The sequence below is a fragment of the Xenopus laevis genome, chromosome 2S (genome assembly GCF_017654675.1).
Source record: "Xenopus laevis strain J_2021 chromosome 2S, Xenopus_laevis_v10.1, whole genome shotgun sequence".
Taxonomy (NCBI): Eukaryota; Metazoa; Chordata; class Amphibia; order Anura; family Pipidae; genus Xenopus; species Xenopus laevis.
Window position 1 is genome coordinate 60,018,605 of NC_054374.1, and position 144,179 is coordinate 60,162,783.

The window sequence follows — 144,179 nt, forward strand, 5'->3', positions numbered from 1 at the left end:
CAATAGGTAAGTGTCACGTATAGTGAAGAGTGAAAATTTTCACCAAGTTTTGCCGAAAATGATGCCCATAGACATTCTATTGCTTCGTTATAAATTTTACAAAGTCAGGTGATCCCACTGGCTTATAAAAGGGCAACCAAGTTAGGGAGTTTTACTTTGAAAGCAGCAAGTAAGTTGCAGGTAAAACTTAGTCCCTTTGTAAAATGTATAACGAAGCAATAGAATTCTTAATCAGATGCAATATGAGTATAGGACTGGCCAGATATGGGATGACTTTGACGTAGTTGGCCAGCTTAAATATATTGCAATATATGGACAAACAAAAAATCTAAGTTTAAAGTTGAATGTTCCTGGCTCTGGTGTTTGAGTCTGGCAGCTCAGTAATTCCGGTGCAGACTATAAACTGTTACAATTTTGCAACATTGAGTTGATACATTTCTCAGCAGTATCTCTGGAGTATTAGCAACTATTATATCACTTCTAACAGTTGCCTGTTATGAAACCTAGAGATTCTGCTCAGCAGGGACAAAGATAAGAAATGTATCAACTAAATGTATCTATTTAGAACAGTTTACAGGGTTGGCGACCCCTCCTCCCAGGGCTGCTTCAGAAGATGAAAAATGACACTTCACACATAGAAAATAGAAAGTCATTGGAAATATCTTTATTTCTGGTGCTCTATCTGAAAACAACTAGTTGTTTGAAGGTGAACCACCCCTTTAAGTGCAGAGGACCTGTTGTATTTGTCTATATGTATTTTGTGGTCACAGCCTCATTGCACCTCCACCTAATGGTTTTAAAAATTAGTGTTGAGCACAACTTTCCCTTGCTTGTTATAGTTCAAACAGGAGCAGTGACCAGCTCCATGTTGTAGCCCTCACCTTTCCCAGCTATAGTCAGGTGATCCCACTGGTGGCTAATAAAAGGGCAACCAAGTATGTGAGTTTTGCTTTGAAAGCATCAAGTAAGTTGCAGGTAAAACTTAGTCCCTTTATAAAATGTATAACGAAGCAATAGAATTCTTAAAGGAGAAGGAAACCCCCTCGGCGCAAAACTCCCCTCCCCCGTGTTGCCCCCCCTGGCCTACCTGTCCCCCTGGGCAAATGCCCCTAACTTGTTACTCACCCCTCTGCACAGGTCCTGTCCACGGAGTTCACAGTCGCCATCTTCTCCCACGCGCGTCTTCTTTCTGCTTTGACCGGTGTCTTCTGGCGCATGCGCAGTAGGAACAGTTACCGGTACGGATCTACTGCACATGCGCCGAATAAAGATGGCAACTGTGAACTCCGTGGACAGGACCTGCGCAGAGGGGTGAGTAACAAGTTAGGGGCATTTGCCCAGGGGGACAGGTATGCGAGGGGGGAGGAGGGAGGGGGGCAACATGGGGGAGGGGTTTTGCGCCGAGGCGGTTTCCTTCTCCTTTAATGAATCAGATGCAATTTGATTGTAGGACTGGCCAGATATGGGATGACTTTGACGTTGGCCAGCTTAAATATATTGCAAACAATTGATAATGGGTTGAGTGCAGAGGACCTCTTGTATTTGTCTATATGTATTTTGTGGTCACAGCCTTATTGCACCCCACCTAATGGTTTTAATAATTAGTGTTTTAAACCATTATAAATATAAATTAGTGTATATGTATATTATATAAAGAAGCTGAATGAAGCTCCTCACCTTTCTTATTGGGTGCACGTGGGCAAGGCTTAATTTGCTTAAGTTAGCCCCAGCACTCTCAATATATAACCCCCTGAAAACCCCCTGCACAACTGAACTGTAACTTTCTTAAAAAAGACACTTTTAGTTACAAAGTTTGTACAAAGCATGCATAAGCTGACGCGCCCCGTCAAGGCAGTGTCCATGTGTCAGTCCTATCCTAAGTGAAAAAAATAGTGTTACCTTTGGGGGGAGACAGACCATACCTGCTTTATGTATGTATATTATATATACACACAAATACAAGAGGTCCTCTTTACTCAACACATTATTAATATATTAAGGACATTGAGATTAGTGATGTATGACCCACACCTGACCCTAACCCACCCTGCCTCCACCCGTGCCTGCCCGTGACTTCTGGTTTCCTTTTATAGACCTGCGCCGCCCCGAGATGATGTCACAAAACAGGCCGGGCGATAAGGCGCGAGTCTATTTAAAATTTTTTAAATTATAATGCTTCATTGTACATTTTACACAGGAGCTAAGTTTTACCTGCAAATTACTTGTTTTTAAGGTTACAACTGGTTGATTTTTTATTGGTCACCACTGGGATCATCTGACTATATTGCTCTCTGTAATGTAACATCATGATAAATCCACAGAAGTGCCAGTATAATCTCTGAATTAAATGGATAATAGGCATATTAACCCCTGACATGCCAGAATAATTACAACAGAAAATGGATAATCAGAATATATTACCCAGGAGGATAAGCCAGTAAAATCATTGTAGAAATTATCAATTAGCACTCCATTAAACCCAGACAAGCCAGTAAGATCACTGCAAAAAGGCAAGTGAGCACCCACTTAACTCTAGCCATGCGAGTAAGAGCTGGCCAGGAAGAACTGATGATAAAGCAAAAATTCATTTCTGCCTAGCGAAACTTCTAAGTCTTACGCTTAGGTTAATTTGAATAGGGCCGGAACCTAAAAGTCACATTTATTAGTAATGTTGGTGCAAATTCTTGAAGTGGCCACGTTTTCAAACACATGTCCAATGAGCCATAATAAAGACAGAAGAGATCCTCTTATGACCTAGAAATGAGCCCACCCTTCTTTAATAGTTTGGACTTTTGAAGGCAATCCTGCTTTAAAAAAAAGAAAAGTCTCCAGCATTTTTGACAACTTTAATGCATTTCCAGCATACAGGATATGATGTCACTGACTTGAGATTGAAGACGATATAGCTTTGTTTCGTTAGTTCGGCTGGTCTGAGGTGGCGAAGTAAACTCTGGCGAAAGAGGTAACTTTCAGTAAAATCTTAGTGAATCTGCAGAGTAGCGACCATTGGCCAGAGCTAAAGTCGCCTACCGATAGGGTGCAAAAGAACACTAGCGACAGTCTCGCTAGCGAATTGTCCTCTACACCTGTTAGTGAATTTGCAATGTCCCTGCGGATGTGATTTCTGGTGAATTTTTGCTTTGTCGGCCACTGTGCCCTTTAGTGAATCTGCCCTATTGTGTGCTCTGATGAATAATGCAGAAATGTACCTACGGATGCTAGAAACTCTGGATTTACTGAAATATTTGTCTTTAAGGTAACTACCAATGGAAATTGATTCAGGCTACTAAAAAATATGGCAGACAATATACCCAAAATTGCTTTGTGTGACATTACCCTAAAATCAATATATTTTATGCAAATTAATTATATATATTTATAAATACAAATCTCAGTTTCTGTCTTAGATATTGGGAGAGTGCACGAGAGTAACTTGGAAGGTTTCACAAAATTAACAATAATTAAATGGTTCCAACTAAGGGGGCCTCAATTTAAAAAGTCACTAGTACTAGAGTCTTGTGATAGCAATATAAATATGCACATGCTCGCTAATGCTACCCTGAACTATAAACTGAATTGTGTCTTGTTGGGGAAAGACTAGAGATCACTTGAGGTACAAAGGGTTAACCAAGTTTATTATTTATATAATAAACATACACGAGCTACGTGGGTCATGTACTCAAGTGAGACAGAACTGAGAACAAAGGATTGACCAGACATTATATACCCTCTGATAAACAAATATTCATGAGAAGGGAGGTAAAAGGGAGTTTTAGGGAGTAATGAGGGATAGACGTCAGAGTGGGATAATTGGTATTAGGTTGTTATGAGAAACATAAGGGAGTAACTGCAGATGTGCTTCAAGGATGATTCTCCTAGGCACAGAATACAAAAACAATACAGGATATTAATAAGAACCAACTTGGCAGATGTTACACATAACCTTGGAACAGTTTCTACAAGAGCCTCATTGGCACTTTGAAACTGTTCCCTCCATTGAGGGGGGCCAAGATAACTTATACTCCACAATTCCCCCGTTTTGTCAGTATTTCTGACAACAATAATACAAAACAAACAAAGTAATTATAGCAGACCTTATAAATGCTACGAATACAACCTATTTGAGGATACGTGTGGTATATAATGTTGATATACTGTGATGATTAAATTAAGTCATTTTTTACCTTTAGTGTACTTATGATAGAAAAGAACAGGCTTAGAAGAACTAGACTTTGAAGTAGAGCAGACAATAAGGTGGTACAGCAAGAACAACAGCAACAAATGATGTTAGGAAGACAATAGATGATTATGAGAATGACACCAAGACAGACAAGGGCATACAGGATGGTTTGGAAAATCTTTGCAAACCAAGCACTGATACCTTGGAACCATGTGGATGGGTCCAACCAAGAGAAGATGGATTGTTCCGTGTGATTGGTTAGAAAGGAGTCCTTCATCTGCTGAACCTTTACCAGGTGCTTGTCAATAACGTCTTCTACATCATATGAATTATCAATGTAATTACAACAGGCTGTCTTTACCACTGTACATAATCCTCCTTGACTAGCTGTAAGATAATCTAAAACTAAACGATGCTGCATAACGTCCTTCTTCAACTGTTGCATTTCCTGACTGACTATCTTAAAAGAGTTGTCATATTCATTAGTAATGTTATCAAGTAGCAACGACAAATCAGACATGAGGCTAAAGGCCTTCTTAATGCAACATCTGTTAACCCAGGGGATGTCAAAGAGAGCTCTAGCATTACCTTTGCGCAATGCACACTTAGCTAGGAAGTGTGCTGGAATCTGAGCTATCTTAATATCTTTAGCTTCCATATACCATGTAGGAGGAAGCAATCTAGCAATCATACATAACCCGTGGGAACCTTTTGGTAACCAAGAATAAGCACATTTACCACAAACAAAGTAATAAGGTGAAGGTAAAGTGTAAGGAATTTCGAGACCTATAAGGTAAGTTAGTCTTAGCAACATGTCGGTGCTTAACATACATTTAGTGAAAGGATTACTGCAATTAACCTTGAAAAATGAATCATTTCTTCTGTCAGTGCTGAACTTATCTAGCACTAGTGAGGCTGATTCGCAATTAAGATCACCTAGATGTAAGTGATTCGCTGAAAAGTAGAGGCAAAGGCCATCAGAACATAAGTGTACCGACTTACCAATATCCTTGGGCGAAACAGTTTTATTAAAAAACACTACTGGTGATTTACTGAATGCTGAGATGGCCATAGGAATAGGTGTGGTGTTATACTGAAGAAGTTTTAAATTGCCTCATGGCATGTTAACTATATCATGCGGGGATAGAGGTTCTGCTATGTATGGCATACCGCAAGCTGTAAAAGGAAAGTGTGTACATATCCCACAATCAGTAATATTGAGTGCAGATGCTGCCATAACATGCATTTTAAGAGCATTATCATTAGGCTCAAACAGTTGTGCTTATGTCTCTTTAGACAACTTTAGCATGAGCTGGTGATGAAATATTAACCTCAGGTTCAGAAGATGTTGGTGAGGCTGCTGTCGTGTTAACTTGTGACTTGTCATCAAAGGGACGCTTTATGAGTGCTGCAATCAGCACAGCAATGAAGATAAGAATGTGCAGCAGGAAGACACAGATGATGTCTCTTGTCCGGCTTGGGACCAAAACTTCTGGTCCACAAAGACATGATGATGCTGCTGAAGATTTGTCCTGGTGCTTAATCTTCACCTGATGGGGACCTACTTCCTTTGCACTGGATGTTAGGGTCCCTGGGACTTAGGTGGTGGTGGGAAAGAGGCATTATTATATCCTGCAATCCCCCCCACTTACACAACAGGTGGAAGTTGAGTCCCCTTACTGTGAGATGCGTGGATCCAATTTTCTTTCCCTTCAACATTTACAGCTGTTTTGGTGGTGAGGAGTACCAGAAAATGGACCTTCCCAGCGAGGCTGAAGAACGTTGTGAAGTGTCTCTTTACTAGGACCCGGTCTCCTGGAATTGAGTGCATGCGATCCTGGAACATCCGCTGGATCTGGTAATGAAGACTAAACTCCAGAATGCAATTTGGTCATTTCTTTATGTAACTAACATATTGAGTTGGTCTTCCAAAGCTCAGGCAAAGAAGATCAGCAGGAGGAAAAGTACTGAGCCATGCATGCTGGTCACCCAAACAATATTTCATGTGGAGAGAGTTTGGTAAGCCTTTGGGGAGTGTGCCTGATGGACGTAAACACCTTAGCAAGGGCATCTGGCCACACAAGTTTAGTTTCTGCACATACTTTACTTAGTCTGTTTTTAATAACACCATTAAGACTTTCCACTGTCCCACTAGCTTGGTAACGGTAAAGTGTGTGAAACATTTGATGTATACCAATGTCTTTACAGATTAGTTGCATTACTTGTCCAGTGAAATGTGTACCTTGATTTGAGGATAATACCTCGGGCAGTCCATATCTGCAGACAATCTCTGCAATCAGCTTTTTACCTGTAGCTTCAGCCGAAGCTTTTACAATGGGCCAGGCTTCTGGCCACCCAGAGAATTGGTCAACACAACCGAGTACATATTCATAAGTACAACATTTAGGTAGCTGTATGTAATCTATCTGCAATATCTGAAATGGGTACATTGATCGTACATATTTGGCTGCGATAGATGAGAACCCGGGGCAAACCACACTCTTGATATATGATGATATTTTTAGTAGTACCATTTTGACCTCGTGTAAGACAAAACTCAGTAAAGGAAAACCGTTAGTAATAGGCAATTTATTCATACAAAATACAACATAACAGTTTTGTCTGGGTAAGCTGTTGGAGTAACACCAGAATGTCACCCAAGGACTCACTAAAGACACACCTCTTGGTCCAAGCGTTATATAGCTTTTACAGTGATTGTGATAAGAGGTACACAGAAATACCATACATGGTCTGGCGAGGAGACTTACTGGCATATACATTTATACATTCCTGTAAGATGTGCAGTTTTGCAACATAAGAGTCCTCTAGTTCCAACTGTCCACAGCCTCGTAAACATCTGTTGGCTAAACATAGCCATTGTGGTAAAGCCAGCTATTGAGCAACACTTCTGCAAAAGGGCATAAGAGACATGCTGACACTATGCTGACACTCTTCTAAGTAACAGAGTGGAGATCATTTATTTGTATGGCCTAGTATAAGTTATATGAGTGACCATTGTCCACAGTTGACCATTAGCCCTTATAGTCCATCCTGCCTTGGGCCCTATAGTGTAATGGTGTCATAGAGGGCGGGGGTGATAGATATCGACCCTCTGACATTAGTATTCGTCCGTCATAGCAAATAGACCATTCCAGATATAAAAAATATAAACAAACTGCATCACACATTCCCCCTGTTGAAATGTGGGTGAGACCCTGTGAGGCAGCAACCAAAAGAGCACAGGGTGTGACAGGGCAATCGCCTAAACGCCAAACAAAAACATCACCACTGGGAGTTTGTGTGCACCTGGCTTTAAGCCAATGTTCCTTCTCTTCAGGTTCCGCTTGGTCTTGAAGGGCTGATAAAACAGCACTAGAAGGAACGGGTAGAGTTGGTTCTTTTACAACACATGCTCTAAACGTTTTATTATACAATGCTGCCTGATTTGCAGCTACATCAGCATGGGCATTACCTTGTGCTACAGGGTCAAAGGACCCGATATGGGCTTGGTACTTAATGACTGCAACCTGCTTTGGTAGTCGGATTAGGCACTACCGGGTGGGATGCTATAAAAACTTTGTTAACTGCTCTGATATCAAAAACACCACTCATTCTTGCCGGGCTTTTTAATTGCCAATGTGGGCTGATCCTGTGAATTAACACTCCCCTGTCAAGTAACCCTTGAATGACTGGGCGAATCCCCTCTACTTGCGCCCTGGACAGTGGGTGCTGTGGGATGTTGGGCAAGGGGGAACCCTTGGGTCTACTTGTTTGGACACAGGTGGGATGGATGACATCAACCAGACAAAGCCCACAAATCACTTGGGACACATTGTAATTCTGGAGGTACGGAAGGTTCCTTCTTAGACATTTCCTTTACTGACAAAAGATTAGCTGTGCAGTATCTAGGGCATTGGTCATCTCAGACACTTACTGAGGTGGGACAGACACAAACACTTGTGTTACAAATGTGACATGGCAGGCCATGTATGAATGTGAGTGTGATCAAGTGCATTCAATATGGCTCCTTAGTTGTAAAATGGATGTACTGATATTTAGCAGGAGACCAGGGAACAACCGGAGCAGTATTAATAGGAGACCAGGGAACAACTGGAGTTGAGTTATTCAATCATTAGCAGAAGAACAGGGAATAGTAGGAGTTAAGGTAATAGACTCATAAACATATAAATATGTTTATTAAGAAGGAAGCTCATATCTTATTCACATAGTTATAATCAAAATACACAGCAATTATACACAGCAATTATTTTCATTCGCATGGTTATTTCTATTTTCATGGTCATTCTCATGGTCATGTCCTGGGCATGTAGCCATTATTATTATTATATATGTCTATGTGTAATGATCTATTACTTTGTTATTGTACCAATATAAAAAGGAGCTCAGCTGAGGGGGCTTCGGGACTTCATCTACAAGAAGACGTGTTGTGTAGAACAGTTGGTCTTGTAAGGACCATTGGCTGATTGATGTGCTCTGGGAGTCGCTGTATTTGATTTGGGCCCGGGGTCCCCCAGCTGATGTTCCTCTCAGAAGTCTGCCAAGGGAAGCTTGGCTAGACGTTGCGTTGTCTTCATTCGGTATTGTATTACTTTTCTTACAATATATTATTTTTCTCTAATGATGATGATCAATATGTGTGTGTGTTTTATTTCCACCCCTATATTTGACAAGTCTGCTGGGGGAAGTGCTCAGTTAGACATTTAGTTTGTGATAAGTCTGCCAAGGGAACTTGTAGCAAGACAACACTCTGTCCGGAAAACAGTATATGGTGCACCCTAGTTTACAAAGGATGTCCCTACCTATGAAACTGTCAGGGATGGAGGCACTGAAAAGAAAGGCAGCTTGTGTAGATACGGGACCATTGGATACTTCCACCGAGCTTGTTTCTGCTGTAATTATAGGATTTCCTCCCACTCCCACTGCCGTGACTACATTAACAGATAATGGCAGATTTGGGCAGTCTTTAAAACTGAGCTGGCAGCGCCAGTATCTACTTAGCAAGGGAAAGGTACTTCTTTAACAAACACTTCGATTAGAGGGGTCTGGGTGGTGATTAGAAGTGTTTGTAAATACTGGTACCAGGGCTGCCTTGCACCTTCAGTCAAGATTTATGAGGGATGCATTGGAATGCGTAGGGGCTGCATCTCCTGCTGAGAGAAGGGCTTTTTTTGGGGATCTGCACTTATTAGCATAATGCTGTGGCTTGTTACAATTGAAACAAATAACTGTATTTTTGTTACAGTTATCTGACCTGTTCTGCCGTCTGTTATTTTGGTAGTAGATATTGTTTCTGGAATTTTGGGACTTATTCTGGAAGTTGTTAGATTGTTGTTGAAGGAGTAACACCTGCTGGGGCTTAGGACAGGAGTACTTGAGACTTGTGGCGATGGCAATTAACTCTTCTAACTTATGCTTCCAGGCAGGACTATGTATGCTAAGCTTACTTTTAAGATCATCTAGTAAACTTGACACAAAGGCAATAGCAAGTAACATTGTTTTTCCCTCATTGGTTAAGGAAGCCGGTCCGCCACAGGCAATGACCCTCTCCTTAACTCTGGTCACATACTGGACAACAGACTCTTGGGCATCTTGGTTAAATTTAAAACTGTTTCCCAAGAAGCCTCTGGAAAAATGGTGCCTACCCCTACTTGGGCACTATGAACAAACAAGAGTTCCTGTGGATTAGTACGGGGCTGTGGAATGTCTTGAAAACTCCTTCTAAGATTTGGCGCTGTCCATGGAATGAGCTTTCTATCTGTGTTAATGAGACGTGCTGCAGGGACGCCCACCTTCCCCCACTTTTTCTCTACGGGCGGGGTAAAGCTTGGCTGTGAGGCTAAGAACTGCCTGTATCAGCGCTGCTGTTTTCAGCACTGAAAGATAAACTGTCTCTTCTCACTATTCACTATTTTCTAACTTAACCCTTCTGCTAGCACTTCTCTTTGCTTTCTAGATTCCTCTGATTCTAGGGCACTTTCCTGACCTTCTTCTATGTCACTTACCTGGCCTTCTTCTATGTAGCTTTCCTGATTCTTCTATGTCACTTACCTGACCTTCTTCTACTGCACTTTCTGATTCTTGCTTTCCCTTGCTCTTATTACTGGAAACATTCCCAGCATAGGGAGCTGACGGCTCTATGTATGCCATATGAGTTACAACCACTCAACTATTGTAGGGCTAGAGCTTCTAATACATCACTGGTGTACTGTCTATTTGTGTACTTAGATACCTGTACTCTTGTCTCCAGGGCCGATCCTGCGCATTTCGCCGCCTGAGGCGGGCTTCGTTTTGCCGCCCCCCCCTTCCCCATGGTACTCACTTTTCCTGACTGGGACTGGGTAGGGGAGGGTCCACGTCGCTAATGCAGAGCGCGCAATTGCGCGCTCTGCACTAGAAGAGCCGAATTTCCGGTTTGAAAACCGGAAATTCGGCTCTTAGTTACCAGGAGCGGCATTTTTGCCGCCCCTGGTAACCAGGGGGGCGCTGCCGCCTGAGGCGAGTGCCTCAACTCGCCTCATTGGCGGAGCGCCCCTGCTTGTCTCGTGATTCCAGGTATCATGGGAGGTATGGCAAAGGACTTACTCTCTGTAAGTCTACTGCACTTAGGCAAGTAGGACACTCCACTCTGCCACATCTATCAGCGATCACCCTTACTGGTGAACGCGCAGGTAACTAACCTCTGTTCACATCCGCTATCACCCTCCTGGTGAATGCGCAGGGGTGGCCAATCCCTGTTCACAAGTTTCCTCCCTTCTAGGGCGAGATTCTCCTAACGGAGACTTACTCTCCTATTAGCTAACGCCTTAATGCATAGAGATGCTCCTAACTGAGACTTACTCTCCTATTGGCTAACGCCTTAGTGCTTAGTGTTCACTGCCCTCTTCCCTCAAGCCTGCAGACTAATATTGGGGTGCGTTTGTATCAGGGGTACCACTGGTTTCTTACGCGGTGGGTTAGTACAAGTCTTATAAGCAGCAAAAGCATGAAAGAGCTGGAACTATTTCACTTAACAATTAGTTCCTAGTCACATGCACATTCATACAGGACACATGTTTAAGACAAACATAGATACCTCGAATGATCTCCTTGGGTCAGGCTGCTTGCACAGCAACACCCTGTCCGTATGGAACCGGAGGAGAAAGGCGACAGAACAAGGTATGCTTACCTCGTGTGGCGCCACTCCTGTCCCGTTAGTTCTCCGGATCCTCACTGTGGATGGGTGATGTCAGCTTCTTGAGCCTGCCCGCATTAACTCCACTATTTGTTGGGGAAATATCCAAAGACCAGAGATCACTTGAGGTACAAAGGGTTAACCAAGTTTATTATTTATATAATAAACATACACGAGCTACGTGGGTCCAAGTGAGACAGAACTGAGAACAAAGGATTGACTAGACACAGACATTATATACCCTTTGATAAACAAATATTCATGAGAAGGGAGGTAAAAGGAGTAAAAGGGAGTTTTAGGGAGTAATGAGGGATAGCCGTCAGAGTGGGATAATTGTTATTAGGTTGTTATGAGAAACATAAGGGAGTAACTGCAGATGTGCTTCAAGGATGATTCTCCTAGGCACAGACTACAAAAAAGAATTCTGGTTCTCAGGGTGGCCCAGGTGTGCTGTATAAGAAGATCCTCCGGAGAAGAACAGAGAAGCAGCGATGAAAAAGAGCAAAGAAGCCATCAACTGGAAAAGTACAAAGAAGACCACTTGCCGAGGAGGAATTTTAAAGGGTAAATTTCACTGAACACCAATGCTCCTATTTCTACCCCCTGGCCACCAATTAACCCAGTAGGTATACCCTGGCCCTGACCACCAATGTTTTTTTTTTAATTTGTAGAGGGCACTGGCACCAATAGTTTTTTTTTAACTTGTAGGGGAGCCTTGCATCAATGTCTTTTTGAATGTGCAGGAGGCCCTGGCACCAATGTTTTTTTCAACTTGTAGGGGACCATGGAACCAGTCTTTTAACTTGTAGAGGGCCCTGGCCACCAATGTTTTTTTTAGCTTGGTGGAGGGGGGGGCTGGCCACCAATACTTTTTTTTAACTTGGAGGCCCTAACTGGGTGGGGCCCAGAAAATGTTGCTGTATGGGGGCCCCCTGATTTCTGATGGTGGCCATCCCTGCATCCAGGGGTTAAAAATGATGCATTGGATGCAGAAATCACTTTAGGAACTGGTGTGATTTTAATACTCAATTGCTCAAGTCTGGATGTGTGTGCAATAGTAAATCAGGCCCTTAGTTAATTTTTTTTCCAATTTGTTTTTTTAATCTGGCATCAGAAGGGTCTCAGTGTTTTTTGTACAAATAACGGCTAATTTTTCACAATTTAGAAGAATACAATGATTGAAATTGACCAAATGTTATCTTGAGTTTTTAGGTTATTTTCTTCCCCACAATGCTGTCAGAGATTTAAGATTTTTTACAATTTAGGGATAAATAAAAAGTGAAGACAATCAGTGAAATATACTACTGATACATTTAACGTTTTTCAAGGGACCAGAAAAAACAATGTAAAATCTGGGAAAATGTAAAATTAGGACAATTTTTCTTTAAGTACTGAAAGGATATAAGCACAGGAGTCAGTTTTAATGTGAAATGCAATATTTACTGCTTTAATAACAAGGGTTAAGCATTGCAGCATTAATTTTACATTATGGGGGTCATGTGCCTCTCTGTCGTTCACATACACAACCTAAAGGAATAAGTAATTGGTGCAGGCCTGTATGATGTCCAGACTAAGTGAAATTGACTATTTACAGACAGGACCATGGGCAAAACATACATCTGGTTAGTATGTTAAATCTCTTTATTTCACTAATAATAACATTCATAGAGGACTATAATAATAGGAGTTTTTTCAATAATGGCTCATGGTAATACTTTCATTAAACCCAATAGCTCATTGCAATACTTTGTTACAGAACTATATAAAACTATAACACAAAGAACTGTTCGATGACCTAATACTTGTTCTTTCTGGATATTCTCATATGTATTCTCTAATATGTGTATGATTTCTGAAGCCCTTATTAGACTCTCGTTTAATATATATATATATATATCTATATATATCTATATATATATATATATATATATATATATATAATTTCTAAATTCTGTTCTGTATCTTAATGGGATTCCCTGTTAAAGAGCCTAAAGAGGATCTGATTCTATGAATCTGTGGGGGAGTATTACAATCGTTCAATTTGCGTTCTAGCATTCGGCCTGGTTTATCAATACAACAATATAGCTCAAATCAAAATCTTTTTGCAATTGCTTAATTTGAGTGGTGAAGTTCTCCAAAGTGGATTCTATCCGTAAGGATATTAATTTGTCCAATTCCTGTGTCAATATCTATTTTAATTTAGTTTACGATTAGTTTTTACACCTAGAACCAATTTGTAAAAATATTCCTCTGATAACGGGTTTGTGGGCTTCCCACAACATAATAGGCGAGGAAACAAAGTGTTCATTATCCTTAAAATAGTCCACAAGGGATTTCTGTGTGGTGTGGGGACCTCAATAAGGATTCATTGAGTCTCCAAAATCTAACATAGTAACATAGTAAGTTAGGTTGAAAAAAGACACACGTCCAAACTTTTTTAACCTGCCTAACTGCTAGTTGATCCAGAGGAAGGCAAAAAAAAAACATCTCAAGGGGGAAAAATTTTCCTGACTCCAAAATGGCAATCAGACTAGTTCCTGGATCAACTTGTACTATGAGCTATCTTCCATAACCCTGTATTCCTTCACTTGCTAAAAAGCCATCCAACCCCTTTTTACAGCTATCTAATGTATCAGTTTGTTCAACTGATTCAGGGAGAGAATCCCACATCTTCACAGCTCTCACTGTAACAATCCCCTTCTGAATATTTAGCCAGAACCTCTTTTCTTCTAATTGGAATGGGTGACCTTGCATTAGATGGAAAGACCTACTGGTAAATAAAGCATTAGAGAGATTATTATGTGACCTCCTTATATATTTATACATAGTTATCATATCACCCCTTAAGCACCTCTTCTCCAGTATGAACAACCCCAACTTGGCCAGTCTTTCCTCATAGCAGGGCCGGAACTAGGGGTAGGCAGAGTAGGCACATGCCTAGGGCGCAAAGCTGGGGGGGCGCCAAATGCGCACTCACACTATACAGGCGCCGCGAGTGCCGGGCCTGCCTAGGGCGCCTGCCCAGCATGGCCCGGCACTGCCTCATAGGTAAGATTTTCCATACCTTTTACCAGCTTAGTTGCCCTTCTCTGTACCCTCTCTAATACAAGAATGTCCTGTTTGAGCACTGGAGACAAAACTTTATGGCATATTCTAGATGGGGCCTTACCAGTGCTTTATACGGTGGAAGAGTTACCCCTTCCTGCCGTGAATCAATGCTCTTTTTAATACAGTTCAAGACCTTATTTGCCCTTGATGCTGCTGACTGGCATTGCTTGCTACAGCTAAGTTTATCATCTACAAGGACTCCAAGGTCCTTTTCCATAATGGATTTTCCTAGTGCAGTCCCATTAAGGGTATATGTGGCTTGGATATTTTTACATCCGAGGTACATGACTGTACATTTATCAACATTGAATCTCATTTGCCACTTAGCTGCCCAAATTGCCAGTTTGTCAAGATCCTGTTGCAAGGATGCCACATCCTGGATGGATTTAATTGGGCTGGATACTTTTGTGTCATCTGCAAACACTGATACATTACTTACAATACCCTCCACTAAGTCATTAATGAACAGAGAATGTACCATTAACAACCACCCTCCATACCTGATCCTGTAGCCAATTTCCTATCCATGTGCAAACAACTTTATTAAGCACAACAGACCTTAGTTTAGAAAGCAGTAGTTCATGGGGCACGGTATCAAATGCTTTGGCAAAAAAAATCTACTGCCCCCCCACTGTCCAGCATCTTACTTACCTCATCAAAAAAAGTAATCAAATTTGTTTGGCATGACATCCTTCATAAAGCCATGCTGATTGCTGCTCATAATGCCATTTACTAGGACAAAATTTTGAATGTGATCCCTTAACAAGCTTTCAAATAATTTGCCCCCCACAGATGTCAAATTTACTGGCCTATAATTGCCAGGCTAAAATCGTAATCCCTTTTTAAATACTGGAGTGACATAAGCTTTTCTCCAATCCATAGGTACCATACCAGATGAAAGCGAATCTGAGAAAACCAGAAATAGGGGCTGGTCTAAAACTGACATTAATTTTTATAAAAAACATATCCTGAGCCAGCCACTGACTAGATTGAGCTGAGCCATCAGTGCAGCTATGAAGTGAGTCTGGGAACTCAGACTCCTCTATTGTATACACTGAAGAAAAGAACTGATACAGCACATTTGCCTTTTCTGTATCTGTTACAACCATACTGGTACCATTATTTAAAGAAGCACACTCTCAACCCGCATCTTTTTACTATTAATATACTTAAAAAAACTTTTTTGGGTTAGTCTTAGCCTCAGCCACAATGCACTCTTCATTTCCTTCCTTTGCCTTTCCGAATGTTTATATTCATTAAATGCAGCTTCTGTCCCAACAGACTTGTAATTTTTAAATGCCTTTCTTTTCTTTCCTATTAACTTCTTTACTTCTATATTAAGCCACATAGAGTGATTTTTGGTGCGTCTACATTTACTCCTTAAGGGAATAAATTGAGAACAGTAACGATTTAAAGGAGAAGGAAAGGCTTCATGCACTTGGAGGTGTCAAATGTTAGGCACCCCCAAGTGATTGTATTGACTTACCTGAAACCCTGGGCCGGAGCTCCTATCAGCAGAAAACTGCACCAGCCCGGTGGTTATACCAGTGAGCACCACGGAGCGGTCCTCTTCCGGTTTCTTCTTTGTTCAAATATCACGGGGTAGACGCATGCACAGAAATAGCCGACTTTTTAGTTAAAGTTTGGCCTTTGTTCTACAGCGCATGCACAACCGCAAGAAGGAACAGGAAAGAGGATCGGGTTTCAGGTTAATCAGTACAATCACTTGGGTGTAAGAACTTACGAATGCGTCCTGTTCGGCGCAGGCGCGGTAATGCGCGCCAGCGCGTGACGCGGACGCCGGCGACGGTCGCAGACGCGGAGGCGACGGTCGCGGGCGCAGGGACGTAGGCGGAAACGCCTGTGACGGACGTGCTGGCGTCAGTTCCGCGACGTCAGCACAAAGACGCTAGTTTGGCGCCAAAAGATATGTATTTAAACCAGATCCAGACTGACATGCATTGCCTGGTTATTAGGTTATTTTACTGAAACCCTAGCATCTCTTACTATTGAATTTCCTGTTGTGACCCTGCCTGAACCTGGACTACGATTTCTGCTGCCTGCCTCGACTCTTCTGCCTGTCTTATCGTTACGAACCTCGCTGCCTGCCTTTGACCTCAGACTTCCTGACTACGACTTTGCCTAATCCTCTGTACCGCGTTTGATAGTCTCATTGGCTACTCTCCACAACCCTGCTCCCTGTCCCATTCCAGGTGGGTAGTGGTTGTGTGAGGTGCTTGTGAGTTCGAAATCTTCAGCTCCAGCTCCTTCTCCGCCTGGATCACACCGGTAAGCCTGACACTTGGGTGTGCCTAACATTTGGCACCCCCAAGTGCACGAAGCCTTTCCTTCTCCTTTAATATCATTTTAAATGACAACCATTTCTGTTCTGTGTTTTTAGTCTCAGGTCTTTCTAATAGACAAGGATATCATAACCAGACAGTGGTCTGACCATCCTACATTCAGTATTTCAGCAGAGCAAATAGAAGGGACTAGTGCGGAGGAGAGAAAAATGAGGTCTATCCTAGTTGAAAGTTTATGAGGGGCCAAATAATGTGAAAACTGACGTACATCTGGATTATGTTTTCGCTAAGCATAAATCATATTAAATGATGTCAACAAACGTTTAAAGGCTACTGGATCTTTACTGAATTAAGTGTGTTCTTGCGTGGTCAGCATAAGATCTCGGTTCTGATCCCATATTGGATTAAAGTCCCCACATAATATCACTTGCCCCTTCTTAATTTTAGCACATGTATTGAACAAATTGTTCAGAAACTCCTTTTGAAGTGTGTTAGGAGTATAATATGACACTATTGTAAGTGGGGAGTCACCAATATGTACCATTACAATTATATAACGACCATCAGGATCTACAATTGTTTTATCAATAGTTACTGGATATAACTGGAATGGAAACCAATAGCCACTCCCTTGGTCTTCGTTTGGCTAGTTGCCAGAAGTGCCTGACCTTCTTCTGGAGTGGAAATAGAGTACTGTTTATTATTTAATGTAAAAAGCAGATGAAAGGGAAACAGCCAGCAATAGGGAATTTTATGTTATAAAATTTTTGTGGTAGAGGCCATATTGCTTCTTTTTTGTAAGGTCATTGGTGAAAGATCAGCAAATATCTGAAATGGATGTGAGCGATATTCCAATTTGCTGGCATTGTGACCAGCAGTTAACTTGGCCACTTGGGTCTGGTGGTAAGGAAACCTGGTGCACTCTATCCATTTCCAACCATTCTACCGGAACATTTGGTAGTAGTGTCTGCACAAGCTCTGTAATAAATTGTTGCAAGTCAGTAATGGCTTCTGGTAGACCCCGGATCCTAAAGGGATACTGTCATGGGAAAACATGTTTTTTTTCAAAACACATCAGTTAATTGTGCTGCTCCAGCAGAATTCTGAACTGAAATCCATTTCTCAAAAGAGCAAACAGATTTTTTTATATTCAGTTTTGAAATCTGACATGGGGGCTAGACATATTGTCATTTTCCCAGCTGCCCCAGTCATGTGACTTGTGACTGCACTTTAAGATGGAACTACTTTCTGGCAGGCTGTTATTTCTCCCACTCAATGTAACTGAATCAGTCTCAGTGGGACTTGGCTTTTACTACTGAGTGTTGTTCTTAGATCTACCAGGGAGCTGTTATCTTGTTGTTAGGGAGCTGCTATCTGGTTACCTTCCTATTGTTCTGTTGTTAGGCTGCTGGGGGGGAGGGGGCGATATCACTCCAACTTGCAGCACAGCAGTTACGAGTGACTGAAGTTTATCAGAGCACAAGTCACATGACTGGGGGCAGCTAGGACACTGATAATATGTCTAGCCCCATTTCAGAGTTTAAAATTAAATATAAAAAAATCTGTTTGCTCTTTTGAAAAAGGGACTTTAGTGCAGAAGTCTGCTGGAGCAGTACTATTAACTGATGTGTTTTGAAAGAAACATGTTTTCCCATGACAGTATCCCTTAATATTATTTCACCTTGATCTATTGTCTGAGTCATCGATCCTGTCCTGCATCTCTTTCAACTGAGATTGTAATGTAATAATGTCCTTCTCATGTGAGTCTACCACTGTGATAATATCATCCACTTTAGAGTCAATGTCTATTGGCCTATTTCTGCAACCTGCTTTGTAAGGTCTGTGGTAATTTTGGCAGCTGTGGCGTCCAGCTCTTGTTGCAATAAAAGCTTACATTTCTCCAACAGTACCTCTGCCGTCCATGATGTTTCCTCCCTTTCTGGAGGGGTAGTTGGCTGACTATTGAACAAGCTACGTTGCGATGCCATCTGTGGGGTCTGCGATGCTGCCGCAGGAGGATCAGGCTGCAGAAAAAAGTCTGACACAGGATATGACGTTGCTGTCAGTAGAGACAGGGTTTTTGTCCGCTTCCGACGGGTACATTTGGTCCGCTGACTGGCCATATAAAGGGCTAAGGTCTAGGGATAATAATATATCGCTGATGGAAAAGATTGATCTTTGTAAGCGCATCTGATTGCTAAAAAGTAGCAGGCTGGCACTTTGACTGGGTAGTTATTTAAGAAAAAATTAGAATGTCTAATATTCGATCAAATGGGTTTGGTTCCGACCCTAAAATTTGAATAGTTTTCATTTGTATTTGATTTGTACGAATCAAGTTTTTCTCCCGAAAAAAACCTTGGATGTCAGGAAGGCTATTAACATGTCCAAATGGTTCAACGGACCTCTGCCATTGACTTGTAAATATTCGAATTAGAACGTTTCCATGGTAAAATCTCACATTCTAATTTACCTTTGAATTGGGGGATTAAAATTCGAGTGTGAATTTGAGTGTGAATTTTGACACTCGAAAATTCAAATTTACTATTTGAAATTTGATAAATCCGCCCTGGTACATGTCAGATGCATAAAAAGGGCATGTTTACAACCCCTAATGGCTCTTACCTATGTATGTTTTTTGATGCAGTGATGGAACTACTGGGGGAGAGTCTGATGCGATCGCACCACGGCCCACACCCCCCTCATGCCCGCCCCCTAAGGCACCCTAGTGGTTCATGTGAATGCGAACACAAAGATCTCTTTCAGAGGGCTGGCTGCATGGCCTGCACCAGTGGCGTAAGGGGGTGCACCCCCTCAGGGCCCCCCAGCAGCTCGAGCGCCACTGACTCTGGCGGAATTCTGGGCGTACGGAGGGGGGCCCGGCTGCACGTCCCGTGCCAGGGCCTGCCCCCCTCTAGTTACGTTACTGTTTTGATGCATTTACGAACACATGTTGAGCGTAAAAGAATACATATTGCGTTCATTATAACACAGTTCTTTTGTCAGTAATAAATTTAACACTCCATTCTTTTGGTTCTTAAAGGACAAAGAAAGTTAAACTAAAAAAGTAGGCTAGAAATGTAGTGCATTATGCTTTGGGCTTCTGTGCCAGCCACAGACAACCAAAGCCCTTTAGCAGGGAAGATCTGTGTCTAAAAAGCTGCCCCAGTAGCTCCCCATCTTCTTTTCTGCTGATTCACTGCACCTGCTCCATGCTGCTGTCAGTTACTGAGCTTAGGGACTGGCTCAAAATATACATTACACATAGAATATAAATGTCACAGTATAAGGCTGATTAGTAATTAATACAGATAATTACTACATGGCAGTATAGAAACCAGTGCAATTCGCATCAGAATGTAATAATCAGCCTTGTAGCATCAGCTTATATGACAGACCAACCTCATTTTCTGCGTGATAATTTGCGACAACCCCTTATGGCACCAGCCTAAAGTTTCAGCTTCTCAATAGCAGCAATGATCCAGCACTTCAAACTTGTCACAGGAGATCACCATCTTGGCAATCTGTGGGTTCTAGCAAATGCCAGAGGGGCTGCTATAAGGTGCCATAGGAAGTCAGTATTTAGTGGGCTGGTGGGGGCTGTTTGGGCCCCTGTATGGGCTGATTGGGCCTCTGTGTACCTGAAATGCCAGTGCCTGTTTTAATTCACAGTCCAGATCTGTTGGAAAGTGTCTGTGACATGCTCCGAGCAGCTGTTGAGACACTTCTGAACAGCTGCTCGGAGCATGTCACAGACACTTTCCAAGATGGTGATCCCCTGTGACAAGTTTGAAGTCCTGGATCATTGCTGCTATTGAGAATCTGAAACTTTAGGCTGGTGCAATAAGTTCAGTATATAAAACATTGCATTTTATAGCCCTATTCATTTTTAGGGTTTAGTTTTCAGATTGTTCACCAGGAATAAAGACTTTGCCATTACTTTCTATTTTCTATTTGTAAATGTTTTTCTAAGGGCTCTTACTCACGAGCGTTTTTACCTGCGCTCCCCTGCGTTCCGTTTTTCGGCGTTCAGCCGCAGGGGAGCGCAGGAATAGACGCATTTCATTATTTCAAATGGGGCTATACTCACACAGGCTCGTGTAGGTGCCGAACGCAGGAAAAATGCAGCATGTTGCGTCTCAACCTGCGTTCGGCGCCTACACGCGCCTGTGTGAGTACAGCCCCATTTGAAATAATGAAATGCGTCTATTCCTGCGCTCCCATGCGGCTGAACGCCGAAAAACGGAACGCAGGGGAGCGCAGGTAAAAACGCTCGTGAGTAAGGTGGCCATACACGGGCCGATAAAAGCTGCCGACAGACTGTGTCGGCAGCTTATTGGCCCGTGTATGGGGGGCCCCCGACGGGCTTCCCCGATCGAGATCTGGCCGAAAGTCGGCCAGATCTCGATCGGATGGGACAGAAAATCCCGTCGGATCGCGGCCGCATCTGTTCGTTGATGCGGTCCCGCGACCCGACTGCCCGTTTGCCGAATGCTAGGATCCGATCGTTGGGCCCTAGGGCCCACGATCGGATCTGCCCGATATTGCCCACCTCAAGGTGGGCATATCGGAGGGAGATCCGCTCGTTTGGCGACATCGCCAAACGAGCGGATCTATCCATGTATGGCCACCTTAAGATCCCTAATACTGGAGTGTAAAGTTTCATTTTTCTCCTGTGGGGGCAGCTCTGGGGGGGGGAATTCACTGACTCGGTAACTGTTCTAAATTGATACATTTAGTTGATACATTTCTTATCTTTGTCCCTGCTGAGCAGAATACCTTTCATTAAAGTTTATTAGAGATTCATTAAAGACAACCCTTAGAATTGACACAATAGTTGTTAATATTCCAAAGATACTGCCGATAAATGTATCAACTAAATGTAGCACATTGTAACAGTTCAGAATCTGCTCTTGGATCACTGAGCTGCCAGACTGAGACACCAAAGACAAAAACATTAAACTTTAATTTTGGAAAAACGATAAAAAATAAAAAGATGGACAACAATTGAAAAAAAAAATCTTTATTTGTGGTGACCAATCTGAACTGAAAGAAGTGTTTGGAAGTTGAACAACCCCTTTACTGCACATCAAAGCAGGCTAAAGTTACAGCACTGAGCAGAAAATATAAACGACTGCTGATAAAATAGCAAGCAACGCGAAAACAAAATTCTGACATCTCAGTATTCACTACCACTGCGTTACTTCGTCACACATGAAAGGTCGCTATGCTTTGCATCACTGAGCAGAAATAAATATAGTGTGACGCCATAGTCTCACGAGATGTGATTTGTGACGTCGGGATTAGAGTCGAGCTGGAGGCAAGGAGCTGGATAGAGGCAAGGAGCTGGATAGAGGCATTGCGGGACGTTTAAGAAGCGATTCAAAACCGCGGGCTGAATTAAGAAAATCGGAACTGTCCCGCGAAAAGTGGCACTGTTAGGCGGTATGGTGGGTGAAGACCGCAGGGACACTTTATAAAGCGGATATTTATAATTTCTGCAGTTCGTGTTAGTTTCCTCGTGTTCCATGTAGTGTGCGCGTTTGCTGTGGCTGCCCGGGATACTAGAACTGTTATCTTCTTTCAGTCTCTCTCTATATATCTACATATATAGATATCTATAGATATATATAGATATATCTATATATATATATATAGATATATCTATATAGCTGCCCGGGATACTAGAACTGTTATCTTATTTCAGTCTCTCTATCTATCTATCTATCTAGATATAGATATAGATATATAGATATAGATATATATATATATATATATATATAGATATATCTATTTAGCTATATATATATATATATATAGATATAGATATAGATATAGATATAGATATAGATAGATATATCTATAGATATAGATAGATATATCTATAGATAGATAGAGATATATCTATAGAGATATATCTATAGATAGATAGAGATATATCTATAGATAGAGATAGAGATATATCTATAGATAGAGATATATCTATAGATAGATATATATGTGTGTGTGTCGGACAGATGACATGTAGGTTATTAGCTTGCTGGGCAGTGCACAATATTAACAATATAACATTACAAAATGAATGCAATACTCTTCAGTCCTGGGGAAGAAGGCATTTTGTTGTCTGGCTTATTTTAATGTGTAGTTGTTGCACCTTCTGTTGCAAGGCTGATACAGCTATATATCAATATAATCCTGTATGACTCCTGTTTGCTCCTATGAATTGTATTTTAATAATATATGTTAGATATTCTACACAGTTCTTTAGAGCATTGATTATCAAACTTTGAATGCCAATTTAGTGTTTGTTTTGAACATGCCTAATTGCACTCATAGATACTCAGTTTGAAGGACAAGTTAGGGTGAGATTTAGGGTGACCTCTCTTTTTGCCACCCCACCCCCATACAGGTGGCTGATAAAATTATGGTTTTAATTATATTACTTTACTATGAGCAGTTATTGCAGCATAGCCTGATTTAAAGAAAGAGTAACTAAAAAAAAATGAAAGTGTCCTAAAGTAATGAAATCCAGACAGGACATTGAAAATAATGACATGGCGATCAGCTGATCGCAACGGCATCAATCCCGTCTGACGTTATCTGCCCCTCCCCCCTGCATGTTTTCCGGCCCCAGAAAAGGTGGCAACTCTAGATGTGATTCAGAAACAACAACTATATTTTATATAAACAAGCTGCTGTGTAGCCATGGGGGCAGCCATTCAAAGTTAAAAGGAAGGAGAAAAGGCACAGGATACACAGCTGAAAACAGATAAGTGCTGTAGCATACAATGGGATTTTTCATAACTTATCTGTTATCTACTGTGTATTCTGTTTTTGAATGGCTGCCCCAATGGCTACACAGCAGCTTGTTTATATAAAGTATAGTTGTTGTTTTCTGAAGTAAACACACCAGTTTTGCCAGTGAAGGGCACCAGTAGATTATATTTCTTTCATTTTTGGTGTTCCTTTACCAAAACAACTATATCCTGTAATTGCAATGTAGATTTTTGCCAGATTCATAGTTATTCCAATAAATCCAACTCCAATATTAGCTTTAGCAAAATGCAGTGACATCTAGTATGTCTGCCTTACCCGGCAATCTGTAGATTCTGGCAAATGCCATAGGGGCTGCAGTAAGATGCCATAGCATAGACCATTACTATTTAGTGGGCTGGTGGGGCTGTTTGGGCCTCTGTGTACTTGAAATGCCAGGGCCTATTTTGAATCTCAGTCCAGGTATTCTGATTCTGGTGTTCCCACAGCTTTTTGTGGTAATGTGAGGTTAAGGGGCACTTGCGCCAGAATTTCAGTGTATGTATCTAGGGTTAGGCACTCTAAAACAATGAATGTAATAAAAGCAATGAAAAGTAGACTATTACAGGAACATTTCTGCAAATGAGCCTTTTAAGCTTTCTAGAACCAGACCCTTACTCATAGGCCTAAGATGAATTTCCTGGTAGTACAGAAGCAATTGGCTTGTTGTGAGCATGTCCCTGTAATAGTCTACTTTTCATTCCCTGCGCTATCCATGCTTGTCGGTTTTTTCCCGTACATGGATTCCTAGTTCTTTGCATATGTTGACATTTTACATACAACAGGCCCCTGTGAAAATATCCAGAGTGACTATTTTACATGCATACCGCTCTTGGTGTTTTTGATGCCCAGATGGTTTTGGAAAGTGGTTCACTATTTTGGCAGGGCAATTTACAAGCAGTACATGACCTTCAATAGACCAGAGAAGCCACACTGAGGTGGTTCTAATGAGAATCACAAGCACACCTGGCCTCTCACCAAATAATATACCCAGTGCTATTGGAGTGTAGTGGTATGGCACCCCCACCAATAGAGCAACGAAGACTCCAGCACACATGAACTTTGCAGAACCAGGGTAACCCCTGTGTTTAATGCGTCCAGCCAAACAAAACACAAAGTTTCAGTATTTTGCTATTACATGAATTACTATGCATTATAGCAGATCTATAGCATTTGAGATTCCTTCTGCTGAATGACAAAATGCTAGAACTCTTCGTGTGCTTTTTCCCTAAGATGTAGAAATATCAAAACAAAAATCCATCCAACTTCTGATAAGAATTTGCATAACAGCAAGACTTTATAGGTTCCCCTCTCTAAAATTACCTTATCTCTATCATATGCTTGTATTACAGGAGAGCTAAGATTAACTAAAGAAGTGGACTACAAATGTTGTACATTATGTTGTGGACTTTGTCCAAGCCAACTAAACTCTTTAGCAGTAAAGATCTGTGCCTCCAAAGATGTCCCAGTAGCTCCCCATATTCTTTTCTGCTGATTCACTGCACATGCTCTGTGCTGGTATCACATACTGAGTTTAGGGACCCACTCAAAATATACAGTACACATAGAATTTAAATGTCACAATGTAAGTCTGATTAGTAATTAATACAGATAATTACCACATGGCTACATCTCAGAGACCAGTGCAACAAGCATCCAGATTTTAATAATCAGCCTTGTAGCATCAGTTTACAGCTATTACAGGCCGAACTCATTTTCTGCTTGAAAATGTGTAAATACTCCTAAGCTTAGCTTCTCAACTGCTCAGAGCCCACTGAAAATGGTGGTGGTTGTTGGGGGCACTGTATATTGTTTTCTTGTTGGTTGTGTGGTAAGTCTCCAAAGCACTGATGATTTCCTTGTTGACAGAAAAGAAGTAGACCATAAGACAAGCCATACTGAATACCCAGGAACATGCTGCGCTCAAAGCATGGTGCTGTTTACTACCCTGTTTCCCAATTAGTTGGGATACTCATTAAAATCTAAATAAAACAGAATGGGATGATTTGCTAATAATTTAAACCCTATATGTAATTGAAAATAGTACAAAGACAACAAATCCAGTGTTGAAACTGACACCTTATTGTTTTCTGAAAAATGTTATATTTTAAATTTGATGTCCGTACCACATTCCAAAAAAGTTATGACAAGGGCATGTTTTCCGCTATGTTGCATCATCTATTCTTTTAACATAATGTTTCATAATGTGCCAAATGTTTTCAATGGATGGCAGGTTTGGATTGCAGGCAGGTCAGTTTAACCCCAGAGCCATCTTCTAAGGAGCCATGCTGTTGTAATACATGCAGAATGTGGTTTGGCATTGGTTTGCTGAAATAACCAATGTCTGAAGACATTTTCTGGATTGCAGGATATGCTGCTTAAAAAATTTAATATATGTTTTAACATTAATGGTGCCTTCCCAGATGTGCAAGCTAATCATGCAATGTGCACTAATGTACCCCCATACAATATCTGATAACTCGCTTTTGAACAGGTCACTGTTAACATTCCGGACGGTCCATTTACTCTAGCCTCGAGGACGAGGCACCTGTGATTACAAAAAGAATATCAAATTTTGATTTGTCGGACCACGGGATACATTTCCACTTCATCTCAGTCTATCTTAAATGAGGCTGGGCCCAGAAAAGGCAGTGTTTCTGGATCATGCACTATTCAGTGCCGGCTGATAACAGGCATCCAATATTGGCTTTTGGCCTTGTCCTTTGTGTACAGAGATTGCTGCAGATTCTCTGAATCTTATCTGCTATAGATGATGAAATCCCTAAATTCTTTGGAATTTTATGATAATAAACATTATTGTTATATCATTGCAATATTTGCCCATACATTGTTTCACTAAATGGTGTACCGCTCCCCATTCCTTCATCCAAAACAGCCAATCTCTCCTGGATGCTCTTTTTAGCATAACGCAACTTTTCCAGTCTTTTGTTGCTCCTGTCCCATTTTTTTTAAACATGTTGGCTAGGATCAACTTCAAACTGAGCATCATTTTTCAGTTAAAAACATCACAGGTTCAACATTGCATATGTTGTTTTTGTACTATTTTCAATTCAGTATGATAAAAATGATTGCAAATCATCCCATTCACATTCTATTTACTTTTTCAGAACATCCAAACTTTTTTGAAATCTGAATTGTAGAGTTTACACAAGTAATTAACAGTGATGGCAGACATGTGTAAATAATACTTATTTTAATTTGCAAATCAATATTTGTATTTGCCAAAAAAAGTTTTCAGTGTACATCAGGGGTGCCCAAACTTTTTGCAACGAGGGCCAGATTTGGTGAGGTGAAAATGTGTGGGGGTCGACCATGCAGCCCGACATTCTTTGAACCATTAACATTAAATTACAGGAATCGAGTAATCGTAGCAGTAATATTTGGGCACATTAGTGAAATGATCTGCCACTTGGTCTATACTGCTGCCTGTGTGCTGAAGGTGTTAGCAATAGACATGTAACTGCACGTAGTGACGCCATACTTCTTTAGTTTACGGTACTGGCATGTCAGTACGTCTATTGACACCTTCAGCCCTAAAGAAGTATGCAAAAACAGCGCGTCTCTACGTGCCAGTATGCATGGCCACCATCAGAAATTGCAGGGCCCCATACAGCAAAATTTCCATGGCCCCCTGGGCTGCGCCCACCACAAGCCCCACCTATAGGTCCTCCCTCTCCACCCCCCACCACACAGTAAAAAAAAAAACAAAAAAAATAGGTGACTCGGGTTCCCACATGTTAATAAAAAAAAAAAAATATTGGTGGTCAGGGCCCCCCATAAAAAAACATTTGTGGTCAGGGCCCCCCATTAAAAAATATTGGTGGCTAGGACCCCACATGGTAAGAAAAAAAAATTGGTGGAGAGTGCTCCACCACGTTATAAGAACATTGGTGGCCAGGACCCCCTTAAACATCCATGTAAAAAACTTGACCCCCCCAGAAGTTTAAAAAAAAATGGTGCCCAGGGCCCCACCACACAACAGGGACCACAAAGGGTTACCTTTAGGGGGCCCTGCCATGTTGCACTTACTTCATTAGCTTGGCCCACCTGCTGTAAGTGAGCTGCCAACTACAGAAGGGAGGAGGGGAGCAAAGGTGGCTGCATCTTCTTCCAGTGACAACATTTTCTTCCCTTATTGGTCACAGAATTTCAAGTCCCGGTAAAGCTGCAAGGTGATTGGATGAGCTGGAGGGGAAGTCCAAACCTCAGCTATCCAATCCCTGAGCAGCTCAACCTGGACAACTCTGTGACCAATAAGGGAAAGTAATGGACAGAAGATACCTCCCCCTGTGCTCCCGCCCTGCCTTCCCGAAGTCGGCAGCTCTCAGAAAGCAGGGGGTCCGGCTAATCAAGTGCCCCCTTACCCTCAGGGGCCCCCTACAACTCTCCCCCCTGTCCCCCGCTGATGGCGGCCCTGCCAGTATGTGTCTATTGCTAACACCTTCAGCACACAGGCAGCAGTATAGACCAAGTAGCAGATCATTTCACTAATGTGCCTTAATATTACTGCTATGGGATTCCTGATCGCACTGTGCTGCGGGGCCTCATTATTATTAATTTCATGATGGAGGCTGAGGGCCGATGTAAATTTGAAAACAGGCCGCAATTGGCCCCCGGGCCGCATTTTGGGCAGGCTGGTGTACATTTTATTAAAATTCTGATGGTAAAAAGTAAATGTTATTCAATTAACACCCTATATAGCTTGGCATTTAGATATACAATAGAACCTCTGTGTTACATCCCTGAATTTAATGCTTTGTGGTAATTTACGCTGCTGTGACGCAGTCCCCTAGAAAATTTAAGAATGGGATTCTACTGTATATAGATTGGCAAATTTTGTTAAACTCTTTTAATTAAAATTGTTTTATAATCCATAATCCAACATATATCTGAGGGTTGCAGAAATTACTTTTACATATTCAACCACTTTAAAACCAAATTCAATATTACTGTTGGTGTGTAATATATCTATTGAAATAAAATTACCATCATCTCACTTTTCAAACTATGGGCCACTACAGTCTATTTTGGGATGATTTTGGAAGTTGCTAATCAAATTTGTAACTGGGCAGTAACCCATAGCAACCAATCAGTGATTCGTTTTTTTTCTTATATATGCTAGTGTATGGTGCATCGGCAAATGAGAAAGTGATGCAGAGCTGCCACTACCTGATATTCTAATAGTTGCAGTGTGAAGGTGGCCATGCTGTGTATGGCCCCTTATACATTATCAACCTGTTTGGTCTGTAAACCAATTGGTTAGGTTCTGTACCTTGATTGCACATATATTGTCACCTTAAAAGGGTTGCTCACCTTTCAGTCAAATTTGGTATGCTATGGAATAGCTAATTCTAAGCAACTTTTTAATTGGCCTTATTTTTTTTTCTTTGTTATAGTTTTTGAATAATTTTTTTGCCGTCTTTTACAGTTTCCAGCTTTTAAATGAGGGGTCACTGACCCCCATCTAGAAAAAACAAATACCCTGGAAGACTACAAATTTATAATTATTGCTATTTTTATTACTCATCTTTCTCATCTACCAGTTAGGCAGATTAAAAAAAAAATAGAAGGTTGAACTTGATGGACGTGTGTCATTTTATCAACCTTACTATAACTATTCAGGAACTTTAGGGCATATTCCAGTCTCCTGTTCGTATTAATGCATGGTTTCTAGGGTAATATGGACCCTAGTAACCAAAATGCTGAAATTGTGAACTGGAGAGCTACTGAATCAAAAGCTAAATAATTCAAAAACTAACAATACTTAAAAGAATATCACTTTACATCATACTAAAATTTAATTTAAAGATGAACAACCCCTTTAAGTCACACTAACCTGTTGTGAGAACTCATGGGCAGAAATTAAGGGAATCTCTCATTGCATTTATTGTGGGCATATAGCCTAATTTTGAAAACCCTATATTAAACTAATAAACTACTTTTCCTAACATAAAGTGATTGCAAATTTTCCTTTATTAAGTAAAAAAAAAAAGTGATCATACTGTGACCAAAATGATCTTCAGGCTATGTTTCTTACTTTTTCTGATTTTCTAGACCGCTCGTTTGAATCTTCTATCGGCTTTCCTCCTCAGGCAATGTACCAAGAACCAAACATCACAATCATGTTTTTGCAGTCATTTAAGGAATGTAGGCATTGTACAATATCACACATGAACAGACTTTGAGGTTACTGTTTTATTGCCTGAGCAGAGGAGTGCTAATTAAAGCCTCACATGAACTGTCTAAAGAATGTAAGCAAGAAGCACAGACTGTAGTTTTTACAACAAATGGTACAACGTTTTTAATCAGTTTATATGTAAGTGTTGTTTGCGTTAAGTTTTGCAGATAGTATAGAATTTGTTTTTTCTTTTGTTATGCTATATGTCATGTCTATGGTGGAAATAATGTTGCTAAATTTAAATTTTCATTCAGGATAAAGCATTACATTTCCAATGAGATGTATCAGCGAGGAGGAGACAGAGGATGGCATCGAGGTCATGACAACAGTTATCACCATGCACGGGATGTGAGTTTGTCCCCTGATTTCTAGCTTTCGTTGGTGTCACGTGACTACTTCATATTCTTTATTAGGGTTATTTAGCATCTGCCTTTTCTGCTGTTGTTCGATGGCTCTGTAGTGTTTTAATCAGAATATAAACAGTTTCTGCAGGTGACTTTGCATTGATGGAAATAACAATATCCCTTAAAAGCTGCTGTCATCTGATTTCATTCTGGTGTGCATAACTGCATGTAAGTTCTTGTAAAGTAATCAAAATGTCATTTGTAATAATTACATGGTCACAAAACTGTTCTAGTCTCATGCAGTATTTGCTGAACCACAGAGCTATGACATGAAAAGATAAATAAAGAAAGAATGTGTACATTTTGCTACGCCTGTGTGAAGGGAATCATAATTGTAAAAAGGCTTCCCATATCTTCATTTGGGCATTGTTTCCGTTCTAATTCATACATGCTATACCAATTCAATTCTTAGTGACTTTTCTTTTATTCCATGTTTACTTTATGTAAAATGTATTATATTGCCACTTTAAAGGGGTGGTTCAGCTTTACATTAACTTTTAGTATGTTCTAGAACTGCTCACTCTGGTCTTAATTTTTTGAATGGAATGGAATTATTTGCTTTCTTCTGACCCTTTTCAGTTTTTAAATGGGGGAGGGGTGGGGTCACTGACCCCATTTAAAAAACAAATGCCCTCTAAGGCTACAAAGTGATTGTTGTTGCTACTTTTTATTACTCCTCTGTTTATTCTGGCCTCTACTAAACCTATTAAATTCTCTTATTAACTGCTTTAACCTCATAGCTAAGATTTTCCATACCTTTTACTTGCTTAGTTGCCCCTTTTCTGTACCCTCTCTAATTCAATAATGTCCTGTTTGAGCACTGGAGACCAAAACTGTACAGCGTATTCTATATGGGGCCTTACCAGTGCTCTATACAGTGGAAGAAGTAGTAGTACCTGTCTTTATGCAATTAAGGTTTATATTGATAACATGATGCTTATCGTAAAGCCAAAGGATGAATGATAAAATGTGCTCTGGTTTTTTTTCTGCCTTTTTTTTTTCTTGAAAAGGTTTACCCATCTCCTGCGCTGAGGAGTCCATGTTCAAGGCCATACAGAGGAAGTCACCCCAGACATAGGTGGGTCACATTCATGTTTAGCACAAATAAGCCAAAATTCTGGGAATACCAGATTCATTTTTGTTTTTGCAGGGAACATGGGAATTATGGCTCTGAAGGATACCATGATTATCATGATAATTCATTTCATGAAAGAAACTATGGAGATGGCCAGTATATGGAGTATGAAGAACCTCCATATCCCAGTGAAGACCAGTCCTATCAGGAGTATAGGGACTCTGGATACAGTAGGGGTGGACATCATGATGGTGGGTACAATAAGGGGTCATACTACAGAGGTGGCTACAGGGGTGGAGACCGAGGCCACTATCGCGGCAAACACCCAGACACGTACCAGAAAAAGTACAGCGCCAAATATGCCAAAGTTTACAGCAAAGAGCATGGGAAATCAAAACCTTCCACTACCAAACCTGTACCAAAAGGTGAGTACTTTAACCCACTTTTATTGTGTCTGTGGCTTGCTATGAACTGTTAAACTGTGTAACTGCCCATGAGCACTACGTGTGTAATATAAATATATAGTATATGTTAATATTAAAGTCAGCGTGCCCACACTCATCTCCAAATGATTTGTCGAGGTGTTTAGTTTTGGAAAGACCGTCACTCTCTTGTATTTGATTTAAAACAATGTATGTGAAAAAAGGAGGTTTTGAGTTCTTTGAAAAAATCAAATACATTTATGTTAATCCCAATGTTGTGTGTGTGTGTGTGTGTGTGTACACACACCCCCCCCCCCCAGCAAGTGGAAGTGAATAAAGTGTCTTATTGGTCACACAGCATGGTTATCTGGCGTTTCGGTCCCAACTGGGGACTTTTCTCAAGGATAGTGTGTACACATTGCATAAAGGTTTAAATACCCACCCCCACCAGTGAATTTTATATTTTGAATTTTATATATAAATATTTGGACAGACTCTTTTTTTTATAATTTTGGTTCTGTACATTACCACAATAAATTTTAAATGAAACAACTCGGATGCTTTTGAACTGCAGACTTTCAGCTTTAATTCAGTGGGTTGAACAAAAAGATTGCTTAAAAATGTGAGTAACACAATCACTTCATTTCAGGGGCTCAAAAGTAATTGGACAAATTAAAAAACTGAAAATACAATGTTAATTTCTAATTGTAAGAAGTAATACCAGTGTTCCGGGCAGCGTTCCGGTTTCCAGCGTCATAGGCAAGATGGTGGCTCCCAGGTTCTGACACCAATGCGTCAAACGTGTGCAGCGTCTTGACACGAGCGCGTCAATGTGCAACGTCATAATGCTTGTTTTAGCGCCAAATTGGCCTATTTAAGACGCCAGAACATTACAGACCTTGCCCAATTATAGGTTTGACTCCTTGTGTTCCTTGGTGTGACTTATATCTTTGATCGATTCCTGTTTTGACTTCGGCCTGTTATTTCAACTAAGAATCTTGCTGCCTGGATTGACCCTTTTGCCTGGACTTTGATTACTCTTCTTCTTGACCCCTCTTGTTAACACAAACTGTGTTGGATTTGCTGCTTCCTCCTTGGTCCGCAAATCCTATCGGAGCCTTCGGCCCCTGACACTAATACTTGGTTGAAAACCCTTCGCTGGCAATGACAGCCTGAAGTCTTGAACTCATGGACATCACCAGATTCTGGGTTTCCTCCTTTTTAATGCTCTGCCAGGCCTTTACTGCAGTGGCTTTCAGTTGGTGTTTGTTTGTGGGCCTTTCTGTCCGAAGTTTAGTCTTCACCAATGAAATGCATGCTCAATTAGGTTCAGATCAGGTGACTGACTTGGCCATTCAAGAATATTCCACTTCTTTGTTTTAATAAACTCCTGGGTTGCTTTGGCTGTATGTTTTGGGTCATTGTCCATCTGTATTATGAAACGCCTCCCAATCAATTTGATTGCATTTAGCTGGATTTGAGCAAACCATGTCTCTCTCTGAACACTTCAGAATTCATTTGGCTGCTTCTGTCCAGTGTCACATCATGGATAAACACTAGTGTCCCAGTGCCACTTGCAGCCATGCACGCCCAAGCCATCACAGTGCCTCCGCAATGTTTTATAGAGATGTGGTATGCTTTGGATTATGAGCTGTTCCATGCCTTCTCCATACTTTTTTCTTGACATCATTCTGGTAGAGGTTGATCTTGGTTTCATCTGTCCAAAGAACTTTTTTCCAGAACTGTGCTGGCTTTTTTAGATTTTTTTTTTATTTTTTTTATTTTAAGCAAAGTCCAGTCTAGCCTTTCTATTCTTGAGGCTTATGAGTGACTTGCACCTTGCAGTGCACCCTCTGTATTTACTTTCATGCAGTCTTCAATTTATGGTAGATTCGAATATCGATACACCTACATCCTGGAGAGTGTTGTTCACTTGTTTGGCTGTTGTGAAGCAGTTTCTCTTCACCATGGAAATGATTCTGCTATCATCCACCACTGTTGTCTTCCGTGGACGTCCAGGTCTTTTTGCGTTGCCGAGTTCACCAGTGCTTTCTTTCTTTTTCTCTCAGGATGTACCAAACTGTAGATTTTGCCACTCCTAATATTGAAGCAATTTCTCGGATTGTTTTTTTCTATTTTTGCTGCTTAAGGGTGGCTTGTTTCACCTGCATGGAGAGTTCCTTTGACCGCATGTTGTCTTTTCACATAAAAATATTCCACATACAAGCACCCCCCCTCAAATCAACTCCGGGGCTTTTATCTGCTTCATTGATAGAAATTACAAAAGAAGTGTATTTAGTGAAGCATGTTCCAGCCAACATAATGTTTCAGCCTTGAATTGTTACGTTGGCTGCAACATGCTTCACTAAATACACTTTTTTTGTTTTGAAAAATATCCCAGTGTTGCTGGTTCATTCTGTAACCATGCAACTGGGTGAAGTTGAGAAGCGGAGTGCCATCCATCTTACCAATATATATGTGTATGTATGTATGTATGTGTGTATATATTTATAGATATTCTAAAGCGGGCCATAGATGTAAAAGGTCTTTTCGTTATCGTGAGACCACGATTATCTCAAATCGATCGTTTAAATGTACGATTTGTCCATCAACTAAAAAGACCATTTCAGGCAATATTGCTAGGAAAACTGAGGGTAGCTGGCTGCTTGGCCCTGCAAACATAGATAGATTGCAATGGGGCCGATAATTTTATTTAACCTGGCCAATCAATTTTCTGACAGATGTTGGACGAAAAATCGTAAGATGTACTGTACTATCGTTTGAGTCCCACCTACTTCACGATAATTTGACGGTTTGGTCGGATTTCGCTAGAATCGATCGTTCTGTGTGTGTGTATATATATAGATAGATAGATAGATATAGATATAGATATATAAAAATATATAATATAAAAATATAGTAGAATGCTTGTCAGATGCTTTTCTGCTGAAAATAGGCAAGTTTCACCTAAAATGCACACTAGCTTGACAATAATGTGTACTGGCACTTTCAAGAGCATAAACGACAATGAAGGGTGCCTTCGTTTGATAAGTAATTGTAATAGAGGGCTATGCAGGATGATTTTGGTGTTTGTTTATGTATCTAGCCAGTGAAGAAAAATCCATGTGCCATTAGGCCTCTCTGTGTAAGTGTTGCCTTACTGCAGGCTAGTCGCAAGGTCCTTATCACTTTACACAGTGCTCCATTTATAATTGAATTGCAAGAAGTCAGAAGGGGTTTGAGATAGATAAACGGGTTGTAAATGACACTCCTCATAAGAGGATATTTTCTATGTACCCAGGTCAGTAAACTGTGAGCTGTTCCCCTAACCCATGCAGAAAACCAGTTTGTTTAAGATTAGGGGAGAATAAGTTTACTTGATTTCATATATATTTTTAGGTTAATGGCCCAAGGAGTATTTTTTTCTGTCTGCATGATTTCTAGGTTTCTTGCATGTAACAAATTGCTGTAAAATACATCTGTACTGTCCATTTTAACAGCAAACCATCCAGACTGTAAAATAATTGAACTAAACGCTAATTATGTCCTGATATTCTTAACTGTGTCTGTATATCTCATATAGCAGTGTAACCATGTCCCTCAACCCTGCTATGAGCTAAAATGGCCTTGGCCAAATGTTTGACCAAAAAGGAGCTTGAACTAAGTCAGTACTAGCGTATACATGTTTTTGTACTATTCAGATCTCTTCTATAAAATATATATTTAATAATGTACCCCCATTGTAAAACAAATGAAGGTCATGGAACTCCAAGGTAACTTCTAATGTCTTCATATTTTACAATAGTGAGTACTTTATTATAATACACAAGTTTAATTGTGTCATGTGAAAAGAAATTAAACCACTAAGCACTGTAATTTTAACAGATGTCAACACTAACCGTTTATAAGGATATAATTTACAGCAGGAGTGCCCAAAAGGTAGACCGGGATCTACCAGTGGACCTTTAGCTGATTATCAGTAGTTCTCAAGACACTGTCAACAAATAGCTCGTCTATATCACCCTCCTATTTCATGCTTTTCATTCAGATATTTATTATTTTAAGGTTACATAAGAAATAGTTGTTTGTTAAATATAGCAAAATGTGTTCTCATGAATTATTATTTAAATAATATTTTCCATGTAAAAGAATGCTAACAATTCTTTTATAGATATAGATCCTAATGTGACAACATCACTAAAATTAGACGCCATATTAGTAAAGTATGGGCACTCCTGATTTACAGGATATTCATGGCTTTTCTGTATTGTACAAGCATAATGACCTTTAAATAAGCAACAGGATTTGGGGGAAATTTTGTGGCATCATCAGACTCCTTTATACTTTATTTAATTTATGTGATATATATTATAGGTTTAGCTTTGGTAAAATAGAAGAAAAATAGATGGTACTACATGTAATGAACAGATACAAAATAAAAAAACAAACAAAAAAAAACACAGCCTGAGAGCAACAGAGCCAATGCATAGTGTGTCATTGTCCTAAACCCTTTGTTATACCGCCAGTTAGTATATCGTATAGAAAAGCATGAGAACAACACCTGATTTTCATTTTTGGCGCACAAGATAAAGTTACAGCACAGAAGAATGTTTAAAGGCCATGCTTTCAGCTTAAAATCCCCCCTCCATTTACTTCCCCTTCCCTGGCCGTTCTCTTTCTCAGCACCTTGTATCCTTCAGTGCTTGCCTCTCAGCAATTCTGTCTTTTAACCCTCACAAGAAGTCTCCCAAACCACAACCCAAAACCCTATATCAGATCTCTTATGAACACTGCATACACTGGTGCTCTTAACGGTGGGTTAAAAACAGGGATGGGAAGTGGGCGGGAGGATGGGGATCAGGGTGCGCTCTATTTACGCCATTGAATGTGCTAGTCGCCATGTTGAAAGTGACTTGGCCCTTGGCATTCAACAATTTTTTAAAAAGTTTTTATTATACATTTTCTGTTTTGATTGCTGCACAACACAAGTTAGACATGATATTAATGTGGGCATGCTCTCCCTGATATGACCACCAACACGCTGGACTGAATTGGGACCTGGGGAGAAAACAACCACCCAGGACAGGACCGTATCAATGCGATGCAGTTCTTGCCCCAAAGATAACGGTCATGTTTTTTGGCCAAATAACAGTCTGACAGATGATTAGAAGGTTTCCATGCATGCTCCAACTTTGTCTGGAAAGGCTGAGTCTGCAGGTTTATTTCCCCGTGTATAGTGATCTTAAGATGATCTGATAATCACTAGAAATGCAACCTTAATTTCACAATTATGTTCACAAGCGATTATCCAGCTGTGTAAATGATGCTTGTTATTTTGCAGCTTGCAGTTACATAAGGATAAAGGCATCCAAGTAGTGAAGGGGAATTGTTATAAGATTTGTTGCACACTGTAGTTTTGGTTTCCTGCAGGAGACAAATCCTAAAAATACTTCTCCTTCACTAATATTCAGATTGACGCATGTGATGTTGCATATTGCCTGCTGAATTAAAGTGAATAATAAGGTATTTTTAGAAGATCTGTCCCCTTCAGCAGCACATATTTCCAAAGGGCAACAAATCTCATGGTTTTCCATTACCATAAGGCAAGCATTTTCTATATTTATGGTGATTTCTTTGACTGTCGCCTTGTCAGTTGTGTGTGTGTGTGTATATATATATATATATATATAGAACAAGAAGGATCAGCACTCACTGTATTGATGTGAAGAAAAGTTTTGCGTTTATTGATTTACAACATAATCCGACGTTTCGGTCCCACCAGGGGACCTTTCTCAAGGATATATATATTTTTATTATCTCGGCTGTGAGGATTTTTTTCCTACAATTTGTAGATAACACTTTTATATATTTTCTTGTCTTTTCAGCGGTCCAGAATCGAAATATTGTGGTGCTAGTATCTGGGGTAAGACTTGATACTTCTTATGTTCTGATACTTCTGAAGTCGTGGACAGGTTTTGACATGGTTCCTTTTTTACAGCAGGATGAAGGTGAAAGCAATGTTCCATCAAAAACAAAAACTGGTGCAGAAGAGACGCTAAAACCTAATGAGGATACCAAAACCGATGGCAAATTGAAAGACTGTGTAGTCCCAGCAACTGAAGTGAATCAAGAGTGCCCAGAGGAAATAGCAATTGCACCTGCTGCTGAAATCAAAACAGAGATAACTGAAGAACTCAAAGAGGTATACAAAATGTATGCTAATAATCAGGGTTGGACTGGGCTGGCGGGACACTGGGAAGAAACCTGGGGCCCCCGGCTTTTGTGGGCCTAGCCGGCCCAGATCTGCACCCTGCGCCTCTTCCTCTCTTCCATGCGCGGTGCGGTGGAGAGGGACCCTGAGGCAGCACCCCCGGGCCCCCCAGTCTGACCCTTCTAAATCAGTGGGGTTCACTGACCCTGTCAACTGATCTAAATGTATGCATTTATCTTTGTCCTGTTGATAAAAATCCCAGTTTCATTTAAAGAGGACCAGTCACCTAGACATAAAAAGCTTTATAATAAAAGTCCTTTTCAAATTTAACATAAAACTCAATTTTTTTTTTCTTTAAAACATCCGTACCTGTTAGAAATGCATTTGAAGATATCAGCTGTCAATCATATATTGCCTGCCCCTCCTCTATGCTTAGGGATAGAGGCAGGCAATTACTTTCCATTTTTAATTTCCTACATGTCATTGCGCTCCTCAAATTCCCCCTCCCTGCTCACAGTCTAATTGTGTAGCTGCATGGGCATCAAGTCTCCCATTCTGGCACATAAACAAGATTTTGAAGGTACAGGTATGGGACCTGTTATGCAGAAAGCTTGGGACCTGGGGTTTTGCGGATAATGGATCTTTCTGTAATTTGGATCTTCTTTGTTACAGAGAAAAAGGAAATAGTTTTTTAAAATTTTATTTGGATAAAATGGAATCTATGGGAGACAGCCTTTCCTTAATTCTGAGCTTTCTTGATAATGGGTTCGGGGTAATGGGTCCAACACCTGTATTACAAAGCTTATCTTAATAAGTGTCCACAAATGGCTACTGCCTGCTTGCTATGATTTGTGAATTACAAGGCAGGTGGCAACAAAGATTTAAATAATTGATATATTGTAAGAAAAGTTCATTTTGCTTTACAAACACAATAGATAAGAATTTGGAATAATTTCTTAGGGTGACAGGTCCCCTTTAAGGCAGCTGGCATAACTGATCAAATCTTTGACCAATTGGGCCACCTTTGTTCTGAACCAAATCAGACTGATATGATTGTTTGGCAATCTGATTGCAGTTTAAATTTATGGCCAGCTTTAGGTTTCTAGGCCTTTATCAATCTTGTAATCTTTTCTTATAGCTTTGTGATGTTTAAGATCCGCTCATTTGGCGAGGTCATCAAGCAAGCGGATCTTTCTCCTGATATGCCCACCAAAGGCAAGGCAATATTGGGCTAATTGGCCCTAGGGCAAAATGATCAGATTACAACGGTGTGAATTGGTTCTTATGGGCCGAGGACCGCTCATGCGGTCCCCTATCGTGGGGAAAATCAAACTGCCCTATCGATATCTGGCCTATTTTTGTCCAGATATCGCTTGGGGAGGCCTGTTGGGAAGGCCCAATACATGGGCAGATAAGCTGCCGAATTGGTCTAAAGGACCCGAATTGGTACCTTAAATCTGCCTGTGTGTGGCCAACCTTAATATTACAGGAAACATCCCTGCACTGAGGTAGTAATCTAGAGTCACTGAGGATGACACTATGTATGTCAGGATTATTTTTTTTCTCTGTACAAAGACCAACTCTGCAATAAACTGATCAGTATTATAGACCCATACCTCTTGGTGTGTCTTTATTGCTGCAATTAAAACTAATAAATTGTATGTTAATGTCTTATTAAGGAGAACTTTCCTGAAGCTGAAATTCAAAAGGAAGAAGCACTGACTAGAACTGTGAAGAAAGAGGACTCTGATGATGGAGAACAGAGCTTTAACAACAAAAAAAGGGAGGGAGAGACCAGCACGGGAAAGAGATTGTGTAGTGAAAGAATTCCCGAAATGTGCCACAATGAAGGGGAGATGCAGATTCCTTTGCTGGTATATAAATATATTATTGGACAAATAGTGCATTGTTTTTTATATTAATAGTCTAGAAAGCCTGTTGTGTTCATTCAAAAGCTATATTTCTGTAGTGTTGTATAGTCAAAAATTCTAATTTAATAATTAATGCAAAGCTTGTGTTTCTAGCAAGCGGACAGCTTTGTGTTCTATTAAGCATTTTTCTTTGGTCTAATAAAAGCACTTGTTTATTAAAATATTAATATATCCCTAAAAATATGCAACATTGTCCTTAATGTAGAACAGGGGTGTCCAACCTTTTGGCTTCCCTGGGCCACATTCGAAGAAGTAAAATTTTCTGGGGCCGCACATGAAATACATGGTTGTCAAATAGATTTAATAGTGAATTATTGACTTATCCTACAGACCTACACAGTGAATTTAAATAAATAATTGTGAGATAATTATGGAATAAGTTATTGGATGGACCAGGGGTGTTACACAAATCCCTACTACCAAATTTATAATCTCAAAGGCAAGGCGTCAGGCCAGAGTGAAACAGAAAAAAAATCTGTACCTGTAAAAACATTATGCAGGTGTGTTGTGGTGAGCCTGAGGTAATTGGTCAGGTCAGGTTGCTGACTTGCTGCTGGTGGAGTGCCAGACTGCCAGTAAGTTGCAGGCTGAAGTGTGCACTCTGGTGGACGTCTCACAAAAAAAAAAAAACATAGCCGCACCCTCTCCTCCCTCACTCCCCTTTTGTGAAGCATTGCCCATTGCCTGCCTCCTGGCCTGATCCTTGATCTCCATTGGGCAGAAGAAGAGTCACGTTGTTGGCTGGGATTTGCTCTCTGCCTCTATTTCACACTAAACTGCCAGACGAGAGGGGGGCAGGACCTAACAAAACCAGGCAGTCACAGGCACCAAAAATTGTAGCCTTTGTGGAGACTGGCGCGGAGCGCGCCGGCGGTAACGTCACACGCAGATCACCGTGGAGATCCCGGCGATGATGCAATGCGATCTACGGCAAACAAGCATTTCAAGCTGGGCCGCATGAGGGCCACGGATTGGACACCCCTGATGTAGAATGACCCTCAAAACCACTGTCAGAGTAGTGATCCTTTGGGTCTCTCACACGTTTTATATTAGTAGTATTATATTAGTAATATATTAACCTGGCCATCAACTTTAACCCTTTTAGTGCCATGTAGCATAGAATCTAAGGAACTGTCCAGTAGAAATTTCTCCCTAAACCAGTTGTACCGGCAGATTAATTTAATAGTATTAAGAAGGTTGGATGCCTTTTATAGATAGAGCCACTTATGGAGACTGCTTTATATGTGATAAAATCAGTGTCGGACTGAAGGGTGCAAGGTCCATCGTGGCATCTGTCACATCTCCAGCACCACCCTCCCGTCGGGCCCTCTGTGCGTACCTGCTCTCTTGATCAGACTGGAGGAGGACAAGATCAGAGGGGTGTGGTTCATTGAGGGCCGGGGGCCCACTAGGTTGTTACCTGGTGTCCCGATGGCCTTGAATAAAATTAAACTTGAAGTTTGAACTAGTTGTGCATGTGTGTTTTATCAACTTCATTTGCTATGTAACCTACATCCTTCAAACATGCACATTTAACAGTGGATGATGGGTGGTGGCATAGGTATCCGAACACTCTTCTGTTATGGAATGCCAAAAAGGTGCTCATGAATTGGGATGCTGTTCCTTAAATTTGGGGCTTCATTATCAGCACAGGGAAAATTTGCACATGGCTTTCTATTTGTTTTTTTTCTGCCATGACTTTTTAGGTTACAGTCTTGGTGCATTTTGTCACTTGCATGACACAGAAATGGCTAAAATACTCTTCTCTTGTAGAATATTGAAACTGCTGCATTAGTATAAGCATGTAGTCTGGAAAAAAAATCACCACTAATAAACTTTTTCTGCAATTACACAATTTTAAAGCCATATCTGTCAGTTTCAGGTGTGACAAAATGCTGTATCTCTTGTGTGCGGATTTTGCATGTTATCTCTTTGCATGTTCATTCATTTTAAACTTACTGTTGCCCTTTAGGACGCCTGGAATGATGTCTCCCCACCCTCACCAGTAACTCCTAGTGTTAGTGATCAAGGTGGAGCAGGCTCTGAAACAGGACGGGAGCAGTCTGAAACTGCTCTGGCGCTACGCACAGCCTTTATCTTAACCAAAAAGGAAGAGCTTGAGATGGTGAGTTAATTTATATGATTGCTATATCTTACATCCAGGGTTATGGATTTGGCCAAATACTGAACCGAATCCAAACCCTTCCACAGCATTGGAAATGTAGAGGTGTGAGCTGAAAAACCTGATGCTGAATATTTTCTTGATTTGGCCAAACCCAAATCTTGCTACAAATAGCTCAGATTCAGCCAAATCCCAAACCAAATCTGGGATTTGGTGCATCCCTAGTAGCAACCAAGTATTCCAGCAAACTTAATCAGAAATTAATTAAATGTTTAAGGAGCGGTTTGCCTTTAAGTTAACTTTTATGTTAAAGATTACAAATTTTTAGCAACTTGTCAATTGGCCTTCAATTTTTAGTTACCCCTTTTTTTTTTTTTTTAAGTTATCCACCTTCTTCTGACTAAAAATGTTGCTCTGTGCGGCTACAATTCTGTTTTTGTTCCATTTGTTTTGTTGTCTTTCCTCTGCTATTCATCTTCCAGTCTTTCATTCACACCATTGCCTTTCTGGCCTACATGGTGGAGGGCCGATAATGGAAGCCAGTGTTGACCACTCCCTGTTTTTAAACCACACACACTTTAAAACCACACCCATGTTACCCCAAGACCATGTACACATTAATGGTGGTAGCACACCAAAAGGCCAAATGATTGGTGCTCACTGTTGGGATATCATTTATCACTCATATGTGAAAAAAGTTAAGTCATATTAAAGGAATTGTTCAGTGCAAAAAAAAAAACTGGGTAAACAGGCTGTACAGAATAAAAATGTTTTCAATAAATGATGTAATGAATAAAGGCTGGAGTGTCTGGATGTGTAACAGAATAGCCAGAACACTACTTGCTTTGCAGCTCACTTGGTTTCCACTGCTTACCAGGAAGCAACCAATCAGTGACTTGATGGGGGGGGACATTGGTCATAACTGTTGAATCTGAGCTGCATGCTGAGGATCAATTTCAAACTCCCTGTACAGTTATGTCCCATGTCACTGACTAACGCAGCGTTAGAGAGCTGAAAAGCAGGAAGTAGTGTTCTGTCCTATTTTGTTAGATATCCGCTCATTCCAGGCTTTATAGATTACATTTGTGGTTAACTTAATATATCAGAAACATTTTTTTATTTTGCACAACCTATCTATTTACCCAGTTTTTATTTTACATTGAACTGTTCCTTTAAGACCTACACTTAAAACCATGTGCCTCCTCCCCTGTGTATAACACAGCATCCCCCAGCACATGATTAAACACCTTAGGGGCCACTAACAAAAATTTTCAAATGCTAACAAATACCAGGCTTATGTTCCACAGGTAGAGTATGGCACACACAGGAAGAGTAGTGCAGGCAAAGATTATGGCACACATGAGCACAGGGAAGGCAGGCCAGAGCAGGAGACAGTTTTCACTGATCAGGACCACTCTAAAATGTACTACTTACAGTGACACAGTGCTGGTGCCCATTAGCATTTTAATAAAGTGTGAACAATGTGTGCAGTTGTTACAAGTGTGAACAATGCAGGGGGGATTACATGTGTGAACAGTACAGGGATTACAGTCTGAATTTGATTAAATAACAGGGGCCAGTTAATTTCTGTTACCTTTTAAAGTTTACACATGGTAAACAGAGTTATGTGGGGGGCCACATAAGGGGGGTCAGGGGCTGCAGCTGCCAGTTTTGACAGCCCTATCATACATCATACAAAAGGGAATATTACAGAAAATGAGAGCCAAAAGTCTCATCAGTGACTAGAACCCTGCCCTAAAATATATTGGTGACTTGATCCACACCTTTCCTTACCTCATTATAGTAGGTGTGCTCATAGAGAGAAAAAAAATCATTGTGCCTATTACTCAAAAAATCATTGTATTTGGTTGTATGAGGTTGAGCACCTGCAATAATGTGGCCGTAAATGAGCCCCTATATGTACTTAACCATATAGATCCAAATGGAAAATCTCAACATAGCAAGAGCTGAAGAGCACTTTGAGCATATAAAGGCATAAGACTACAGGCTGCTTTATATGCTTTGAGTGCATATTGTATAACTGCTAAATGTGTGTTGTACCTGAAACTCTTACCTTCTTTTTATTCAGGCATATGCTCAAGACTGCAGAACGTTTGCTTTTGTGGCAGACACACTGCTGAAAAAAAATCCATCCATTGAGGCTGCTGTAGCCAGTGCTCTTCGTTCTAGTCTGTATGACCTAGCTGGTCGTTGTGTGCATGAATTGACCAGCTATATAGACAGCTATGATAGAGAAAGCAATGTCATTTTCAATACTGAAAAAAAAGAACAGGACCCTGAAGGCTGATGGATGCCTGTTTGCAATTTTCTATCTGGAAAGAACTTAAAGATTTTTTTACATCATTTGGGATGCAGACTCTGATATTTCTTGTATATATTTGTTTTTTTTTTGTTTAAAAAAGAAAATCTGACCTCCAAGTCATTCCACACAACCAAGTGCCTTTTTAATCATATTTTTCTTTTCTCTTCATCCACTGCATCAGGTGCCAAAAAGCTGTCTTGGATCAGCCAGCAAAATAAAAAAAAAAGTGGCTTTCATAATATTTCTGTGTAAATGACTTTGTTTTGAAAGAAAACCAGTGACTGTAAATCGTTTCCACTTACTTTATATACTGCAGTGTCCACCTGGGAGAAGTTATAGACCAGGTGTTGCCAAAAAGGTAGATCGGGATCTACCAGTAGACCTTTAGTTGGTGATGAGTAGATCTCAAGACACTATCAACAAACAGCGTGTCTAAATCACCCTCCTATTTTATTCAGATATTTATTATGTTAAGGTTACATAAGAAGTAGTTAATTACAATATACATTTTCCCATAAATCCGTTTAAGTAATTTTCCTTGGAACAGAATGCCAACAATGGTTTTATGGATGTAGATCATAATGGGACAACATCACTAAAAGTAGGCCTCACGTTAGTAAAGTATGGGCACTCCTGTTCTAGACATTCACAGGGGTGTAACTTTTGGCTGTTTCTCCACCAGTGTAAAAGCAACCCTCTGCTGATATCTTCAGTCTTCTGTGTCTGCACCTGGAACCCCTTATGTTGGCCTCGGCCCAGGTGCAGAACTGTTTTTTTGCGGTGAACTGCCTACTCAAGTGTTTCAGTGCTGAAATCCGCTCTGCATGTTTGCATCCAATTTTATTCAGTCACACTTGGCTTTAGAAGGAGAAAATAAAACTATAAAAAAAACTTCTAGGTTTTTATTTCTACTGTAAAAAAATACAAAATCCACAAGTACCTGATCAACTGAGACTTTTGTGGAACAATACATTTGATTTTCACTATCCTTGTTAGAGTGGAGTGGATCTTATCCAGATTCATTGAACATTGTTTTTACTTTCTTATAGAGTATGGGTTGTTTTGTTTTTTTATTCACCCAACATTGAGTCCCCAGATGTTACTTTGCTGCAATTCCCAGCATTCCAAAATTATTGCTATTTGAAATTTTAAAAAATATACAAATACAGACTAGTATTACGGGTGTCAAAGTAGTAGAGTAATGCCTTACTATACCAACCGCTTGTTGTAGCGTTGGGTGCAAGTTGCTGGTCCCACTGCCAAGTGGCCACATATAAACTCTCTCCAGCACTCCTAGTCTTGTGAAATTGTGTTTATTGTGCCAACAAAAACCCAAAATGTTGGCTGTTTTTCTGGCACCATAAACGTCACAAGATTGCAGCGAGTTTGTATTCAGAGTACACAGATGGTGTGTGTGTATTATATATAATATACATACAGTTGTGTTCAGAATAATAGTCTGACCTCACTAACCTGATCACTGATTTGGGTAGAAATTATATTTCTACATGGCAAATAATTTACTAGTAGGTGTAGTAGAGTAATAGAAAACCAACAGTCATGACATGCATGATGCTGGTTGTGTAATTAAATCATTAATTGAGGCTTGTGCAAAATAGCAGTATGAAGTTCAATTATTGATTTATAGAACTTTAAGCTTTGGGTTTGAGCAACACAACACTGATTCTCTGCAGGCCGATAATCCACTGCCCCTCTTGTGCTGCAGGAGTGGAGGATTTCAGCACAAATTGCAAAATATCGTGCTTCGCCACGGCTTTGGTTATGCTGAAGAACTTTGTCTCAGGGTCTTGTTCTAGAATAAGGTTCAGGTTAGGTTAAAATGCACAACAGGAAGTTATGTTACTATAGTATAACTATAGCTCATCATACAGCCAATGAATTTTACTGTGAATCATTGGCGGTCATTTATAAACACTGGGCAAATTTGTACCTGGGCAGTAACCCATGGCAAATGTGCCAGTCATGTTTTCTGTCTGTGGATGGGTTTTAGTGCAACAAGTCTAAAACATGTTTCTGTTATATGATATCTGTAACATCAACATCAGTGTATTTTGAATTGATATGTAGACGAGAGAATAAATTGAATAAGGTGTAATATAACCATTTTGTACTTTAATAAACACAAATTAACAGTTCACAGAAATTTGACTTGGGGAATACATATTTCACGCTGCAGTGACCACATTTTTGGGTTAATAGCACAAAACTCCTACAGCATTCAGGATGTAAGCAAAATTAATTTGTTGATTCTCCAGTACTATTTATTTAGTGTTCAGAACATAATTTCTAACTGAAAATGTGCTCCTCCTCTATAATGTTTGCATTTTAAATATGGTAGCCTACAATTTTGCTACTCCTCCAAACTATTTTACAAGTTTTCAGATGTTTTTATTCTAGTTTAAATTTAGGAATACCATAAACACACCTTTGCGTCTGACAATTTTGTTTATTAAATTTAAGATTAAGTAGGGTTGACTTAAAAAAAAAAAAAAAAAAAAGTTATCACAAATGTGACTTTACCTGGATTTCCAAAAAAGGGTTTCTCTACAAGGGGCATTAGTTGTAATCCTAAAAAGGTAATTTTTTTTTTCTGAAGAAAGACTATTAACCTCTCTTAACTTTCAATGACATTAGGATACCTTACAGTTCTTTGATATCTGCCTCCTTTTCAAGGAGCTGTTTTTCGAACATACTGGAGAGGGACTCTGCCTGGAAAGAGAATAATTTGGAATAGGAGTTCCTAGAAAAAATCCCTCTGGCTCAGAGTCTGATGAAGTTGATGTAGAAGAGTAAGAGATGGTATCATCTTCAGTTGCGTCATGTGGTTCATGGAGTTGGGGGAGAGGTTCATTATTAGTCATGTCCCTACACAGTGCTGAACATCCCCCATGACAGTCGGTAATAGAGCACGAGTCCTTCATTGAGATATTTATAGCAACAGTTGTTGTGTAACCCTGGTGCCCATGCTGATAATGAGAACTGCCCCACTGAAGGTTGTATTGCTGACTTGACGTTTTTGTTCGGCTCTTCGTAAAACACGTGTGATTGTTTAAAATCTGGATTTCTCCTGTAGCACAGGATGAGCAATATATTTGGTTATCAACCACCGTAAACCGTGATCCCTTAAGAGATGTTCTACAGCGGGTGCAGCAAAAACAGGAGGGTAAAGCATGCCAGTACTGTCCCCTAAAGGCTACAATATCTCCATCAGGATCTAGAGTGAAGAGATTGTACATATGTTGTTAGTAGTGGTATACACACATGATACAAAAATATGGCTCTCTGACTCCATGCTCACACACAAAAAGCTTGTGCCTTTGAGTAGTGTCTTTTGGCATAAGCAGTAACGGATATATATGTTTAAATGTTAAAATAATGTATAGATAAGGAAGCAGAAAAAATGACATGAGAAAACTATGAATACATTAAAGGGCACGTCAACCCCAAAATAAAAATCTGTTTAATAAAAGAAATCCTAATTCTAAGCAACTTTCTAATACACTGTACATTAATGTATTTTATTTGTTTTAAAGGGGAACTATCACAAAAATGACAATTTTACATAAGCATCATACTGAAAGAAACTTTCCAAATACAAGCAATTAAATATTCTGCATTGTTTCTGAAATAATCGAGTTTATCTTCACTATCCCTCTATCAGCATCTGTTTCTCTTCATACAGCAGTTGGGTGTCAGATAGTCATTGACAGTTAGATCTAATATATCTTATAGGGGGGCATCCTTTCCTAGCAGATGTATTAGAGCTCACTCAAATAACCGATTGTAGTACAAACAAAATCTACAAAATAACTGCCATTTGCACAAATTCTGCATGTAGAGAGATATGATGTCTGGGGATTTTAATAGTGAGCTCTAATACATCAACTAGGCAAAAGGAGCCCCCCTATAAGATATATTGGATCTAACTGTCAATGATTTTCGACACCCAACTCCTGCATGAAGAGAGACTAAAGAGAAACATGCTAAGAGAGGGATAGTGAAGATATAAACCATAGACAATGTTTAATGAATATATATTGCAAAGTTGCTTAGGCAAAAAAAATGTTTTGGGTTGACATTCTCTTTAACTGTATATACAAACACCTATACTCACCAACTGGCTCCCGACAAGCCTCACAGCTTTCAGCATACAGATGAAGGAAGCAGCCCTTGCAGAATGGTCGCCCACCTTTCATTACATATCGACGTCCCCCAAGCACCTCATCACATTCCCAGCAACAGAAATGCTCCATGTGCCAGCAATGGCCTTCTGCTACAATGCATTTCTCTGACAATATTAGCTAAAGTGTCAGGAAAGGAAGAATAAAAAATGAAAAATATCAGCAACGACAGCTAGGTAATAATAAGTAAAGGCATGGGTGTAAACATTTTTTTGTGCAAAACTGTGTACAATATTCAGTGCATGTATGGCTGAAGACAAGCTGACCAATACTGGCTCTTCGACCAGGCAAATTTCTGCCAAGTGATTACTGGTAGAATTATGTTGTTTCTAACTGTATTTCTGATGATTCAGCTCTAAGGGCATATTTACTAAAACTCTACGATAAAGGTAAAAATCCAAAAAAAACTTTGAGAACTTCACTTGTTCATTGCTTTAATCCTTGCCTGCTAATAATGTACTTTGTTGGTAAGCCAAGTGCCATTTTGCTGGCATTGAAAGGCACATGACTTTAAGGGTGACTATTTGGTTCAGCTAAGCACTAAGCATCCCTATTTTATATACAATATATAATTCATTATACAAGTCATTGTATTTGGTAACTAAGTCAGCTTCACATTACAAGGCAGCATAGAAACCAATGGATTCTGTATCAGGATTAATGCATAATCAGTCACCATGTCTGCTAACACTTTGATAAACCCCAAGATCAGCTTCTCAGCAGCAGCCCAGAGCCTGTACAGTGTCACTGGCATACAAAAGATGTCCTGAGAAGATCAATTATGGGATTCTGTTATAGACAGCCTTTAAGGCACAGAACAGTTAGATAAGTATACAAAACATAACATTTGAAGGGAATGTCAACCAAAAAATATTTTTTTTGCCCGATTAAACATTCTAAGCAGCTTTGCAATCTAGATTTATTACGAATGTCATGTGGTTTTTTTTAAGTATTTGTAAATGTATAGCTATTATATGCAGTGTTTGTCACTTTCTATTCTCTGCCCTGATGGCTCAGAATGTTAATACAATGTAAGTCAATGCAGCTAATTACAGACTTGTCTATGCTGTGGAACTAAGACTTTTGCAACAGTGTTTAAAAAAACAACCAGGAGTTATGCAAACACTGCTTTCAATAGCAATGACATTTACAAATATCTTTAAAAGCACTGAAATGTTTAAATAAATGTTCAATGGAAAGTTGCTTAGAATTATGTTTTGTTTTATTAGGCAAATTTTTATTTTGGGGTTGACTTGCCCTTAAAAAGCATTCTTTTTAAGGCTCAAGTTCTTTTTAAACTCAGATTACACATGCACACACAATTTTTGGTACTATATGTAATGATATGCACTATATATTAGATGATATCCAAGCTGATGACAAAAGATGAAGTGTCACAAAAAAAAAAAAAAAATAGACTTTTATTCCTGTACCTGGTCACAGGCTGCACAGCGAGATCTGCTGAGTTCTGCATGATGCCGGCCACAGTAGATTCTCCCATCCTGTAGAAAATAAATAAACTGCAACAGGGGCAGGCGGCAGGTTTCACAGACAAAACATCCCAGATGCCAATGAAGGCCCTTCTCTTGCACCTTTTCTGACTGCACAGCAGTATCCCCTACTGCGATCTGACAGTGGCACTGCAATGAAAGGAATTGAAGAGATATAATAACAATGACAAAGCAAAATACAATGTAACATTCTTCATTAGGGACAAATTTATAGATCAAAATGTGAGATTAGAGCTCTCCTCTAAAAAATTCACATACATTCTTTTCATTCCTATGGTATTTTTAGAAGCATATTTATCAATGGGCCAAAGTTAGAGTTCACCATTTTATAATCCCATAGGAATGTATAGAAAGTGGGTGAATTATTCTGAGGTGAGCTCTAATCTGCATTTACAGGGAAAAAAAACCTGGACTGGTGCATGAAGAAAAGCAGCACTGTCCCAGAGTAGGAAGTTAGCATCTAGTAATTCTGGGGGTACCCCCAGTGATTCTGCATGCTATGCTTCTTAAATGCCTGGAATTATGAAACCAAACTACACAGAAGCTTTTCCCCATAGCAATCAATCAACAATTAATTTTCATCATCCTATTTTCAGGTTTGATTGGTTGATATGGGCCACTGTACTGGTATATATATATATATATATATATATATATACACACACACATCTTAAAAAAACAAAAAAAAAAGTTTACTTACTCTGACACAGAGGGTATCTGGTGTCTCTTGAGTTACAGGTACAATAACCCCGTGCCGCATAGAATGCAGTCTCCTCTGAGCAATGAGTTTCTGCAGCTCGCTCCGTTCATGCTCACCCAGAGCTGTGCAGAATCTCTCCTGGAAACAAAGTTAGGAATGAGAACACAAAAAAAAAAAAATTACATTTTTTAATGAGATTCACTTTTCCTCTATATTTCAGATAGAACTTATCTGAATTAGTGTTACTGTATAAGCTGATGCAGCATATTGGTCTAGGCAGGCCCACTGCTGCATATAGGAAATAATTAGTGATACCACATGTCTAGTATTTTACTGCATCTAATGACGGATACCTTCGGCCCTGGATGCAGTCACTTTCCAAAGGGTATGCATAGATAACTACTGTAATCCAATTATTGGTCTGGTGACCAAAAGAGGAGATCAGACAGATTTGGCTTGCAATTACTTCTGTATAGGATTAGCCAATGTCCTGCATCTACTTTATACTCACATCCCAATCTTGTGGGGGCAGCAAATGTAGAAGTGTCCTAATGATCTTCAGTTCCCGGACCCCACTTGCAGCCAATGTTAGATTTGCAGGCACCTGTGAAATAATGAAAAAAAAAAAAAAAATTATATATATATATATATATATATATATATATATATATATATATATATATATATATATATATATATATATATATATATATATATATATATATATATATATATATTTTATAATATACAATAATTAATGATGCATCCCTTCTAGTACTTCTCACATTCATGGTAGGACGCTTGGAATCCAAGCTACAGTATAGCATAAATTTTTTTATTTTTTGCTGTTGTCATATTAGGAAATTCAAGAGGTACAGAACAACAGTATCTTTGCAGTTTCTACACAGCCCTGGGGATAAAGATTCCGCCACATCTTGCAGGGTGCAGATGAAGACCTCATATTAATATGGGTTTAATAAATTTAGAAAATGTATTTTATGATGGCTTTCAGCTTAATGTTAGATACACATTTTTCCAGTTGAAATATTTTGTATGTTGCTATAATTTGGCCTATACAGACTAGAAACTAAACTTTGTGGAACATCTCTAAATGTGAAGCCATGTTTCTACTGCTTAGATTATGCAAATTTAACCCCCAACTGACCAAATAAGCAGACCCACACACCAGTATACCTTATATCTCACCTCAAGTTCAGAGAAATCCTCAATTGCACAGCCCGAGTCACTGTCAGAAGAGGATGCTGTTCTGGCAGTGGATTGTGAAGTTATTGCTGGTGATACACTTTCTGGTGCCATGTAATCTGTTGGATAATGGCATCAAAAGCAATAACAACTGGAAACAGAACAAATAAGAAGAAATAAATCATCTGGACAACAGTATGTTTAAAGTTTAAAAAAAACAATAACATATTTATGGAAATATCTGCTCATTTCAATTCTTGTGCAAGTCTTTTTCAACACCACTAGTCACTAGCATAATAACAGGGAGTGAACTACCAGGGGTGTAAATAGTGCGATTGCACCAGGGCCTGCACCCCCACTGGGCCGTCGGGAATCCGCACCAGTGCAAAACTGTTAGAAAAAATGCATCCAGAGCCAGGTGGGGGGCCCCGATGCATGGCCTGCACCCAAGCCTGGGAACTACTTATTCTGTTACTGCATGATAAACTGAAAGTTGATCCAAAAATATGCTATGTAGTGTTTCAACTAAAGTTAAAAACCATGTTTTAAAGGAAAACGATTACAAAAATTTTACTTAAGCTGCATCTCCTGAAAAGAAGAAACTTAGGTTAATTAAAAAATCTTTACAGTTTCTAAAATAAAGTTTCTCTTCAGCATGCACCCAAAGCAAATATGCTTGCACTCAAATTAAACGTTAAATTTAACGTTAAACGTTATGCAGGTATGTTTAGACAATGAAGAATGCTGAATACCTTTAGGACTAATTATTATTTAATAGTCTGAATCCTTGGTGGAAAGCATAATGATTTATGTATTTACATTCTAATGCCATAGTATTATACAAAATAACCTACAATGTAGCATGTGTAAAACATTTATACAGATGGTCCCAAACTGTAAGGCTGGTTTAGAGGCAAATCAAATTATTAGAATGCTCAACATAATCAGACGTTTGACCTAATTTGTTGGCCTGGGTTAATCCACCGATTTATTTTAGACTATTTCTATAACCCATTTATGGCTAACCTTCAATATCTTTTATTAAGCGTTAATCATAAAAGGGTCATTAACTATGATTTTACTTGATCTAGCATCAAGTAAATAAACAGAAAAAAAAAGTACACTCATGGGGCATCAGTTAACTTTTTCACTTCCAGATGATTTGGTCGCATTTGTTACTTTGTCAGTTTTTTTAACATTTTATGCGCTGTCACTTTAGGGGCCTTTCCTTTGTGGGGGGAAAATATATTTTTTTTCAGGGCTTCTTAAACTTTCAAAATATGCTACAATATTTCACATCAGTAACAATATACAGGCTTGTAAATGTCTAAAAATGACATTTTCCTTAAACAGACATCGGAAACATTTTTTTAAATTTAATGTAGGAAAATACAACTGATTTGGAAAGTTCCATATTGCTTTGTGCAGATTTCTGACATGTAAAGGTCAGAAACTCCCAGTAGTAGACTACCAAATCTCCAAAGCAACAATCCAGAAATAGGAATAGTTTAGAGACATGTTCCACTAACAATAGGTTTATCTACCATTATTTACAATTAGGCAAGCTGAGCAAGCAATAGCAGCTAATGGTAACTTCGAATTTTGGCTCTTGGCATTGAGAACAGAACTGATACTGTACAAAGCTGCATAAATTATTTCTTTCTAAAGGAAGGTGAGTTGGGCTTAGTAATGCTTTTTGTACATTGATAAAAAAGCAGGATAAAGGCGATTGTCAATGGCTCATTTGAGTAGGGATCTGAGTGGGGTACCTATAGGGTTCTATATTGGGTCCATTTACTTTTTTTTTAATAAATGACATGAAGGGGATTATTGCAAAACACAAAATTATGTGTTTGTTTAAGACACACAACTATGCAGGCTAATTTATTTCTCTTGCCCTATTCTCTTACCCCCCTGTTCATCTACTGCCTAATAAATTGGCGGATATTAAAGATACAGCCATCTAAATGCCCAGCCTTTTTAAAATATGCCACTTGACCCATTTCTTCTTTAGACATGAAGCAGCCGATATACATGTTCTTACTTTGCAATTTACAATTATAATTATAATTCCCCGACACGGTTTGGTATGCAGACATGTCCTGAAAAATTCTAAACATTTTAACAAGGCTACTCAATTTCCAGAAAAACCAGGAAGTAAAACCTGTTGTTGTTTTCATTAGCTTTCCTTGTTTTCCTTAGCCTTGTTACTGGAGTAGAAAACGTAAAATGAGCAATTTATTATTCCCTAAGGCAGGAGGGCTAGAGTTCTAATGAAAATTTACGGCCACCACCCTGCTGTCCCTCACCAATACAGTGCTGATTAACACAGTAAGCAGGGAAAGCGCTGAAAGATCTGAAAACGAGACCTGCAGCAATACTAGGACAGCAGAGTGCAGTCAGCAAAGTGCAAAAAATGTCAGATTGTGTGCTTTGCACAGTGTTCTTTGTGTTAAATGACCCCTAAAAGCTGTAGGGGTCATTTACCCCAGTGCGACCCTATGTGTTGTTGAGTAGTGTTTTGCTCAGTGGACTAACTAGATGTTACTGGCCCCACAGCAAATTCAATTTAGTAGTAAACATTGGTAAATTGACCTATTTTACAAATATATAGCGATATTGTCAGGAAAACTGAAGGGTAGCTGCCTGCTTGGCCCTGCAAACACAGATAGATTGCACTGGGGCCGATAAAACTTTTTTAACCTGGCCGATCAGTTTTCTGACAGATGTCGGACAAAAAAACCATAAGATGCACGATCGTTGATTCCCACTAACCTCACGATAATTTGACGGATTGCACTGAAATTGATCGTTCACCAACGAAAGAACTTTGCGTCTATGGGGACCTTTAGTTACAGGTTGGGTAAGGGGCATCTATGTACCTCCCCCGTCCGCCCCTCACTAATACATTGCTGACTAACACAGTAGAAGCTGTATTAGTATTTTTTTGCATTTTCTCCATTGTGTTTAGCTTTGCCCCTAATGTGCCTGAGGCATAATAAGAAATATACTTTTTTGCAAATATGTTGTACATGACGCATGTACCTGTACTTATGTCTGTATTTACTGATAACCAAATGAAACGATGAGGGAAAAAAAAGCTTTCTTCCTCACCCAGCCTCACTGCTGGAAGTCATATGGAAAAATAGGTTGAATCCAAACCTCCCTTCCTGACCACGGGATATCTCACTTTGATAACAGCAGGAGGTAAACAAACACAGTCAAGTTTAGCATAATGCCTATCCACTGGTCTTTCACAGTTAGGAAAATAATCATTATAAAGTTAAACTATATAGAGTGGGAAAAGGTTAAGAGATCATTTGAAAAGTTGGTCACACAGTTAAGCAGGGCTTCAATGTTTTACAGACTGACTGGAATCAAATTCAATCCATTATCTGATTTTGTAATGTCACAGTCAACAGGCATCATGATCATCATTTATTTACATAGAGCCAGCTAGTTACTAAGTGCTTTACATTAATCTATAAAGAACAAGGTCCTTACATTAATTCAATAGGCAAGGGTTTCAGACTAAAACATAGGATCAGAGGGTTCTATGCGCAAGAACTCACAATCTAAAGAGCAAATTCTAGATTGAAAACAAGAAGCATGTGAGGTGATTGAACTGAAGACTGAGCGAGTAGAAATGTTAAAAAAAACCCCAATACAAATTGAATTATAGCAGAAAGAAAGGCAGACATTGGTACATACAAGAATCAGAATATTAGACAGCCAATTTTTAAGCTTGTACACAGGAGTGACTTTAAGATGTCCAAGGCAAGTTAGCTTTGCATTTTATTTACCACATAGTAAAAATGGTGCCAATGTTACTAACAGGGTACAAAGATAAAAATATATCTTTCTACAAAAAGGTGTCTACAATAATTTCATAGTAAAGCAACAAAGTAGGACGTTTTATGGATTGTACATACAGATGAACAGCAGCTAGAAATTTGTTACCATTTGTGGAACTTGTCTAAAAGGTTCCTGTGCATAACCATGGATACCTAATGATTAACAGACATGTAAAGCTGTGGTCACTACAGCATAAAAATACTCCCCCAATTAACAGAGGTGATCAGGGTGACCGAGAACAAAACAGAAATTCAATTTAAAACAAGACATTTCTCATTAGAAAACAATGATCAGTAGTTTAGTACTAACATTTACACACACTTAATTTGCAGGGATTTAATACAGATCCTTCAATGTATTTTTAGGCTTAAATGTTAGCGTATTTATCTAACATTTATAGCAAAAAAATTCAGAAATATGTATTTTCATCAAACCAGGTGAATTCAAGAAGCTTTTGAGAACAGTCATGAGGACAACAGCTCACAGGGTGTTTTGTCACCCTTGCAAAATGTCCTGCGTGGCTGACAAAATACCTTTGTATGGTAGACAATGTGAATTGCCATTTGCAAACTATTACAATTGCATAGTTATATAAAAAAGTGCCCTTCCACATATTGGGCTGTGCATGTGGCAATTCACAATTGCTGCTAACAATGCAACTAGTTAGTCCTGGGCCTGGGTATAGGCTATACACCCACCCCTGGACACAATTTTTATGCTGGATTAATGCTGGCATGATAGTCCGGCAGGCCATGTGAGGGGGTGTAGGCCTGGGTGCAATTGCACACTACACACCCCGGATATTTTAGGGTGTTCCATTGCCCAATTGGAAAGCATTTTTGTGTAAGCGTCAAAACACTATGTGCACGTGCACACTATAGGCCGGCTTCTCAGCTATACATATATAAAGACTGTTAATTGCACAGTCTATCTGCTCTACTCTATACATGTTTCCTAGCAACATAAGCTGCAACTGATCAAAGAGATAACTGTGTCACCCAATGTCCTGAGATTTGAGTGTTTTGCTTATGATTCTATGAGTCTCTCGGAAATAATTCACAAACCACACCTAGTATGCTAAACAAAACGTTATTACCAATAAAGTTAGGAAAAAAAGTAAAAATGCATCATCATCTGCACCAAACGACTGGGAGATCCTGGTTCATTGGGCAGAGAGGTCTCAAGCGGGAACCAAGGGTTCTGGGTAGCACGTTTGTTTACTCCACAGGAGAGATCTCAGACAACAAAATGGAGACCCCCAGTTTTATATGCTCTAGTAAACAATGAGCTCATATCATTATCAAATACGCTTGGAACCCACTTTAACAAAATCTCTTTCTTCTGATGAGATTATCAAGAACTGGCCAGGCTCCCAATAAATACACCTGAAGCCAAGAGCTTAACTTATCAATGCTATTAGTATTCTAGCACATATTTTGCCCCTAGTTATAATAAAATAAGTTCCCATGAGAACTTCCAGAAGTCATAAACATATTAGGAACAAATAGGAGTCATAAACATATTAGGTCATTGACTAATTGAGTTCAATAGTTCCTTCCTTATAATTGTATACAATAATTCTGCATTACAAAGCTCTTATATTCGATATAAGGTTCAACAGTTTTCTACAAAGCTGTCTTATACAAGATATTTCTATCAAAGTATAACCCTGAGCCACCATTGATAAAAATTCTCTCATTACATTCCACCCTCTGGCTCTGGGCACTTCACAATAAACCTTAAATTATTATTACTACTACACAAAAACCTTCTCATTCCACCTGTTGACTGTGGATAATACATTTGGTAATTAGTAGCGGGATTATAACAATTAATAATATACACAGGTATTAGTGAACTGTCATTATAATAGACAGAATTTTCTTTGGCTATTATTAGGCATTTATTGGCTGTTATTATAATAAACAGGCATTTCTCTGCTATTATTAGAACATGCCCTGGATATAAACTACAAGGCTGGTAACCATTGTATCATGTAGAACATTAGTATGAGTAAAACTTTGTCTAGTAACCCATAGTTTCTTAACTATTATTAAATATAATTCAGGTGCAGGTTATAACGTCCTTCAAAATACATTTTGATTTTAGAAGTGACAGGCATTTTCTGTTGTCATTCATTGCTTCCTGTAGATATGCTAGTTAATCCTTTAGACATAAGAGTGTTTTAAGTGTGTTCCTGTGCAGTGGCTTTTAGTTTGTTCCACCAGGTAGGACCTCAGGCATTAACTGACCCCATTCTTTTCTAAGGGAAATGTACTCATGGGACCGCAGTGAAATTCTGAATGCACATAAAGTAATACACAGCTTGGCTCCTTGAGGTTTGATTCCAACCACTATTAGCAAGGAGTTGCCTACACTAATGAAATGAAAGAAAACCTGACAGTACATTTTCCTCGAACGGGGGGGGGGTCAAAGTCAATAACCAAAAACAAACTATTTTCCTAGACTAAACTTGTATGTAATACAAAGATGTTATGGTAATGTCTGGTCTGACAGAGGATTTGTAGGAAATTCATTTATTGGCAAAACTCATCAATATGCCAAAAGAGGAATACAATAAAAGTCGCACAGAGAAAAACTATTTGCCCAAATAAGAACAAAAATTTGCAGTTCACAATGTAATATTCCTTCTTAAACTGTTATTGCATTGTGAATTTTAATTGCGCACTTTTAAGAAGTGCTTGAATGTGTCGTAATATTTTGGAGCAAAGATAACTTTTTCAGAAAGACTGCGGACCTTCTTCAACTGTGGAAAGAGACAGCTAAACGGTTTCTGGGTTCACAAAAACTATGTTAAATTCAATTACTGAATTTTTATAACATTCTCCCATATTAGCTTTTAAGTATCAAAGTAGTAACTTTGCAACTAAGGGGCTGTTTAAGTAGAGCATGTAAATAAAATAATTTGTGCTGCGCTATACAAAAAACTATAACTTAAAATGTGGGAAGACTGACTTTTTCCCTAGCCCTGCTATTCATGGGACCCAGTTGAAAAGCCATATCAGGTACTTGGGAACTCATCTGATTTCCCTGTACATATGGCACCAGCACTTAGTCATAGTGATATGCATGCACAGAATAGAACAGATGACAACAGAAAAGCCACAGGACTTGCCACTGGTATTTTCAGGCAGCAGTGAAGCGATTTCTATGGATTGACTCCCATTAGAGATTATATTGGATTTTGGACCTCAAAAGCAGGTATGATCCTTAACATTATTATTAATAATATCTGTTTCAGAGTACCAACATATTCAGCAGCATGGTACAATAAATATGTTTATACAAAGAAAATACCAAATTACATACATAGCAACCAGTAACTGATACAAAAGGTGAAAAGGGCCCTGCCCCAAATACCTTACAATCTAAAAGATATAAATATTGCAGCAATTCTCTACCAATATCCCATTCAATAATTATCTATCGCAATGGTTCCTATGAAACAGTTTTTGGTGGCCACATAGTACATATCCAGAGAATGCTGTGGTAGTGACTGCAAATCTCTGGTGACCACAGAATCAGTTCAAACATACCAAGCATTAACATTATTATAAGCATTTTATTAGGGCTCATGTGCAAATTGCAAATTCAGATGCAGTTTGCCAAGCATAATTGCAACAGTGCACATCTGCAATTGCAAATTGATGTGTTAAAGAGATCTATTTTTACATTACCTCAATTGGGCCTGTATTTGGAAATAATCCCTATTATATCTAATTAATCAGTCTAAATATCCATGTATTTCTTTGTGCTTCATATATTGCACCTAAAACTCTCACTTTTCTACTGTTGCATTACACCAAAAGTGTGACTTTAATATAACTATGTACAGTATATGCAATATATGCCTTAAAGATATAAACTTTACAGATGTAGATTGTAGTAGTTACCTCCTTGAGTTATTAAGACAAAATATAAATGCTATGCACACACTTTACTTTTGTAGCAAAAGCATTTGCTTCCTTCAAGGCATATCTCCATCTTGCTGCACAATCATTATACTCACAATCCTGTTTCCTATCCTAGCTGATATATGTATTAATCCACTATATGGTTTATATGAAAAAGTGTATGTAGAAGGCTGACCAGCCACTGTCCGGTACCTGTTTTTTTTTTTTGGATATTTCCATAATTTGGATCACAATTCCTTAAGTCTGCTAAAAATCATTGAATAGGATAGTTTTTCCAACTACATTAGGATCAAGTACAAGTACTGTTTTGTTATTACAGAGAAAAAATTTATTAAAGAATTAAAATGGACTCCATGGAAGATGGCCTTCCCATAAATCAGAGATTACTGGACAAACCTTTCCGGATAAGGGATCCCATAAGTGATGATGAATAAATGTTTTGTTTATAGATATTTTAGAAGCAGGACTGGCAAACAGGAAAAAATTCCAAATCAATGGACAGAGCTAACAAAATATGGGAGACAAACCGAAAATATAATATGACTTGTAATTATTGAAAGTTATATATTAACAAATCAAACATACCTTCTGTAATTTTATCAGAATAGATACAGAGTAGTTCCGTCATTTGGCGGATTCCCTTAATGCAGTAGCCACAGCTAAACATCCACCCCAATTTATTGAATACTCACACAGTCACACACACAAACGTGTAAGCAGACTCCACAAAGTCTCTCGCTCAGACACAATCACAAAATATTATGCAGATTCAACCCTTCTCCCCACGCCACTGAAGCAGAGCCATTTTATAATTCACTCCCATGCAAGCATCACATGTCTCCTGTGTCTGTGTGTTTGTGTCATCTTTAGCACTATTATTGGTGTAATTATGAGCATTTATTATCACATTCCAAGTGCAGGTACATACTAACTACCTAAACTCGCAAATTCACAATTCTAACTGCTAGCTATTTCATCATTAAGTACTTACATATACATAGTATAATCATTTTTGCACTAACAATTTCATCTTATCCGCCACTGAAAAAAAAAAGTATTGATATTTCAAAAAGTATATACACTATAGTAGGTTTAGTTAAATACATTCCTGCCCTTTAAACCAGAGCTCAGAGTTTGCAGATCCCCCTTTAAAAATACTTTCCATTAGGATTTTTACACTAATCTCTTTTTGCTATCAGCTGTCGAGGATGCTGGAAGTTGCAGTTCAACAGCAGCTGAATGGCAGCAGATTAGAGAGTAATACTACATAGTTTAGCACTGGAATGACATTCTTCCCAGCAATTTATCCTGGTACTTTAAAGCAGGTTCTCACTTCCTGGTTCAGACACTGCTGTGCCATTCCACGCTAACCCACTCCTGTCTGACCCCCAGCATGAGTGAGCAGCAGCCTACCTCTGTGCGGATTAGTTGGGTCTACAGCAGTTGGGTCAACGTAGTTGTGGACTCAGCACCCGACGTTTATAAACCTGAAGCTCCAGAAAGAAAACAGGATCTGTGAAAGAGCAGTAACCCTCCTCCTCCTCTTCACCTGCCCTGCACCTCCCCTTGGCTCTTAGCCCAACTCTACAGCCAATGGCAGTCGCTTACTAGAATAGCCAAGCCTTTCCTACATTCACTTCCATTAAGGTGCTTTTTGTTCACACTCTCAAACTCATACACAAATGTTTATAGGCATCCACATATAAGTTTCAGTCTCAAAAACAAATGCCTGTATTGATGTAACAGATAACAGCACATACGGATTCTCTGCTTCTCTCCTTATAACATTACAGGTCTCTTTGGAAGCTGCTCCCCGATTCTTGTTACTTTTCCTACCTAGCTGAGTCACAGGCTGGTCACATGACACTGTGTGTGTGTGTGTATGTGGGTGCGCTTGTGTGTCTGCCTCTGCTTCTGTGGCAGGGAAAAGTGTATGTGTGTATATAACAGAGACACTGGGAGGGAGATTATACAAAAGTGTAGGTCAAATCTAGGGGACAAATTCACTAAAGCGCGAAGCGGCTAACGCTAGTGCAAATTCACCAGCGTGACGTCATTTTGTTACTTCACCGATTTACTAACTGGTGCTGGGGTAAATTCGCTAGCAAAGTGAACTTACTCTAGCGATGCTTCGCACCCTTCCGCCAGACGAAGCTGCGCTCTGGCGAAGGGACATAACTACACTAATTCTCTAACTTGCGCATTTTACTGAACGTTACCTCTTGCGCCAGACTTGCCTTTGCCACCTCAGATCAGACGAAGTGGAATAGAGTAGATAGGGCTTGCTTCAAAAAAGTTTAAATTTTTTCTAAGTCCCAAAAAACGCTGGCGTCTTTTACTTTTTTTAAGGGTGATAGACTGAAAAAGATCGTAAATTTTTTTGGGGGTACCCTCCTTCCCCCCTACATTTCCTAACATATGGCACCTAAACTATACAATGGGCACATGTATAGGGCAAAATAATTCTATATTTTTTTATAAAGCTTTCCCAGGATTGTGTAGTGTAATGTACTTGCTGCTACATATAAGTCCATTGTACCTTAACGTGGCGCCTTATGCAAATTAGGCATCGCTAGCGTTACTTCGCTTTGCTTGAGGAATTAACGGTAGCACAACTTCGCTATCTTTTGCCTCCCTGAGCACATCTTCGGATTTTAGTGAATTAGCGGCGCCCTGGCGAAGTGCGGCAAAGGCGTCGCTAGCGTATTTTCGGCGCTTAGTGAATTTGCCCCTAGGAAAAAAAAGACTGCAGCAGACCTTTTTTTTTCTACTTAGATCATTTTTACCTGCGATATCCGCCGAACGCAGGTTGGGACGTATCATGTTGCATTTTACCTGCATTCGGCACTTACATGCGTCTCAGTGGTGAGTACAGCCATACTGAAAAGAATTCAGTGCGTCTACTCCTGTGCTTCCCTGAGGCTGAACACATGAAACCGGAACGCAGGGGAGCACAGGTAAAGAGCCCTGTAAGAGCCCTTAGTGGGGCTAAAATAAGAAACAGCTTAATGGTACATACATTGACATGTGGTCATTAATCATATAACAAAATTGTGGTATTGATTGAAAATTGATTAAAAATATTTGGGTAGTGGCAATTCTCAATGGCCAGAGTGTAAAGCTTTCTGAATTGTTGATTTGTGATTTTGAATCTGCTCTGTGGCATATTTTACCAGACCAGTGGCATAACTTTCATACACTTGACCCTGGGCCTGAGGTAAAAGGGTAAAAAACCCACTCCCTTGTTAGTGGTGGGGTCTCAAAATATGAAGATACGTAACTGTGCCTGGCTGAAAACGACACATATGATGTATACAGTATATGTAGACTGACACTGTTAGATAAGGAGCAGCTCTTCCATGGACTGGTGATTTGTTTTATTTGTGCATTAATAACCAGGAAAAAGAATTAAGCATTTTCTCTGTTTTGCGCAAGAAACAACAAACACAATACATATATTCTAACCAAAACAAAGGCAAAAATGACGTATAAAAACAAACCATATTGACTGAACTAATACTTTAGTGCCCTTTTGAGAAAGAAAACAAGCCTGGAATAGATCTTGGTCTGACTTCATTATAGGTGTGACAAACTAGATCTATATTTACCTTTAGAATTTAAGTTTTACCTGTGCAAACTCCACTCTGCTCACTCAGCAAATAGAACAATTTCAACTAAACAGTAAAAATAAATAGATAAAAAAAATTGCCTTACCATAATAATGAAACATTCCATTGGACTTTGTGCAACAGACTCAGTTTTTGACTTATTACCAGCAAAATTAGGGCAGTGGTGTCCCAATACTATGGGGTAAGGTAAATTTGGCACTGCTGCAGGTGTGCTCTAGAAAGTCTGACCAGAGCAGCCAGTTAACAAAGGAACAGTGTACTATTGTGCCAAGCAGCCATGAACACACTTTATGTTGTTTTTTTCTGCATGGGGACTAATTAGTATTTACCAGATTAGCGGATACCAGAGTACACCAGAGCTATTGTTGTTTTTCCATTTAACATTACTGGTGTACAGAAAATACAAGCCCCCCCCCCTGTTCTCCCAATAAACAAAACTTACATAGTATTGAAACCACATTCCTTTGGTTCTTGACACTGTGGACAGTTTGCTTCCCTGCTCCCCACATTCAAAGCACACCATTTTTACTCATTGGTGACCCCTTTATGGCAAAAAAAAGTATTTTCACTTACGTCCCAATTGTCTCTCCATTCCTATCCCGCAACCCCAGTTTGTGTGTCTTACCAGAGTTTCCAGGTTTTGGACATACAGAGTTGCTGTTGAACCCCCGGAATAGTGCCTGTTAACTCTGGCTGCAAGGTAGCAATCAATTTGTTCAAGCATATCATAACAGGTTTCAGGGGTTCCTCGTGCCATCCACTGTCTCAGTCCTGGCAGCAATCCACTCAAAAACGTGTTCAAAATGACAGTCTCCACAATTTCTGCTGGGGATGAACCCTCTGGCTTTAACCATTCCATGACCAAATGCATTAAGTAAAAAAGCTGGGATTTTGGCATGTTCTGTTCCTGGCACTTCCTGGAATGTTTGGACTTCTATTGCTGCAGTGATGCCAGTCCTTGCAATGATCTCAGCTTTTAACTTGCCATAATCTGCTGCCTCCTCCTCACCTAAGTCAAAGTAGGCTTTTTCGGCATCTCCCAACAAGAAGGGTGCCAGTATGCTAGTCCCTTGTGCAGGGAGCCAATTTTCCCTGGTGGCTGTGCTTTAACTGCAAGGAGATATGCTTCCACCCAGGTTACCATTGCCACCATCAGAGAGAGACTCTGTACTACACAATCAAGGAATACTCTGTCATCCTTTTACCTTCTGCAATGGTGCCCACTGGAACAGCCTACAGCCAGTTTGCCTCAGCAACCTGAGCAATAGTTTCCTCCTGCACAGAAACCACATGCAGAAGGGCTTTAATAACATCCTCCATCTTTGTTTCCAAAGTTGGCACAAACATAATCAGCGTATGCCATTTTTGACACCACTTTTTTGACCGATTAGCAGTGAAGGAACAAAACAGAAAGTCTTGCAACAGATGGTGCAGCTTTACCTTTAATTGGAGTTTGTGTATCAAACAAAGGGTTGCCCTTTTAAGGCGTACAGAAAATAAAACGCAAAATAAAATCCTACTCCTGTCCAGAGGCTAACTAAGCACTTCCTCTGGATCAACTGGCAGGTGAAAAAAAGTTAAAAGTTTTTTCAACCTAACTTACTATGTTACTATTATGTTACTATGTTACTATGTTTTCCCTTTCTAACATGCTGGCCAGCTATTCTGATCCCAACGTACAAATACACAACAAAGATATTCATCTGTTCAGTTTCACTGAGGAGCTCCAATCTTCTCTAAAAGGCAGTCCAGTGAACTGGAAGCCAAACTCTTTAAACACAACAGCTAAATTAATTGGAAACCCATGCACATGTTTGCCTGACAACACTAACCCTAGAGCTGCTGGCAGAAATATTGCTTCTTTTGTCCACAGAATCCTTCACTCTGCCACAAGACCTAACAGGTAGAGTAACTGTTAAAATACTTAGCAAGCATGCTAAGGGCAGGGGCACATGGGCAGATTCGGGGAGACTACTAATCGCCTCATCTTCAGGGCGACAATCTCCCCGAACTGCCTTCCCCCTGCCTTCCGCCTGCTAAAATGAAAAATCACCTGTGCCAATGCACTCACGGGGCTTCGATTTCCGAAGTCGCCCGAAGTTTCCTCGTGAGGCAACTTCGGAAATCGAATGCCACGAGTGCCATTGTGCTGGCATTTTCTCATTATAGCAGGCGGAAGGTAGTTCGGGGAGATTGTCACCCAGCAGAAGAGGTGATTAGTCACCAGGCGACTAAATCTCCCTGAATCTGCCCTTGTGCCCCTGCCCTTATACAGAATTCAATACACCAGACACATAAATGCAGACTTAGATCTACTTAGTAACACACATATACTTTGACAGGCACACACAAGACATTATAAGATTACAAGTCAGGGGCTTTACTGATAAGAACTAAAGCACTATTACCTTATTCCAAGCCTGCTAAATACACATACTGCTTGTCTACCCTCAGTTTAAGTCCTGATACAGCTGCACACAGGGATTGGCTCGGTTTCAGAGTAAATCCTTACAGTCTATCCAATTGTGTACAACTACACAATAATTGGCTAGGCTATAGGGTAAATCTCTGTAGCCTATTCAGTCTGTGTTGAGCTGTACAGATTGAAACAGCCCTATCTATAGGCAGCAGACTTGAAATTGAGCTTTAGTTCAGGTCAGAATATCCAGGGGGGGTGCGCCCCCCTTGCCCCCCCGTGGACGCCCATGTTAATAAATATACATATCAGTATATTCCCCTCTCTAAGCAAGAATAGACATTGCAAAGCAAAACCTTTATGTTTTTCAAAAATGTTGGTGTTGAGGTTGATAACAAAAAACAAGCTTTTAAGACATTCAAGTTATCTGGGACAGCTGAAACTTTTATCGGGCTCAACAAGAACATTGAAACATCCAAAAAAGCTAAAACAGAGATGTAAAAGGTTATTGTAGCAAGGTGTAAAATATTATAGTTATCCACTGGTAGGAAAACTTTTGGAATAGGTGATAAAGGATAAGATACTTGATTACACTGAAAATCACAATACTTTGATCATGTTTCATGTTTCAGCATGGTTTTATGTATAAAAGATCTTGCCAAATTGGATGTGATCTACTCTTCTAAAGCTTTTGATATTGTACCACAAAGAAGGTTATTAGTTAAATTAAGGAATATTGGCCAAAAGCATATATATTTGTACATGGATAGAGAACTGGCTGAAGGATAGATTACAAATATTGGTGGTAAATGTAACATTTTCTAATAAGACCAGTGTTGTTAGAGGAGTGCTGCAGGGGTTCTGTTTCTTTTTCCACGTATTATACTAAGTTGTGCAAAACAAGTACCATGAAGGATGTTGCCACTCTGCAGAGAGTTTTGACAAAACTGGAAAATAGGGCAGTAAACTGAAAAATGAGGTTAAATGTTAATAAATTACGCACTTTGGCAGCAATAATATTAATGTGAATTATACACTAAATGGCAGTGTGTTGGGGGTTTCCTTAGTCGCCGGCGCAATGACGTCATGAACCGGCACCAAATTCAAATAAAAAGACGCCCAGGACGCCGGTTCAATGCCCAAGTATAGGAATTGTTTGCTGCATTCCTGGGTGTGTGTTTATTCTTCTACTATTGATTCCTGGATTCCTGACCTTTTACTTCGCTACTTTCTGCCTGCCTTTGAACTCCAGCCTGGATATTGACTCTGATTTCTCCTGATCCCTATCTGTACCGTGAATTTGGACTTTGACCCCGTGAGCTTACTCCTTGGTCCTGACTACTCCCACTGGGAGCCGATAGGCCCCCTGACATTATACTTGGGCCATGGACCCCACTGAGAAAGCGGCGCCTGATGACGGAAGAGCATTTCGGGGATTAGCATCCCGCATGGAAGATTATGAAGCCCAGCAGTTACGCATTGGGCAAGTGCTTGATACTCTTCTATCCCGCATGCCTCCTGTGTCTCCGGTTGCCAGTAGTCCTCACGCAGCTGGTAATTCTCCTACAGCGACCTCATCATCTGGAGAACCCCGTATTCCTCAACCACCGCGCTACAATGGGTATCCTCAAGCCTGCAGAGGTTTTGTGACGCAATGCTTGATGCAGTTCGAATATCAACCCTCTCAGTTCTCCAGTGAACGAGCCATGGTGGGGTACGTGATGTCTCGCTTGGAGGGAAAACTGCTAGAGAGGGCAACACCACTTTGTGAGAAAGACTCTCCACTGACCTGTGATGTTAAGGCCTTCCTCCAAGCCTTCCGCACTGTATTTGACGCTCCTGGTGGGGTCGCAAACGCCTCTTCCCGACTTTTACAGATTCAGCAAGGCAACTGCAGCGTCAGTGAGTATGCCATTGACTTCAGAACCTTCATGGCCGAAACAGCCTGGAACAACGACATGTATACTGCGGTGTTCTATCAAGGCTCGTCTACCTATCTCAAAGATGACTTGGTCTCCAGGGACCGGCCTGAATTGTTGGAAGATCTAATTGCTCTTGCTGTCAAGGTGGATACATGGCTCAGGGAACATCAATCTGACAGGGAGCGCGGTAAAAGACATCAGTTACCTTTGGCTCCCTGCTTCCAAAGACTCCTGTTGCCTTGTACTCCCAGCAGCCATCTGTTATTACCCCAGAGGAACCCATGCAGGTCGGAAAAGCAGGAGGCGTTAGGGTAAATCTCTGTAGCCTATTCAGTCTGTGTTGAGCTGTACAGATTGAAACAGCCCTATCTATAGGCAGCAGACTTGAAATGGAGCTTTAGTTCAGGTCAGAATATCCAGGGGGATGCGCCCCCCTTGCCCCCCCGTGGACGCCCATGTTAATAAATATACATATCAGTATATTCCCCTCTCTAAGCAAGAATAGACATTGCAAAGCAAAACCTTTATGTTTTTCAAAAATGTTGGTGTTGAGGTTGATAACAAAAAACAAGCTTTTAAGACATTCAAGTTATCTGGGACAGCTGAAACTTTTATCGGGCTCAACAAGAACATTGAAACATCCAAAAAAGCTAAAACAGAGATGTAAAAGGTTATTGTAGCAAGGTGTAAAATATTATAGTTATCCACTGGTAGGAAAACTTTTGGAATAGGTGATAAAGGATAAGATACTTGATTACACTGAAAATCACAATACTTTGATCATGTTTCATGTTTCAGCATGGTTTTATGTATAAAAGATCTTGCCAAATTGGATGTGATCTACTCTTCTAAAGCTTTTGATATTGTACCACAAAGAAGGTTATTAGTTAAATTAAGGAATATTGGCCAAAAACATATATATTTGTACATGGATAGAGAACTGGCTGAAGGATAGATTACAAATATTGGTGGTAAATGTAAAATTTTCTAATAAGACCAGTGTTGTTAGAGGAGTGCTGCAGGGGTTCTGTTTCTTTTTTCACGTATTATACTAAGTTGTGCAAAACAAGTACCATGAAGGATGTTGCCACTCTGCAGAGAGTTTTGACAAAACTAGAAAATAGGGCAGTAAACTGAAAAATGAGGTTAAATGTTGATAAATTACGCACTTTGGCAGCAATAATATTAATGTGAATTATACACTAAATGGCAGTGTGTTGGGGGTTTCCTTAGTCGCCGGCGCAATGACGTCATGAACCGGCACCAAATTCAAATAAAAAGACGCCCAGGACGCCGGTTCAATGCCCAAGTATAGGAATTGTTTGCTGCATTCCTGGCTGTGTGTTTATTCTTCTACTATTGATTCCTGGATTCCTGACCTTGTCTGATCTTTCACTTCGCTACTTTCTGCCTGCCTTTGAACTCCAGCCTGGATATTGACTCTGATTTCTCCTGATCCCTATCTGTACCGTGAACTTGGACTTTGACCCCGTGAGCTTACTCCTTGGTCCTGACTACTCCCGCTGGGAGCCGATAGGCCCCCTGACATTATACTTGGACCATGGACCCCACTGAGAAAGCGGCGCCTGATGACGGAAGAGCACTTCCGAGGTTGGAGCCGGTGCTATCCTTTCCCAAAGACATTCAGCTAATGGGAAGTTACATCCATGTGCATACTTCTCCAAATAATTCTCTCCGGCGGAGCAGAATTATGATGTTGGGAATCGTGAACTCTTGTCAGTAAAGCTAGCGTCATCTCCTAGAAGGGTCTTTGATTCCAGTTACTATTTACACTGACCATAAAAATGTAGAATTTATTCAAACTCTTAAGGGACTGAATCCCGACAGGCAAGATGGGCCCTCTTCTTTTCCCAATTCAACTTCGTCTTGACCTATCATCATGGTTCCAAGAATCGGAAAGTGGATGCACTATCCCGCAGCTTCACTTCAGTGGACCATCTCCCTGTAAAACAAGAGCCTATTATTCCTCCCACCAAGATTATTGCTTCCCTTTTTCCTCAGTTTGCTGAGCAAATCTGTCTGGTCAGTCTTCCGCTCCTGCTGATACACCTATTGGGATGACGTTTACACCCTCTGAGCTTCATCTGCCCATCTTACAACAGACTCATTGTTCCAAGCAGGCTCGACATCCCGGTACAGAAAAGACTCTAGAACTTATACGACGCATAGTCTGGTGACCGACCATCCGTAAAGATGTCAAGAACTTTGTCGCTGCTTGTGCGATTTGTGCCACTTCCAAAGCTAGTCATTCTCGACCCAGCAGTCTTTTACAACCTCTGCCCATTCTCTCTCGTCCATGGACTCACCTAGCGATGGGACTTCATTGTAGAACTTCCACCCTCAAAAGGGAACACTGTCATTTGGGTAGTTATAGTTATCTTCAGTAAAATGGCACACTTAATTCCTCTGCGGAAGCTTCCCTCAACTATCCCAACCCTTCATCCAATTTATTTTTTCAGTTGCATGGTTTCCCAGCTGAGATAGTCTCTGACAGGGGATCCCAATTCACAGCTACGTTCTGGCGTTCCTTATGTAAAGACTTGGGTATCACTCTTCAATTCTCTTCTGCCTAGCATGCCCAAACCAATGGGGCAGTGGAGCGGGTGAATCAAGTATTGGAGCAATTCCTGAGAAATCATATCTCCCTCTGTTAAAATGATTGGTCTGATCTCCTCCCGTGGGCGGAATTTGTTCATAATAATGCATGCCGTACTTCCACTGGAAGGTCTCCGTTTATGACAGTTTACGGACAGCATCCCCAAGCATTTCCACAAGATTTAATCTTGTCAGACATCCCTGCCGCAGACGATCACACAGCACATATGTCTGCTATTTGGGCCGCGTCTAAAGTGAATTTGGAGAAGAGTGCTCTGGTGCATAAAACTTTCGCTGATCGCAGACGGAGATCCTCACCTCCATTCAAGGTTGGAGACAAGGGGGCAAATTCACAAAAATTCGTAGTTGCGCCAGCGTCCGCTTCGCCGCACTTCGCCAGGCGTATTTTCGCCAGTGCTACGCAAATTCACTAAAATCCGAAGTTGCGCTCAGGGGAAGCGTAAGGTTGCGAAGTTGCGCTAGCATTAATTCGCCAAGCAAAGCGAAGTTACGCTAGCGATGCTTAATTTGCATATGGCGCCAAATTCAAGTTACAATGGAGGTATATGTAGCATCACTACACAAGCCTGGGAAACCTTCAAAACAGCAAATAAAATGTTTATTTTGCCCACTGTATAGTTAAGGTGCCATGAGTTAGGAAATGTAGGGGGGAAGGAGGGTAGCCCCAACAAAAATTTTCGATCTTTTTCAGCCTATCACCCATAAAAAAAGAAAAAACACCAGCGTTTTTGAAACATTTTTAACTTTTTTTGAAGCAATCCCTATCTACTCTATTGCACTTCGCCTGGTCTGAGGTAGTGAAGGAAGTCTGGCGTAAAAGGTAGCGTTCAGACAAATTTGCGCGTCAGTGAATTTGCGTAGTTACGTCCGTTGCACAAATTCGCCAGGCTCAAGGGTGCGAAGTAACACTTGCGAATTTACGCCAGCGTCCGTTAGTGAATCGGCGAATTAACGAAAATGCACTACACTAGCGAATTAACGCTAGCGTTAGGCGCTTCGTCCTTTAGTGAATTTGCCCCAAGGTGTGGTTGTCCACTAGGAACATTCATTTAAAGATTCCTTCTCCCAAGTTGGGCCCAAAGTTTGTCTGTCCTTTCCCCATTTCGGAGATAGTTAATCCTGTGGCAGTCCGGCTATCACTTCCCTCTGAGACGTGTATACCTAATGTGTTTCATGTCTCCCTGGTGAAACCAGCAATTTCCAATCGCTTCTCTTCTGATCAGTCTCCTCCTTCAGCTTTCTCCGTGGACAGCCAACAAGAGTACGAGGTGAAAAAGATTTTAGACTCCAGACTCTCCAGGGGTTCTCTCCAGTTCCTTATTAAGTGGAAGGGCTTTGGTCCTGAATGCACTCTGATGTACATGCCCCTCGACTGGTAAGGGAATTCTACAAGCATTTTCCCCAGAAACCAAGGCTTGGTGGTCCAGTGGCCCCCCATGGGGGAGGGGGTACCGACACGAGCGCCGGTCAGCGTGTTTATCCTCTTCGCAACAAATCCAAAATGGCGGCACCCATAGCTACCACGTGGGTAGCGGAGGTGCTGGTGCTGTGACGCCGGTGTCAGAACGCTGGCGCGATGACGTCATGAACCAGCGACAAATTCAAATAAAAGGTCGCCCAGGACTCCGTTTCAATACCCAAGTATAGGAATTTTTTGCTGGGTGTGTGTCTATTCTTCTACTATTGATTCCTGGATTCCTCACCTTGCCTGAACTTTGACTTTGCTACTTTCTGCCTGCCTTTGAACTCCAACATGGATATTGACCCTGATTTCTCCTGATCCCTATCTGTACCGCGAACTTGGACTTTGACCCCGTGAGCTTCCTCCTTGGTCCTGACTACTCCCGCTGGGAGCCGATAGGCCCCCTGACAGCCATACAGCACATAAAGTACTATCTTACATATAAATGGGCATAAAATTGAGGTATGAACATAATTATAATAACATAATTTTGCCTCTTTATAGGTCTCTTATAAGGCCTCACCTTGATTAAGCAGTGCAGTTGGGCTCCGGTCCCTAAATAGGATATAAATGCAACTAAACTGCTTAAAGGGATGACAGATTCTGGGGGGGGGTAACCACCTGGGATGCAGGGGGTGCAGCCAGGCCCCCACCCCCCTTGGAGGGAGATGGGGGTAGACTTTCAAGGTTGGCGTTTTCTACTCTTGAGAAAAGACTTGTGAGGGGGGTATATTAGAGGACATTGTAGACAGATAGTGGGGGATCTTTTTTCCCATAGAAATGATCAACGTGCGGTAGGCCACCCCATTAGATTAGAGCAACATTTGAACAGTGTAGATGGTTCTTCACAGTAAGGGAAGTGAGGTTTTGAAATGGCTTGCAGGGTGATATTGTGATGGCAGATTCTATTAATGTCTTTAAGAGTGGCTTGGATGATTTCTAGTCCAGCATATTATCAAAGGCTATTGTGTTACTTAAATCTAGTATTAATATAGATACTGGTATTTAATGTATAATGTATATGTTACTGTATATGTAAGTGGATAGATACGTTGGCCCCAACTAAGATAAAATTAATTTGGGGGCAAACAATCCTATTGGGTTTAGTTAATGCTTGCAATTTGTTTAGCTGACGTAAAGGACATGTCAACCCAGGAGATGATTTTGTGGCCTAATAAAAGAAAACACAATTATAAGCAACTTTCCAATATGAATTCCTTACAAATTAAGTTATTTGTACAGAAAATGTAATTGCTGAATGTATACTCCCCCAATACGGACCAAAATGTCTTTTTGAATCAAGTTTTAACACAAGTCAGCCTCTTAGAACAGGGCACGGTCATTATGGGTGGGGATTTTAATAATGTACTTGATCCAGACATGGACAGAACCCCACGGGCAGCTTTATTACCCCCGCACTACCGTAATATTGTTAACAAAAAATCCATGAGCTTTACTAAACTAATTGCGAAACACAACCTTTATGATATCTGGAGAGTCCACAACCCCACGTTGAAAGACTTTACCTACTACTCATCCCACCATAACTCTTCTACTAGAATAGATTTATTTTTGACACACCCGACTACGCTACAACACACTTCCGGCAGTTCCATCCATACTACCACATGGACAGATCACTCAGTCCTTGCATTCACATTGCAGGAAAAATTCCAGTTCGAGACGAGACCGCCCTGGAGATTGAATGACACACTCCTTTCTGACAAGATGATAGCTGACCAAATAGATACAACTATTGCAGATTTTTTCACTCTGAATGATAATTCCGAGACTACGGACGTCAATCTCTGGTGTACTCATAAAGCGGTACTGAGGGGACGCTTGATTAGCATTGCCGCTCACAAAATCAAACAAACTAGATTGAAACAAAATCAGTTCTTACGGCAAATACATGACTTAGAACAACAACAGGGCATTAAACCCACTTCCGAGATTAAGGCCCAACTAAATCAACTTAAAGAAGAGGTCAATCTATATATTTTGAGTAAGTGTCAGAATCAGCCAATTAGACTAAAGAGCATGCATTAAGTAATGGGTAATAGAGCTACTTCCATTCTTAAGAATCGCTTAGTACAGCAAACGTTATACCATAGAATAGAGAAAATTCAGACAGATTCTCGTGAAGTTCGAATTAACCCCAAAGACATAGCAGATACATTTGCTAAATTCTATACTGCTCTATATAACCTGAGGGACGATCCAGCTGTACATATTCCCACAGAAGCGGACATCCGCGCATTCCTTGATCGTATGCACTTGCCGGTTGTCTCGAGCTTGGCATTGTCCACGTTAGACAGGCGTATAGAGTCCGAAGAAGTTAGGAAAGTGATTGTCAGTATGCCCCAATCTAAGGCACCCGGCCCAGACGGATTCACAAACAGATATTATAAATCCTACTCTGCACTCCTGACTCCGTATCTCACTAGAGCCTTTAATGATGCAGTCAGCACCGGGAAATTTCCGCAGGAAATGCTGAAGTCGTACATTTCCACCATCCCTAAACCAGGGAAGGATGATACAAAATGCCCCAATTACCACCCAATCTCACTATTGAACGGTGACTTAAAAATATATGCCTCTGTCCTAGCAAACAGAATTCAAGCAGTACTGCCTCAGTTGATTAGCACCGACCAGACAGGGTTTGTTAAAGGACGTCAGCTACATGACAATACCAGACGACTTATTACTATAATTCATCAATTGCGTAGACTCAACAAGCCATCTCTTATATTAGCTCTAGACGCCGAAAAGGCATTTGACAGAGTGAATTGGCTGTATCTCAAACTGGTTCTCGAAAAGTTTAATTTTCCTCCATTTCTGATATCTGCTATTATGGCCCTCTATTCCAGTCCGACGGCTCAGGTTAATATTCACGGTTTTCTGTCAAATCCCTTCTCCTTATCCAATGGTACCAGGCAAGGGTGCCCCCTTTCACCATACATTCTGAGCATTGAACCTTTTGCCCAGCTAATAAAGAGCTCACAACAGATCAGAGGGTTGTCACTGGAGCCCCAGGAACACAAAATACTACTGTTTGCTGATGATATAGCCTTAACGATCACTAACCCCGTCATTGCTTTACAGGAACTGTTTGACTTGATAGAAATATTTGGTGATTTATCCCACTACAAATTGAACATTGCTAAAACTCAAGCTTTGCCGATATGTATGCCTATTATTGTTATAGACATGTTGAGACGCAAATATAGCCTCGATTGGCAAGACATGGCCATTACTTACCTGGGGACAAAAATTACAGCGGATCCCAATCAACTGTACCAGCAGAACTTTGCCCCATTGCTCACAGATACAAACCACCCTACAAACATGGAAGACCACGTATGTGTCGTGGCTCGGCAGAATTAATGCAGTGAAAATACTTATTATACCGCGAATTCTGTATAAGTTTAGGGCATTGCCAATCCCTCTTTACAATCCCTTTTTCCAGCAACTCCAACGGATCTTAAACATGTTCATCTGGAATTACAAAAGGCCGAGGCTTTCACAAAAAGTGATGCAAGCACCAAAACGGAAAGCCGGCCTGGCCTGCCCAAATGTCCTCACGTACTATAGAGCTATTATTCTAGATCAACTAGCTGATTGGCACCTACCCTCAGGAACGAAACAATGGGTTGACATGGAGAATTGGATATATAAACAAGACTTTGGACATACTGGCCTGTCACACATTTGGACTATGGGAAGGCATCATCGCTCAGCAATGGAGCATCTGCCGCTGTCGATCACAGCGTCTCTTCTCGCCTGGTATGCTGCTAGACCCAATCGGAACTTAACTATCCCACTGAGCAGTCTTGTGCCGATTAACATCTTGGCAGAGTCGATCCAAGACTTAAATCTCGGACATTGGCAAGAAATGGGCATCACGAAAGTGGGTGACCTATATGATTGTGATGGTTTCCTAACCTTTTCTAAGCTCCAAAAAGCTTATGGTCTCTTAGATGTACAATTATACACATACCTACGCATACGACACTATTTACAGGCGAATCAATGGTTGGGGAAACACCGGCCCACCCAGTTTGAGTCCAAATGTTGGACGCCTATATACAAAAACAAAGGCACCTCTATTATATACAACTTATTGATACAGCACCGTGTGGATGAGGCCCCTGCCGCCCTTGAAAAGTGGCAATCGGATTTACAAATACCTTTATCGGTGGACACTTGGAATCAGCTTTTCCAGCAAACCTCTAAGTTTTCGAAAGCACTTAACCACCATGAACTAACATTTAAGATTATGTATAGATGGTATATGACCCCGGATAGGATACAGCGAGCTTTTCCTCATTCATCCAACTTATGCTGGAGATGCCACAGTGCTGTGGGGACAATGTTACATGTTTGGTGGGCCTGCCCACTGGCGCAAACCTACTGGTACGCCATCCGGGACTATATCCACCAGTATACGGGCATACTCACCCCGTTTCAACCTGCACTGTTCTTATTGGGCCTGGGAATTCCCATGGTGGACCGGAAGACCAAAAAATGGATTATCCAAGCACTCCTAGCAAGCAGGAGCCTTTTAGCACGATATTGGAAACAATCTGCCCTGCCTTCCACCCACGAAATATCCAAGGAGGTTGAGCGCATCCAACTATTTGAGCGAGTATTCTGTTTTTGCCAACAAAAGTCATTCTGATGTTGATCCAAGGAGAACTGTAACTACCCCCTATGAGTCTTGCTCTATGCTGAGATAGTATTGTAGTCATGAAGCTCTGTTGGAACATCTTTATGGTGTTTATGGGGTCCTCAACTGCATTTTCTTATATGACTTACTGTACTTTTGTGTGGCAGCCAGATCGCCTCCCCTCCCCCCCCTTCTTCCTTCTCTTTCTCTCCTTTACCCCCCCTTTTACTACTCTTTGAAAAATTGGTTGTATGACTGATCAAAAATTGTTAAAAAAATAAATAAATAAATAAATTAAAAAAAAAGAAAATGTAATTGCTATTGGAAGCTCCTGATACTTAAACAATGTTGCAAGGCAGTCTCTTCCAGCAAAACAGGTCTGTTAATCTGTTGGCTTGTGTTACATTGTTTCAAAAGCCAGAGCCACCAGGGCAGAGAATAGACCATAGTCTCTAAACCATTTCTCATTAAATGCTGTCACTGGAAATATCTGAGGTATTTGGACCCCTTTCTGGCTGATATAAAAAGTTATGTAAGATGGTCTAAGGTAGTAACACATTTAAAAATAATTCTGATTTAATGTTTTTATCTTCCTACATACTTACAGGGTGTACAGCATTTCAACCAAGTTTTACCTGATATACATCCTAAATGTCATCACAAGTATCTTTTCACAATTATTAGATAATTAAATGGTAAAACACACCCTTAGAATGTTTGCCTTCCGTGGTTATGCAGTGACTCTACAGTTTAGCAGACTATTAATATCTGTCATTCTTAGGTACTGCTTTCGGGTCAGCAGTAAGTAACTTCCATTCTGTTTGTATATTTAGTTTTAGTCTCTGAATTCTGTTTTAATTCCTTCATAGTAAAGGTAAGCCTCTACCTTAAGAGTTTGATATAATTATAGTAAATTAGTCATCACTGACTGTAAACTACAAACTACAAACAAACTAATCTATATGGTTAACTACCAAATACAATGTGAACATACAAAAGAAAAAAGAACATGCGTGGCAGGTGCTGTTGATTTCCTGAGATAGGATATATACATTGTTGTACATTTGAGGTGACATAGCTGTGAACAAATAATAATTACAAGCTTAACATCTATTTGGGTGTGCTCATTGCCTTTTACTTTCAGTCAGCAGGGATTCTATGACAACATAATGTGGCCCCTCATCTCCACAGCACCTAGTCCTAATGTTTACGTGTTCATGCAGGGTGTGGAAAGTCTTAGTTATTAAGAAAGACTGATCGAGTTAGGGTTGTTTAGACTGGAGGAAAAAGCACTTAAGTGGATGCATGATAAACTTGTATAAATATATATAGGAGATTATCTGATTTTATTTACCAGTAGGTATTTTCAAAAGACATACAGGCATTCATTCAAATTAGAAGAAAGGAGGTTCCAACTAAAAGGGATTCAGTCATGGGAAAACATTTTTTTTACACAATGCATAATTAATAATGCTCATCCAGCAGAATTCTGTATTGAAATCAGTTTTACAAAAGGGCAAACAGATTTTTTTATACTTAAATTTGAAATCTGACAAGGGGCTGGACATCTTGTTAGCTTACCAGAACAATCTGAAAGCAGTTCCGTTGGGAAGTGCTAGCTCTTTCTGAAAGCACATGACCAGAAAATATAACTGGAGATGGCTCCCCACACACCAATATTACAACTAAAAAATAAATGTATTGGTTCAAGAATAACATTTAAAATGGTACTGAATTACTTGCAATGTAATTTAGAAATAAATAAAATACAATAAATATCATGACAGGTTTGGAAATTGTTTACATTTTAAGTTACAGCATTTTATGTTGCACATATCCTAATGCACTATAAAAAGAACTGTGCATTGTATTACTGTGATTGTGCAAAACATCCCAATCTACCATAATAATACAGTATATGCATGTGTGTGAGAATAAATGTAGCTGTGTGTTAATGCAAAAGGTTTGCATGTGTGTGACACTAACCTTAGACAGGCAGGCTAGAAAGATGGCAGAGGTTCTTCACCATAGGGGGTGGGAGTGAAGACAACATCAAACACTTATATTATACCTGTCTGCTGTTATATGTGGCTCCTGGTGTGACTGTATCCCAGGCCTCACTTGCTCCCTGCCTCTGATTCTTTAAAAGCAGCTCCTGTTCTATATTTTGTGTCATTTAAAGCTGTAAAACTGCTATATATTGGGAGGTTTCTTAGAATTACCCTTTTTCCATTATAAAAATTATTATGGTGGAGATTATGTTCAAAGCAAGATTTAGTGTTATTTTCCCAGATGATACCAGTCAAATAATCAACAAATGTGGGGTAAAGCCAGAAACGAGAAACATCCATGGAGCTCCTCCGATACATGCCCCGGTGTGTACGTACGCAGAAATACTGCGTTAGCCTGGGTGCAGACACACAAAGTATAATCACACTTTTCATCATCCGAATCCACTGCGTGTATCTACACACAAGCTCAAGCAGTAACCAATGTGGCAGTAGCATTATTATTTGCAAAGAAAGATAAAGTGTACATAATTGTAATTTAGGGAACATACGAGAAATAGAATACTTACAAGAATATCCAAGAATACATACAAGAACATCCAAGAAAAAACAGATGAGGTTAATTATAGTGCAGGAGTCAGGAAGCATTACCTGGACAAGACAAAAGACAACTGGCTTAGCAGTTTAGGTTCTAATTATACCACCTCTGTTTATCTCCCACCTGTTTTCTCTTTGATAGCTTCATATTGTGGCAATATAAATAGCCATTACACATCAAATACATGTGTTTACATCAGAGATATCCATTGCTTTGGTTTTAACAGGAGTTAGCCGATTTAAATCTTCCACTTAAGGCATTCTCCAGGTCTTTTAAGTTAGAAATGTGCAGTGAGAGTTCAGTTCCATGGAAAGGCCTGTGTGCATGTACAGTGAGCATTCAGTGACATTAGTAGTGCTTTGCGCACATATGCAGTAATATAATTGGGACCCTCCAAAAAACCACTTCCACAATTTCTGGCTCAAATTGCTATGGGATTTTAACTTTACGCCACTGAATGTCACACCCAGCATATCGAGTGTTACAGAATCTGTACTTTTGCACTCACAGGTCTTCCATTACATTTTTTTTTAAAGCACACCAGCTTGTCCATTGACTTTAATGTAGTAAAATGATGGTGTAAATCCAAAAACACACTTTAAAATATAAACACACTGATTAATTACAACACTTGTTACACTATTTTTACACCACTTTTCATGGAGGAATTTCTCCCCAGCTTCATTGACTTTAATGGATTACAACATTTTCAAGTGGAGTTAAGTGGAGTACAATAATGATGTACATTTCAGTAAATGAAAACACACCTCCATAAATGTCACCACTTTTAACTAGTCAAGGATTCTGGCTATCGATTTCAGAAACAGTGATGGGCAGCATTAAACAATGGATTAGGAAAATAAATTTCTTAACAATAAGCACTTTTTGCACCACATTTTACATGTTTTTTTTTTGGCATAGAACATTTTATACAGCTTGATGCATATTTCTTTACTGTTAAACCTATAGTTATGAAAATAGAATGCTTAACATGCAATAAGAGTGTAATAATTATCACCATTAAGCATGTCATACTGTAGATGTTGGGTGTGCCTGTGCCATCTATTAGCACACCTATGGGATAGTATAAAGACCCTGTGATAATTGTTTCAAAATTTGGAAACTTGACAGAGTGCTTCTAGGCAATAATGCTTCCATGGGTGCAGTAAATGTGCCATTGCAGCTTCCAAACCCAGCGTAGCTGGAGGTGGAATTATTGAAGTCTTACGATAACTATATTCTATATCACAATGTTGTGGACATAAAAACAGGCAAAGGCTCTTGCACACCGGCTTTTACAACTGTGTTTATAATGATTTTGTTAACATCTTTGTTTAAAGAGCCTCAATGCATAAGCTATTCATATGTTCCAAAAATCATTAAGCTGGATGGCCTAATTGTTTGTTTCACTCCAGTACATATCACGTGTGCATTATGCGTGATATGCAGGTCAACAAAACACCAACTTTCCAGACCCTAACCTGCCCTCTCCCTACTTTCACCAAACTGGACGTGCCACCAAACGCCCACCCATCTCTGCTGTCACCAAAGGGGGCAGAGCAAGCAAAAGTTTATAAATCAAATCAGCAGGCCATCGCAGACAGAATTAGGTTATAGGGAGGAATGTTGGACTTGCTGGGCCAGGGGTGACATTATCAGCATAGAAATGCATGCTGTTGGACTACACGGATTCCATTTCAATTAAATTGCATTCAGTGCAGCCCTACTACCTGGATTTTCTAGATACGTCCCAGAATTTTTAAGAGATCTGGTAACCCTATCTCATGGGCATAATTACATGGAGTGCAAAAGTTGTGACAGTGTTGGAGCCTGGCCTGGTCTGGGATTCAAAAATCGATCATAGCATTTCAAGTAAACAGAGATCCAAACAGTACTGTGTTATTAAAACTTTAATAAAATTGCAGTACAAAGGGCACTAAAATACAGATATATGTGCAGGGATTTAGGCCAGTGGCACACAGGGAGGCAGATTTATTTTTCTAATTTCAGCGATTAATAAATCTTGAAATTTGAGTTTTAGAAACTAAAATATGAATTTACAATGTTTATGTTGATAAATCTGCCCCTTAATGCTGGGCAATCTGCTCCTGTCTGACCTGTCTTTTGGGCACATTAATAGTCACCACATTGGCCCGTCAGCATACACCTGGGCAGATTTTGCCAAGGAAATGCTATATTAAGCAATTTCACACTAAAATCCATTCCTGTGCTGTTACAGGCACATGTGCACACACGCAGGCAGGAGAAGATGGACAAGAAAACACTATTGGAGGAATATAAAAATAGTCACAAATGGCAAAATAATTTGCACAAATAAGAATAAAAATGTACATTTTGTCATGTAATACTCTTCCTTAAACTGTTATTGCATTGTGAATTTTAATTACGCATTGCAAATTTTTTATTGTGCATTGCACACTTTTAAGAAGTGCTTGAAGGTGTCGTAATCTTTTGGAGCAAACATAACGACTGTTTCAGTAAGACGTTTTATTACATTTAGTGCGCACTGGCGCGAACTATAAAATCTGCAAACCTTCTTCCCGTCAGTAGTGGTTTCTGGGTTTGCAAAAGCTATATTGAATTCTCACAAAGGCAAATTTGTTCGCACAAAGGCATAACTTTTCGCATTGCTAATATTTTTTCCATTACCAACTTTTATTACATTCCCCCCTATGTCTATTAAAGGAGTGTGCAAAGTGCAAAAAAAGGATGCAATTGGCTATGTGCAAATAGGTACAGAGACCTGCGGCATGCCCCTGGGATACAGCTCTGAGTTCGTCAATGCAGATGGGGAGAAGCACATAGGCTTTTCCCCATATGCCCCACATTTAGACTTACTGTGAGCCACTGCCCTTAGGGATATGCGTTAAGGTTGCGACCTGTCCAGATTTCCCCTGGACAATCCAGTATTTGGAAGGGTGAAACCCGGGTCTGGGTGAAACCTACCTGTCGTCATTATTTTCAATGTCCTGTCCGGATTCCTTAATATGGAAATCCTGACAAGACATTGAAAATAATGACATGGCGATCAGTCCCACCCGCAACATCACCGGTCCCACCCCCACCTCCATCATCTTCCCCACCTCCCTGTCCATTTTCCAGCACCATCAAAGGTGGCAACTGAAATATGGGTAGGTAGAGGATCTGGGATTAAGAATTTAGTAGTGGTATGGGGCATGAAGGAGAGTGGAAGTAGTTCAAGTCATGGAGGGTAACACAATTTTTCACAATTTTCCACTGGGGCCCATAAGCTATGCCACTTTATGCCCCCTCTTATTTATCTTAATAAAGACAGTAACAAATTATTTCTTGTGTATAAACATTTATTCCTCAAGTGATTTAATTAAACCACCACACCCATTTTAATAAATGAATGGCATGAAAGATTTAAGAGGCAGTAAAGCTTGGAAATAATTGTCATGGGTGTGTTCTAAAATTTAGTGACATATATTGTGTATGCATAAATATCCCATATTTTCTTAAAAGTTAACTTTTTAAATTGATTGATTTTTAGATGGGGTCAGTGAACCCATTTTTAAAGCTGGAAAAAGCCAAATCATTAAAAAAAAAAAAAAAATAATAATAATAAAGGCCAACTGAAAAATTGCTTAGAATTGTCCATTCTATAACATACTAAGGGGCACATTTACCTAGGGTCGAATATCGAGGGTTAATTAACCCTCGATATTCGATCGTCGAATATCGAAGTCGAAGGATTTACCGATATTCCTACGATCGAAGGATCGAAGGAATAATCGTTAGATTGAACGATTAAATCCTTCGAATCGAACAACTCGAAGGATTTTAATCCATCGATCGAAGGATATTCGCTTGCATCATGACGTCATCATTCGGTGCAAATTTTAAAATTTTTGGCGCAAAGATTCCCTTTAAAAGGCCAATTCGCAACTTTGACAGTGCCCATGCTGGCTTCTGTCTACAGACTCTGCCGAATTGTTTTTCTCTATTTGATTACTCTGGTTTATGACCCTTTTGCCTGATTGACTAAGTTTTTTGCCTGATCCTTGCCGGTACCTCATTTTGGACTTGTTGCTACCTAAACGCACTTATTCCTCCTAGGTTCCACAGCAGAAAGCCGGTGAATACCGGAAACCTTTGTGCATCTGAGTGTACCCACCGCCTCCTAAGGGTTCCTGTTTGACGTGTACGGTACACTTCGAAATGGTTGCCACTTTACAACATTCCCCCCAAACAGACGTATGAAAAACACCATTTAATTTGTAAGGTCTATTAAGCAGGACCCTCTTTACCTAGTTGTATTATAGTATGTAAAACTATATTTTTGAAATGTATATACCCTTTTATTGTACAGTACTGAGAAATATGTTAATGCTTTATAAATATGTAATTAAATATTTATTAAATAATAAGGGCTTTTGTGCAGGGTGGTATGCATATATCAGATGTTTGAGTCTGCCACCTTTTCTGGGAAGAAGTCTGACACCTTTTCAGTCTTTGATCTTTATATGTAAGCTGACCTTACAATTTGGCCAGGTGCAAAAGCAGATGTTTTCATACTATTTAGCTGGAGTTTTCTTAGCTTAATACAAGGTAGCTGGTATGTAACAAAATGTCACATCACCCTTACAGCCTTCACTGAGTATCTATTAGAGCCAATTTGTTATAATTTGTATAAAGATGCAATGGCAACTCATGGCTGACTTCACTTAAGCATGTACCACCATAATCCCCTATCAGCACAATTTGCCAACCTGTAAAGCAAGCTATTCTACTATGTGATCAATATTCTTCCTGACATAAACAAAGCATATTTTGCAGCACTCAATACTGGAAGCAGCAAATCAACCACTGTTTTGGTCTAACATACCCACACTTTCACGTGTTTCTGTCATAACAAACACAATTAGCTATAAGCACTATTGTCTTTAAAAGCCAAATAGGAAACTCAAAAGTGCAAAGGGGATAAATCTAAATCCTTCAGATTACACTCGAATGCTGTTTAATGAGCCCAGTCGCTGTGCCATTTCTCCCTATTATTTCATGTTTTATTGTTACAACAGTGTATGACACAGGAGAAAAAGTGTCGCCAGGTACACACAGAACACGCCTATCATATTTCACATCAAAAGCTACGCATTAGTGTAAAGTGTTTGAGGTCAGATCGACCAGAATACTTGTAAGTTAACCTATGGCATCCTGTCTGTGCTCGTATGTACATTTGGCATGTATGCACATATTCATGCTCATGTTCCATCAAAAAGATTAAAAAAAAAACCATTGCTGGTAAAGGAGCCCCATAGAAGATAAATAAAAACATTGGTGACCAGGGGTAGAATAACTCTTCTTTATTCTCCTTGGCAATAGCAGCTTCTTTGGCTTTTTTCTGTGGCTTCGGATCCTTATGTTCATTTTGGCTCCTTTCTTGACATAAACTCCATTCAGCAGCTTTGGGTCTTTGACAACTTTGCGTCTTCTGCTGGTTCAGGTCTTTGTCAGTATTGAATTAACTCAAGGGGGGCACGGCTAATTCGGAAAGTAGCTTGGAATTGTGGTTCACCATGGAATGGTTTGACAGGGTCTATCTTCCAAACAATTAAATAACAGAAAGAGGGACATAATTAACTGCTGTATGCAGTGCAGTCTTCTGTTCCCTCACCACCATCTTTTTTCCTTTCCATCAACTCCTCACTTCGTATCAGTGCATCTGCCTCTCTAGCACTGAAGCAGTACAGTACTGAGTCAAAATCTTATGTATGCAAAAACAAAAACGTCCTTAACTCGAGGAATGAAAACAAGGTAAGGCTGGGTTGTTTTTTTTTTTTTTGGAGAAAGGGCACTTGCGAGGGGTCATTCTTTACAAGTATATTAGAGGATATGATAGACAGATAGCAAAGGATCTTTTTCCCATAGAAAATATCAATGTACTAGAGACCACCCCTTTAGACTTGTGGAACGGAGTTTACAGCTAAAGCAGCATAAATGAGAGCAGTGAGGTTGTGTAATGCTTTGTTTTGTAATGACAGTGTTGTGTAAGACTTTTGGGGAGGTTTTAAATGTGGAGAGAAGTCAACTTCTAAGCACTCCATCTAATAAGAGAAGCATGTCATCTACTGGGTGTGCAGATGAGGCCCCATTATATTCAGCACCTAATATATAGCAGGCAGTATTATCAAGTGAAAGCATAAATTATCTATACTTTATAGTATTCTGCCCGATTGCCCAACTAATTTTCCCCCCAGCTGCACAGCTTCTCTCTGTCCCCACTCCGTGCGTTATGCAAACCACTGCCGGCAGACAATGTCTCAATAGAGGGCACTATGGAACATGGACAATATGCTATGCTCAAGATACTGTATCTTTTAGTAGAGGGCCAAACTGACAGAGATGATCCAAGATGCTAAGATAGCAAATAAAGCCTCCATGGACACAGTAAAGCTCTTGGCCAAGGCCATTAGTCTTTCAGTAGCAGTTAGATGCTCTGTCTGGAATACACACACAATCAAAACATAGTGCACATGTATGGCATTATCCTTTTCAGCTCCAAACTGGATCAAACAATTTCAATGAAATATGCCATATCTTGTGCATAGGTAAGAGCTGTGTTGCTATTTATTTCTAAATCAGCCAAATCAAGGTCCTCACCAAGAGAATTTAATCTTTTAACAATAACAGATACATCCAAGTGCTTTATATTTAGAGTTTTGGGGGTAAAGCTGCTACAGAAATATTAGGTGAACATTTTTGCTGATGTGTAAACAGCAATTAATTAACATTCATGTTTCAAAAGTGAACTGAAAGAAAGAAATTCTGTTTATATAAAAATATAGCATACATCCCAACATTTGAAAAACTGAAAAGACATAATGTATATTGCTAATCCCTGGATCAGCTTGGACTATGAGCTATTTCCCATAACCCTCTATTACCTCACTTGCTAAAAAGCTATCCAACCCCTTCTTAAAGCTATCTAATGTATCAGCCTGTACAACTGATTCATGGAGAGAATTCCACATCTTCACAGCTCTCACTGTAAAAAACCCCTTCTGAATATTTAGGTAGAACCTCTTTTCTTCTAATCGGAATGGGTGACCTCGTGTCAGCTGGAAAGACCTACTGGTAAATAAAGCATTAGAGAGATTATTATATGATCCCCTTATATATTTATACATAGTCATCATATCACCCCTTACGCGTCTCTTCTCCAGAGTGAACATCCCCAATTTGGCCAGTCTTTCCTCATAGTTAAGATTTTCAATACCTTTTACCAGCTTAGTTGCCCTTCTCTGTACCCTCTCTAATACAATAATGTCCTTATTGAGTGATGGAGACCAAAACTGTATGGCATATTCTAGATGGGGCCTTACAAGTGCTCTATACAGTGGAAGAATGACCCCCTCCTCCCGTAACTCTATGCCCCTTTTAATACAGCTCAAGACCTTATTTGCCCTTGATGCTGCCGACTGGCATTGCTTGCTACAGCCAAGTTTATCATCTACAAGGACTCCAAGGTCCTTTTCCATAATGGATTTGCCTAGTGCAGTCCCATTAAGGGTATAAGTGGCTTGGATATTTTTACATCCCAGGTGCATGACTTTACATTTATCAACATTGAATCTCATTTGCCACTTAGCTGCCCAGATTGCCAGTTTGTCAAGATCATGTTGCAAGGATGCCACATCCTGGATGGATTTAATTGCGCTGGATAATTTTTTGTAATCTGCAAACACTGATACATTACTTACAACACCCTCCCCTAAGTCATTAATGAACAAGTTAAATAAAAGTGGACCCAATACTGAGCCCTGGGGGACCCCACTAAGAACCTTACTCCAAGTAGAGAATGTACCATTAACAACCACCCTCTGTACCCGATCCTGTAGCCAGTTTCCTTGTTGCTCATTAGGACAAAATTTTGAATGTGATCCCTTAACAAGCCTTCAAATAATTTGCCCACCACAGATGTCAAGCTAACTGGCCTATAATTGCCAGGCTGAGATCGTAATCCCTTTTTAAATATTGGAATAACATCAGCTTTTCTCCAATCCATAGGCAACATACCAGATGACAGTGAATCTGAGAAAATCAGAAATAAGGGCTGGTCTAAAACTGAACTAAGCTCTCTTAGAACCCGGGGTGTATGCCATCAGGCCCTGGAGCCTTGTTTACATTAATTTGTATTAAAGCTTTTTGAATCATATCCTGAGTCAGCCACTGACTAGATTGAGCTGAACCATTCGTGCAGTTATAAAGTGAGTCTGTGAACCCAGACTCCTCTATTGTATACACTGAAGAAAAGAACTGATTTAACACATTTGCCTTTTCTGTATCTGTTACAACCAGCTTGACAAAAGGCCGTATGGCCTGAAACGTTGCGGTGATGCCCAAAGCTGAAATGAAGGCTTTTTAAACACTAAAGTTTCACAGTCTGGTGCTGTTCTAGATACAAAGTCTGTTACAACCATACTGGTACCATTATTTAATGGAGCAACACTCTCAACCTGCATCTTTTTACTATTAATATATTTAAAAAACTTTTTAGGGTTAGTTTTCACCTCCACTGCAATTAACTCTTCATTTATTTTTTTAGCCTTCCGGATTGCTGATTTACAACATTTATTACAGTGTTTATATTCATTAAATGCAGCTTCTGTCCCTACAGATTTGTAGTTTTTAAATGCCTTTCTCTTCTTTCCCATTAACTTCTTTACTACTGTATTAAGCCACACAGGATGATTCTTAGAGCTTCTACGTTTAGTCCTTCAGGGAATAAATTGAGAACAGTAATGGTTTAATATCATTTTAAAGGACAACCATTTCTGTTCTGTGTTTTTAGCTGAAAACCTAATGCCCCAATCAATGGGCAGCCCTCAAGGCACTAAAATTAGCTTTTCAAAATTCATGGTTTTTGTTGCCCCAGTATATTTTTGTTTTTTGCACCAGACATTAAAAGATATAACATTATGGTCACTATTACCCAGGGGTTCAATGACTTGGACATTTGCTATAAGTTCTGGGTCATTTGAGATCACTAAATCAAGAATAGCATTTTTTCTGGTAGGCTCCTCAACAACCTGTGCTAAAAAATTGTCGTGCAATAAGTTTATAAACTTGTTCCCATTAACTGATCTAGCAGTACTGTTGCTCCAGTCAATATCTGGGTAATTAAAATCCCCCATTATCATTACTTTACCTAAACTAGCAGCCTTTTCTATTTGCATTAGAAGCTTTGTCTCTTCCTCCTCACTTACATTAGGGGGTCTATAGCATACGCCTACAATTAATTTGCTGGATTCTTTACAATTGGTGAAGAACTCCACCCATACGACTTCGGCCCCCTCATTTTCTAACATAACCTCCTCCTTTATATGAGCTTTTAAATCCTGCCTAACATACAGACATACCCCTCCTCCTTTTCTATTGCCTCTGTCCCTCCGAAACAATGTATAGCCACTGATATTTACTGCCCAATCATGTGACTCATTCAGCCATGTTTCTGTCAGCCATGCCTAATTTGTAGCCACATTTTTATGCAAACAGGACTTTTCTTAAAGCCAGGAATTAAAAAAATAAGCACCTGCTTTGATGCCATTAGAGTTATTTAGCTTTTTATTCAGCAGCTCTCCAGTTTGCAATTTTAGCAATCCAGTTGCTAGCATCCAAATTATCCTAGCAACCGTGCACTGATTTGAATAAGAGACTGAAATATGATTAGGAGAGAGCCTGAATAGAAAGATGAGTAATCAAAGTAGCAATAGCAATACATTTTTAGCATTACAGAGAATTTGTTTTGGATGGGGTCAGTGACGCCATTTAAAAGCTGAAAAGTGTTAGAAGAAGGCAAATAATTCAAAAACTATAAAAAATAAATAATGAATACCAATTTAAAAGTTGCATAGAATTGGCCATTGTACTAAAATATGCCTTAGTGTTGAAAACATCTTAAAATAGCATTCACAGGAAAACCAGGCCATAATTTTCCTTTAAGATGACAAGTACTGCTTAGTCTGAGCTCTGTAATTGTTACTGTGAGCTCAGGAGAGGATTTAAAGAACTGAGCATTCTCAGGAGCCAACAGCCAAAGGAAATTCCTGCTTTTCCTAATTTGGAAAACCGGGTAGGCAGTTTTGACCTGGGCAGTCCAAAAAAGGGGCTGCATTCCAGATTGCCTAGGGCACTCAGTTGGCCTAGACCAGCACTGCATATAGTACTAACTGAGAAGTGTTATATTTTCCTAAACTGGGAGCCTGTCTGAGTAAATAGTAGGTAAAGGATCTATTGGAGCGTGAACAGACAGAGGCAATCAGTGGATGTATGATGGCAGAAAATGACCAGAGCCATTTTAATAATACTGAACCCCATCTTATAATATGATAAAACAGATACTACTGTTTTTTCTTACCTCTAGTTCCGGTCCAGTTTGGAGTAATGTTCTTAGTGACTTAGGGAAGGTATTGTAAGTAATGTATAAATGTTTGCAGATGACACAAAACTATGCAGCCCAATTATTTTCATCCAGGATGAGGCATCCTTATAGAAGGATCTTGACAAAATGGCATTCTGGGCAGCCAAGTGGCAGATGAGATTCTATGTTGATAAATGTAAAGTCATGCACCTGGGATGTAAAAATATCCAAACTGCCTATACTATCAATGGGAGTGCACTAGGCAAATCCATAATGGAAAAGTACCTTGGAGTCCTTGAACATAATAAGCTTGGCTGTAGCAATGCCAGTCAGCAACTGCAAGGGCAAAAAAGGTCTTGAGCTGTATCCATCTAGAATTTACTGTACACTTTTGGTCTCCAGTGCTCAAATGGGATATTATTGAATTGGAGAGGGTCCAGAGAAGAAAATACTTAGGTTTGTGCTACTGCCACATAACAAAAAGTGTCTATGGTACCACTCAACAAATAAGTATTAAATAAAGATACAAAAATATAGTAGAAAAAATAATAAAGGAGAAAACACTCACAGTTCACCTCAGTCCCAAGGTGCAAAGACCCAAACCACTGTATCCAAAAGGATGTGAGGATCTCCAAAAATAAAGAGGCAAATATAAAAAGTAGAAAAATTTATTAGGACATGAAGACCTAACGCAGGGTCCAGAGAAGGGCAACTAAGTTGGTTAAAATCTCAGCTATGAGGAAACACTGGCTGAGTTGGGGCTGTTTACTCTGAAGAACAGATGCTTAAGGGGGAGATATGATAACTATGTATAATTATATGAGGAACATATAATAATCTCTCTAATGCTTTAATTACCAGTAGGTCTTTCCAGCTGACACAAGGTCACCCATTTCGATTAGAAGAAAAGAGTTTCCGCCTAAATATTCAGAAGGGGTTTTTTTACAGTGAGAGCTGTGAAGATGTGGAATTCTCTCCCTGAATCAGTCATACAGGCTGATACATTAGATAGTTTTAAGAAGGGGGTTGGATGGCTGTTTAGCAAGGGAGTAGTGATGTGTGGGTCAAGAAATACTAAACCTGGGGCTGGTTTTCATTTATAGACCTGCCCTGCCGATGACATCACAAAAGGGACGGGGTGGGCAGGCGCGTGCCTATAAAACCAGAAACGGGAGGTCGCTAGCAGAGCACACAGAAGAGCTCAACCTGCCCGTGACTCATAGATGGAGCAGCGAGGTCGACTCGAACTTGCATGACCTGTGGGTAAGAGGCCGGCCTGCACATGGTTATGGAAGATAGCTCATAGTACAAGTGGATCCAGGGACTAGTTCGATTGCCATTTTGGAGTCAGGAAGGAATTTTTTTCCACCCAAGTCAATTGGAGAAGCATCACAAGGTTTTTCCTGCCTTCCTCTTGCTAGCTGTTGGACAGTATATATACTATAAACATAAAACGTTGACCTTGATGGACCTGTCGTTTTCAACCTAACTTTGTAACATCAGAAAAAAAAAGAAAATAGTAATTGAAAAAAGTCTTTATTCCAGATGAACTATCTAAGCACAATGAAAAAAAAAGTGTTGGGAAGTTAAAGTACTCTTATTGCGTTCTAAATTGGCAATTTTCTGTTTTTGGCTTTTATACTCCGTTTTAGTCAAATTTGGCAGAGTAAGCTCAAGCAATATCAATGACTTTTGGTTAGCAGCAACCAACGCTTAACATCTCATTTTTTATTCACTGACAAAAGCTGGAGCTACAAAGAAAATATAAAAATTTGTCTGTAAGCGGACGTTCGAAACCTGCTGTATTCCAGCAGCTCACCATTAACCAAAAACACCGTAACACTTCGTTACTCCCAAAAGGTGGAACGTCACTGCGCTTATATACGTGTAGCGGTGCCGTCACCGTCTCGCGAGATGAGACTTGTGACGTAGCGATTAGCTGTCCGGCAGGAGCCAAGGAGCTGGAAATTAACGGCGTTGCGGGACGTTTAAGCAGCGATCCGGGACTGCGGGCTGTTTTAAGAAAATCGGAACTGTCACGCGAAAAGCGCCATTGTTGGGCGAAATGGAGAATCCAGAGGCTTCCGATGGGTAATGATGACAGACTGCATCCTAAATATAAGAACCAATGGGCGAAAAACAAAATAAAGGAGAACACATGAAAATAAAATGGCAATACGTTTACGTTCAACTCAAACCAAATAAATAGGGTTTGAACTGTACATGTGTTTTGCACAATTTTAGCTTAAAACCGAATATTTACATTTCCTGTTTTAAAGGCCTAATGATTTAGAATTTTTGTTACCCCCCCCCCCTTATGAAATGACTGCTGTCAAAGACCAATAAGGGCTCATCACAGTGGGGAAAGTGCAACAAAAAATAGGTAAAAGAACTATGCATCGTGCAAACAATGACTCTGACGATCAAAGAAAGGCATGTTAAAGGCATGAATGGTGTCTTTTTTTTAAAGCTGCTTAGGGCACGTAATTTCCAATAAACTCACATAAAACTCCTGGAAATGCAAGGTGCATTCGGATCTATGTATTAAATGCATGTCTGAGGCAATGGCTCACATATCACTACATTCTGTCCCTTGCATTAGATGTGCTGTTAAAGTTGCAACCAACACAGGAGCTCTGCAGCTGCACCAGACTTGAGCTCAATATGTCGCATCAATTAATGCGAATAACTCTTGCCATTCTAATAGTGAATAACCCCTATAATTTGCTTTGCATAAAGTCCATTTATTTCCAATTGCTGCCTTTGCCTTTAATGTACAAGAAATGGAATTGAGGGAGATTAATTTTCGGTTAACAGGGTTCATAGTGAAATAGACTTTGTATCATTTAGTGTAACCTACTTAATGTGTTATGTGTAATTTTGTTATATTTGAAAATGAAAAGATTTATTAAATGCATATATTCAGTGCTTGTATGCTTTTCATTTTATAGGTGACACGCAGGGTGACAAATGTGCCATGGCATCATCACCGGCACTAAGACAACCAACACCAGGAAAGGATGTGGGAGCAAAGTAGGGCATGTAGCCCTTAAAATTCACACATCTGGTTTGTCATGAATGGCTAAACCAAGGTAATACAAATCTATAACAGAGATTTGGAAGAACTAAATTCTAAATAAAATATGCTCTGTTTTTGGTATGTCTAAACCTTTGTGTGCCAGACCCATCATTTTTAATTACCGATTTATCTTGAAAGCTTGCATTATTACATTTAGCATAGAGCCAACAAACTGTATCATGTTACAGAATAGTATGTATTTTTTAATATATATTTTTTAAAGTACACTGCATAAATACATTTTCTTTCAAGCACTCCTGTAGACAAAGCTTTACAGATTTTTTAACTATAGGGTCTGGTTTTTTTTCTTCTTGTTTATAGGGCTGGGGCTTGATGAGTTGGTGTGTGGTTACTGTAGTGATAGTGTTGCTTAGCTTGCACTTTCAGTTTTGAATTTATGTTGTTCTTGCTCTATCTGGTGACAGGATTGCTTGATTCTGTTGTATTTCCATCTTCTTTAGTAATTGTTAAATGTACAACACTGCATGCATTCGTAACGCTATGTAAAGAAAAATATACATCATTTATTTAGGTATTTGATACATTAGAAAGAATTAAGAAGGGATTGGATGGCTTTTCAGAAAGTGAGAAAAGAATTAATGAAAATAGCTCTTACTACAAAGTTGATGCAGGGGCAGGTCTGATTGCCATCTTAAGAGTCTTGAAAGATTTTACCTCTGAGGCAAATGGGAAAGGCTTCAGTTTTTTTTTTGTCTACCTCTGGATTAGTTGGCAAGTTTGCAGATTTCATAAACACAATAATCATAATATTGATGGAAGTGTTTTTTTCAACCTAACGGATTATTTTGGTAAACATTATCTTAAGAAATTCTGCATGTGCACTTATATCTTCATCTGGTTTCTGTTTAACCCTTCCCACTGCCACTGTACTTTGATAATTTGTGGTCATCCAGTTAAGACTCCAGTGCACAGATAACCCCCCTGCACAAAGGACTAGCTTCAGTCTACCTGTTTGCCCAGTTTAATTCAAGAATTAACAAAGTATATTTATCACAAGCCTTATTAATTGAATGCCTGTTGAAAAAGAGGAAATAGTTCTCATTTAAATGTTAATGACATGTTTAATGGCTATGATGTAATGTCCCAAGTGTTGAAGACAATAGTAACAAGGTTAACTAGAAGTTCCTGGCAGTGAAATATTCTAGACTTGTACAATATAGAACAACTTACTAATTTTGGTAGTACCTGATTGAAGAAACTTATCTAGACACTCCTCTAACATGTAATATCTTTATCTGAAATATTCAGTGCTACATTTCAAACGATCTCTAGAAGCAAACTTAGCAGAAGGACTATTTGTCATGAACATGACTTTAACTCGCGACAGATCAAAGTAAGCCCAAAAATCACCCTGGTAATGCCAAATATGGACTGGAGTGTTAATACATAAAGCAAAGTTCATACAAAATTGATGTTTGATGTGTTGGTGGAGTAGCTTGACTGGCTTCCCCAGAGCCCTGATCTCAACTCCACCGAACACTAGGGGGTTGAACTGAAACACCAACTGCAAGCCAGGCCCAATTGCTTTATATCACTGCCCTTCATTACTGATGCTCTTTAGACAGAAGGGTAGAAAATTCAACAGTAATGTTCTAACATCTAGTGTTAAGAGTAGCAGCTGCTATAAGACCAAAGGGTGGACCAACTTTGTATTACAAGAAAATGGTAATTCTCTGGAGGAGTGCCAATTATTTAGGAACCCTAGCTGAATTAAAAGGGAACTGTAGCCCAAGAAAATTATTACAAATTTTATTTTATCGCATTAGTCAAGCAAAATAAACGTTAATTACACTATATAATTTATTTGAATATTGTTCCTTCAGTCTGGGATTTCATAATTATAGCAAGCAGGCAGGAGCCATTTTGTGGACACTGTTATTAAGCCAAGCCTTGCATCATCTCAAAATCTTGTTTGTGCAGCAGAATGGAGGACCTGATATCCATTCCCATGCACTGGTTACAGAATTAAATGTTAGAGTGGGAGAGGGAATGTGGGGATTACAGTGACATCTAGGAAGTGCTGAATGGAAAGTAAAAGTAATTGCCTGCCCCGCCTCTATGCCTAAGGCATAGAGGAGGGGCAGTCAATATTTGATTGTCAGCTGAGATTTTTAAACAGTTTACAACAGCTATGAAAGCTTTAATAAAAAAAACAAATTTGGATTTCATGTTTGATTTGAAAAGGACTTTTATTATACAGCTTTTTATGTCAGGGTGACAGGTCCACTTTAAGTCACTAGCATACCTCCCAACTGTCCAGTTTTTAGAGGGACAGTCCCTCTTTTGACAGCTTAACCTACAGTCCTTTGTTAGTACTGGAAAGTCCAGTTTTTCTCTGCACTCTACAGCCAGAAAAGAAACAAAGTTGCTAACTTAATTGGCTTTTGGCAGAGAGCCCAGAACAGCCATTGCAGCTGATAAGATACTTTTGTAGCAATTTCAAGATAAGCAATTGTAACAATATAATATAACAGGTCCCTTGGGAAAAGTTAGACTCACAGCTTAAAGGGCAATTCACCTTCATTAGCAAAACTTAAATAACTTAAAAACAATGTCCAAACTTTCATAACCTGTCAGATTTTATATAATAAACATGGTAGGGGTCTGGCCTCAAAATGGGCATTGCCAAAAAATTTGCCGCGGCAACTTTTTTGTCCTTTTTATTTCCAAAATGTTGGGAGGTATGCACTAGTTCTGGCACTCTTCCTTGTAAGCAAAAAATTGCTCTGGCCAAAAGATCTTGCTATGTAGGCACTGCACAGCCATCTTGTCCCAGTATGCTTGTGCACTTTATTTTGCATATACAAGTCTTGTTACGTACAGTAGATTTCATGGTAATACAGGAAAGCAAAATTATCTGGACACTAAGTACCATGCTGTATCTAATTTGTTTTTCTACAGAGTGTGGGCAACATATGTATTCCCTTGTACTGTATTTCAGCTAATTTTTTTAAAGGTATTTTTACATTATGGAGGCACTTCAATTTATTTCAGTTTCTGCTTTAAAGTTTCATTATTTATACGTATTTCCATTTTTATAATATAATTGTTTTTAGTTATTGTGTTAATATAGCCCGTGGGCTTTAAAAATGTCAGGCCCTGCTAGGAGTCAGTGAGGTAGATCATCAGGCCTAATTGAACAGGAATGGATAAATCGGTAGGGCCTTTGTATTGGCCAGTTTTTCTGAGGTTTATTAAGCTGTTGTCTTGCATGTTAGATTCCAATTAATTATTTTTTCCTTAAGAAGTCACCTGATGTGCTGATATCATGGGAAGCTGCTGCAGTTGCCGAGATGGTCTCCCAGACAATCATCCCACAAAATTTAAGGTAAAAGTACCAGCTAAGATTCTGCTGAAATAGGTTGTAGACACAAATTATATTGTATAATAAGTTACTTTAATTTTTAATAACTTACCAGTATATAAAGTTATGGGACCTGTTATCCAGAATGCTCGGGACCTGGGTTTTTTTTAGGATAACGGATCGATCGATAATTTGGATCTTCATACCTTAAGATTACTAGAAAATGAAATAAACCAAATAATCTGGTTTTGCTTCCAATAATAACTAATAATATCTCTATTTGGATCAAGTACAAGGTACTATTTCTTTTATTACAGAGAAAAAGGAAATCATTTTTAAATTGTTTGATTATAATAAAGTCTATATCCTTTCTGTAATTCTGAACTTTCTGGATAAGGGATATTCGGATAACAGATCCCATACCTATATATTTCACACATTCTTAAACAATTTTAACAGATTGTATAGCTACACATAAATGCAATTGCTATTAAGTTATTTTAGTTATTCTTTATGCTGGTTCTGACTTCATCACTGATAAAGTGTTGCAATAGTCGGTGGAACATGTAGTCAGATCTAGAAAGCAGTGAACTAGCAAGGTACAGAAAGATACTACTTTAAGCAAGTAAATTACTTTAAAATAATTAAACATTGTTTAATCAATGTATATTGGAAAAATGTTGTACATGTATGGGATCCTATACAACATTGAGATGAAATTGAGTTTTCATTTAGACAAAAAGCTGAAGTTGATAGACGTGTGCTTTTTGCAACTTCACACCTTATGTTACTATGTTGCATAACTATAAGTTATTTTGTCTTGACAGGTCACCAATGTGGATGATGAGGGAACAGAGTTGGGTTCAGGGGTCATGGAACTAACACAAACTGAACTTGTCCTTCACACCCGAAAGCGTGATGCTGTGAGATGGCCATACCTCTGTTTACGGCGTTATGGATATGACTCTAACCTCTTTTCCTTTGAAAGTGGGAGAAGGTGCCAGACTGGTCAAGGTATGTTTTTTTAAATAAAATTAAGAGCATTAAATGCCTACACCCCACATGATATGCAAATTAAATATGACAGTGGTTTTTAGGACTAAACATAACCTACTGCAAACAAATTTACATACCCATGCAATATTGCATAGATTGACCTTGAATGTATCAAGCATTGGTAGAGGGGAAAAGAGAATACTAAAGAATGTATAAAGTATAACATTTACATAACCCATTGTTAGGATGTAGTTTGCCTTTTTCATGTTAACTCTGGGGTTATCAGACAGGTCATGCCCCATCATTGCACTCAACTTGGAAATGTGTTCCTGGGTCACTGATGACATGGGCACCTAAAAGAAAAAACCTGTGTGTTTGTGCTGCCACAACAAAAAGTTAGAGCACAGGTGTAGAGCCCAAGCCACAAAAAGGCAGAAAGTGGGGCCTTCAAACAAAACAGATCACAATTTTTTATTAGAATATTGAAGCAACACTATTGTTGATGGAAGTGTGGAATTTAAAAATGCTTTCTGGATACAAAAATATTGATCGGGGCTTTCCATGTCCGGAAGAGCACAAATACTTTTTTACATCTCTGTAATTTTAGGGCCGGAATAAGTGTTAGACAACAGAGACACCTGTCTAGTGTACAGTGAGGTGGGGGAAGTGATCAGTAAGGTTTCCTGGGCCTTAGATGGCAATGCAACTTGACCCGGCACTCATCTGTATTAGCATGATATTCTTGTTTTTTTTTTTTTACTCTAAAGTACTTCAGTCACTGAACACTCCAGCAGTGTAAAATGTATTGCTTTTAATACATACAGTAACAAAAAAAACACATAAAGAAAAGAATAGGTGGAAATGGGCGGTTCATTGCTTTTTTTTTTTTTTTTTTTTTTTTACATACTGTTATCCATAAAAGTCACAATGAAAAATAGCATTGCAGTGGTACATAACCGTAAAATATTGGTCTTAAGGTGGCCATAGACGCAAAGATCCGATTGTACGACTCAACGTACGATCGGACTTTCCCATCTCCCGACCCTCCACTAACTATTCAGATCAAAGTCTTACCATTTCGATCAAATAAAGTAGTAAAAGAACAGATCAGCCAATGTTCTACCTCTGACGATAGTTATGTCTGACAAAGCTAGTGACAGTCTCCCACTGAAAATCGTACGATCGCCAATACATGCAGAGATATTATCGGCAGGCGACCGAAATTTTCTAACCTGTCCGATTGACCAAACGACCAATCTCCGCTGGACGAAAAATGATAGTACGATCGGATCGTTGCGTCTATGGCCAGCTTAAGTGTGGGGTGTCCAGCCAGCCTTGCCAAACCTGGTCAAATTTATCAGTTATACCCTTTTGTATGTTTACTAATTGTGCCAGGATGAGATGCTCCCGCAGAAGGTATTTACAATAGTAGTAGGAGGGTCATCTGAAAGCCATTTAAGAGCAGTACATTTACGTGCTAAAAACAGTGATTCTTGTATTGGTGTTAGTGTGTGATGAGATTTAGTAAGGTGCATTATCACCCCTAGTAGACATGTTTTAGGGGATATTTGAACTGGGATTGTGGTGGCCACAGATAATCTGCAGACCTTACACCAGAATTGGGCAACTGCAGGGCAACTCTACACAAGATTTAAGAAATTCGAACCTGGTGACTGCCATTTAGGACAGTTATCATTAGACTGCATGTTGGTTTTTCACATACGAACAGAGGTAATATAGGCCTGGTGTAGGATGAGTATTTGGGTGAACCTACTCGTGGCGTTGAATGAAGCAAAGCTAGAAGCTTCTAGGGCTTCTTCCCAGTCCTCAACATCTAAGTCTGGGATACAGAGTTCCCATTTGTTTCCTTACTTACAGTGTGTTTTCTATTTTTAAGTAGACTGGTGTAGATCCATGAGAGAAGTAGTCCAGTATGTTTTCCACTAGTGACTTACCCAAGGAGGTACAGGCTCTCGACCCCAGCAGGCGCCTAGTATATTTATGCATCCGATACCAATGGCATATTGCATTGGTATCGGAGTCCAATTTTGAAAACACTTTCTTGGGTATATGGGGAGTTTTAAAATATATAACAGTTGTAGCAAAAAAATAATTTTACATATAGCCAATGATGGGCGAATTTGACCCGTTTCGTTTCCCCAAAAATTCGCCGCCGGCGAAATGTCGCAGACGCCCATTAAAGTCTATGGGCATCAAAAAAAATTTGTCGCGCGGCGAAATTATTTTGTCGCGCGTCTTTTTTTTTTTGACGCACGTCTCCATACAAGTCTATGGGCGTCATTTTTTTGGCGAAACGAGGCGAAAAAATTCGCCCATCCCTACATATAGCCACTCTGCCCGGGAATGTTAAGGGAAGTACTTTCCACGTTTTCATCTGAGTAGAGATTTTCTTTAGAATAGGGTGCAGGTTATTCCTCAGATATTGCCTGTGGTTTTTTAGAAAAAGGAAATTCCCAGATATTGAAACTCACTAACCCACTGAATTGGCTCATCAGGCAACTAATAGTATGGGTCCGTATGGGGAGTAAACCCGAGAATCTCCCAAATGTATTTACCATCTGGAGGAGCTTTCCCAAAGATTCTGCTGAGATTTCCTCATCTGACGTGATAATATTCGTCAACACTTCTATGGCCAGTGCAAATAACTCAGGGAACAGGGGGCAGCCCTGCCTAGTACTTCTTTCAAGCAAAAACAATTCAGAGACTGTGGTATTTGTGGGAGCCCTTTTTAAATATGTGTTAATAATATACTAATAATAAATAACTCCTATTTCACTTAAATATATAAAATACTAAATTAGTGGAAGACTTGACCAATTGATTAGATTACACAGTGTGGTTCTTACCATTCATGTAACGGTTTAGTATGCAATAATTTTAGAGACACAATCTGAACAGTCTATTAATTGGCAAGTCATACTGTGAGCAGTGCTTTCTCTGATGAGGAAACATTTATTTTCCTTGCCATTACCGTTGGTCAGATTTCTGAAAATGGGTTTTCTCACCAATAACTTCAGCAAACCTCTACAAGGATCTGAGTAACTCTTCATGTATTAAACACAAAATTCTACCTAATCGGCCTAACTGCAAGTTAATAGAGAGGAAGGCAAAAAGATAGGCATACACCAAATTAACTAGTTTGGGATAAAGCCGAATACTAATCCAGATAAGAATTCCTAATTTGCATATGTAAAGTAGGGGCAGGAAGTGTCGAAAGTGAACCATGCAAGCAGCATGTGATTAAAAATCTTTACTTCCAGGTAGGCTCAAGGATTTGGCCAAATCCTGCTGAAAAGGGCAGAATCCTGGCCAAATACGGAACCAAATCCTATATTTGGTGCATCCCTACAATAAAACCCCAACTACAGCCTCTCCAATTTGAAAAAATTCCCTCCTGCCACCAAGATGGTAATCCGACCTGCCCATGGATTAGTTGTGTACCAATAGCTATTTTTAATGACCCATTATTTTCTTGGTAAAAAGCCATTCAACCCATTGTTGAAGCTATCATTTTACGCTGGTGCAATAAATTCTAGGGATGCACCGAATCAGTATTCGGTTCGGGATTCGGACAGGATTCGGCCTTTTTCAGCAGGATTCGGATTCGCCCGAATCCTTCTGCCCGGCCGAACTGAATCCGAATCCTAATTTGCATATGCCAAATTGTTTTTGCATATGCAAATTAGGGGTGGGGAGGGAAATCTAATGACTTTGTCACAAAACAAGGAAGTAAAAAATGTTTTTTTTGCATATGCAAATTTGGATTCGGTTTGGTATTCGGCCGAATCTTTAATAGTGGATTCAGTGCTTCCTTAATAAGTTCATTATATGACATATGCCATTTTTACCCATATTCATTTTTAGGGTTTAATTATAAGAAAATTAGCCACATTCATAGATGGAAGTTAGGTTGAGTTTGTTTCTGGTAAAATATGAGAAAAAAAAGTTTTAATGACCCTCTAAATATCATCTACCACTTTTGCCGCCTAGATTGCCACTTTGTCAATCAATGGCATTTCAGGCCGCAGAGTTTTGTGTCATCTGCAAACACAACAATTAGAATACCCTCCCCATAGTCATTAATTAACAAAATATGTTCTGTATTGGGTCTGATTTCTATTAAAGTCTCTAAATTTGTATTTTTTCATTCTCCAGGGATCTTTGCGTTCAAGTGCTCAAGAGCAGAAGAAATCTTCAACTTGCTGCAGGAGCTAATGCAGCGAAACAGCATCAGTGTTGTGGAAGAGCCTGTAATTATTACCAGAACTGGTCACCCTGGGGAGATGGATCTATTGCGTACCCCGCAGGCCCCAGGAGGTATATTAAGACATATTGGCCTATCACGGAAAATATATCCTGGGCACCTCTGTACAAATTGTTTTAAAAGTGCACTATACCTGTTTGTTTTTATTTTCTACTATACCTTTGTGTGTTTGTGGCTTTTGTGTCTTGTATAATCTTCTAATCTTTTTATGCTGCTTGGCCACAGTCCATTTAAAAGAAGCAATAAGTCAATGATGTTACTGGGGGTTTGGTCACCTAAATGAGTCATAGATAGATGTCTCCAAAACAGGCACAACTCCCTAGGTTTTCTATTTACCACTAAAGGCTGATTTAAAAAATCTAATCCACTTTAAAGGTCAACAACCCCTTTAACATGTACATTATGCTTTTTTTTTTTTTTTTGAAAATGCTCTGAAATGTTTGAAATGTTTTGTAGTTGGAATCAGAATCATACTATTCTGCAAACTTGGAAAGAGGTTCTTTCATTAAAGACTGTTGATTGACAAGGATACTGGACAAGGAAAATGAGGATTTAACTAGTGCATGTTTCCTCCATCTGACTGTATTTTCTTTGTAGTAGCTTCCCATAAAGCCACTCCCTGCACAAAGTGTTTTCAGGGTGCTAAAAATATGTGGTCCAGTGTGAGAGATGGCTAGAGCAAGACATTGGGAGAATGAGTTAGCTCTCCAATAAGGATGGAGTAGATTTGTAGGAGGACAGATACTTTTAAACAGACCGTGCTTGACAGAGATTGTTCATCAGTTATTGCACCAGTGCAGCATATGGTTCCTATTGCATTCACACACTTTGGCCAAATTTATGAAGAGACCGTGAATTTGCCAGCATGTTATTTTTTTGAGGAAGCTCGAATTCCCGGGCAGAGAAAACAAACAGCAAGTGATGCATGGTAGGACTTCTATTAATTAATGATTAATCATTTTGCACATTGAAGTAATTAGTTACCAGGTAACTGCCAATTAATGTGCTTGTTTTTTCCATTCTGTCATAGTATCTAAGTATAGATATCTTGTATCAAATTATTCTTGCACCCAGAAAATTGTCTAATGTGCAGCAAAGTGCTCTGAGGCCTAGTGCCTTAAACTGTGAAAACTCAAACTGGTGCAAAATTTGACAACAACAAAAATAAAGTATTTTTGGATAGTAGAAAATCAAGCGTAGCTCATTAGCCTTGTTTATTTGGGATTTAGTACTATCACTGGTGTTTGGCAAATATTTTTCCCAATATTAATGTGGTACATTCCTTGTATAACACATATTTATCTTAATGTAATGTTAAATGGAAATAACTGAAAAATACTGTTGAATAGATTGCAAATGGAAGCCTTACAGATATTGGATGCATTTTTCCAGAATACTTGGAACCTGTAGTCTTCAGAATAATGGAAATGTTGTCTGTCACTGCCATCTGGTGGAAAACCTCATTGACTGGCAAAGGGGCATGCTACTGCTTTTGATGTTATTAAGCACAATAAAAACACATTTTGGTGTGGATATATGCTGTCACTTGGTGTGCATCAGCTAGGGTGCTTTACATTTAATTAGGGATGCACCGAATCCACTATTTTGGATTAGGCTGAAGCCTTCGTGAAAGATTCAGGTGAATACCAAATCTGAACCCTAAATTGCATATGTAAATTAGGGGTGGGAAAGGGAAAACATTTTTTACTTCCTTGTTTTGTGACGAAAATTAACGCAGTTATCCTCCCTCCCCCTGCTGATTCCTGGCCAATCCCGAACCGAATCCTGGATTCGGTGCATCCCTACATTTATTTAACATCAGAAGCAGTGCCAGGTGGATCCCATTTTTTGACTACTGCCATTTTTTTGCAGGACAGCAGTGGAAGTCAAAAAGTCATTTTGACAATAGACTTATGGGGACATGAATTAGAAGGTACTACCTAATTATTAGAGAGAAGATGTAAGTTTGTCAAAAATGAAATAGTAATCTATAGACTTCTGCTTTTCCAATTAAAGGGCTCCTGGATCATAAATGTAATACCTATACTAGAAGCAAGTACATTTTTCTTAAAAAAGGTGACCTGTTGGGCACATTGCAATTTTATAGGCAGCCAGGGTGGGCAAGTTGAAATGTCTCCAAGTAATGGCATAACACTGCCTTAAATAATAGTATTAAAGCATTGCTGGTATAATAGAAGTAGTAAATGTAATGCTGCATCTAAGCTAAAGTGTGTGTGTGAGTGTGTGTGTATTGCTTGAGATCCTCTATTTTATTGTTTACCTGTACCAGTGTCATGCTGTACTGGTATTTTTTAATGCCTATTACAATTTCTGTTAAATAGTTTTTCCAGTTATACTTCATTCTAAACATTCCTTCCTTATTTCTGTAGGTTTGGGGTATACAGGGTTCCCCAATGGATTCCATAGTTTTTCTCATGATGGGCCCAACTACCCATCTGCTCGTCATCCGTCAATGGGAACAGTAAGACATCCTTCTGTTGGGGAGGAGGCAGGTCATCGCTTGATGACACCGGAGGATCAGGTGTGTGTTCTTTTTCTGACATGTTATGTATTTCTAGGTGTTTTTACGGCAGCATTTTGTAAGATTAACATTTTGTTGAGATCTCTATTCTTTCCCCCAAATTATTCCCCAGTCATGTACTCAATGTACATGACAAAACCAAGTGTCAACTGTGTTGCACTCCATGCGAACAATATGTGCTCTCTTTTTGGTATTATTTCCATACGTGAAGGTTTCGTTTACTTTGAGATTTTCCTAAATTTTCCAAATCTTTTTATTTAATTTATGTAAAAAAACTATTCATTTTGAAATCCATGTCTCTTGAGAACACCAGTACAACATATGTATAGTTTTATGGAGAGTTTTTTTTTATAACAAACCCTGAGCAGAAGAATATTATCATCATCTCAAAGTTTGAAATATACAGCAATACAAATTTTATTTGAAAAAAAAAAATCACATAGTTAAACCACTGGGCAAAATCCAACTTTCAATAGGGTTGCTCTGCAATGAAAAATTTATGGATACAAGCAAGCAATAAACAGAAATTCTCTTTAACACAATCACATTGATAAACATGCAATAATCTCCAAAATGAATTCACAGTGTGACTTGCATTAATGCATAAAGCTCACATTTATGACAATACAATATGACTTTTCTCGGTTCATTTTGGGAACCACAGATGTAGTGATTTTTGGGGTTTATTGTTACAGATATTTAACATACAACCTTATTACTAAAAAAAAAATAATTCTGTAATGCATCTCTTCCTTTTTCTCTTCTAACAGTCTCACACATATGTGAATACAGCCAGTGGAGGGGAAGAAGAAGTGGGAAGCCGTCATTGTATGCATTCCTTGCCTGAGGCGCATGCGCCATACCATGACCCACCAAGACACAGGCTTGGTCCAAGCTGTTCCATGGAAGAAAGGAACCCCCAGGTGTATCTTCAACCAGGAGAAGTAAAGTTTGTTCTGGGACCAGCTCCTGCTTATAGGCGAATGCCAATGAGGGGAGACAGCTTCTGTCAACATCACAGGGATTGCCAGGGCCATATTTGCAGTGTTGAGAGAGAGCCTTTGCCACTTCATAACAATAATAATGAGTGTAAAGATCAGTGGCGCACACAAAAGTGTGCCTATGAGAACATCAATGGCTTAATGCCACCAGGAAGTATAGCTCTACGACGGGGGGGCACCAATAGGGGCCTGAAACTGTCAGCCGATGGAGTACCCTTTAGCAGCTGCTCTCATCGGAGGACAGCAATGCTACATTATGAGAATCTGCCACCACTCCCACCTGTGTGGGAGTGCCAGTCTCTGCACCAGGATGAAGAGGAGGAGGATGATGAAGAGGAGGACTCAGCTGATGCTATGACACCTTCACTCAATAGCTACCATGATGATCCTGTGCAAAACTACATGAATGCTGAGAGAACAACAGCATGTGGAGGTTACCACCACCATCACCGGCCAGACTGCCAACCCCGGCGTAGCTGCCCATCGAATGTGTTTAACTTTGACTTCCGAAGACCACATAATGAGCAGAGGCAACTTAACTACATTCAGGTGGAACTAGAAGGGAAGAATGAAGGGAAAGCAGGTCCAATCCCACAGATCACTTGCACCCTGGCTCCGAATCACCAAGTCCGCCGTGCTGACTCTTATGCTGTTATCGACCTGAAAAAGACAGCAGCCATGTCTAGCCTGCAGAGAGCACTGCCACGGGATGATGGCACCTCAAGAAAAACCAGACACAACAGTACAGACTTGCCTCTGTAACAGCGGTGTATCCATTGCTCTCTTTGCCTTTATCTTTTCAAAAGCCATCTGTGCTGCTTTATTTTGGCTTTTCTCTCTTCTTGTGTGCGTGCATCCTGGTCTTTTGTATCCCACTACTTCTACGTATATAACATCACTCCTGAGAGAAGTATTTCTGTTTTTAAGAATGTTAAATTTAGCATCTTGGGCAATTGGGACGATGTTTTAGTAAAAACAAAAGCACTCCTTGCTCCAGCGGCGCTGCAAGGACCAGGAAGGCATTAAAGGTGACTGTAACTTCATCCATCTGGAAATGCTGTTTTGGGTCAAATCTCAGTGTTTTTATTTTTTTTATTTTTACGTATTTATTTTTTTACTGTTGCTTTTGTAGACTTGAGACATTTTCTCATTTGCTGATTTATTTATTGATTTAACTTATTTTTCTATTTATTTTTGTAAACATTCCATGCCGTTTTGTGCCGTTGGAATAACACTGCCTAGTCTCGCAATGCCTGACGGTCGTTACTCTCGACTGATGTGCATTACTGGTTAGATCCTTGTACCTCTTTTGATGTCATTTGGACATTGGCATGTTACAAACAATTGAACTGTAAATACCCAGTTATTGCATTTTGCAGTTGTTATGTATAGGTGCTAAAAATAAGAAAATATGAACTTTAAAAGATTATCTAAATTATATATCTATATATACACACAAAACAGAAAAACAACCAATGTAAGATGTGAAGGACTTAACACAGATTATAAGGAAGCCCCATATTTTCTGTACTTATTACTTGAATTAAAAGTGCCAAATATTTCTACCTGTGCCATGTAAAAATTTAATTTATGTAATTGTTGTAATTTGATTCCCTTTATACTTTGTGTATGCTTTACAGTGCTTTATTAAAATGTATGTAACATACACACAAGAACTGCTGCAAGGTCCATCTGCAATGGTGCAGCTCTGCTTTCTTGACTTTACAAGTCTGTGCTGCGTCTTTTGCCTTGTTCTATATATATATATATATATATATATATATATATATATATATATATATATAATATATATATATATATATATATATATATATATATATATATATATATATAAAGTAAGTGCTTCTTGGACACTTCCAGAAGCTTATACGGCATTATACAACATTTAACAGTGTTGGTAGTATATAAGAAGTCTATTGAGTTTCATGTCAAATGAATTGGGTTATGAAAAAAAATTGCAGTTAATGCTTTTGTGACTCATTTGTACAGCATTGTCCATTTGTCTTGTCCACTTTTGGATATACATGCATATTTACAAGTTGCAGACACTGTATGTTTTGGAAGGTTGTGTATTTTTCATGTGCACCATAAAAGGAAGAGGGTGAATTCTGCCCATGGGGCACTAGCTCCGGGCTTCTGTCAGCACTATACCATCAGCTTCTATGACAGACAAACCTAATCTTCTGCTTGATGATTGCTAATGACCCCTAAGCGTAGTCTTTCAACAACTGCCCAGAACATAGTAAGCATGTGAATGTGATTAAAAGTTCCAAGGTGGTTACCTCTTATGGACAACTTTAAAGACATGGGGCTGTTAAACCCTACTAAAATACAAAAATAGCTAAATACATGTCCCATGTTTGCAAACGAATAAAGTATAATTGGTTAACCTTAAAGTCTTCAAACAATTACTTTTTGTTGTCACACCATTCGATCAATAGGAGTTATGATTTCCTACTTTGGTAAATCGTGGTTCTACCTTTATTCTTGAAACAAATTCTGAAGAGTTTTAATACTCAGAGAAAACAATGTGTTTTTTCCATTGGAGACTATAACCTTTTGAGTGGCAGCTTTGATGGCAGTGATTGGCACCACACATTGCATGGGGAGGACAAAAGCACTTTAAAATGTAGAATCTAAGCATCTTTCTGAACACAATCTCTCTGGGAAATATTTTCTCTTAATATTAAAACTAGTATCTGTATCTGCAGGCAGTTTTTACTTATGCATTTTAGTCCAAAGTAGGTGTATAGTGTGGTGGTAATGTATTTTGTGGGAACAAGATCTAGTTTCAGTTGCATCTATTTTGTTATAAATTCACTTTTTATAGCCGCCTCTAAAATAGAAAAGGTTTTGCCAGTGTGTGTTTCAAATAGATGTCTCCCTTTTTTCAACAAATTTGTTGTATAGTTTAACAAATCATGTGCATAACTAACTAAAATTTGCATGAATACATACATATCCTGTTTTCATTTTGCTCTGCAAGATAAACTAGTTAAGTGACTTATCTGTATGGCAGACATGCCTGCATGACGTATATAAAGGTCTTTGCCAAACAAAACGTTAGTGCACAATGCGTATCTTTTATTATAAAGGGACTATGAATGTATACACAGGTGCACAGACACTATAATAATAATAATGCTATTAATATACTATTTTCACCTACAGATATTCAAGCTATGTCTAAAATGTATCTCTAGCTTTGACAGTGTTTTATTTTTCCAACTGTATATAGTTCAATTTTTTCCCTTTGAGCAGAATTTTTAAGAAAAAAATAATCTTGGTTGGGATCAAGTACAAAGTTCTGTTTTATTGTTACAGAGAAAAGGGAAATCTTTTTTTTTTTTTTTAAATTGGGTTATTTGGTTAAAATGGAGTTTATTGGAGACGGCCATAATTCGGAGCTTTCTGGATAACGGGTTTCTGGATAAGTGATCCCATACCTGTAGTATAACCGTTCACAGTGCATCCAAACATTTTATATCTAGGACATCTGATTTGTTCAAGAATTATTTAAAAAATAGATGCAATTTAAAAAACCATTGTTCCATACATCTGCTGAAACACTAATGAGCTTGATTGGGCCAGATACAAGCATCCCTATTTTCTGTAGGCAATACTCCTACAAGACAGGATTTGCATCTTCATCACCTGTGCAGCTTTCCTCACTCTGATGTCTGAATCATCCATCCTTAGAGGGGGATTTTACTGTAAATGCTAATAGTTTCGTTTTGATTTATTTATTTTAACTTCAAAGAGATTTAAAAAGCAAAGTAAGGTGCATTATATTCCTGAAGCTTTGCATACTAACAATAAAATTTTAAGGCCTGATTTGCAAAAGTGACAAATTGAATGCAATTAATCATACATTTTAGGTCTTTTATACCCTACTGCATGGTTTACATGGGCTTTGTATTCTGTACCATAGCATGCAAGTGGTACTCTGCATAAGCTGTGCTTATAATTTGTAATGTAACTTTTGTAAACCAGGCCTAACCAGAAGTGAATCCATCATAGCATGTATATTTGATCAACAGCAGTTTTGAGCCCATCGAAAAGTATATGCCATTTTGAGACTACATGTAAATAGCCTTTGTGGTGATAATAATACACTGCTAAGTCCAGAACACAAACTGGATATAGTAAGGAATGCGTGCAATGTAATCTTAATGAAAGAACTTTTAGAGGAAAAGCAGCAGAAAAATGTTACTACAAGGGTTAGCTATGAAAACAGATATGACTGACAGAACAAGACAAAGATGCAAGCACAAGAACTTAAACATATATACAGCAAATATTGCTTGCTGAAGATAATGTTACTTCGCACTGTCCATTGTTTGCAGTCACGCAATATTGTAAATTCATTTACTCTTCAAATAAAAATGTATCCTTTGGTTATAATTTTCTTGCAGTCATGTGCATTGGGTAATGTCCTCTGGGCCTTCCCAGAAAAATTCTGTGACTCTGTTGTAATTATCTGTGATTGTGTGTTTTAGATATATTGAATATTACTGACACAGGCAGAGATGAGATCTGACACTCTTCCTGTTCAAAGTCCATTTTAAGGCTCACTGTGGAAACTTTTTCATTCCATTCCTGTTTATATTCAATTTATGAAGTAATTAATGCAGAGTACAACTGACCAGTGATTTTGAACTAAAGAAAGCTAATGTCTTATTGTGTACTTGGATTGTATAAAGAATAAAGAGATGTCGAAATAAGACGGCCACTAGTGAATTATTTACATTGAGTAAAAGATGCAAAGGTCACTAATTTTGCCAAAATGATCTAATTGCATTGTGCAGTGATTTTTGTATAGTTTTGCTAATGCATTTCATATTTCTCAAAAAAGATCAATTGTAATAGGGGCAAATAAAGCACAAGGTTTAAAGTATTGAGTAGACAAAGCTGCTGTATACTTGTAATTTAATAACTGATTGCCCTGTGAATACAGGCTCACTTGGGGTCAGATTTATCAAGGGTCAAAGTGAATTCGAGGGAATTTTCAAAGTAAAAAAATTCGATAGTTGAAGTAATTTTTTGGAAACTTCGACCATCGAATAGGATACGACGACTTCAAATTTACTTCGACTTTGATTCAAAGTAAAAATCGTTCGAATATTTGACCATTAGATAATCGAAGTACTGTCTCTTTAAAAAAACTTCGACTTCAATATTTCGCCAAATTAAACCTGCCGAAGTGCTATGTTAGCCTATGGGGACCTTCTACAACCATTTTCTAAGTCTTCACAAATCGAAGTAAAATCGTTCGATTGTACGCTAAAATCGTTCGACTTGAACGATTTTACTTCGATGGCCTAATTCGGTGAAAAATACTTCGATATTCGAAGTATTTTTTACTTAGAAATTAGACCCTTGATAAATCTGCCCCTTGGTGTGCATATCAGCTTGGAGGCATTTCAGTTTTGGGAATGTTGTTGGGGCTACAATAAGTGGGGTGCAAGAAGTTATGGGTATCTTCAGCGTTATGAAATGTTGTGTAAAATGCTGTGTCAGAGCCCAATGCCAGTCTTCATGCAGCTTTTTTTCCCAGCTAACTCCCCTTTTTTATCTAGAATTTTAAATTTGACTTATTGGCATTAGGAGGGGTTTTTTTTTTGCCTTTCTTTGAATCAACTAGCAGGCAGGTTATATATAGATTTAAAAAGTTGAACTTGATGGACGTGTGTCTTTTTTGAACCTAATGTACTATGTTAAAACATTAGCTTTAAAGGAATGGAAAGGCATCTCAGTAAATGTAGGGATTTTGTTAGAATACCTTAAAATAACCAACTGTGCATTTGAAGCTAACTAGATATCTGCATTGGCACCCTTGGCCACCCCAGCTCCGGTGCTTCTGTAAATGGAATGTAATACTTGTCCTTATTGGATACTAGTTAATGCCACACAGGGCAGCCATCAGGGGGGAGAGTTGTAGGGGGCCCGAGGGTAAGGGGGGCCCGGCCACACTTGATTAGTCGGGCCCCCCATCTTTCTGAGAGCTGCTGACTTTGGGAAGGCATAGACCTTTAAGGGGCCCTGGCCACCAATTTTTTTTCTCATGTTGGGTCCTAGCCACCAATATTGTTTAATGGAGGGGGGCCCTGGCCACAAATGTTTTTTAATGGGGAGCCCTGACCACCAATATGTTTTTATTAACATGTGGGAACTCTAGCCACCAATATTTTTTTTGTTTTTTTTACTGTGTGGTGGGGGGCAGACCTGTGGGGTGGGGAGGGCGGACCTGTAGGTGGGGCTTGCGGTGGGTGCAGCCCAGGGGGTCCAGGAAATTTTGACGTATGGGGCCCTGCAATTTCTGATGGTGGTCCTAATGCCACAGCATTCACAAGGAGCAAAACAATTTATATAAGACAAGCTACTTGGAAGCTACATTAAACGGGACAATTAATTCAAAGTGGGCTGACAGTTACAAAATACAGGACAAATTGAAGTGTTTATTAAGCCACTTTGGATGCTTGTACAGGTATGGGACCTGTTATCCAGAATGCTCGGGACCTGGGGTTTTCCGGATAACGGATCTTTCCGTAATTTGGGTCTTCATACCTTAAGTCTACTTAAATTAATTTAAACATTAAATAAACCCAATAGGCTGGTTTTGCTTCCAATAAGGATTAATTATATCTTAGTTGGGATCAAGTACAAGCTACTGTTTTATTATTACAGAGAAAAAGGAAATCATTTTTAAAAATTTGGATTATTTGGATAAAATGGAGTCTATGGGAGACCGTTCCGTAATTCAGAGCTTTCTGGATATCGGGTTTCCGGATAAGGGATCCTATACCTGTACTGTAAAAGCCAAATCCAATAGCAACAATCTTTTCTTATCCTGGGATTGTTTTGCCACCACTTTTTCTAACATTTGCCATCTTACTTGTGCTCCTTTTTTCATTGCCACTTGCTGATGCAGTAGGTGGTTTATAATTCAGTATTAATGATTTATGCTCATGTAATCAGATTTTTTAGGGGTTTGGCCCACATACACCAGACCATATGGGCATTTAATAAAGTAAACCACATTGCTACTGTCACAGGAAAAAAAAACATTTGTCATGTATTTACAGCCATGATGTGGGTGTGTGACTTTGTTGCCTGGTACCATTTATTTGTGCAAGGGGAACAAGGCCTCCCTCTTTTCTTTTTTTTTTTTTTTTAAAAAAAAGGTTTTATTTATTTTGTTTGACCATCATTATACATACACCCGAGTTCAATAAAACATCTCTTATTAGTACATGCAACAGGTTCATCTTTTATGCATTTGCCTGGCGGAGCTGTAGTTTTGTAAATGATCAAACTTTTTATTTTATTTTATTGAAACAAAACACAATACAAGTGGGGGAGGAAGGGGAGGTTAGACCTTGGAATAATTTCTACATTTACTGTTGGTTTACCTATTGTGCTGTGCTGTAGCTTTGTCCAAAGTATTAGCCCATGGGCCCCAGACTTTATAAAATTTATCCGGGCAGCTTCTGCTCATGTATGTTAACCGATAGAGGGGAGAGCCTTGTTTATCAGTGATTTCCATCTTTTTAAGGTAGGTGAATTGGGCAGTTTCCACGAGAGCGTAATTGTTTTCCTAGCATAGAAATACAAGAGTCTCATAAGAGAGCGCTGGTGACCGTCAGGCACAATATTCTCCACCAGTCCCAAGATACTTCTGGTGTTCGCACATTTGGCTGGTCTAAGGTATGAATATGCCTGGGCTGACTCCACATTTAAAGCATTAATTGTTGGAAATAAGGCCCATGGAATGTAACCTTGCTGGTGTGAATTATGTCCTATCCATTGTGCGGTCTTGTATCAGGGTACCGTTACTACCGATTACAGAGGATAAGTATGAATTAGTGAAGTCCTCCCAGTCCTTAGAGTCTAGCTAGTCTATAAAAAATAAAATGCTTTTAAAAAAAGCTTCATCGCAGTCTTTACACGAATAAACAACATACAAAATAGTCATAGAAATAATTGATTACAAATCAAAACACTCGGACGATCCCTTTACTTATGTCACAATATTTTATCCCACGATTGTAGCAGAGGTTTGACCTAAGTCAGTACTTATTAATGCAGCAAAAACAAAGAGAAAAAGTACCCCGCTCACAATCTTACTTTAGCTGTTACTTATATAAATTGTTTCAATACCTGTTAGTTTGAAAATTGCATATATTGCAGTGCAAACCCTGTGATTGTCATTAGACCAATCCCATTGGATTGTTATTAACTAAAGTGCCATGCTACGAATTCATTATATAATAAATAAGAATATAAGGAATAGAAATGAATTATAGATAAAGTGCACTGCAATGGAATTGATTCAATTAAATTACAATTAAAAACCTTTGGATGAATCTACCCACAATAAATCGATTAAAAATTGTGGCAATATTGTATGATAAGTGATTATGGTAACTGCGTCCAAGATTGGACAACAATTAATTAATAAAGTGCTTTGCAGTGCTTATTGAATAATTCATTATAACTCAGGTAATTGATTATAAATTAATTAGAGTAACCGCATTGATTAGGATCAATATTAAAAAACAATACTCAGGTTCTTGAAATGAAATCGGAAAGTGGAAAAGGAGAGAGGTGGAGTTGTCCCAAATCTACTACCTAATTCGTTTTAAATCCACGGCCTCCTGTAAGTTCAGTATTGCATGAGGGGCGATCCTGGCCCCTCCGCCACCTGAGGCAGCAGCAGTTGCTGCTGCCCCCCCTCCCCCGGAAATTCGCTCTTAAAGTACCAGGAGCAGCATTTTTGCTGCCCCTGGTACCTAGTGGGGTGCTGCCGTCTGAGGGGACAGCCTCAACTCGCCTCATTGGCGGAGCACCCCAAAGTGAGGAGAAAAAGTGAACCGAGTACCGAATTAATTATCCACCACCCCTTCCATTCCCATTTAACCCGAATTTTTAAAAAGCTTTAAAAAGATTGAAATCAACTAGATTCAAAATGCTGACGCGCGTTTCGCTATACTGGGTTTGTCAAGGCGCAATGTTTTTAAAAATTCGGGTTTAATGGGAATGGAAGGGGTGGTGGATAATTAATTCAGTACTCGGTTCACTTTTTCTCCTTTCTTGCAATACTGAACTAACAGGAGGCCGTGGATTTGTGTTTTTATAGGCCGTTATAGCTCTTGACAGTTTAGGTCTTAGATTTACAATTGAGACCACAGTCCCGGTTGCTCTGCCTTCTTTGTGTTTGTGGTGTCCCAGGGATTAGAAACGAATTAGGTAGTAGATTTAGGACAACTCCACCTCTCTCCTTTTCCACTTTCCGATTTCATTTCAAGAACCTGAGTATTGTTTTTTAATATTTATCCTAATCAATGCGGTTACTCTAATTAATTTATAATCAATTACCTTAGTTATAATGAATTATTCAATAAGCACTGCAAAGCACTTTATTAATTAATTGTTGTCCAATCTTGGACGCAGTTACCATAATCACTTATCATACAATATTGCCACAATTTTTACGCGATTTATTATGGGTGGATTCATCCAAAGGTTTTTAATTGTAATTTAATTGAATCAATTCCATTGCAGTGCACTTTATCTATAATTCATTTCTGGGGTACAATATATATAATTGTGACTGATTGCACCTCAATGGAAGGGGGTCCTCTGTGCTATATGAAAGATTGGCTAAGAGGTTGGAGGAGTGTTTAAACTAGGTAAGAGGGGGGGGGGGGGTGAGCCAGAGTATTATGGGAAAGCTATGGTAGACTGGGCAGTGGGATTAGTAAGGGGGAGGAGTGAGGGGGGCATACAGTTTACCAGCTAGGGAGACCGCTCTGTTGCAAGAAAAACAGACTAATCGTAACTTTAAATGTAATTCTTCATTAAATTATGTAAATATCAGGGAAAAGTAGCAACCTCCACTGTATGCTGGCAAATGCACGGATTTTGTCAGGTAAAATGGGAGAGCTAGAGTTAATACATACACTAAAAACTATGATATAATTGGTATCACTGAGACCTGGTGGGATGAACACCCTGTTTAGGAGGGACAGAGAGTTTAAAAAGGGTGGAGAAGTTTGTCTTTATGTAAAACCTGAATTAAAGCCATGCTATATAGCAGTGATCCCCAACCAGTAGCTCGTGAGCAACATGTTGCTCTCCAACTCCTTGGATGTTGCTCCCAGTGGCCTCAAAGCAGGTGCTTATTTTTTAATTCCAGGCTTGGAGACAAGTTTTGGTTGTATAAAAACCAGGTGCATTGTTAAACAGAGCCTCAATGTAGGTTGATAATCCACATAGGGGCTACCAAATAGCCAATCACAGCACTTATTTGGCACCCAAAAAACTTTTTTCATGCTTGTGTTGCTCCCCAACTTCTTTTAGTGCTGAATGTTGCTCACAGGTTCAAAAGGTTGGGGATCCCTGCTATATAGAAACAGCCATGAATGGCACTAGGGAGGACGTGGAATCCCTTTGGGTTGAGATTTCAACTTGGCAAAATGATACAAATTAAATTATCATTGGTGTATGCTACAGACCACCTCGAATGGAAGCTGCTTCATAACTAGATCAAGTTATTATTGGTGACTTCAATTATCCAGACATTGACTGGGGAAATGAGGTTGCCAAGTCAGAAAATATGCTTAATTTTTATTTTTAGCTCGTTTAAGAACCTACTAAAAATTATTCTCTTTTGGACCTGGTAATAACTAATATACTGATCTCATCTCTTACATTTGTGTGGGTGAGCATTTAGGGAATAGTGATCATGACATGGTCTCCTTTGAGATTATGTTGAAGAAACAACTCTATACGGGAGTAATGAAAACACCAAACTCTAAGGGGCAGATTTATCAAACTCTAAGGGGCAGATTTATCAAGGGTCGAATTTTGAAGTCAAAAATACTTCGGAATTCGACCATCGAATTTAAATACTTCGACTTTGAATATCGAAGTCGAAGTTTTTTTCAGCGAATTTGGTTATCCTGCAGTCGAATTGAAATCGTTAGATCGAACGATTAAATCCTTTGAATCGAACGATTCGAAGGATTTAATCGATCAATCAAACGATTTTTATTCGACTTCTAAAAACTTAGAAAACTGCTCTAGAAGGCTAGGCTAACATGGCACTTCGGCAGGTTTAATTTAGCGAAGTATTGAAGTCAAAGTTTTTTTTAAAGAGACAGTACTTCAAATATCGAATGGTCGAATATTCAAACTATTTTACTTCGAATCGAAGTCGTAGTATCCTATTTGATGGTCAAAGTATCCAAAAAATTACTTCGAATTTCAAATTTTTTTTACTTCCAAAATTCACTCGAATTCACTTCGACCCTTGATAAATCTGCCCCTAGCTGTGCAAACCTTAACAGTATAAGGGCATCTCTGCAACATATTAACTGGGAAATACTTTCCACAGGGTTAAACACAGAAGAAAAATGGGATGTCTTTAAAATGCTACTTAATAAATATACATGCCAGTATATTCCTTTGTAAGCAAGGGACGTCGTAGCAAAGCAACACCTTTGTAGTTTGACAGAAGTGTTGGTGTTGAAGTTAAGAAAGTTAAGAAAATATGTGCTTTTAAGGCTTATAAGGAAGCCAATATACTGTAGCATGCAAAAAAGCATCAGGCACGCTAAAATCAACATGGAAAAGGTTATAGCAGCATGGAGTAAAACGTTGAACTTGATTGAGTTTGATCTTTTTTCAACTCAACTTAACTATGTAACTTTACTATAATAACCTCTGGAGTTTGCCAATTCTAAAGACTGCATGTTTAATATTACAGCTATTCCTAAACTGTAAAGATTTAAAACCAACAGGAGTATAGAAAAGGTCTTTTAAAACACCCCACCAGGAATAAACATACTGCATATGCTTTTATATTTTATTTATTCCATTAAACTGGAATTATCACAAAATAGTATCAAATACTGTAAGTATCATTCACCAACTTTTTGCCACATATACAATTTTAGAAATATAATTTGTTTCCAAATACAGGAGTAAATTGATCACCACATATTTACAAGGTATAGAAAAAAGAGAGACTAAAAATGTAAATATAATGCATGCCTATTGCTCATGACTTACATTTTGATCCCTGAAAACACAACTCATTTAGGCTTGTTTTTTGCTTTCCTTTTACCTCTAGCTAACTGGTTGCTAGAAGTTACTCATTTTACAACGTGTTTATTATTATTCATTGATCAATATTGGAGAAGTTCATAAACAAAATTTCAAAAATTTAATGTAAAAGCACAAAGATACAATAGTATATGATGCTTGCTATAAGTTACTATCCGTCTGCAAATTTGCCCAGTCTTGTGGGGACATTTTATCAAAGGGTGGAAATCATTTCATCTATTTTTATGCTATGATAAATATATACCTAAAAATCTCTATGATGAACAGTGAGTTCTGATTTCATGCTTTGATGAGTATGCTCTATGCATTAGCAACAGTAAGATAAATATACAAAACCATATGTTTTAGAAAGTATAGTTACTGAATATATCTTTCCATTGCACTTTACTGCACATCAGTCACATCAGGCTTTAGGAGAGAAAAAGAAAACATAATATGAATTATCTGAAAACATTTAATAATTTCATAACAAATATGCATATTGTTAGCCAACATTGGCACAAGTAGGGTTAACAGGCAGGCAATACAAGAAGGTAGGTCCTGATGGCAAGAAAGTAAATGGTTCTTATGAATTTTCATGGCTAACAATTCAGATCTTGCCAAATGAAAAACCATATACAAGTATAGGACCTGTTTTCCAGATAATGGATCTTTCTGTAATTTAGATCTTCATACCTTAAGTCTAGTAGAAAATCATTTAAACATTAAATAAACCTGATAGTCTGGTTTTGCTTCAAATAAAGATTAATTATACCTTAGTTTGGATCAAGTACAAGGTGCTGTTTTATAGTTACAAAGAAAAAGAAAGTCGTTTTTAAAAATTTGGATTATTTGGATAAGATGGAGTCTATGGGAGATGGCCTTTCCGTAATTAGGAGCTTTCTGGATAACGGATTTCCAGATAAAAGATCCCATACCTGTACTGTATTTTTTACAAGGTGACTATTACAAGACAGTAAGTAGCCTTACAAATATTTCAACATATCATAAAAGTGTTTTTTTTATTTGGCTTTATTAGTATAGATAGCTTGATACTGAACTGTTTGCCAAGCCAAGAGAAAGCTATGTAACTGATAGGAACCCATGGCATAGTCAAATAAATGTTAATCAAGGTCGGTGTCTTGTTCAAATGCCTTTTTCCTATCATATCTTGCTTTAACATACTGTACTGTGTGATAACACACATCACATCTTTTGACTTTATCATGTACTTAATGATTAAATGCATGTGTGTGACATGCACTTGCAAGGGTAAGTGTGACCAGTTTAAATTCCTGCCGGAGATCTGTAGAGTTAAAGTTAAAGATCTCAAAAAACATTAACCTCACATGTATGTTTTTGTAACTGTGAGCACCTAAACTACCATATGCAGAAAACCCAACACATATACTGATCTATTAAAATTGAATCCAAGGACAAAATGACTGCAAGGTTATAATGACTGTTCTGTTATGACTTTTGAGAGTTTCTCCAAGATTATATCACCTTATTCGTTTGAATAAATCCTGTGGGTTAACATTTACAGTGTTCAGCATAATAGCAGTCCTACATTGCTAACTTGATCAATTACTGTTTTTGGTAGAAATAATAATTCTACAAGGCTTCTCAGCTAAAATGATCTCAAATGCTTTAAAATGGCAACCAAAACCTGAAAGACCTGGAAGAAAATGGTAAACTACCATTCAATTGGCTAGAATAATAACCAAAATGGCAAAGACTCAGTCAATGATCAGCTCCAGGAAGATCAAAGAAGGTCTAAAGTTACCTGTTAGTACTGTTACAATTAGAAGATACCTATGCAAAGCCAAGCTATCCGCAAGAAGTCCCTGCAAAGTTCCATTGTTGAAAAAAAGACGTGCTGAAGAGGTTACAATTTGCCAAAGAACACATTGACTGGTCTAAAGAGAAATGCCCAACATTTTGTGGACTGATGAAAGTAAGATTGTTCTTTTTGTCAGACAACCCCTGAATTCAAGCCACAGTACACTGTGAAGACAGTGAAGTATGGTGATCATGGATCAGTTTCAGTACAGCAAAATACTTGAGAGGCCATGTTGCCTTATGCCGAAGAGGAAATATCCTTGAAATGGTTGTTTTAACAAGACAACAACCCCAAACACATCAGTAAACAAGCAACATCTTGGTTCCAGACCAACAAGAATGAAGTTATGGAGTGACCAGCCCAATCCCCAGACCATAATCCAATAGAAAAAGTGAGGTAAAACCAAGAAATGCGGAACGTACCAAAAGTTGGTTGACTCCATGCAACACAGATGTGCAGCAGTTCTCAGAAAGAGTGGTTATACAACTAAATATTAGTTCAGTGATTCAAAGGAAAGCAAAATCTTGAAGCATGTTTCAATTTATACAGTGAATGTTTGAGTTTGCAAAGAAGAGCCTAATATTATCTTTTCTTCACTTACTGTAAAGGAATAACACCAATTTGATACATTTTTCTTCATGTTTTGATTTGTGCAGTGTTCCCAATACATTTGCTTGTATGGAAATAAAAGCTATTGTAAGGATTTTGAACTTTATTCACTTTTTTAAACACACTGCTATTATTCTGAACACAACTGTAGAACACAGAGCAGAATGGCGAAAGTAGACTAGAAAACAATGCATTTTCTTTTGCCAAATATATGAGCATAAACATTGCAAAATTCAAGTTCTCTAAACCCACACTCAGGAGCTCATATACCTCTGAAGGCCTATTCTTGGCTGGAAGTATTTGACTATAAATTGCAAATGCAATTGTGGGTGCACTCCTAAGGTCATATAGAAACATATTTAAATACAATAATCCCCTGTCTAAAAAAAGAAAAACAGGGTTTTTTGTTACAAAGTTTTGATCATAAAATTGGTAAGCCATCATACCACATCAAGGTAAACCCCATACAGCGGTCCCTAACCTGTTTACCTGTGATCAAAATATAAAACCTTGGTTTCAATCTGTGGACTAGATCCTCCCCCGCCACCTGCATATGCGCGCTTTTGAAGGGGAGACTGCCCAGATCACAGGTAAACAAGTTAGGGACCGCCGTATGGGGTTTACCTTGACGTGGAATGGCGGCTTACCAATTTTGTGATCATAACTTTGTAACAAAAACCCCTGGTTTTTCTTTTTTTAGACAGGGGATTATTGTATTTAAATATGTTTTTATATGGCCTTAGGAGTGCACCCACAACCCTCCTCTTTTGTACTATAAATTGCAAATGCTGAAGTGTAGTTTCACAGTAAGGAGGTTTATTCTATATAGCTCATGTAACAGTATTTTTGGTGTAGGGAGGGTGACATATCATCATGTACCAGGAAGTCATTTTTGTTACAGCAAATTAATAGTCACGTTGTCTATATACCTGTATAAATAATTCATAGCAAATTTCCAACAAGAACAGCTAAACAGAAAAAAAATCTATTTGGCATTCCAAAAAACCCCCCAAACAAACAAAAAATGTATTAAAAAATAATTTAGTTCACATATTTTTTGTTGAAAAATACATGTATCCCTAGGAGAGCTAGTATTAGTAGGGTGCCATTATTCACCATGAGTCAGTTTCCCCAACTTTTTGATTGTAATGTGTCAATGTTTAGTTTCTCATTTATTAAATTAGTTTGTATAACTATATTCTTTATAAACACTAACATAGGAGGTTATGTTCCATTAGAGCATTTTTGTATTGCAGTCCGTATTTGCTTTCCCTAGGCAGGGGCATAACAAGAGTGCACTGGGCCCCCCAACCAGAAAAATTTTGAAAAGGCTCAGCGAGCATAGACACTGCTACAATCACCTGTCAGCAACTCCTCCTCACCTGCCGTATGCTGGGAGGGGGATTTCAATGCGGAAGCAGGCCCTGTGGTTAAGTCCCTCCTCTTCCCCGGCCCCCTTGCCTGTTATGCCACTGCACGGGGGGATATACATCTTTTTCTTAAAAATACTCCCTAAATAGCATTGCTCTAAAGCAGTAGACTATGGAGTCTTAGGTATAAACAAATACAGATATTATCCAGAAAGCTCTCCCATTTTATCCAAATAATCCAAATTTGTAAAAGTTATTTCCTTTTTCTCTGTAATTATAAAACAGTACGACCCTTACTAAAATATAATTAATCCTTATTGGAAACAAAACCAGTTCATTGGGTTTGTTTAATGATTACATGATTTTCTGGTACACTTAAGGTATGAAGATCCAAATTATGGAAAGATCTGTTATCATTAAAACACCAGGTCCTGAGAATTCTGGATAACAGGTCCTATACCTGTACTGCTTTCAGTAGCAATTGCATTTACAACGAACATTCTAATAACTGAAAAGTGTTATTGCATGATTGGAAAGTAGCTTAGTATTATATTTTGTTTCATTATGCAAAAAACTGTTTTTAGGTGATCACCTTTGATTCATTTACAAAGTCACAAAGTGAACATTAACACTTATAATCAGATCTTACTGTTTTTATTTCCACAAATATGAAGAGATATAAAAGTTGTTTAAATAAAAGCTGAACATTTTGCTGGCATTACAGCAAAATTAAAGCAATAGTTTAAAAGCAAATTGAGATAAGGTTTTCCAAATGACATTGACAGAAGGATTAACTTTTTTGCCTAAAAAAACTCTAGCACCTCCATGGGTATATAAGGTATTCTGTTCATTTGTGGAACTACTTGATCACGATGAAGTTCCTCATACTAGCACTTGTATGTCTCCAGCTCTCAGAGGGGATCATCCGGTGAGTATATACTACTGGTCCTTAAAACTGCAGGATACATATATAAAAGTGGAAATTGAATAATTCTGGGTTAATCATACCCATAAAGCATTAAATTTGTTATTAGCTAGGAGAGCAACAGCCATGCACCATTAGAAAATTTGAATATAATCATCAAAAAATGAAAACTATAATGAGTATACATGTATATTTATAGATAAGAGCTTAAATGTAACATGTAAAGGTAATCCAAAAATATATTTTTTTGCATAGTAAAAGAAAATAATACTGTGGGTAAATCCTGATGGTTTTTGTAAGATGGAAAGTGCTAGGGCAACAAAATGCCATTACAATTATTAATTGTGATTTTTTTGTATATTTTGATGGAAAATTAAGTGCAACTAAGGCTAAAAAATCTAGGAAAACAATTAGCAACATTTATAGAAATAATCGTAAATATAGACCAGGCAAATGCTGTTCCTGACAGTGCTATTGACCACTAGAGATAGTGGATCAGGCCTGGCTTGCACCAGAGTTCCAATTGATTTCACGGATGTTCTTTTGGGTTGAGGATGAGCAAGAATTATTAAGAATGTCAAGAATCCTCAATTCCACATCTTTTCATTCACCTACATTCGTCTTCTGAAAGAGATCTACAGGGAGAATTAACACTACTGTGACTCCTTATATTTTTATACTCAGTGTTCATATCATAATTTTAGCTACATTATGGGTACAAGTAGCTTTCATGTTTTTTCATGATGTTATTCTGTGCATCTGTCAAAACTACCACTATAAGAAATACTTAATTTAGCCCATTGAAATGCTAACAAATGAAACATCATTGAGTTTATAAAGCACATTCCCAGACTTAGGGACCTATTTATAAATCTTAGTATAAAGGATTACCACTTCAACACACATAGTTGGAAAGATAAAAACCTTGATGCTTGATTGCCCATTTATAATGTTTCCAGCGAAAGAAGTGAAAATATGAAAAGTGAAAAGAAAGAAGTGAAAATATATTGCCATAATAATGGAAATGTCATTGTAGTACATTATAACTGAAGTGTCAAATAACTGTATAGTAGTAGTTGTTTTAGCAGGAAACTCTGGAACTCAAAATGTTGACATGTTGTTTCTGTTTTTCTAAGCATTTTGCGTCTACTTTGAAAATTAACATTTGTGACTTTACCATATTCTGAACACATATCAACATCTCAAATTGTTAAATATGTATTCATAACACATTATTCCTTTTTATGGTAGAAACTACTGGTTTTATTATGTTAAATTTCACATTATAAATGTATACTATTGATTATTGATCACATTTAATCTGTTGAAGTGAATCTTATCTGAATTTGTTAGGGCACTGTATATAATCCATTAACTCACAAGTGTAATGGTTTTACTTAAGAGTCCCCCTGAAGAAGTTTAAGTCTATGAGAGAAGTAATGAGAGAAAATGGAATCAAAGCACCACTAGTGGATCCAGCCACAAAGTATTACAACCAATATGCTACTGCTTATGAACCCTTATCAAACTACATGGACGTGAGTAGCAATGAGAGAACTCAACTTTGTGTATTTCTTTAAACTTTTTATTTATTTATCTTTTTTTAGGGCAAATAGACCCTCATCATTTTGTTCCGTTTTGCAATTGCATAGATGAAAATGAAAGAAGACAATTTAAATGATGTTGTAAAAATAAGTACATTTATTTATTTTAATCTTTAGATGTCTTACTATGGAGAGATCAGCATTGGAACCCCACCTCAGAATTTCCTGGTTTTATTTGACACTGGATCTTCTAATCTGTGGGTTGCTTCTACTTACTGTCAAAGCCAGGCATGCAGTAAGTAACTTTTCCATTATATTTTTGTTCCATTAAGTAGCAACATAAAATAAAAACAATGCAGCAACAGACAATACCTAACTGGCCTTCCACATAAGTGCAGGTATAGGACCTATTACCCAGAATGCTTGGGAGTTCCAGAAAAGGGATATATAATTTGAATCACCATACCTTAACACTGCTAACATGAACTATACCAATATAATTGTTATACCAACATGGATTCATGCAGCTTAGTCAGGATCAAATACAATCTACTGTTTTAATTCTACAGAGAAAAAGCAAATCATTTAAAAAAATTTAATTATTGGATTAAATTGGGTAGATCACCTTCCTTTAATTCAGAGTTTTCTGGTTAGCATGTTTTGGAGACTGGATAAAGGATCCCATACCTGTAAAATATATATTAATAACTATTTTTTTCATTTTAGCCAACCATCCACTGTTTAACCCTAGTCAGTCCTCCACCTACTCTTCAAACCAACAGCAATTCTCCTTGCAATACGGAACTGGCAGCTTGACAGGAATCCTGGGATACGATACAGTGACAGTAAGTGATGATATGATTTTATTAAATAAATATATGAATACAGTAGATTTGGTGATCTGGTGATGTGGAAATTAGTTGAGTACAACTATAAATCGAATAGTCATAAATTGGAACATTTAATTTATTTGCCTCATTGCTGAAATGGTGGTTACTCCTTTGCAGATCCAAAATGTTGCAATATCCCAGCAAGAGTTTGGCTTGAGTGAAACTGAGCCTGGAACCAACTTTGTATATGCACAGTTTGATGGCATTTTGGGTCTGGCTTACCCATCAATTGCTGTTGGAGGAGCCACCACAGTGATGCAGGGAATGATGCAGCAAAATCTTCTAAACCAACCTATCTTTGGGTTTTACTTGAGTGGGTAAGCATTAATCAGTATCCCTTAATTATTTAATAAAGCTGAGGTAAACCATATATATGTATGCCACATCAATGCTTACATTGGTATTATATGTAATATTTAATAAGGAATCAATGCTTACTTGGGTATTATAAGTAATATGTAATAATGAAAAAAATAAATATTATTTTGTGTATATTTTAAATGGCAGTAGTAGGCTTATATTCTAAAGCTAATTTATTTTTCAGACAAAGCTCTCAAAATGGTGGTGAAGTGGCCTTTGGTGGTGTTGATCAAAATTACTATACAGGACAAATCTACTGGACCCCAGTGACATCAGAAACATACTGGCAAATTGGAATCCAAGGGTAACTAGTCTATAAGGCAGCACAGTCTATTATCTTCATCTCGGCCTCTGTAAAAAAAACAACAACAAAAAACCTAATTTAACATAAATAATCTTGACCAAACTTTTTTCAGGTTCTCTATAAATGGACAAGCTACAGGCTGGTGCAGCCAAGGATGTCAAGCTATCGTTGACACTGGAACCTCTCTGTTGACTGCTCCACAGAGTGTTTTCTCTTCTCTCATTCAATCTATTGGAGCTCAGCAAGATCAGAATGGACAGGTAAAATATAGAATTATTCATATTAAGAGTGAGTCACTCCCTCAACTCTGACAGAAATAGCTTCAAAATTAAATTGAACTCAAGTGTCTTTTATTTTCTCCTTTCAGTATGTAGTAAGTTGTAGCAACATCCAGAATCTTCCAACAATCAGCTTCACCATCAGTGGGGTCTCTTTCCCTCTGCCACCATCTGCATATGTTCTTCAGGTAATTTGCAGTGTTTTAATGGCAATGTCTGTATATAACTTTATTTATATAGTGCTACTGGGCACAGTCTAATTTTACAGTGTAAACATGTATGGACTGGCAGGACAAGCATTCTAATAAAAAATAAGTAAAATAAATATATAAATACACAGATTGTTAGTTCATCCAGATTTTCATGCAACGATAAAACATCCTAGTGGATTTAATTGTACTGCATAGCTTTGTCTCATCGTCAAACACAGATACAATGCCCTCCCCCAAGTATTTCAACTAATTAAATAAAAGTGAACCCAGTAAAAATCACCACTATAACCCTACTCCAAGAAGAAACTGCACCATTGACAGTCACATTTTGAAAATGATCAGTTCGTTATTTTCTGTTTTTGCCTTCTTAACTGCTGCTCTGCAAAACTTGTACTATTTATTGGACATAAAGGAAGCATCTATCCCCTCTGACTTTAGTTTAGTGTTTAACTAAAATATAACTTTCAGTAGGCCATTTTCCAGAAAAGGTGTATGAACTTTACTGGTGTACTGTATGAACTCGTGTTTTTCTTTTTGTTATCAGCCAACCTTCATGCATTAGTAAATATAAATTTAATCCTGGTTCCAGTTTTTATATTGTGTAGATGCAACTTTTGGCCCTCCCTGTCATGCATTATATCACTATCTCCACCTCTCCACCCATTTTCCTCAACTATGCCAGAACCTCATCTAACTCACATTCGACAGAATTAGACACTGCTACCCCATATCTAGTTCAAAATCCCAACCCTCTAACCATCCTTTCCCACGACACAGTTGCAACATGATCAAGAGGTGCAGCCCATCCCAGACAAAAAGCCTATAGTGAATACAAAAATTGGCCCAATCCTCTAAAATTACCAAGGCCTCTTGCCTACACCAGACTCTTAGCCATGCATTGTTTCCCTAAGTTCCCTCTGCCTCTATAATGTAGACCTTGGTTAAATAAAAATAATTCTATTAAAATAATGCAGTATGGCAACTACAAAACTACAATCGGCACTTGTGATAATGTAAACAATGCTGCTGCCCATAACACACCATTTTACATTTATTTTGACATTTTATTTTTTTACATTATATTTTAACAGGGATTTTTTAATAGTGAAGAGTCCATTGCTATGGGCCCTTTGGAATATATTGATAAAAACAATATATTTTATATTGTTTATCAATTGCTATATCAGGATTTTAAAAGCCATTTTCCAGATTTTGTCAAACTGCAATGCATGTAGTGATGTCCACATCTCTAACAGTGACACTAATGTTTACTTTTTGCACAACAAAAAGACAAATAATATCCATTTCTGTTGATAATTATGCTTATTTTTATGATTCTTTAATATAATTTTTACAAATTGAAAATAATTGAAAGTTTGCTAACATTTACATTTTGCTGGGTTTTAATTGTTTTCCCTGTTTCTTTTGTTTGTAGCAAAGCAGTGGGTATTGTACCATTGGTATCATGCCCACCTACCTTCCCTCCCAGAATGGTCAACCTCTGTGGATCCTGGGTGATGTCTTCCTTAGGGAGTACTACTCTGTCTATGATCTGGGCAACAACCAAGTTGGTTTTGCAACTGCTGCGTGAAGTAAAGTCTTGGAGGCTACCTTCCCTAAAGCAAACATATGATTAGCACAATGTCAGTGTGATAAATTGCACATTTTGTCTTGATAAAACGTTAGCTTTAATTGGCTGTTTGTCATAAATAAAGTAGCAATTACCCTTGACTTTTATTGTTTTTTAAACCTATGTGCTTTGTTCGTCCATATTTCATCAACTCCACTATTTACCTTCACATATGTCCCTACCTTCTTTTCTCCATTTATTGTGTTGCGTACCAAGGAAATAACAGAATAATACCTATATCCCCCGGGTCTTCAGAGTCTATTTATTTAGAATATTTATTTAGAAATATAGAGTTATGTTTTGGTAGCTGAGGATGAGTAGAGTATAACAGTGCTTTATTAACAGGCTCATGCAGCCATTACACAACAATAAGCAACTCTAACACCACAAGCTGTATAGAAAGTATGCACAGAATTAGTATAAGTATAAACACCACATATTCCCCCTATAGTAGGAAAGCATTTGGACAACTATAATAAACAGCAACAATTAAACAGTATGCATTTTAAAACAATATTATACATTCTTCATGTCACAAAGTCCTTGGTCCATGCATGTAGTTTTCTGATTCTCTCAGTACACCTTATAGGTTCACTTTCTTCAGGTCTATTGCAGTTGACATCAGGAGTAAGAAAATGTGCTTCATCAAATGGAGCTTCTCCAAAGTCATATCTAACAGGAGCAAGACAACTTGCATTCCATATGCGTCCATCATACATCAGTTTATTTGTGTATGGTCCTCGCTGGCATCTCAGTTCAAGTGGTGTAGTAAATTTAGATTGTCCTTGTTTCAGTATTCCTGGTTTCTTAATTCTGACTAAAGATCCAGGCTGAAAGTGTACTTCTCTGGCACCATGTTTTCTGTCAGTATAAGCCTTGCATTGGGTTTGTTGACTTTTCACAATGTCAGCAGTAGATGATTTTGTAGGCACAGTATTTTGTGGAAGTTTGATGTCTACAACATGTAACTTAGGGGCCGATTCATCAAGGGTCGAATATCGAGGGTTAATTAACCTTCGATATTCGACTAGGAATTGAAATCCTTCGACTTCGAATATCGAAGTCGAAGGGTTTTTGTGCTATTTCCGATCAGAGTAAAATCGTACGATCGAACGATTTATCCTGCGATCGCAGGAATAGTGCCTTCGATTCGAAGTATTCGGTCGTAGCGTACTGTCGAATAAGATCGAAGTAAGATCGAAGTGACCCTTGCCCCACTTGTATTCGAATCGATCGATTCGAAGTTTTTATGCCCCACTTCCTTTTTGCCATTTTTTTCAAACAGGAAGCCCTCTAGAGGCCATTTTAGGTGCATTTTCGGCCCAATTGCGCACTTGCTATTTAGACTGCACAGGTGGAGGAGGTGTCTGAGGCAGGTTGCTTTTTTTTTTGAAAATGGCTGGTAGGAGGAGGCTTGAGGAGGAGGAGGAGGAGGGGGAACGTCTCTCCAGCCCTGGGGAAGTGCCAACGGCGGCTGGATCCCACACTATGTGGGATCTTAGTCGTCGCAGGAGGGGGAGAGAGGGGGGCACAGGCTGGGGAGTCACTGGGAGGGGTTCCTGGGGGGAGGAGGAGGAGGAGGAAGAGAGTGGGTCAGGTGGGGGGTCCCGTAGTGGGGGTGAGAGTAGGGCAGGGGGGTCCCGTAGAGGGAGGGAGGAGCGTAGGGCAGGGGGGTCCCGTAGAGGGGAGGAGAGTAGGGCAGGGGGGTCCCGTAGTGGGGGTGAGAGTAGGGCAGGGGGGTCCCGTAGAGAGGGGGAGCGTAGGGCAGGGGGGTCCCGTAGAGGGGAGGAGAGTAGGGCAGGGGGGTCCCGTAGAGGGAGGGAGGAGCGTAGGGCAGGGGGGTCCCGTAGAGGGGAGGAGAGTAGGGCAGGGGGGTCCCGTAGAGGGAGGGAGGAGAGTAGGGCAGGGGGGCAGGAGCATAGTGTAGGGAGGGTGTCCCCCAGCCAACGCAGGGAGTCCCCCAGGGCACGCTGCGTGTCTCGCCCGCCATCTGGGGCACGCAGCGTGTCACGCACCCCACCCAGGGCTCGGAGAGGCTCCCCCAGGAGGAGGACACAGAGGCTGCCCAGCAGCGAGGAGGAGATGGAGGCACGACCAACTGCCTCAGAGAGGAGACAGGAGGAGGAGGAGGAGGGTGATGATGACGGAGGAGAGGAGGGCCCCACCAACAAAATGGCCCGAAGGTTTACCAGTGATGAGAATGGAGCACTGGTGGATGAGGTGTTAGCGCAATGGGATGTGCTGTTTGGGAGTCGGTCCCATCGTATCAGTGCTGCCAGATGTCAACACCACTGGCAGCAGGTAACGGACAAGGTGAACACTGTGGGCGCTTTACACAGGGATCGCCCCACAGTGTACAAGCGCTTCAGTGACCTGAAGCGTTGGCTAAGGGCAAAGCTGGTTACCAGGAGAGCTAAAGCCCAGAAGACCGGCGGAGGGCGAGTCCCTCCACTCAGACTGAAGCCCTACGAGCGCCGGCTTCTGGACATTTTGAGCAAAGAGGGCAGTGAAGGAGTGGACACAGACTGGAGAAGTAAGTTGAATTTTATAGAAACAAACATCTGACTCCTTTTTTCCACATTCACATCATTTAGATAAATGTCTAATTTCCCCTTTAGTATTTCACTTCTTTGCTAAAATATTGCTCCTGTTTTGCATTAGAGGAGTTTCTTGTGCTTTTCTTTACAACTTTGCTGTTTGTTCATTACTAGTTATTAAGTGCAGCTGTAACATAGACAAAATGGCAGCCATTTCTTTATTAACCATTTCCCCACTATAGTACAAATGTTTAGAAACTGCATTAAAGGGGTGGTTCACCTTTAAGTTAACTTTTAAGTATGTTCTAGAATGGCCAAGTCTAAGCAACTTTTCAGTTGTCCTTCATTATTTATTTTTAAAATTAAAGGACTCTTTCCAGCTTTAAAATGTGGGTCTAGAAATGCTCTGTAAGACTACACATGTGATGTTATTGTGAGTTTTTATTACTCATATTACTAATTAGACCATCCACTAATTATATTCCAGTCTCTTCTTCAGATGAATGCATGGTTGCTATGCTAATTTGGACCCTAGCAACCAGATTGCTGAGACTGCAAAGTTTAGATCTGCTGATTAAAAACCTAAATAACTTTAAAATCACAAGTATTGTCATATATTACATTCTCTTCTGCTCGCACCATTGCAAATGTATTTAAAGGAACAGTAACACCTAAAAATATAAGTGTTTTAAAGTAATGAAAATGTCATGTACTGTTGCCCTGCACGGGTAATACTGGTGTGTTTGCTTCAGAAACACTACTATAGTTCATATAAACAAGCTGCTGTGGAACAGGAATTGAAAAAAGTCTATATGGCACAGGTTAAATAGTGGATAATAGATAACTCCATTATGTTCTACAGAGTTTATCTGCTGTATAACCTGAGCCTTTTCTCATTTGAATGGCTGCCCCCATTGCTACACAGCAGCTTATTTATATAAACAATAGTAGTGTTTCTGAAGCAAACACAGCAGTTTTACCAGTGCAGGGCAACACTATTTTCATTACTTTAAAACACTTATTTTTTGATGTTACTGTTCCTTTAAGTTTTAACCATTCCATCTCACTTGCTGTACCATTCCATTGGAGTTAGTATTTGGAATGAGAAATAAAATAGATTTGTAGCATGTGGGAGGTCTCTTGCAATTCCATATGATTTTGTTTTTTTAATACTTTTTTTGTTTTCTTTATTCACAATTGCAGTACCGCCGCAAACATCGCGGCCTGACTCGGGCAGTGACCAGGACCAGGACGACGCCGCTCAGCAACCCCAGGAAGAGGGTGAGGCTGAAGATCGTGATAGAGCCCCGGAAGCTCAAGGTACAGACATGTTCAATGTTGTGGCCAATGTAGTTGCTTCCTCGACTTGTTTACAGCATTACTAATGTCCTATCTCACATTACAGAACACCGAGCTGAAAGCCGCGCCCAGTCACCAGATGTGATACCTGTGGTGCCCCCCAGACGTAAGAGTAATTTTATAACTAATAACCCCTTACTTTATTTGTCTGTGTGTCACCAAAGATGCCATGTATTGGTTAAGCTGAGCTCAGGAGAGGTGGTTAGGAGAATAAAATAGGATCAGACAGCTAGAGCAGAGTTTCTATGGGAACCAGTAATGATGTCTGCTCAGTGGCTGTTAGACTGGAGGGTGTGTTTAGTAATCTGAGCTGAGAAGAACTGAGCATGCTCATTAGCCAACAGCCAAAGGGAATTCCTGAGGGAGGGCCAGAGTGAGTTAGAAGAGGAGAAGGAATTCTAAGTGATTAAGGGGATACTGCAGACTTTACTGTTAACCTTTTAAAAACCAGTGGCAGGTATCTGAAGCTCCTCCTCACTGGGAGGGAGGGTTTACATGTCCTTTCAAACTTTTTTTTTGTCAAAAAAAAAAAAAAAAAACTTGTTTTCCAAGCTACAGACTGGTGTGAAATTTTCACTCTAATGTTTTGTTTATGCCAGCCCGCCCAAAAGAAAACACCACCTCCAATCTAAATGTGGCCAAACACGGGCCAATAAAAGCTGCCGACAGACCGACAGCTTATTGGCCCGTGTATGGGGGCCCCTGACGGGCTTCCCCGATCGAGATCTGGCCATAAGTCGGCCAGATCTCGATTGGATGGGACTAAAATCCCGTCGGATCACGAAGGCATCTGTTCGTTGATGCGGTCCTGCGTTCCTATTCGTTATGATCCGATCGTTGGTCCCTAGGGCCCACAATCGGATCAGTGCGATATTGCCCACCTCAAGGTGGGCATATCGGAGAGAGATCCGCTCGTTTGTTGTGGGTTATGCACATTCCAATATATATACTTAGATTTGATTTTTCTTGTAGGTCGTGCTGCTGCCACTGCTGCTGCTGCAGCAATTGGGGGACCACCACAGGAGGAAGGATGGCGACTGGGTGAGCAACCTGCGGCACAACCGGGGCTCGTTGACGCCATGATGGCTGCCATGCAGCCTATGCTCCACCAGCAGCGCCGCCAGGAACTCTGGATGAGGCGGTGGATGGCCCTAATCCATAGGGATATTCAGGAGACCCAGGTGACCATCCATCGTGGAATCCAGGACCTGGTGGCAGCTATGGCAGCCCAGCCTCATCAACCAGGGGGCTCTGCTGAGGATGAAGTCCCTGGTCCACCTGCTGCTCCCCCTCCACCCCCTTAAGCTCCTCAACATCGGAGGGAAAGGGGGCATAGAAGGGGAGACGGTCCTGTCCGAGGGGACAAACGTCCCTAGCTCCAGTCTGTGTCATTTTCCATCTGACACTGGCCTCTTTGCCTGTTTTTCTCCTGGTAACAAACTTTGCCCTATTGACGCTTCAGGTATCACTTTGTCCGTTACCCAGCAATGGGACTGACTCCCAAACAACACATCCCATTGTTTACACTGCTCCATTCTCATCACTGAGGGGTGCCATTTTAACATCTATTGGCACCCTTTCCAATAACACCTGGAAAAGCACTTCAAAACATCTAAGTGCATTTGCTCTAACATATGTATATATGTATGGTGTTATCAGCACCAAGGAGTGCCATATCTAACACCCATTGGTGCCCTTTCCAATAACATCTGGAAAAGCACTTACAAACATCGAAGTGCATTTGCTCTAACATATTTCTATGGCGATGCTGCAGTGTTGCCGAACACATTCACTTGGCCAAAAAATGTTACATGTAAGGGTCAATGAATTGTATTGCAAGCATATGACTACACTTTTTATGGTGTATTTATCACTAGTGCAGTGTTGCTTCAAAGGTTCCATATGCTAATCAAGCTCTGTATTTATGTGGTTTACATGTTATGTGCATTCATGTAACAATGGCCTATATTCTGCAACTGTCAAAGTGAAAACAGTGTACCTTGTGCTTTGCACTATGAAGTTATGTTGGCTACCTCTAGCCTACTTTGGCTACCCAGCACTCATAATAGGTGCTAACGCCTACCTCCTCCTCCTCCTCCTCCTCCTCCACCTGTGCTCATTAAATAGCAAGTCCAAGGTGTATGATATGCCTTAAAGGCACAAAGCATTGTTACTTTGCACGAGAAGTTATGTTGGCTACCTCTGGCCTACTTTGGCTACCCAGCACTCATAATAGGTGCTAACGCCTACCTCCTCCTCCACCTGTGCTCATTAAATAGCAAGTCCAAGGTGTATCATATGCCTTAAAGGCACAAAGCATTGTTACTTTGCACGAGAAGTTATGTTGGCTACCTCTGGCCTACTTTGGCTACCCAGCACTCATAATAGGTTCTAACGCCTACCTCCTCCTCCTCCTCCTCCACCTGTGCTCATTAAATAGCAAGTCCAAGGTGTATGATATGCCTTAAAGGCACAAAGCATTGTTACTTTGCACGAGAAGTTATGTTGGCTACCTCTGGCCTACTTTGGCTACCCAGCACTCATAATAGGTTCTAACGCCTACCTCCTCCTCCTCCTCCTCCACCTGTGCTCATTAAATAGCAAGTCCAAGGTGTATGATATGCCTTAAAGGCACAAAGCATTGTTACTTTGCACGAGAAGTTATGTTGGCTACCTCTGGCCTACTTTGGCTACCCAGCACTCATAATAGGTGCTAACGCCTACCTCCTCCTCCTCCTCCACCTGTGCTCATTAAATAGCAAGTCCAAGGTGTATGATATGCCTTAAAGGCACAAAGCATTGTTACTTTGCACGAGAAGTTATGTTGGCTACCTCTGGCCTACTTTGGCTACCCAGCACTCATAATAGGTGCTAACGCCTACCTCCTCCTCCTCCTCCACCTGTGCTCATTAAATAGCAAGTCCAAGGTGTATGATATGCCTTAAAGGCACAAAGCATTGTTACTTTGCACGAGAAGTTATGTTGGCTACCTCTGGCCTACTTTGGCTACCCAGCACTCATAATAGGTTCTAACGCCTACCTCCTCCTCCTCCTCCTCCACCTGTGCTCATTAAATAGCAAGTCCAAGGTGTATGATATGCCTTAAAGGCACAAAGCATTGTTACTTTGCACGAGAAGTTATGTTGGCTACCTCTGGCCTACTTTGGCTACCCAGCACTCATAATAGGTGCTAACGCCTACCTCCTCCTCCTCCTCCACCTGTGCTCATTAAATAGCAAGTCCAAGGTGTATGATATGCCTTAAAGGCACAAAGCATTGTTACTTTGCACGAGAAGTTATGTTGGCTACCTCTGGCCTACTTTGGCTACCCAGCACTCATAATAGGTGCTAACGCCTACCTCCTCCTCCTCCTCCACCTGTGCTCATTAAATAGCAAGTCCAAGGTGTATGATATGCCTTAAAGGCACAAAGCATTGTTACTTTGCACGAGAAGTTATGTTGGCTACCTCTGGCCTACTTTGGCTACCAAGCACTCATAATAGGTGCTAACGCCTACCTCCTCCTCCTCCTCCACCTGTGCTCATTAAATAGCAAGTCCAAGGTGTATGATATGCCTTAAAGGCACAAAGCCTTGGTTGTTACTTTGCACTATCAAGCATTGTTGGGTGTCCAACACTTTATCTGGCCAGCACTAATCTCATATTGTTGATACTTTTAAACTGGCCAAATTGTCATATAGTGACAAGTGTCATTTGTAGATCATATTGATTGTTATATTATTGTTTTGGACACAAGCTTATCAAGGGCCAAATTTTTGGATACTGTTTAATGTAAAGTTGGCCATGATGAATCCTGGGGTGCATTAGCAATGTCATGCAACAAATGATTTGTAAAATGTTTGTAAAGCTTTTGCCCTTTAGTGGTCTATAGGGGCTGCTATATTTTGAAATATATGTTGAGACCAAATTCCTCCTGTGGCTTCCAGCTAAGGTACATATTTAATGGTTTAAAATAAATATTGTGTGTTCCAAAAACAAACAAACTTTATACAGATATAGATTGTCTTTTTATTGTTGTTCAACTGTTTTGGATTTTGACAAAGATTGTGTCAGTAAAGCCACTAAAACATTACTGGGTGTGTTTGTTTTTCTTTTTTGCCAAGGCGCTTGTCCAAAATAGTAACATGGGTAATGTCATTTCAAACAAGAAAACAGAAGAAGCCATACGTGTAGATCAAACAAGAAAAATTCATTAACACAAATCAAAATAAATTTAAGTAGCCACACAAAAGCCGGTCATTGCTAAACAAACACTGCCACTTACCGATATGTTTTCTAAAGGTGACTCCACCCAGGTTCAAATGAGCATTGGTCGCACAATAAAAGAGTTAATCCCCCCCCCCAAATGCAAATAATTGTGTGTGTGCAGATCCATTAAGAAATCATCCCCTTAACACATCACACTTGTAAACTGAATCAGGTGGCAAGAATTAAAAGCCCTAACAAAGTGAGCTGATTGAACTAAACTACAGGTCCCAAGATGCATAGTGCATCTATTGTAGCCAGACTGCAAAAAGGGAAACAATTCTTGAAAATACATACATATCACCTTTAAAATAATATTTGAAGTGTCTTTGTATGAAATTGAAAATAGAACTTACCCACAAGCCTGCCGTCCGGCATTTCTCCTCGGGTGAAGAGGCCATGGAGAGCTGACTGACGCAGGATAGTGGCATCAAGGACACTTCCAGGAAAGCCAGATCTCACACTCATGATGCGCATGTTGGAATCACACACCACCTGCACATTGATGGAATGGGAGCGCTTACGATTTCGGTAGCGCTCCTGGTGATGGCGAGGTGGTGTGAGCGCAACATGAGTGCAATCAATGGCTCCTAGGCAATTTGGAAATTGGCCAATTAGGAAAAAATCCTGTTTCAGTCTTATCCACTCTGCCTGAGTTGAGGGGAAGGAAATGAGCCTTCGCGAGTGCTGCAGTAGTGCCCTGAGCACTTGTGTTAGTCTCCTGCTAAAGGTGGACTGGCTCATGCCAATGAGGCATGAAGAAACCTGCTGGAAACTGCCAGTGCCCGGGAAATGCAAAACTGCAAGCAGCTTGTACATCCCAGGCACTGCCTGAGACCGTGCCGTCACAGGTTCAATGGCCTCACTGATGAGACCATAAACCTGCACTATGGCACGACTCAGACGGAACATCCTCACAACCTCATCATCAGACAGCTCGTCCAAACAAAGTACAGATCTCCTGAAGTGACGATGCTGCCTGATCCTAGCAGGGACAAGGTGTTCCTGCTCCTCAGCCTGCTCTTGGGCCTCAAAAATGGCAGCTGGCAAAATGTCCATTCTGAAAAAAATCTAAGCTAAATGGCATCTGGTGGGGGTTTTTATAAGTAAGCCAGTGTTTCCCAGCATTCCATGCAGCTTTAAAACATTTAACCATTTAGTGAAGCGTAAGGATAGATAGGGCCAATTAATATTTGAAGTGATGTTTAAAAAAAATAGAACTAAAAAATAATGTTTTAAGCCATTGATACTTGAAAATCTTAGGTTAGATTCTGATAGATGCAAAAACAAACATGTTTCTGGTGTCAGTATTTATTTTAATGTAATTCACCAAACCTCTAGTGCAGCCAGAACTAAAAAAACAGTTTATAAAGTGATCCCTAGGTGTCACTATACACCCACAACAGTGGAGAGCAGCAGCAAAGAAAATAGAAGGAAATCGAATAGTCGAACGATTTTTTACTTCGACCATTCGATTATTTTTCCTCGACTATTCGATCATCTTCGAATGTCGAAGTACAAAATCAACTTCGGTAGGTCAAAGATGGGGTACAAATAAAACTTCGGGTGAAGATTTGATAAATAAGGTATCCTTCGAGTCTAGTCGCATAGTCGAATAGGCGAACTAATACATCCTTCGATAGTCGAATAGGCGAACTAATACATCCTTCGATAATCGTACTTGTTCACTTCGATTATCGAATTTGACTATTCACCTGATCGGAGGATTGCTCGACCGTTCGAATCGATGGTCGAATTCGAAGTAAAAAAACAGTCGAGGCTTAGTGAATCGGCCCCTAAGTGTGCATCTGTCTGCCATATAATAATTCAGCTGGAGATAATTGGGTTGTTGCATGGCACGTTGCTTTGTAGTTATGTAGGAACTCTGTTGTAAATACTTTCCAAGATTTCCCAGTAAGATTTGCTGTCTGTAATGCTTCTTTCAGGCTTCTGTTGAATCGCTTGATTTCTTCATTTGCTTGTGGGTAATACACTGAAGATTTCCTATGCACAAAATTTCTCTCTCTCAGAAAGAATTCAAACTCAGATGAAACAAACTGTGGTCCATTGTCTGATATTAACTCCATTGGATTACCTTCTCTGCTGAAGACTGTAGACAGAAATGTTATTACTGTAGCTGATGTTATATGAGAAACAAATGCAATTTCAGGCCATTTACTGTAATAGTCTATCAAGGTTATAGCAAATCTGCAGTCTATAGGAGCATCTGTAAAAGGACCCACAATATCAATAGCAAGTTTTTTCCATGCTGAATCAGGAAATGGTACTGGCTGAAGTGGTGAAATTTTAGACACTGGCTGTGTGGCAGTCACTTGTGCTGTAGTAATGAGACCATTAACTAATTGTAGATTTAATGCAGCAAAGAGATCCCTTCCAAGTATAGCAGTACCCTTATTCACAATGTAAAAGTCACATTTTGCAGTATTTGATTCAAATTGTACAGTCACTGGCAAGCAACCAAGCACAGGGATTGGATCCTTTAAGTAACTGACCAGTCTCAGGGCAGGTGCAACAAGCGGATCTTTTGCAAAGTATTTCAAGAAAATATCCTTTGGTAGTATAGAAACAGCTGAACCTGTTTCAAGCATCAGGTTAATGGAGTGCCTCTTGTCAGCAGAAGTAGGCTTGACATTGACAGTGCATATATACTTGTCTGGAATAAATGTATCAGCTTTAATCATACTTAAGACTGTGACATTTGTAGTAGTGACTTCATGAACATCTTTAGCAGAACTACGGCAGATCTTAGCAAAATATCCTACTTTTTTGCATTTGCGGCAGTGTACAGCTTTTGCAGGACATGTAGCATAATTTGGAATGTGTTGTGTTGAACCACAGCGAAACAGTATTTTTTATTTGTATTTGCTGCATGGTTTTGAAGTGTAGGTGAATCGCTTTCCTTATCACGATATTTTGCCTGTGACTGTGAATTATTAGGCCACAGTGCTGAATTCACAGTCTGTACATTCCCAGCAGTTCTCTGACTGAGAGTTTTAGCCTCTGCCACTGCTGTTTCAATTTGGGTAGCAACTGTAATAGCCTTTGCTATATAGGTGCAGTCTCTCTCTAATGCGAGGTGAGTTTGTTTTTTCCACTATTTGGTCTCTTAGCATTTCATCTTTTAGATTCCCAAACTCACAGGTAACAACCAGCTCTCTCAAAGCTGCTGATTCGCTGATTCTGCGGATTCGCCATTACATTGTCCACGTTGGCGGAAATTATATCTTTCAGCCACCACATTTACTTTTGGCACAAAAAAAATTCTTTATAGCAGTAAGAGCAGTTTCTGTTCCCAGGCAGTGGATAAGTATAGCACGCTTTCTAGCAGCAGAAATCTCCTCTTGGTCAGCAGCAATAATGTAATTTTCCAACATACGTATCCAAGCAGTAAAAGGTATGGTAGGCTCACCAGGGTTTGGGAGAAAATGTGCAGGCTGCTGCAGAGGTAGAAGAGACATCTCGTCACCAATATGTTATGTTTTGGGTAACACTAACACCTCAAGATGTATAGAAAGTATGCACAGTATAAGTCTTGAGCACAGTGACATCTACAGGCCATTTGTATAAACACCACAATGTAATGTGGTGGCGCACCACTACACAGTGCAGCTTTGTGATGTTGCAGCCATGGGTGCCGCCATCTATAAAATTAAATGGCATGCTCTTAACCAGAACGTTTCTGACAAACAGACCACATGTACTGCAACCCCACTGTCCAAGTTCCTATGTTACTCATAATAAAAAGATATTACATTTGTTTGACATGATCTATTCTTCATAAAGTAATGCTGATTATTACTTATAATGCAGTTCTCTAGAACATAATATTGAGTGTGATCCCTTCACAAACTTTTAAACAACTTGCTCACAACAGATGTCAGACTTATACACCTTTATTTACAGGCTGATATCATAATCCCTTTTTAAATATTGGAATTACAATCCATAGGCACAGAAACTTGTGATAAGTAAAATCATACAAAGTGGCTTGTCTAAGGATAAACTAAGCAATCTGCATGTAAAATGAACATGAATAATGGACCCCGCAGAACCAAATACCGGTTCCTACCACCAAAAATTTTTTAAAAAATAGGCTTAAGACTTAACTTGTTTAATTGTTTTCATCTGCAGATCAAGTTAGTGAGTTTAGTTGATTAAGACAAAACACTCATCTGTTCTTTGCTGATGCTGCAATTCCAAAACATTGCATTGTTGCAGTTCCAACAATATAATTTCATATTCCAGAATAAAAACAAAACTAATTTTATGAACTATGTATTAAAAAAACAATGTATGTGATATAAATGGTTGAGACTGTGTGTGTGTGGAAGGACACAGATACAAAGGTTTGCGTGCATAAATAAAAATAACTAACATTTATATGTGGAATGTAATATTGGAATTTGTTTTTGTGGAATGGGAGTTGCATGAAACAATAACTTATTTACACAAGGAGAAAAACAACTATGTGAGTGATATTAATAGCCTAGACTGTGTGTATAAGGACACAGACTGTGTGTAAAAATAACATAAATATCATGTGAAATGTAGAGGTGAAATTTGTTTTAGTTGTATAATATGAGCATATCATGAAAGAAAATCACCTGTTTTCACAAGGAGAACAACATTCTTTAACAAAAATTTAATAAAAATTGATATTGGGTAGTACAATAGGAAGTAATTCTTGTAATATTTTAAAAAGTGCAATGTCTGATAATGATGATAATATATGCCAGAATATAAGCAGGTACCTGTATGAACATTTTGCTGAAGGTGTAGTTTGGGAATGCCTTCCCAAAGCTATACAAAATCCACATCTATTACTTATAGAGTAACATTGGCATTTACCATTATGTTTCTCCAAGTATTCTAAAGTCTTTCCATTTAAAAATATTTTGGTAAAGGTGTAGTTTGAACACTGATTGGTGAAATCTTGATTGATGGAGTGGGGCTTTATGTTTTTAATCATTGTGTATACTTTTAATTCCTTACTGCCTATGATTAGGTGCCATTTGGGCGTGAAACATGCAAATTCCTACTCTGAATTGGTTTGTGACCCTTTTGCTTTGATTCCGACTATGTTGATCACTGCCTGCCCTGCTTTCTACTTGGATCTTGACTTTGAGCCTCTTAACCCTTTGGATAACATATATTGGACTTTTCCTGCCTGCCTGTACTGTTGCTTCCTCCTTGGTCCTAATTTCTACCTTGGAAAAGCCTTGGATCTTTGAGGCCACACATACTGTATATGCTACCAGTATACATATTATGTTGTTAATGTATGGGATACCTTCATTGGAATCCAGGTGTCTTGAATTATGGGAATAGAGGAATAGAGATAAATAATCCTATTTTTTTCAAATTATTTCCTTTTTTAGTTATAAATTGGTTGGTCTAAAGTCAAACACCAGTCTTATTGATCATTGTATGACTTTTGCGGCACAAGAGGCAGGGCCCTCTTGTACTCACTATACATACTCATTTATTGTATAGCAATGTGGAAAATGTTGGTGATTTAAATACCAATTATTATATATTAATAAATGTTATAAGTTACAAGACTTTGAAGGTTATTACTTTCATTACGATTCTCTGAAAATGGGCTTCAAGTTCTGGTATGTATTAATTTTTTAATACTGAATGGAACCAAAAATGAATATTAATTCTTCTTCAAATTTAGTTTAACTTGCCATGGTATATTTTAGGTTTCAGTACATTTGATTGCTAATGTGGCTGGTGGGCACACATTAATGGCAGGTGTATTAATTTATTAACAGCTTCTTGTAGGGAGGTAGGTTACAGACCAGGGTATTGGCTGCTGACTTATGGATGATAGTTACACAATAATATATAAAATCCTATTATAACCCATCATAAATGTCTTATAATGCCCGAAAAATCATAAAGCTATCTATGCTTGGCACTTTCTCCAAAATACACAGTAATAAAGGATATCAAAGGTTTTGGTAGTCCACTCCCTCTGCCGGTTCCCAAAAGGGTCTGTTCTCCCTCAGACTTGTATAGAGATCCAATTCAGAGTTACGAAAGGAAACCAGCGCTCATCCAGCACGAGGTATAGACAACAAAGGGGCAAGAGAATGATTCTCATATAGTGTAGTATTTTTGCATAGATATAGTACACCACTTTGTAAAATTAGTAGAGTACTAAAAAGGTGCCCTTTACAGATTATACTATTTGCCGTGTCACTTATTAGAATTCACACAGTGAAGTGAATCTTATGTGAGGGTACTCACGAACGTTTAAACGAGGTTTTGGCGTTTAGAAAGATAGTATAACGGTCATCTTCTCACTTCTCTCCAGACTCTGTGGCTTTAAAACAATGCGCTGACATAGTGTAAAATTGTCACTTTTTTTAATCCCAAAATAACATTAAAATCACACTCACAATGTTACTGTTAAAATATTCGCAATAAAACAAAGTCACCACTTCGCCGTCTGTTGGAGTCACCAGGCAGCCAATGTAGATGGTTTGTCCGGCATCTTGGCCGCCTCGTGTATCCCAGTGCGCTCGTGGATGACGTCACTGCCCGACGCGTTTCGTCTTCTGACTTCCTCAAGGGCTTCAAAGCTGTCAATGCGCATGTCGCCTTATGAAGAGACGGCGGATCCGGTTGCATGTTCCTCCCTTCCGCTTCTCTTGTCCTGTTTGTTTACATGTTGCTATAGTAACATCTTCCCAGCTCAGAATCTTCTCTGCGTTGCCACAGCACCTAACGGATTTCTTCCATCATAGAGGGAGGATTTTAATTTCCCTCACTGATGGATCAATATATCCCTATGGCATATACCTTTTGCCCACTTTTCCATAAGGACATTCGAATGAATTTTTCCATATACAACATAAACAGCATATTTATAACTCTAGGACATTTAGACCATTTCATTCAAATACAAGTTTCTTATTCCCATTAGATTATAGAAAAGCTCTCAAATTAATGTCTACATTAAGTCCTTTAGGCGTAAAGGTTTCTAAGCTATAAATCCAGCGGCTTTCGCACTGTAGGGTGGTTTTTACCAAATCCCCCCCTCTCCATCTATTTCTCACTTCTTCCACCCCCCAGTATTGTAGACAGGCAGGATTCATTCCGTGGGCTTCTTTGAAGTGTTTAGAGACACTATGTTTCTCATTCCCTTTTTTTTATGTTATTAACATGTTCTCTAATCCTATCCCTCAATTTCCTATTCGTTTTCCCCACGTATTGTAATCCACATGAGCATTGTAGGCAATAGATCACATTTTTTGTTTCTCCAAAATGCCAACTCAATAATATATATTACACTGGAAATTCTGACTTGCCCTGTGATGAAACAAATTCTCATGTTGAGTGCACTATATTTGCTGTTTATCTCATATGTTTTCAAAGTTGACTCTATTCCTGATTAGCAGCTCTTATTTTAGTAGCACAGTTCATCCTAGAGTTGCTGCCTTGTTGGTATTTGACTGGCCTAGCCGTAAAATCTCCAGCAATGTAATTGCCCTATAAATCCTCCCTCTTGACTGACAATCACCTATTGTAACCATAGGCCCATCAATGCATTGCCCATTTCCATATTCCTATTTAATCCTTTTGTATAAATGTGTATTAATAGTTTAAAAATGTGTGGTGTATTTAATATCTGAAATGCTTGGTCAATGTTTACATTGTTTCAACAGCATGGTATGTTTACTTCTTGTCCCATGGACTTTACTATAGGGATGATCAAACTTTTTTGCTTAAAGGGGTTGTTCACCTTTATGTTAACTTTTAGTATGACATAGAGAGTGATATTATAAGACAGTTTGCAATTGGTTTACATTTTTTATTATTTTTAGTTTTTGAGTTATTTAGCTTTTTATTCAGCAGCTCTCCAGTTTGCAATTTCAGGAGTCTGGTAGCTAGGGTCCAAATTCCCTTAGTAACCATGCACTGATCTGAATAAGAGATTGGAATATGAATAGGAGAGGCCTGAATAGAAAGATGAAAAGTAAAAAAACAGAAATAACAATTAATGCGTAGCCTTTGAGAGCATTCATTTTTTAGATGGGGTCAGTGACCCCCATTTGAAAGCTGAAAAGGTTCAGAAGAAAAAGGCATTCATTCAAAAACTATAAAAAATAAATAATCAAAACCTATTGAAACATTGCTTAGAATTGGGCTTTCTATAACATACTAAAAGTTAACTTGGAGGTGAACCACCCCTTTAAAGGTATGATGTAGAGAGTGATATTCTAAGACAATTTGCAATTGGTTTTCATTTTTTATTACTTGTGGTTTATTAGTTATTTAGCTTTTTATTCAGTAGCTCAACAGTTTGCAATTTCAGCAATCTAGTTGTTAGGGTCCAAATTAGCCTAGCAACCATGCACTGATTTGAATAAGAGACGGGAATATCAATAGGACAGGATCTGAATAGAAAGATGAGTAATAAAAAGTAGCAATAACAAATTTTGTTTTTAGATGGGGTCAGTGACCCCCATTTGAAAACTGAGAAGAATCCAAAGAAAAAGGCAAATAACCAGCAGCATAACTAGAGGGGGCGGGCCCTGGCACGGGACAAGCAGCCGGGCCCCATCCCCTCCGTACACCCGGAAACGGCCGCATTTACAGCCGCAATTACCCTTTAAAGGTGAACCACCCCATTAAGACAAAAATTTGCATAATTCACAATTTTGCCAGTGATGAAAATTTCCCCAAATTCATAATTGATGTGGCCTTATGGACACAAATTTGTTTTCTTTAGGTACAATTCAATACCTGTGCAATTCAGTTTAGGTCAAATGTCTTTGATTAAATTGATTAAGGAGTAGAAGACTTTGGAGAATTTATCCTTTGGAAACGGAAAACATATCAACCATTACAAGCATATCATGGTTACATAATATGAAATTCAGGGTTGGGAGAGTTTACAAAGGTAGAAACAAAATGCTAAACAATAACTACTTATACCAGCTGTGGAAGTATGAACCTTCCTCTTTTTTTATTTCTCTAGGATATAGCTGTTTCAGTCTTATGGGTGTGTAGCACCATCTTGTGGTTACTTTAAAGTTCATTTCCTGAATCTTCTATGCCATGGATTCTGTAGTAATGTTTTAGTATTTTTAATCTAATTTCTTATGTTTTAAAAATAATATATGTATATGTCTCTAAACTATATATATATAACTATATACTCTCTATATATTTATATTTAGAATACTGTAATTAGAGGCCTTCATGAAACTTGGTATTTGTTTTCTTAT

At 39.2% G+C, this 144,179-nt stretch overlaps 5 protein-coding genes across 14 annotated transcripts; 4 read left to right on the forward strand and 1 right to left on the reverse strand.

Annotated features, from left to right (window-relative positions):
• Positions 1-21,990: 21,990 nt before the first annotated feature.
• Positions 21,991-44,521, forward strand: XB5732857.S (provisional ortholog of predicted gene 15246 S homeolog). Of its 9 annotated transcripts, none has more exons than XM_018249319.2 (9): positions 21,993-22,118; positions 30,047-30,140; positions 31,207-31,274; positions 31,347-31,696; positions 37,579-37,616; positions 37,692-37,895; positions 39,584-39,778; positions 41,808-41,960; positions 44,047-44,521. In XM_018249319.2, the coding sequence occupies exons 2-9, from the start codon at positions 30,072-30,074 to the stop codon at positions 44,263-44,265; spliced, it is 1,296 nt and encodes a 431-aa protein (XP_018104808.1). In that variant the 5' UTR covers positions 21,993-22,118; positions 30,047-30,071; the 3' UTR covers positions 44,266-44,521. The 9 variants fall into 9 exon arrangements, with proteins under 9 accessions (XP_018104804.1, XP_018104808.1, XP_041439786.1 ...); XM_018249317.2 differs by having other exon boundaries at positions 22,060-22,230; XM_018249318.2 differs by having other exon boundaries at positions 22,060-22,225.
• Positions 44,522-46,393: 1,872 nt separating this feature from the next.
• On the reverse strand, positions 46,394-61,268 carry prickle4.S (prickle homolog 4 S homeolog). The gene is made up of 7 exons (XM_018249321.2): positions 61,100-61,268; positions 51,900-52,047; positions 51,205-51,297; positions 50,694-50,831; positions 49,916-50,122; positions 48,416-48,602; positions 46,394-47,515 (listed from the first exon to the last, which is right to left on the reverse strand). Exons 2-7 carry the CDS (start codon positions 52,008-52,010, stop codon positions 46,932-46,934), a joined length of 1,320 nt encoding a protein of 439 aa, XP_018104810.1. The 5' UTR covers positions 52,011-52,047; positions 61,100-61,268; the 3' UTR covers positions 46,394-46,931.
• A 29,384-nt stretch (positions 61,269-90,652) lies between these two features.
• Positions 90,653-109,406, forward strand: frs3.S (fibroblast growth factor receptor substrate 3 S homeolog). 2 transcript variants are annotated; one of them, XM_041583074.1, is made up of 7 exons: positions 90,653-91,524; positions 92,385-92,525; positions 95,782-95,861; positions 96,665-96,851; positions 101,010-101,171; positions 103,509-103,660; positions 104,431-106,427. In XM_041583074.1, the coding sequence occupies exons 3-7, from the start codon at positions 95,802-95,804 to the stop codon at positions 105,421-105,423; spliced, it is 1,554 nt and encodes a 517-aa protein (XP_041439008.1). In that variant the 5' UTR covers positions 90,653-91,524; positions 92,385-92,525; positions 95,782-95,801; the 3' UTR covers positions 105,424-106,427.
• A 12,078-nt stretch (positions 109,407-121,484) lies between these two features.
• Positions 121,485-126,853, forward strand: XB964428.S (provisional ortholog of progastricsin S homeolog). The gene is given in 9 exon segments (NM_001085567.1): positions 121,485-121,540; positions 122,940-123,075; positions 123,259-123,376; positions 123,808-123,926; positions 124,089-124,288; positions 124,516-124,635; positions 124,748-124,895; positions 125,003-125,101; positions 126,561-126,853. Coding segments are annotated over 9 exon segments (1,152 nt in total). The 3' UTR covers positions 126,717-126,853.
• A 1,783-nt stretch (positions 126,854-128,636) lies between these two features.
• LOC121400774 (myb-related transcription factor, partner of profilin-like) lies at positions 128,637-131,955 on the forward strand. Its single transcript, XM_041584725.1, has 4 exons — positions 128,637-129,288; positions 130,496-130,612; positions 130,698-130,757; positions 131,654-131,955. The coding sequence occupies exons 1-4, from the start codon at positions 128,838-128,840 to the stop codon at positions 131,953-131,955; spliced, it is 930 nt and encodes a 309-aa protein (XP_041440659.1). The 5' UTR covers positions 128,637-128,837.
• The last annotated feature ends 12,224 nt before the right edge of the window (positions 131,956-144,179 follow it).

Bases quoted from the DNA above. Each gene is read 5' to 3' on its own strand.
- XB5732857.S (XM_018249315.2), top strand. From the start codon at position 30,072: ATGTATCAGCGAGGAGGAGACAGAGGATGGCATCGAGGTCATGACAAC. The intron at 30,141-31,206 runs GTGAGTTTGTCC...TTTCTTGAAAAG, and splicing joins GTTATCACCATGCACGGGAT to GTTTACCCATCTCCTGCGCT. The intron at 37,617-37,691 runs GTAAGACTTGAT...CCTTTTTTACAG, and splicing joins TTGTGGTGCTAGTATCTGGG to CAGGATGAAGGTGAAAGCAA.
- prickle4.S (XM_018249321.2), bottom strand. From the start codon at position 52,010: ATGGCACCAGAAAGTGTATCACCAGCAATAACTTCACAATCCACTGCC. The intron at 51,298-51,899 runs GTGAGATATAAG...ATTATTTCACAG, and splicing joins AGGATTTCTCTGAACTTGAG to GTGCCTGCAAATCTAACATT. The intron at 48,603-49,915 runs GTACAGGAATAA...CTGACACTTTAG, and splicing joins GCTGTGCAGCCTGTGACCAG to CTAATATTGTCAGAGAAATG.
- frs3.S (XM_041583074.1), top strand. From the start codon at position 95,802: ATGGGAAGCTGCTGCAGTTGCCGAGATGGTCTCCCAGACAATCATCCC. The intron at 95,862-96,664 runs GTAAAAGTACCA...TTGTCTTGACAG, and splicing joins ATCATCCCACAAAATTTAAG to GTCACCAATGTGGATGATGA. The intron at 103,661-104,430 runs GTGTGTGTTCTT...CTCTTCTAACAG, and splicing joins TGATGACACCGGAGGATCAG to TCTCACACATATGTGAATAC.
- LOC121400774 (XM_041584725.1), top strand. From the start codon at position 128,838: ATGGAGGCACGACCAACTGCCTCAGAGAGGAGACAGGAGGAGGAGGAG. The intron at 129,289-130,495 runs GTAAGTTGAATT...TCACAATTGCAG, and splicing joins AGTGGACACAGACTGGAGAA to TACCGCCGCAAACATCGCGG. The intron at 130,613-130,697 runs GTACAGACATGT...CTCACATTACAG, and splicing joins TAGAGCCCCGGAAGCTCAAG to AACACCGAGCTGAAAGCCGC.